This window comes from Salmo salar, chromosome ssa09 (genome assembly GCF_905237065.1).
Source record: "Salmo salar chromosome ssa09, Ssal_v3.1, whole genome shotgun sequence".
Lineage (NCBI taxonomy): Eukaryota > Metazoa > Chordata > Actinopteri > Salmoniformes > Salmonidae > Salmo > Salmo salar.
In genome coordinates, this window is record NC_059450.1 from 73818325 (window position 1) to 73962503 (window position 144179).

Here is a 144179-nt window from a genome sequence, read left to right on the forward strand (position 1 = left end):
ACAGAGCAGACAGGCTAGGAACAGAGCAGACAGGCTAGGGACAGAGCAGACAGGCTAGGGATAGAACAGACAGGCTAGGAACAGAGCAGACAGGCTAGGAACAGAGCAGACAGGCTAGGAACAGAGCAGACAGGCTAGGAACAGAGCAGACAGGCTAGGGACAGAGCAGACAGGCTAGGGATAGAACAGACAGGCTAGGGACAGAACAGACAGGCTAGGAACAGAGCAGACAGGCTAGGGATAGAACAGACAGGCTAGGAACAGAACAGACAGGCTAGGGATAGAGCAGACAGGCTAGGAACAGAGCAGACAGGCTAGGAACAGAGCAGACAGGCTAGGGACAGAGCTGCCTGTCTGGGGGACTCAATGTGTGCACGGTCAGGCGTCTCTCTGTGTTGTGTACACAAAGCCCTGAGTCCCTCCAACCCTAATGCAGATAACAGCCATCAGCACTGAGTGTCCCTGTTACCAGTCTAGAGCACACAGACCAGACCCAAAACGAATAACAGCCGGATACAGACAGAGACAGAACAGCTGCTCTGATAACAGGGACACACATTTAACCCTGATAAAATGCTGACTCACAGATTACCCTATTCAGTTCAGTTATCAAGGTAACACAAGAAAGCCTTCGCCATTTCTTTCATTTGAATTGATTAGCACACTGAACATTGTTTAATTGATTGCTTAAGTCCATTGAAAGATGGACGCTCTTGTTGTCTTGCTCTGTCCGAAATATCCGGAAACTGATTTTGATTGACTAGTCTGATAGCAGGGAGAACATAGACCAGTAGCCTTCAACCACGTTACAATGCCTCATTTTCTTCTCTGATGATTCTCGCTTGACTGCAGCCAAGTTACATACAAACAACGGTTTCAGTATGTAAATGGCTCCTCCTCTCCATGTTCATCTTTAACCTCCTTTCTTCCTTCCACCTCCTCTTTAACCTGGCTGGAACTTACTCTGGAAATTAGGATATTCCCTCAATGTACATCACCAGCCTTGGCTGGCTGGGGCTCTGTACAGTTAGTCACTTGATTATCCTCCCAGAAGCATGAGATACTGTGGGATGTTTGTCTGTTGTAGAGCCAGATCCATTCACTTCCACAGCAATCTACTAACACATCTCAAAATGAACACACTCTGTGACTTCACTAACTTTAAACAACTAGACCTTTCTGTTTCTTTGAAATACTTTTAAAATGATTTATTTATTTATTTATTTTATTGCCAATTATGAGTTGATTTATTTTTTTCCCACAGTGCTCGTATGGTAATCCCATCGATTCCAGACTATTTGGTTCTAAAAGTTGATTTATTCTTGAACGCATAGGAATGTTTCTGTTCCACAGCATTTAACCACATTGGTTCATATATACAGTATACAGCATGTCATAAGCAGAGTGGATTGTACACTGGATTCACCCAGATATCTTTTTATTTTTGGTTCCATCAAGCCATAAGAGATGGAAGCCATCTCCCATAAGAGCTGATCTCAGATCAGCTCTACTTGCCTTAACCTTTTCAATTAACCTGCTAACATCAACACTAGCCAGGGACACGTTTGTTTACAGCGTGAAATCATCACAACAAGGATCCACTTGCTTGTAAGATATTTTGCTCAGCTGCCATTTTGGCTTCCTAAAACTGCTGCGTAATATCAGAAGCCGGTGTCAGGGACGGAGATGGGGGATGGGGGGAGGTTTAGGTGATCGCTCCAGTGAGCCGTGAGAGGCGCCCCGGACCAGAGCTACCTCGTTAGCATGCACCTCACCACACCGCAAGGCCGGTCTTTAATGAACACAGACAAACCAGTAGCAGATGAAAAACAGAGCTGAGTGTCTGCTCAGTCCCTGTTGTTGATTACAGGGTGGTTTAGGCTGGATCACTGGTTGGTTAAGAAGAGAAGAGATAAGCACACAGCTAATTACATGCTGCTGAACTGCTTCCAGGGTCGCCACACACACACACATTTATGCACGCACACACACACACCAGACAGAGACAATGAAACAAAGACCTGAGAGAAGAGGAGGGAAAGAGAAGGAGGGAGGTAGAGAGGAGGAGGGATATAAGTAGAGAGGAGGAGGGAGGGAGAGAGGAGGAGGGAGGGATATAAGTAGAGAGGAGGAGGGAGGGAGAGAGGAGGAGGGAGGGATATAAGTAGGGAGGAGGAGGGAGGGAGAGAGGAGGAGGGAGGGATATAAGTAGAGAGGAGGAGGGAGGGAGAGAGGAGGAGGGAGGGAGAGAGGAGGAGGGAGGGATATAAGTAGAGAGGAGGAGGGAGGGAGAGGAGGAGGGAGGGATATAAGTAGAGAGGAGGAAGGAGGGAGAGAGGAGGAGGGAGGGATAGATGAGGATGAGGGAGAGAGGGAGGGGAGAGAGGAGAGAGAGAAGAGAGAGGATGAGGGAGAGAGGGCGGGATCGAGATTGGAGAGTGAGGTGGAGGGAGAGAGAGAGAGAAAGCAGGAAGAAGAGAGGAGGAGGGATGGAGAGAGGAGAGAGAGAGGAGGAGGGAGACAGGAGAGAGAGGAGAAGGGAGGGAGAGAGAAGAGAGAGAGGTGGAGGGAAGGAGAGAGGATAGAGAGGATGAGGGAGGGATAGGGAGGGAGGGAGAGAGGAGAGAGAGAGGAGGAGGGAGGGAGAGAGGAGAGAGAGGAGGAGGGAGGGAGAGAGGAGAGAGGGAGAGAGGAGAGAGAGAGGAGGAGCAAGGGAGAGAGGAGGAGAGAGAGGAGGAAGGAGGGAGATAGGAGAGAGAGATGAAGATGAGGGAGAGAGGAGGGAGGGAGAGAGGAGTGAGAGGTGGAAGGAGAGAGGGAGGGAACGAGGGAAGGAGAGAGGAGGAGGGATGGAGAGAGGAGAGAGAGAGGAGGAGGGAGACAGGAGAGAGAGGAGAAGGGAGGGAGAGAGAAGAGAGAGAGGTGGAGGGAAGGAGAGAGGATAGAGAGGATGAGGGAGGGATAGGGAGGGAGGGAGAGAGGAGAGAGAGAGGAGGAGGGAGGGAGAGAGGAGAGAGAGGAGGAGGGAGGGAGAGAGGAGAGAGGGAGAGAGGAGAGAGAGAGGAGGAGCAAGGGAGAGAGGAGGAGAGAGAGGAGGAAGGAGGGAGATAGGAGAGAGAGATGAAGATGAGGGAGAGAGGAGGGAGGGAGAGAGGAGTGAGAGGTGGAAGGAGAGAGGGAGGGAACGAGGGAAGGAGAGAGGAGGAGGGTGGGAGAGAGAGAGTGGAGGGAGAGAGGAGGTGGGAGGGAGAGAGAGAGGAGGATGAAGGAAGAGAGGAGAGAGAGAGGAGGGGGAGGGAGGGAGAGAGAAGAGTGAGAGATGGAAAGAGGGAGAGAGAAAGGAGGGAGGGAGTGAGGAGATCAAGTGAGGTAGAGAGAGGAAAGAGAGAGGAGGAGGGAGAGAGGAAAGAGAGGAGGAGGGAGGGATAGGGAGGGAGAGAGTAGAGTGAGAGATGGAGGGAGGGAGAGAGGGAAAGAGAGGAGGGAGGGAGGGAGAGAGGAGAGAGAGAGGAGGGAGGGAGGGAGAGAGAGGAGGAAGGAGGGAGATAGGAGAGAGATGAAGATGGAGGGAGAGAGGAGGGAGGGAGAGATGAGGAGGGAGGGAGAAAGGAGTGAGAGGTGGAAGGAGAGAGAGAGGGAAAGAGGGAAGGAGAGAGGAGGGAGGGAGAGAGAGGAGAGAGAGGGGAGGAGGGAGGAGGTGGGAGGGAGGAAAGAGAGGAGGAGGGAACAAGAGTGAGGGAGAGAGGCGAGAGAGAGGAGGAGGGAGGGCGGAGGGATGGATGGAAAGAGAGAAGAGGGAGGGAGAGAGGAGATAGAGAGAGGAGGAGGGAGAAAGGAAAGAAAGGAGGAGGGAGCGAGAGCGCGGGAGGGAGGGATAGAAGAAAAGGGTGGGAGGGAGAGAGAGAAGGGAGGCAGAGAGGGAGGGAGACAGGAGAAAGAGATGGATGGAGCAGAGGGAGGGAGGGAGGGGAGAGAGAGAGGAGGGAGGGAGAGAGAGGAGGGAGGGAGGAGAGAGAGAAAGAGGAGGGAGGGAGGAGAGAGAGAAAGAGGAAAAGAGAACACTAACGAGGTTGGAAACAATGGGCCAGCATCCCTGTGGAACGCTTTCCACACCTTGTAGAGTCCATCCCCCGACAAATTGAGGCTGTTCTGAGGGCAAAAGGGTGCAACTCAATATTAGGAAGGTGTCCTTAATGTATTGTCAGTGTATAGGTGATCACTCTTATTGGTCCCCCCCATTCCTACTGGACGACACTCTATCAACAAAGACTTCTCTAGAAATTGGATATTGGCTGCCAGGTATTGGAGGTTATTTATAAGTTGGTCACAATAGAGGGTAATAACCTTAGAATGTCGCTACTTTATTAAATGTGAAAATAGGCAGGCTACATTTTCTGAAACTACAACAGAATTGTATTTCCTAGTTCTTCAATCCCAAGTGGTGTGTTTTCTCATCCACACATCATTTGTGTGAGATGTACTTCCGTGAAGTGAGTGTTCTTGATAGCAGTCAAGGGGTGACGTGTGTGTGTGTGTGTGTGTGTGTGTGTGTGTCTGTCTGTTGAGTTGTCTAAATCCCTAGATGGTTTGCAGAAGCAGTGTTACAGGGGTATAATCTCTCCTCCAAATCCAATGAGTCCCGTCTTCTGTGCCAGGGGGTGTTGTTGCTCTGTGAAAAGAGATAGAGGGGGAAGGAGGAGAGTTAGAGAGGAATCACATCCTTCCCTTGGGCCTCTGGGATTTTCCAAACTACACCAAAGAGAGGGTGGCAGGTTTACTGTCTCACACACACACAGGCAGACGCAGACACACACACACACACACACACAACACAAGGTATAATTGGGTAAGACCCCAGTGGCTCAGACAGATATCAGAGGGAAGTTGAATAAGAGAACTGAAGATATAAAATAAATGTTATTTATTTGTGCTGGGAAGACACAGCTCTCCCAGACCACCTTAGTTGCTATGGAGAATGAACTGGTCAGCTTTGGGCTAGAGATATGTGTGTGTGTGTGTGTGTGTGTGTGTGTGTGTGTGTGTGTGTGTGTGTGTGTGTGTGTGTGTGTGTGTGTGTGTGTGTGTGTGTGTGTGTGTGTGTGTGTGTGTGTGTGTGTGGGTGTGTGTGTGTGTGTGTGTGCGTTTGTGTAGCTGTGTGTCTTCCTGTCTAGTAAAACACCATACAAGGCCAGGTATATGTTAACGTTTTATGGATTAACTTTAAAGGCTGACTTTTACAGGAGTTCATGACCCCAGCCTGTTTAACTCCAGACTATTCAGACATCATTACAGATTGAAAGAATACTGAGTGAAGATGGGACATCCTAGGTAAACATGTGGATCCATAACATTGTGAATACAGAGTGAATATGGGACATCCTCGGTAAACATGTGGATCCATAACATTGTGAATACAGAGTGAAGATGGGACATCCTCGGTAAACACGTGGATCCATAACATTGTGACACACTATTCCCACAAGGTCATGTGGGGAGTCTTTGTGAGTTCTCACGCAAATAAACAATTACACACACACACACACTGAACAAAAAGGTCTTTATGCACAGATAGTTGTTGTGGGATGTTTGATTTGCATATGTAGAGTTGCTAGGTGACATGTTTAATTGAGTGGAATGGACCAATTATTAATAGATTTTAAATGAGTGTGTGTGTGTGTGTGTGTGTGTGTGTGTGTGTGTGTGTGTGTGTGTGTATTTGTGTACTGTGTTGTGGTTGTGTGTGTCATCAGTAGATGACTGTATACAGTGTGTGTGCAGGTTTACACAATATCTATCGGGCCACATTTGCCCAGGTTGGGTGTGTGTGCCCACAGTCTGTTTTCACAATGCACGAACAGACTGTTTGCGCAGTGTGTGTGCATATCTGTGTTTGGTTGTGTGTGTGCGCGCATTTGTGTGTGTGTGGCGGTGCCCTTGCCAGTGCGTACAGACATAATGACGTGGTCGCCAGAGGTTCGGTCTTGCTTGCCTGCGTGTAATTGAGCTGACAACAGAACAATCATCACATTTCTCAGCTCAATAAAATCACAGGTTGTCCAGACTGATTAATAAACAGAATTAAATCAGACTAAACAATATCCAGTTTATTCCTTTTAATATACAAGATTTTTTTCCCTTTTTTCCGCTACTAGTGAAAAATACAGTATATTGAGTCTCTATTCTGTTTGGTTTCTATGAGTGAAAATGTTGTGTTTTTATTAACAAACAATTACAATTTTCGTTGAACTCTTCAAAGTGACTCACACATATAGTTAGATAGTCTCTCTGTCTCTCTCTGTCTCTCTCTCTCTCTCTCTCTCTCTCTCTCTCTCTCTCTCTCTCTCTCCCCCTCTCTCGCTTACGCACGCACACACACGCACACACACACACACACAACAAAGATAGAGTTTAAAGTTCCAAATGTTATTTCAATAACCATTTACAGTGTGCAGTCTACACTGTCCGATCAGGTGTGAATTTATTCTGAGCATGGTAGGGTAGATAGACTGAGTACAGACAGTGTACTGAAGCCAACATGCCCTCAACAGCTGGAGTTCAGAACCAATATATTCTAGGTGCCCATGAGAGAACCAATCAAAGTCCTGCAGGTAAGCAGATGATGGTCTGAGCGTGTTCAGGTTGTCATGTGATAAACAGACCACTTTTTAATCAGCACTTTATTAGGAGTTATACAGTAATTGGCTTACCCAGTGTGTGTGTGTGTGTGTGTGTGTGTGTGTGTGTGTGTGTGTGTGTGTGTGTGTGTGTGTTTGAGCTCCTCCAGTGTTTGTGAACCTATGGACATTGGACAATGTGTTAATTAGATTGCCAACTCTATAAAAAATGTTCATTATATTTATCTTCCTGAAACAGTGGACTGCTATATGGCACAATACCTCAGGTACAGACACCATAACAATACCTCTGGTAGAAATACCATCACAGTGATTTTTCAACTTCTGTTCTCTCCCTCTCTCCCGCTCACTCTCTCTGTCCCCATGGTAAGGTGAGCTGATGTATTTTGGCAATGTGTTTTGGAGGGATGACCTCTCTCTTTGCTGCGTCAGAATTCTACTCTTAATCATCCCCTATGTACCCCTCATACTGCTCAGAGCCTCCTTCCTCTCTTTCAGTCCTCTCTCCTGCCTCTCTCACTCTCTATTCCATCCCACCTCTCTCCCCCTTCATCTCTTCTTCTCACCTCCATCTGTCCCACTTTCTCTCTTTGTCTCTTTCTCTGTCCACCAGCTCTCCCCCTCTTCTCTCCTCTCTATCCCTTTCTTCCCACTTCTCTCCCTCTGTCTATTTTCAGGTCTCCCCCTTCCCCCTCTCCCCCTCCCCCTTCTCTCTCAGGGTCTTTTGGTGGTGTTCTTGACAAACTTGTCACTGAGTTGTGTGATGAGGTCAGCCAGTTCTCCAGTGGCCTGAGACTTTTCCTCCAGGAGCTCATAGCGCAGGCTGGAGATGTCCTGCTTGATCTCCTTCAGCTCACCTATAAGACACAAACACACACAGCCAGACAGTCACACACAAACCAAAACATATGAATGAAATACATAAAACAAACGCAAAGAAACACAAACATCAGTCTGGAGATGTCCAGTATTACCTCATTACAAATCTTCACTTAAAAAAACAAATTGTAAAATTTTGCTCATAATAGTCTTCTGTTAGTCCACACTGATAATTGAAGCTACTGTAGGATAAAATACACACTGACAACATCAACCCAGTCACACTCACACTGACCACATTAACCCAGTCACACTCACACTGACCACATTAACCCAGTCACACTCACACTGACAACATTAACCCAGTCACACTCACACTGACCACATTAACCCAGTCACACTCACACTGACAACATTAACCCAGTCACACTCACACTGACCACATTAACCCAGTCACACTCACACTGACCACATTAACCCCGTCACACTCACACTGACAACATTAACCCAGTCACACTCACACTGACCACATTAACCCAGTCACACTCACACTGACAACATTAACCCAGTCACACTCACATTGACCACATCAACCCAGTCACACTCACACTGACCACATCAACCCAGTCACACTCACACTGACCACATCAACCCAGTCACACTCACACTGACCACATTAACCCAGTCACACTCACACTGACAACATTAACCCAGTCACACTCACACTGACCACATTAACCCAGTCATACTCACACTGACCACATCAACCCAGTCACACTCACACTGACCACATCAACCCAGTCACACTCACACTGACAACATTAACCCAGTCACACTCACACTGACAACATTAACCCAGTCACACTCACACTGACAACATTAACCCAGTCACACACACTGACAACATTAACCCAGTCACACTCACACTGACCACATTAACCCAGTCACACTCACACTGACAACATTAACCCAGTCACACTCACACTGACAACATCAACCCAGTCACACTCACACTGACCATATTAACCCAGTCAAACTGACCACACCAACCCAGTCACACTGACACTGACCACATTAACCCAGTCACACTCACACTGACCACATTAACCCAGTCACACTCACACTGACAACATCAACCCAGTCACACTCACACTGACAACATTAACTCAGTCACACTCACACTGACCACATTAACCCAGTCACACACACACTGACCACATTAACCCAGTCACACTCACACTGACAACAGCAACCCAGTCACACTCACACTGACAACATCAACCCAGTCACACTCACAACATCAACCCAGTCACACTCACAACATCAACCCAGTCACACTCACAACATCAACCCAGTCACACTCACACTGACCACATCAACCCAGTCACACTCACAACATCAACCCAGTCACACTCACAACATCAACCCAGTCACACTCACACTGACCACATCAACCCAGTCACACTCACACTGACAACATTAACCCAGTCACACTCACACTGACCACATTAACCCAGTCACACTCACACTGACCACACCAACCCAGTCACACTCACACTGACCACATCAACCCAGTCACACTCACACTGACCACATTAACCCAGTCACACTCACACTGACCACACCAACCCAGTCACACTCACACTGACCACATCAACCCAGTCACACTCACAACATCAACCCAGTCACACTCACAACATCAACCCAGTCACACTCACAACATCAACCCAGTCACACTCACACTGACCACACCAACCCAGTCATACTCACACTGACCACATTAACCCAGTCACACTCACACTGACCACACCAACCCAGTCACACTCACACTGACATTAACCCAGTCACACTCACACTGACCACATTAACCCAGTCACACTCACACTGACAACATTAACCCAGTCACACTCACACTGACCACATTAACCCAGTCACACTCACACTGACAACATTAACCCAGTCACACTCACACTGACCACATTAACCAAGTCACACTCACACTGATAACATTAACCCAGTCACACTCACACTGACAACAATAACCCAGTCACACTCACACTGACCACATTAACCCAGTCACACTCACACTGACCACATTAACCCAGTCACACTCACATTGACCACATCAACCCAGTCACACTCACACTGACCACATCAACCCAGTCACACTCACACTGACCACATCAACCCAGTCACACTCACACTGACCACATCAACCCAGTCACACTCACACTGACCACATTAACCCAGTCACACTCACACTGACAACATTAACCCAGTCACACTCACACTGACCACATTAACCCAGTCATACTCACACTGACCACATCAACCCAGTCACACTCACACTGACCACATCAACCCAGTCACACTCACACTGACAACATTAACCCAGTCACACTCACACTGACAACATTAACCCAGTCACACACACTGACAACATTAATTAACCCAGTCACACTCACACTGACCACATTAACCCAGTCACACTCACACTGACAACATTAACCCAGTCACACTCACACTGACAACATCAACCCAGTCACACTCACACTGACCACATTAACCCAGTCACACTCACACTGACCACACCAACCCAGTCACACTGACACTGACCACATTAACCCAGTCACACTCACACTGACCACATTAACCCAGTCACACTCACACTGACAACATCAACCCAGTCACACTCACACTGACAACATTAACTCAGTCACACTCACACTGACCACATTAACCCAGTCACACACACACTGACCACATTAACCCAGTCACACACACACTGACCACATTAACCCAGTCACACTCACACTGACAACAGCAACCCAGTCACACTCACACTGACAACATCAACCCAGTCACACTCACAACATCAACCCAGTCACACTCACAACATCAACCCAGTCACACTCACAACATCAACCCAGTCACACTCACACTGACCACATCAACCCAGTCACACTGACCACATCAACCCAGTCACACTCACAACATCAACCCAGTCACACTCACAACATCAACCCAGTCACACTCACACTGACCACATCAACCCAGTCACACTCACACTGACAACATTAACCCAGTCACACTCACACTGACAACATTAACCCAGTCACACTCACACTGACCACACCAACCCAGTCACACTCACACTGACCACATCAACCCAGTCACACTCACAACATCAACCCAGTCACACTCACAACATCAACCCAGTCACACTCACACTGACCACATCAACCCAGTCACACTCACACTGACAACATTAACCCAGTCACACTCACACTGACAACATCAACCCAGTCACACTCACACTGACAACATTAACTCAGTCACACTCACACTGACCACATTAACCCAGTCACACACACACTGACCACATTAACCCAGTCACACACACACTGACCACATTAACCCAGTCACACTCACACTGACAACAGCAACCCAGTCACACTCACACTGACAACATCAACCCAGTCACACTCACAACATCAACCCAGTCACACTCACACTGACCACATCAACCCAGTCACACTCACAACATCAACCCAGTCACACTCACAACATCAACCCAGTCACACTCACACTGACCACATCAACCCAGTCACACTCACACTGACAACATTAACCCAGTCACACTCACACTGACCACATTAACCCAGTCACACTCACACTGACCACACCAACCCAGTCACACTCACACTGACCACATCAACCCAGTCACACTCACAACATCAACCCAGTCACACTCACAACATCAACCCAGTCACACTCACAACATCAACCCAGTCACACTCACAACATCAACCCAGTCACACTCACACTGACCACACCAACCCAGTCATACTCACACTGACCACATTAACCCAGTCACACTCACACTGACCACACCAACCCAGTCACACTCACACTGACCACACCAACCCAGTCACACTCACACTGACCACACCAACCCAGTCACACTCACAACATTAACCCAGTCACACTCACACTGACCACATCAACCCAGTCACACTCACACTGACCACATCAACCCAGTCACACTCACACTCACCACATTAACCCAGTCACACTCACACTGACAACATCAACCCAGTCACACTCACACTGACCACATTAACCCAGTCACACTCACACTGACCACATTAACCCAGTCACACTCACACTGACCACATCAACCCAGTCACACTCACACTGACCACATTAACCCAGTCACACTCACACTGACAACATCAACCCAGTCACACTCACACTCACACTGACCACATCAACCCAGTCACACTCACACTGACCACACCAACCCAGTTACAATCACAACACACACCCAGTTACAATCACAACAGCAACCCAGTCACACTCACAACAGCAACCCAGTCAGGAAGAATCTGGTGAGGTACATAAAGTCGACGTTAAAGGAGATTAGATCCTTACCTTCATTGACGTCATCATTCTCTCTGTCAACCTGAGCCTTCAGAACATACCGCTTAATGAGACGCTTCATGATCTTCTGCAGGAGGAGAGAGTGGAGAGAGGGATGAGGGGAGAGGAGGATGGGAGGAGAGTGCAGAGAGGTGAGAAAATATGAAAGGGAGAGTAGAGGTGGAGAGGAGAGAGTTGGAGTTATGAAAGCTGAAAATATTATACTAGGTTATTAAACGAAACTAAAACTAATCATGACAAAACTATTTAGCAAACTGAAATAAAATAATTAACAAACCCATAAGAAAAACTAAAACTTTACTGAAACTATTATCTCTAACCCCAAAACGAATAAAACCCATCATGAATTATGTGAATGTTTATTTTTTTTACTTTGGGCAGTACTCTAATGGTGTTTAAGATACTGAATGTGGTGGGTAAATGTGGACATGTTTCAAAAATGCCTTGCTTGTTCATCACTATTTAACCTTTATTTAACTAGCCAAGTCAGTTAAGAACTAATTTTTATTTACAATGACAGCCTACCGGGAACAATGGGTTAACTGCCTTGTTCAGGGGCAAAACAACAGATTATCACCTTGTCACCTCGGGGATTCGAACCAGCAACATTTCAGTTACTGGCCCAACGCTCTAACCACTAGGCTACCTGCTGCCCTGAACTAGCACTAGCTATCATTAGCTAACAGGGGAAAAAACTGCTAGGTGGCTAACTAATGCTAAAAAGTATTAGATTGGTGTAAACATGGGCGAGAGAGAGTTACCTTCCAACATATTTTTGGCACCAGTCTCTGCACTATTCCTTTAAATCCAAGTCACATCGAGATTGATTTTATAATTTAAACATAACCTAACCTTAGCCCCTGAGAACCCATACAGCCATAGGGTTCTCATTTGAACAATTGACCCCAGTGGGGCAACTGTACCAACACTTTATCTACACGTTGATAATTACTACAGGCAATACATACGCTTTTGGAAACCTCAGAAATTCTACTTTCAAATGTACCTTGAACACTCGGTTTAATTATCAACCAAAAATAACTTTACGAATACAAAAGATACACTTATTATGCGTGTTTACCTCAACGATTCCCACTGAGGTTTTGCAAGACACTTCCTGAGCTAATGGAAACTCGGGTGGGAACAACAAAAAAAAACATCAGCTCAAAGCTGTGTTAAATAAAACATTAACTGTTTTACCACAGATTTCCACAGAGGTTGTCTTTTGTAAAGTTATTTTGTGATGATAATTAAGTTGAGTGTTCAAGGTTTCCAAAACCATATTGCAATAACGGGTAAATTGTTTCTAGACAGATCAATTGTTTTCTTGACCAAATGACCAGCCAATCAATAGGGACGTGGAACGACTCCAACGTAGCATTGGTGTCATGAGAAGGCCTAACCTAACCTAACCTATGACCTGACCCATCACCTTATGTATTACTGCTCCCAGTTGGAAGAAGTGACCTAAAAAAACGCTCACCACACAATTTGCTCCTAGCCTCTCACACTTTCTGTCGCTAACACTAAAATTGAAATTAAATAATATAAAAATGAAATAGAAACATTTGTATACAACTATAACTAAATACAACTAATATAAAAACACAAAACTATAATAACATTGAAGCAGTGTTGGAAAAAGTACCCAATTGTCATACTTGAGTAAAGGTAAAGATACCTTTATAGAAAATAACTGCCTAGTTAAATAAAGGTTAAATAAAAATGTAAAATTAAAACAGAAAAGTGAAAGTCATCCAGTAAAATACTACTTGAGTAAAAGTATAAAAGTATTTGGTTTCAAATATACTGAAGTATCAAAAGTAAAAGTAAAAGTAGAAATAATTTCACATTCCTTATATTAACCAAACAAGGCAGGACAATTTAATTTGTAATTTTTTTATTTACGGATAGCGAGGGGCGCACTCCAAGTATTTGTGTTTAGTGATTCCGCCAGATCAGAGGCTGTAAGGATAACCAGGGATGTTCTCTTGATAAGTGTGTGAATTTGAAAATGTTCCTGTTCTGCTAAGCATTTGAAATGTTTAACACTTTTGGGTGTAAAATGTATGGAGTAAAAAGCACATCATTTTCTTTAGGAATGTAGTGAAGTCAAAAGTAAAAGTTGTCGAAAAATATAAATAGTAAAGTAAAGTAAGTACAGATACCCCTCAAAAACTACTTAACTAGTACTTTAAGTATTTTTTCTTACAGTTGAAGTCGGAAGTCGCACGGGGGGCCAGTACAATTTTTTTTTTTTAAATGCATGAAATGAAAATGAAATGTATGTATTCACTACTGTAAGTCGCTCTAAGTCACTGTATCACAATTCCAAAGGATCAGAAGTTTACATACACTACGTTGACTGTGCCTTTAAACAGCTTTGAAAATTCCAGAAAATGATTTCATGGCATTAGAAGCTTCTGATAGGCTAATTGACAATTTGAGACAATTGGAGGTGTACCCGTGGATGTATTTCAAGGCCTACCTTCAAAGTCAGTGCCTCTTTGCTTGACATCATGGGAAAATCAAAAGAAATCAGAAATCAAATGCCTGAAGGTACAACGTTCATCTGTACAAACAATAGTACACAAGTATAAACACCATGGGACCACACAGCCATCATACCGCTCAGGAAGGAGACGCATTCTGTCTCCTAGAGATGAAAGTACTGTGGTGTGAAAAGTGCAAATCAATCCCAGAACAACAGCAAAGGACCTTGTGAAGATGCTGGAGGAGACAGGTACGAAGGTATCTATAACCACAATAAAACGAGTCCTATATCGACATAACCTGAAAGGCCGCTCAGCAAGGAAGAAGTCACTGATCCAAAACCGCCATAAAAAAGCCAGACTACGATTTTCAACTGCACATGGGGACAAAGTTCGTACTTCTTGGAGAAATGTCCTCTGGTCTGATGGAAGAAAAATATAACTGTTTGGCCATAATGACCATCGTTATGTTTGGAGGAAAAAGGGGGAGGCTTGCAAGCCGAAGAACACCATCCCAACCGTGAAGCACGGGGGTGGCAGCATCATATTGTGGGGGTGCTTTGCTGCAGGAGGGACTGGTGCACAAGTGTCATATATAAAAATAAAGCTTAACTTCTTGTTAACCTGTTTAGGATAGGGCGCAGTATTTTCACGGCCGGATAAAAAACGTACCCGATTTAATCTGGTTATTACTCCTGCCCAGAAACTAGAATATGCATATAATTATTTTATTTGGATAGAAAACACCCTAAAGTTTCTAAAACTGTTTGAATGGTGTCTGTGAGTATAACAGAACTCATTTGGCAGGCCAAAACCTGAGAAGATTCCATACAGGAAGTGCCCTCTCTGACCATTTCTTGGCCTTCTATAGCCTCTTTATGGAAAACAGAGGATCTCTGCTGTAACGTGACATTTTCTAAGGCTCCCATAGGCTCTCAGAAGGCGCCAGAACGGGGAATGATGACTCTGCAGTCCCTGGGCGGAAAACAGTAGGGGATTTGGATAGTGGTAGATCTGAGAACAATGACACGGGCGTGCGCGTGAAGACACCATTTTCTTCTTTCAGTCTTTGAACGAAAACAACGTCTCCCGGTCGGAATATTATCGCTATTTTACGAGAAAAATCGCATAAAAATTGATTTTAAACAGCGTTTGACCATCTTCGAAGTTCGGTAATGGAATATTTTGAATTTTTTTGTCACGATATGCGCCGTCGCGTCACCCTTCGGATAGTGTCTTGAACGCAAGAACAAAACGCCGCTATTTGGATATAACTATGGATTATTTGGAACCAAAACAACATTGGGTGTTGAAGTAGAAGTCCTGGGAATGCATTCTGATGAAGAACAGCAAAGGTAATCCAATTTTTCTTATAGTAAATCTGAGTTTGGTGAGTGCCAAACTTGGTGGGTGTCAAAATAGCTAGCCATGATGGCCGGGCTATCTACTCAGAATATTGCAAAATGTGCTTTCACCGAAAAGCTATTTTAAAATCGGACACCGCGATTGCATAAAGGAGTTCTGTATCTATAATTTGTGAACGTTTATCGTGAGTAATTTAGTAAATTCACCGGAAGTTTCGGTGGGTATGCTAGTTCTGAACAAAACATGCTAATGTAAAAAGCTGGTTTTTGATATAAATATGAACTTGATTGAACAAAACATGCATGTATTGTATAACATAATGTCCTAGGAGTGTCATCTGATGAAGATCATCAAAGGTTAGTGCTGCATTTAGCTGTGGTTTTGGTTTTTGTGACATTATATGCTAGCTTGAAAAATGGGTGTCTGATTATTTCTGGCTGGGTACTCTCCTGACATAATGTAATGTTTTGCTTTCGTTGTAAAGCCTTTTTGAAATCGGACAATGTGGTTAGATAAAGGAGAGTCTTGTCTTTAAAATGGTGTAAAATAGTCATATGTTTGAAAAATTTAAGTTTTGGGATTTTTGAGGAGTTTGTAATTCGCGCCACGCTCTATCATTGGATATTGGCGAGGCGTTCCGCTAGCGGAGCATCTAGATGTAAGAGGTTAATCCAACCGCTGTGTCAGATTTCAAAAAGGCTTTACGGCGAAAGCACACCATGTGATTATCTGAGGACAGCGCCCCGCATACAAAAGCATGAAAAACATTTTTCAACCAGGCAGGTGCGCCACGAAAGTCAGAAATAGACATATAATAAATGCCTTACCTTTGAAGATCTTCTTCTGTTGGCACTCCAAAAGGTCCCAGCTACATCACAAATGTTCCTTTTTTTCGATAAAGTCCTTTATAACCCCAAAAACTCAGTTTAGCTGGTGCACTTCATTCAATAATCCACCGGTTTCCCTCCTTCAAAATGCATACAAAATGAATCCAAAACGTTACCAATAAATAAATGACCTGCTTCCACACACACCATTTCTCGGTACAGCGTTAAACCGATATGCAGTCGGTCTCAACATCTATCTGACTCGATAATTGTCTATTTCTCCCTAGCTCTATCATTCTTTTTCCTTCTGTGCCCCCATTCCCCTCTGACTTTTTCTCACCTATTACCCTCCTACACCCATCTTTCTTTCTTTCTTTCTTTCTTTCTTTCTTTCTTTCTTTCTTTCTTTCTTTCTTTCTTTCTTTCTTTCTTTCTTTCTTTCTTTCTTTCTTTCTTTCTTTCTTTCTTTCTTTCTTACCTGGTATCTGGTAGGGTGTTTGATAGGTTTTCTGAGAGTGGACTCCTCTCGTAGTCGACCATGTGCCATGTAGCGTTCACCCTACAAAAAGACAACATGAGTTATACATATATAAACAGAGGAAACCCTGTGCACAGCAGTGCATCTAGATCAGGGATCTCCAACCCTGTTCCTACACAGCTACCGTCCTGTAGGTTCACTCTAACCCTAATCTAGAAAACCTGATTGTAATAAATAGCTTGTTTATAAGCTGAATCAGGTTACTTACAACTGGGGTTGGAGTGAAAACCTACAGGAGGGTAGCTCACCAGGAACAGGGTTGGAGAGCCCTGCTCTAAATCCAGGTGCTGGTATTGGCAGGAACAACAAGTATTCCGGAATTCAGTATGCAGGAACAAACAGTATTCAATATTCAGTATGTAGGAACAACTAGTATTCTGAAATTCAGTATGCAGGAACAAATAGTATTCAATATTCAGTATGTAGGAACAACTAATAGTCAATATTCAATATGCAGGAACAACTAGTATTCCGAAATTCAGTATGCAGGAACAACTCGTATTAAATATTCAGTATGCAGGAGCAACTACTATTCAGTATGCAGGAACAACTAGTATTCAATATTCATTATGCAGAAACAACTAGTAGTCAATATTCAGTATGCAGGAACAACTAGTATTACATTTTCACTATGCAGGAACAACTAGTATTCAGTATGCAGGAACAACTAGTATTCAATATTCATTATGCAGAAACAACTAGTAGTCAATATTCAGTATGCAGAAACAACTAGTAGTCAATATTCAGTATGCAGGAAAAACTAGTATTCAGTAATCAGATTGCAGAAACAACTAGTATTCAATATTCAGTATGCAGGAACAACTAGTATTCAGTATTCAATATGCAGGAACGACAAGTATTCAGTTTGCAGGAACAACTAGTAATCAATATTCAATAGGCAGGAATGACAAGTATTCAATATGCAGGAACAACTAGTAGTCAATATTCAGTATACAGGAAAAACTAGTATTCAGTAATCAGATTGCATGAACAACTAGTATTCAATATTCAGTATGCAGGAACAACTAGTATTCAGTATTCAATATGCAGGAACGACAAGTATTCAGTTTGCAGGAACAACTAGTAATCAATATTCAATAGGCAGGAATGACAAGTATTCAATATGCAGGAACAACTAGTAGTCAATATTCAGTATACAGGAAAAACTAGTATTCAGTAATCAGATTGCAGGAACAACTAGTATTCAGTATGCAGGAACAACTAGTATTCAATATTCAGTATGCAGGAACAACTAGTATTCAATATTCAGTATGCAGGACCAACTAGTAGTCAATATTCAGTATGCAGGAAAAACTAGTATTCAGTATGCAGGAAAAACTAGTATTCAATATTCAGTATGCAGGAACAACTAGTATTCAATATTCAGTATGTAGGAACAACTAGTATTCAATATTCAGTAGGCAGGAATGACAAGTATTCAGTATTCAGTATGTAGGAACAACTACAGAAGACAGGCGATCAACCTTGACTTTAGTTGTATTTATTCATATTTTTCATGTATATGAGGAGATGTTAGCCACAACAACACAACATAAGCTATACTGTATATGAGGAGAAGTCAGCCACAACAACACAAAATGAGCTATATATGAGGAGAAGTCAGCCACAACAACATTAGTTATATTTAAGGACAAGTTAGCCACAACAACATGAGCTATACATGAGGAGGAGTTATCCACAACAACACAACATAAGCTGTAAATGAGGAGAAGTTAGCCACAACAACAGGAGCTATACATGAGGAGGAGTTATCCACAACAACACAACATAAGCTGTAAATGAGGAGAAGTTAGCCACAACAACACAACATAAGCTGTAAATGAGGAGAAGTTAGCCACAACAACACAACATAAGCTGTAAATGAGGAGATGTTAGCCACAACAACACAACATGAGCTATATATGAGGAGAAGTTAGCCACAACATGAGCTATATATGAGGAGAAGTTAGCCACAACACAACATGAGCTATACTGTATATGAGGAGAAGTTAGCCACAACAACACAACATGAGCTATATACGAGAAGTTAGCCACAACAACACAACATGAGCTATATATGAGGAGAAGTTAGCCACAACAACACAACATGAGCTATATATGAGGAGAAGTTAGCTACATCAACACAACATGAACTATATATGAGGAGAAGTCAGCCACAACAACATGAGCTATATTTAAGGACAAGTTAGCCACAACAACAGGAGCTATACATGAGGAGGAGTTATCCACAACAACACAACATAAGCTGTAAATGAGGAGAAGTTAGCCACAACAACACAACATGAGCTATTTATGAGGAGAAGTTAGCCACAAAAACACAACATGAGATACATACGAGGAGGTGTTAGCCACAACAACACAACATGAGCTATATACGAGGAGAAGTTAGCCACAACAACACAACATGAGCTATATATGAGGAAGAGTTATCCACAACATAAGCTGTAAATAAGGAGAAGTTATCCATAACAACACAACATAAGCTGTAAATGAGGAGAAGTTAGCAACAACAACACAACATGAACTATATATGAGGAGAAGTTAGCAACAACAACACAACATGAACTATGTATGAGGAGAAGTTAGCAACAACAACATGAACTATATATGAGGAGAAGTTAGCCACAACAACACAACATGAGCTATATACGAGGAGAAGTTAGCCATTACAACACAACATGATATATATGAGGAGAAATTAGCCACAACAACACAACATGAGCTATATATGAGGAGGAGTTATCCACAACAAAACAACATGAGCTATTTATGAAGAGAAGTTAGCCACAACAACACAACATGAGCTATATATGAGGAGAAGTTAGCCACAACACAACATGAGCTATATATGAGGAGGAGTTATCCACAACAACACAGCAAAAGCTGTAAATAAGGAGGAGTTATCCACAACAACACAGCAAAAGCTGTAAATAAGGAGAAGTTAGCCACAACAACACAACATAAGCTGTAAATGAGGAGAAGTTATCCACAACAACACAACATGAGCTAACCGGTGTCTGTATATAGCCTCGCTAATTTTATAGCCTCGCTACAGTATATAGCCTCGCTACTGTTCTTTTTCACTGTCTTTTTACTGTTGTTTTATTTCTTTACTTACCTATTGTTCACCTAATACCTTTTTTGCACCATTGGTTAGAGCCTGTAAATAAGCATTTCACTGCAAGGTCTGCACCTGTTGTATTCGGCGCACGTGACAAAACAAACTTTGATTTGATATGCGGAGAAGTTAGCCAAAAGAAAACAACATGAGCAATATATGAGGAGAAGTTAGCCACAACAACACAACATGAGCTATATATGAGGAGAAGTTAGCCACAACAACACAACATGAGCTATATATGAGGAGGAGTTATCCACAAAAACACAAAATAAGCTGTAAATGAGGAGAAGTTAGCTACATCAACACAACATGAACTATATATGAGGAGAAGTCAGCCACAACAACATGAGCTATATTTAAGGACAAGTTAGCCACAACAACAGGAGCTATACATGAGGAGGAGTTATCCACAACAACACAACATAAGCTGTAAATGAGGAGAAGTTAGCCACAACAACACAACATGAGCTATTTATGAGGAGAAGTTAGCCACAAAAACACAACATGAGATACATACGAGGAGGTGTTAGCCACAACAACACAACATGAGCTATATACGAGGAGAAGTTAGCCACAACAACACAACATGAGCTATATATGAGGAGAAGTTAGCCACAACAACACAACATGAGCTATATATGAGAAAGAGTTATCCACAACATAAGCTGTAAATGAGGAGAAGTTATCCATAACAACACAACATAAGCTGTAAATGAGGAGAAGTTAGCAACAACAACACAACATGAACTATATATGAGGAGAAGTTAGCAACAACAACATGAACTATATATGAGGAGAAGTTAGCCACAACAACACAACATGAGCTATATACGAGGAGAAGTTAGCCATTACAACACAACATGATATATATGAGGAGAAATTAGCCACAACAACACATGAGCTACATATGAGGAGGAGTTATCCACAACAAAACAGCATGAGCTATTTATGAAGAGAAGTTAGCCACAACAACACAACATGAGCTATATATGAGGAGAAGTTAGCCACAACAACACAACATGAGCTATAAATGAGGAGGAGTTAGCCACAACACAACATGATATATATATGAGGAGAAGTTAGACACAACAACACAACATGAGCTATATAAACTCCCCTTTTTCAGGACCCTGTCTCTCAAAGATGTTTTGTAAAAATCCAAATAACCTCACAGATCTTCATGGTAAAGGGTTTAAACACTGTTTCCCATGCTTGTTCAATGAACCATAAACAATTAATGGACATGCACCTGTGGAACGGTCGTTAAGACACTAACAGCTTACAGACGGTAGACAATTAAGGTCACAGTTATGAAAACTTATGACACTACAGAGGCCTTTCTACTGACTGAAAAACACCAAAAGAAAGATGCCCAGGGTCCCTGCTCATCTGCGTGAACGTGCCTAAGGCATGCTGCAAGGAGGCATGAGGACTGCAGATGTGGCCAGGGCAATAAATTGCAATGTCCGTACTGTGAGACGCCTAAGACAGCGCTACAGAGAGACAGGACGGACAACTGATCGTTCTCGCAGTGGCAGACCACGTGTCACAACACCTGCACAGGATCGGTACATCCGAACATCACACCTGTGGGACAGGTACAGGATGGCAACAACAACTGCCTGAGTTACACCAGGAACGCACAATCCCTCCATCAGTGCTCAGACTGTCCGCAATAGGCTGAGAGAGGCTGGACTGAGGGCTTGTAGGCCTGTTGTAAGGCAGGTCCTCACCAGACATCACCGGCAACAACGTTGCCTATGGGCACAAACCCACCGTCGCTGGATCAGACAGGACTGGCAAAAAGTGCTCTTCACTGATGAGTTGCGGTTTTGTCTCACCAGGGGTGATGGTCGGATTTGCGTTTATCGTCGAAGGAATGAGCGTTACACCGAGGCCTGTACTCTGGAGCGGGATCGATTTGGAGGTGGAGCGTCCATCATGGTCTGGGGCGGTGTGTCACAGCATCATAGGACTGAGCTTGTTGTCAATGCCGGCAATCTCAACACTGTGTGTTACAGGGAAGACATCCTTCTCCCTCATGTGGTACCCTTCCTGCAGGCTCATCCTGACATGACCCTTCAGCATGACCCTCTAGCATGACAACAAGCCATACTACTCGTTCTGTGCGTGATTTCCTGCAAGACAGGAATGTCAGTATTCTTCCATGGCCAGCGAAGAGTCCGGATCTCAATCCCATTGAGCACGTCTGGGACCTGTTAGATCGGAGGGTGAGGGCTAGGGCCATTCCCCCCAGAAATGTCCGGGAACTTGCACGACCCTTGGTAGAAGAGTGGGGTAACATCTCACAGCAAGATCTGGCAAATCTGGTGCAGTCCATGAGAAGGAGATGCACTGCAGTACTTAATGCAGCTGGTGGCCACACCAGATACTGACTGTTACTTTTGATTTTGACCACCCCTTTGTTCAGGGACACATTACTCCATTTCTGTTAGTCACATGTCTGTGGAACTTGTTCAGTGTATGTCTCAGTTGTTGAATCTTGTTATGTTCATACAAATATTTCCACATGTTAAGTTTGCTGAAAATAAACACAGTTGACAGTGAGAGGGCGTTTATTTTTTTGCTGAGTTCATGAGTAGAAGTCAGCCACAGCAACACGAGCTATAGATGAGGAGTTAGCCACAACAACACAACATGTGCTGTATATGAGGAGAAGTCAGCCACAACAACACAACATGAGAAGCTAGAGAGGAGGTTAGAGAGCATGAAAGCCAGATGAGTCAGATATAGATATGTAAACCATAGAAAATAACAATCAAGGCTGATCTAGCCGGTACCCCCACGGTCTGCGTTACCCTCAGTGAGGGCATGAATGCCAACCCCACTTCTAGTGTGAATTTCCCTCCATCTTTGTCTCCCTCTCCTTTCAATTTCTGTCAAATTAGATGGAAATTCTCCCAAAAATATTTGACATGTTAAATGTATTTATATGTTATATTTAATTCTGTGGTGCAAACTTGATTCCTGTGATCTTGGAATAATGTGTATCGGGTTAGGGGAGGGTTTGGCCGAGGGTCTTTACAAGTAGGCCGTCATTGTAAATAAGAATTTGCTTTTAACTGACTTGCCTGGTTAAATAAAGGTAAAAAAACCCCCCAAAAAACAAGTACTCTCTGCTGTTCTAACTAACACTGACCTGCTTTTATTGTCCTCTTTTAGCTTTATTTAGTGTCCTTATTTTCATTTTGGCAGGAGATGCGCTCAGACAGACAGACAGACAGACAGACAGACAGACAGACAGACAGACAGACAGACAGACAGACAGACAGACAGACAGACAGACAGACAGACAGACAGACCACTGGGGCTTGTAAGGCTGCCAAGCTTGGTATTGTCAGTGGCATGGCAAGACAAGACATGGCACCAAACTGCAATGGCTCCTGAAACCCCAGACAGACACACACACTAACTCATGCACGCACGCACTCCCACAGACACACACGACTGCACGCACGCACGTACAGACACACACACAATCTCACTTGACATTTTGCTAATTTTCCAGAGGTGTAGTGTGAGTCTATGTATCGATTGCTCACCTCCTGCTCAGTTCTGTTCCATAGTCAAGCCATTAGGTCTCTGCGTACCCATAGAGGCAGATCTATGATACATCCTGAAGCATTTGAAAAACAGGTAACTGTCAAATAAAGGAAACACCAACATAAAGTGTCTTAATGGGGCGTTAGGCCACCATGAGCCACCAGAACAGCTTCAATGCACCCTGGCATAGATTCTACAAGTGTCTGGAACTCTATTGGAGGGAAGCGACACCATTTTTGCATGAGAAATTCCATAATTTGTTGTTTTGTTAATGGTGGTGGAAAACGCTGTTTCAGGCGTCGCTCCAGAATCTCCCATAAGTGTTCAATTGGGTTGAGACCTGGTGACAGAGACACACACACATAAAAACACACGCACAAACACACACATAAAAACACACACACAAACACACACACCCTTTAAATCCCCTATGCTCTTTGAGACCCGTCTTTCAAAGTCATTGAGATCTCTTCTTCTAGCCTCCCACCCTGGACGTTCAGCTGTGTCTTGGCAAGACAGATTTACCCAGGATCAAATTCTCACCTTGTATTCCAATAAGCTAAACAAACAAAACACATTTTTTATATGTCTTATCATCTTATTATGAAAATCGCTTCGTATCAGATCAAACACCTACTAGCATCTACAATATCTATTGACACAATTAGGGTTTGACTTTTGACCTTTGTCCTCTCCCCTCTGGCCTTAAATCGTGAGTTGAGCATGCCCATCTCCAGCTCGTTGTCGTGGCGAAGGTCCTTGGCCTTGCAGAAGTGAACAAGGCCGGCCTTGGTGCGGAGGACCAGGTAGTACCAGGACTTGGGAGACGGCACCATGTTGAAGGGAGCGGGCAGAGTACGACCCTCGTCAAAGTAGGACATCCACAGCTTGGCACGGGCAAACTTCCACTCTACATCTGCATCTGTCTGGAGGGGACAAACACGCGTGTAGAAACGGACACAAACAAACAAATGGATGCACAAATGTAAAAAAATGCATATTGGTTGTATCATTGCACAGGCACATGTGATTAACAATATACATTGCTTTGGCTAAACATGTATTAATGAATTAAAAGGACCCTACTAGGATTATACATCAACATGCAAAATTGAATAATTCCTGATGAATGGGTCATTAATAGGACTGACCTCTGTAGGAATGAGTTATTAATAGGACTGACCTCTATATGAATGGGTTATTAATAGGACGGACCTCTATATGAATGAGTCATTAATAGGACTGACCTCTGTAGGAATGAGTTATTAATAGGACTGACCTCTATATGAATGGGCTATTAATAGGACGGACCTCTATATGAATGAGTTATTAATAAGACTCAACACTATTAATAAGACTGACCTCTATATGAATGGGTTATTAATAGGACTGGGCTCTATTTCAATGGATTATTAATAGGACTGACCTCTATATGAATGAGTTATGAATAGGACTGACCTCTATATGAATGAGTTATGAATAGGACTGACCTCTATATGAATGGGTTATTAATAGGACTGACCTCTATATGAATGGGTTATTAATAGGACTGACGTCTATATGAATGAGTTATTAATAGGACTGACCTCTATAGGAATGGGTTATTAATAGGACTGACCTCTATAGGAATGGGTTATTAATAGGACTGACCTCTATATGAATAGGTTATTAATAGGACTGACCTCTATATGAATGGGTTATTAATAGGACCGACCTCTATATGAATGAGTTAATAATAAGACTGACCTCTATATGAATGGGTGATTAATAGGACTGACCTTTATATGAATGGGTTATTAATAGGACTGACCTATATATGAATGAGTCATTAATCACCGGACGTGCTACCTGTCCCAGACCTGCTGTTTTCAACTCTCTAGAGACAGCAGGTGCGGTAGAGATACTCCAAAGATCGGCTATGAAAAAGCCAACTGACACTTACTCTTGTGTTACTGACTTGTTGCACCCTCGACAACTACTATGATTATTATTATTTGACAATGCTGGTCATTTATGAACATTTGAACATCTAGGCCATGTGCTGTTATAATCTCCACCCGGCACAGCCAGAAGAGAACTGGCCACCCCTCATAGCCTGGTTCCTCTCTAGGTTTCTTCCTAGGTTTTGGCCTTTCTAGGGAGTTTTTCCTAGCCACCGTGCTTCTACACCTGCATTGCTTGCTGTTTGGGGTTTTAGGCTGGGTTTCTGTACAGCACTTTGTGATATCAGCTGATGTAAGAAGGGCTATATAAATAAATTTGATTTGATTAATAGGACTGACCTCTGTAGGAATGAGTTATTAATAGGACTGACCTCTATATGAATGCGTTATTAATAGGACTGACCTCTATTAATAAGACTGACCTCAATATGAATGGGTTACTAATAGGACTGACCTCTATTTGAATGGGTGATTAATAGGACGGACCTCTATATGAATGAGTTATTAAAAGGACGGACCTCTAAATGAAAGGGTTATTAATAGGACTGACCTCTATATGAATGGGTTATTAATAGGACTGACCTCTATATGAATGAGTTATTAATAGGACTGACCTTTATATGAATGAGTTATTAATAGGACTGACCTCAATATGAATGAGTTATTAATAGGTCTGAGCTCTATATGAATGAGTTATTAATAGGACTGAACTCTAAATGAATGGGTTATTAATAGGACTGACCTCTATATGAATGGGTTATTAATAGGACTGACCTCTATCTGAATGGGTTATTAATAGGACTGACCTCTATATGAATGGGTTATTAATAGGACTGACCTCTATGTGAATGGGTTATTAATAGGACTGACCTCTATATGAATGAGTTATTAATAGGACTGACCTCTATATGAATGGGTTATTAATAGGATGGACCTCTATATGAATGGGTTATTAATAAGACTGACGTCTATTAATAAGACTGACCTCTATATGAATGGGTTATTAATAGGACTGGCCTCTATTTCAATGGATTATTAATAGGACTGACCTCTATATGAATGAGTTATCAATAGGACTGACCTCTATATGAATGGGTTATTAATAGGACTGACCTCTATATGAAAGGGTTATTAATAGAACTGACCTCTATATGAATGGGTTATTAATAGGACTGACCTCTACATGCATGAGTTATTAATAGGACTGAACTCTATAGGAATGGGTTATTAGTAGGACTGACCTCTATATGAATGGGTTATTAATAGGACTGACCTCTATATGAATGAGTTATTAATAGGACTGACCTCTATATGAATGAGTTATTAATAGGACTGACCTTTATATGAATGAGTTATTAATAGGACTGACCTCTACATGAATGGGTTATTAATAAGACTGACTTCTATATGAATGAGTTATTAATAGGACTGACCTCTATATGAATGAGCTATTAATAAGACTGACCGCTATATGAATGAGTTATTAAAAGGACTGACCTCTATTTGAATGAGTTATTAATAAGACTGTCCTCTATATGAATGAGTTATTAATAGGACTGACCTCTATATGAATGAGCTATTAATAAGACTGACCTTTATATGAATGAATTATTAATAGGACTGACCTCTATTTGAATGAGTTATTAATAAGACTGTCTATATGAATGGGTTATTAATAGGACTGACCTCTATATGAATGAGTTATTAATAGGACTGACCTTTATATGAATGGGTTATTAATAGGACTGACCTTTATATGAATGAGTTATTAATAGGACTGACCTCTATATGAATGGGTTATTAATAGAACTGACCTTTATATGAATGAGTTATTAATAGGACTGGCCTCTATTTGAATGGGTTATTAATAGGACTGACCTCTATATGAATGAGTTATTCATTGGACTGACCTCTATGTGAATGAGTTATTAATAGGACTGACCTCTGTAGGAATGTGTTATGAATAGGACTGACCTCTATTTCAATGAGTTATTAATAAGACTGTCTATATGAATGGGTTAATAATAGGACTGACCTCTATATGAATGAGTTATTAATAGGACTGACCTCTATATGAATGGGTTATTAATAGGACTGACCTTTATATGAATGAGTTATTAATAGGACTGGCCTCTATATGAATGGGTTATTAATAGGACGGACCTCTATATGACTGAGTTATTAATAAGACTGACCTCTATATGAATGGGTTATTAATAGGACTGACCTCTATATGAATGGGTTGTTAATAGGACTGACCTCTATATGAATGAGTTATTAATAGGACGGACCTCTAAATGAATGGGTTATTAATAGGACTGACCTCTCAATGAATGGGTTATTAATAGGACTGACCTCTATATGAATGGGTTATTAATATGACTGACTGACCTCTATATGAATGAGATATTAATAGGACTGACCTTTATATGAATGAGTTATTAATAGGACTGACCTTTATATGAATGAGTTATTAATAGGACTGAACTCTATATGAATGAGCTATTAATAAGACTGACCTTTATATGAATGGGTTATTAATAGGACTGACCTCTATATGAATGAGTTATTAATAGGACTGACCTCTATGTGAATGAGTTATTAATAGGACTGACCTCTATATGAATGGGTTATTAATAGGATGGACCTCTATATGACTGAGTTATTAATAAGACTGACCTCTATTAATAAGACTGTCTATATGAATGGGTTATTAATAGGACTGACCTCTCTATGAAGGAGTTATTAATAGGACTGACCTCTATATGAATGGGTTATTAATAGGACTGACCTTTATATGAATGAGTTATTAATAGGACTGACCTCTATGTGAATGGGTTATTAATAGGACTGGCCTTTATATGAATGAGTTATTAATAGGACTGGCCTCTATATGAATGGGTTATTAATAGGACGGACCTCTATATGACTGAGTTATTAATAAGACTGACCTCTATATGAATGGGTTATTAATAGGACTGACCTCTATATGAATGGGTTATTAATAGGACTGACCTCTATATGAATGAGTTATTAATAGGACGGACCTCTAAATGAATGGGTTATTAATAGGACTGACCTCTAAATGAATGGGTTATTAATAGGACTGACCTCTATATGAATGGGTTATTAATAGGACTGACTGACCTCTATATGAATGAGATATTAATAGGACTGACCTTTATATGAATGAGTTATTAATAGGACTGACCTTTATATGAATGAGTTATTAATAGGACTGAACTCTATATGAATGAGCTATTAATAAGACTGACCGTTATATGAATGAGTTATTAATAGGACTGACCTCTATTTGAATGAGTTATTAATAAGACTGTCCTCTATATGAATGGGTTATTAATAGGACTGACCTCTATATGAATGAGTTATTAATAGGACTGACCTCTATATGAATGGGTTATTAATAGGACTGACCTCTATATGAATGAGTTATTAATAGGACTGACCTCTATATGAATGAGTTATTAATAGGACTGACCTCTATATGAATGAGTCATTAATAGGACTGACCTCTATATGAATGAGTTATTAATAGGACTGACCTCTATATGAATGAGTTATTAATAGGACTGACCTCTATATGAATGGGTTATTAATAGGACTGACCTCTATATGAATTAGTTATTAATAGGACTGACCTCTATATGAATGAGTCATTAATAGGACTGACCTCTATATGAATGAGTCATTAATAGGACTGACCTCTATATGAATGAGTTATTAATAGGACTGACCTCTATATGAATGAGTTATTAATAGGACTGACCTCTATATGAATGAGTTATTAATAGGACTGACCTCTATATGAATGAGTTATTAATAGGACTGCCCTCTTTATGAATGAGTTATTAATAGGACTGACCTCTATATGAATGAGTTATTAATAGGACTGACCTCTATATGAATGAGTTATTAATAGGACTGACCTCTATATGAATGAGTTATTAATAGGACTGACCTCTATATGAATGAGTTATTAATAGGACTGACCTCTATCTCCTGGTAGGAGCTGTTGATCATAGCGATGAGCATGTTGAGTAGAACCACCACCATGGTGACATTATAGACCCCGTACAGCACATAACCAATGTTCTCTATGAACTTATGGTCATACTTCAGGACCACAGAGATCACCTCCGACAGACCGAAGATGGACCAGAACAGGGTCTTAAAGCTCTCCTCCACCCTGGGGAAGGAAGCGCACAGACAGACAGACAGACAGACAGACAGACAGACAGACAGACAGACAGACAGACAGACAGACAGACAGACACTCCAGGTGAGTCTTTAAACCACACTATGGTATAATTTATAGAGTTTATGAGCTGGCACTGATGAAATAGCTGTTGAGTCATGTCCAGTTCCAACACATCATCCCTCCACCAGGACATGATCCCCCCACCAGGACATTACCCCCCCACCAGGACATGATCCCCCCACCAGGACATTATCCCCCCACCAGGACATTATCCCCCACCAGGACAGCTCAATGAAGGCCAATTCTACTGTCACATTTTGGAACAGATCACTAAGAGGATTTTGCTGCAATGTATAAGCTCAGAATTGAAGCTGAGTCCAGTCCAGCCCAGTCCAGTATAATCCAGTCCTGCTTTTAGCCACAGTGCTTTCGCTAACTTTCTGGCTGAGGGGCTTTTGAATAAGCAAAACAAACACTGAGCCTAAAGAACACAGACATTTGGCCTCAGTTCTGTAAATACATATTCAATCAGTGGCAGAGCTGGAGGAAGGGGGGGAAGGGAGGAGAAATGATGACAGAAAGCCTGTGTGTGTCCTTTCCACTTTCAGAGCTGAGAGCACACACAAAACCACACACCCTCGGCAGTGAAGTTTAATGGTATCTCCTCAGAGTGAACTTCTCATCTTTCCGAGAAGACAGGAAAACACTTCTTAACTTCAAAGACCTCTCTCTCTCTCTCGCGCTCTTGCTGTTTGTGTGTTCTCTAGTCCCATGATATGCAATAACTCTGTAGTTATAAAACTAAACGTCAAGCCAAACATCTCTCATCAGATAGCAATATGTCCCGTATCATCTCAGTATACTGCAGGACCCAGTACGTACAGGACATTATCTCTCTAGAAGGACAGTGTTCTCATGTGGAACAGAATTCATATCACCGTATGACAGTCCATGCATTGATCCCTGTCCTCTGACCCAGGGGTCACATGACTGTCACGCCCTGACCTGAGAGAGAGGGTTTGTTTCTCTATGTGGTTAGGTCAGGGTGTGGGGTGGGCATTCTATGTTTTTGTTTCTATGTTTTGGCCGGGTATGGTTTCCAATCAGATGCAGGTGTCTATCATTGTCTCTGATTGGAAGCCATACTTAGGCAGCCTTTTTCCACCTGTGTTTGTGGGATCTTGATTTTGTACTGCTCGTATTTAGCCTGCAAGACGTGACGGTCGTTTTTATTTGTTTATTATTTTGTTTAAGTGTTCCGATTTAAAATAAAGATGAACACTCACCACGCTGCACCTTGGTCTAATCCTTTGGACGATCGTTACAATGACAAACGTCCTTACGAAGGCGTGATACTCAACCCATCACTAATGTCCTTGTCAATACACACAACACTATGTAAAAATGGACTGACATATTATTAGGCAGGGAAATGGATAGAAATGGACTGGCATATTATTGGCAGGGAAATGGATAGAAATGGACTGACATTATTAGGCAGGGAAAGGGATAGAAATGGACTGACATATTATTAGGCAGGGCAATGGATAGAAATGGACTGACATATTATTAGGCAGGGAAATGGATAGAAATGGACTGACATACAGTATTATTGGGCAGGGAAATGGATAGAAATGGACTGACATATTATTATTAGGCAGGGAAAGGGATAGAAATGGACTGACATATTATTAGGCAGGGAAATGGATAGAAATGGACTGACATATTACTTGGCAGGGAAATGGATAGAAATGGATTGACATATTATTAGGCAGGGAAATGGATAGAAATGGACTGACATATTACTTGGCAGGGAAATGGATAGAAATGGACTGACATACAGTATTATTAGGCAGGGAAATTGATAGAAATGGACTGATATATTATTAGGCAGGGAAATGGATAGAAATGGACTGACATATTATTAGGCAGGGAAATGGATAGAAATGGACTGACATATTATTTGGCAGGGAAATGGATAGAAATGGATTGACATATTATTTGGCAGGGAAATGGATAGAAATGGACTGACATTATTTGGCAGGGAAATATATAGAAATGCACTGACATATTACTTGGCAGGGGAATGGATAGAAATGGACTGACATATTATTAGGCAGGGAAATGGATAGAAATGGATTGACAATAGAAGTTTATGACACATACACTGACATCCCAACTCGTCTGCAGATATATACAGTAATCGTCTCTCTTGATGATTTCACAGTCTAACCTCTCCTCACCCACTGTGAACAATTCGGTCAGTCTCCGCCTCCCGCTACGCTTCCTATTCACACAGAGAGCAGTTCAGTAGATGTGGGCACCGGGTGGGCATCCATCATTAAACACTTCTGTCTAGTTCCCTATTGGCTGGTCACAGCAGGTGCCTTCAGAGACACAGCAGTCCTTAACCCTCAGGAGAACACCTCACTGACAGAAGGGAGGAGAGAGGGAGGGAGGAATACAAGACACCAATAACTGGCTTGTAGTGTCTTCTCTCCCTGTTCTCCAACCACCCTAGGACAGGCTATCAGGCTGCGAGCTGTCACACACATACACACACAAAAGAACACACACTGGTGTGGTGACTCACCTCTACCGTGTGTGCAGTCCAAACCCTGCTCCTCTGCTCCATCAGGAGACTCACCTGAACACACAGTAGGTCTCTGTTTCTCTTTATCTACCTTTCTTTTCCATCTTTACTTTTCTCTTTCTCGCTACCTTTCTTCCGTGCCACGCTCTCTCTCTCTTTCCCTCTCCTCTCCTCTCTCTCCCAACCCCCTCTCTCTTCCCCTCTCTCTCCCACCCCCCTTTCTCTCTCTCCCAACCCCCTCTCTCTTCCCCTCTCTCTCCCACCCCCCTTTCTCTCTCTCCCAACCCCCTATCTCTTCCCCTCTCTCACCCTCTCCTCCCCTCTCTCTCCCAACCCCCTCTCTTCCCCTCTCTCTCCCACCCCCCTTCTCTCTCTCCCAACCCCCTCTTCCCCTCTCTCTCCCACCCCCCTTTCTCTCTCTCCCAACCCCCCTGTCTCCCAACCCCCTATCTCTTCCCCTCTCTCTCCCACCCCCTTTCTCTCTCTCCCAACCCCCTTTCTCTCTCTCCCAACCCCTATCTCTTCCCCTCTCTCTCCCACCCCCCTTTCTCTCTCTCCCAACCCCCTATCTCTTCCCCTCTCTCTCCCACCCCCCTTTCTCTCTCTCCCAACCCCCTATCTCTTCCCCTCTCTCTCCCACCCCCCTTTCTCTCTCTCCCAACCCCCTATCTCTTCCCCTCTCTCTCCCACCCCCCCTTTCTCTCTCTCCCAACCCCTATCTCTTCCCCTCTCTCACCCTCTCCTCCCCTCTCTCTCCCAACCCCCTCTCTTCCCCTCTCTCTCCCACCCCCCTTCTCTCTCTCCCAACCCCCTCTTCCCCTCTCTCTCCCACCCCCCTTTCTCTCTCTCCCAACCCCCCTGTCTCCCAACCCCTATCTCTTCCCCTCTCTCTCCCACCCCCCTTTCTCTCTCTCCCAACCCCCTATCTCTTCCCCTCTCTCTCCCACCCCCCTTTCTCTCTCTCCCAACCCCCTTTCTCTCTCTCCCAACCCCTATCTCTTCCCCTCTCTCTCCCACCCCCCTTTCTCTCTCTCCCAACCCCCTATCTCTTCCCCTCTCTCTCCCACCCCCCCCTTTCTCTCTCTCCCAACCCCTATCTCTTCCCCTCTCTCTCCCACCCCCCTTTCTCTCTCTCCCAACCCCCTATCTCTTCCCCTCTCTCTCCCACCCCCCTTCTCTCTCTCCCAACCCCCTCTTCCCCTCTCTCTCCCACCCCCCTTTCTCTCTCTCCCAACCCCCTATCTCTTCCCCTCTCTCTCCCACCCCCCTTTCTCTCTCTCCCAACCCCCTTTCTCTCTCTCCCAACCCCCTATCTCTTCCCCTCTCTCTCCCACCCCCCCTTTCTCTCTCTCCCAACCCCTATCTCTTCCCCTCTCTCTCCCACCCCCCCTTTCTCTCTCTCCCAACCCCCTATCTCTTCCCCTCTCTCTCCCACCCCCCCTTTCTCTCTCTCCCAACCCCTATCTCTTCCCCTCTCTCTCCCACCCCCCTTTCTCTCTATCCGAACCCCCTATCTCTTCCCCTCTCTCTCCCACCCCCCTTTCTCTCTCTCCCAACCCCCTATCTCTTCCCCTCTCTCTCCCACCCCCCTTTCTCTCTCTCCCAACCCCCTATCTCTTCCCCTCTCTCTCCCACCCCCCCTTTCTCTCTCTCCCAACCCCTATCTCTTCCCCTCTCTCTCCCACCCCCCTTTCTCTCTCTCCCAACCCCCTATCTCTTCCCCTCTCTCTCCCACCCCCCCTTTCTCTCTCTCCCAACCCCTATCTCTTCCCCTCTCTCCCTCTCCTCCCCTCTATCTCTTCCCCTCTCTCCCACCCCCCTTTCTCTCTCTCCCAACCCCCTATCTCTTCCCCTCTCTCTCCCACCCCCTTCTCTCTCTCCCAACCCCCTCTTCCCCTCTCTCTCCCACCCCCCTTTCTCTCTCTCCCAACCCCCTGTCTCCCAACCCCCTATCTCTTCCCCTCTCTCTCCCACCCCCCTTTCTCTCTCTCCCAACCCCCTTTCTCTCTCTCCCAACCCCCTATCTCTTCCCCTCTCTCTCCCACCCCCCCTTTCTCTCTCTCCCAACCCCTATCTCTTCCCCTCTCTCTCCCACCCCCCTTTCTCTCTCTCCCAACCCCCTATCTCTTCCCCTCTCTCTCCCACCCCCCCTTTCTCTCTCTCCCAACCCCCTATCTCTTCCCCTCTCTCTCCCACCCCCCTTTCTCTCTCTCCCAACCCCCTATCTCTTCCCCTCTCTCTCCCACCCCCCTTTCTCTCTCTCCCAACCCCCTATCTCTTCCCCTCTCTCTCCCACCCCCCTTTCTCTCTCTCCCAACCCCCTATCTCTTCCCCTCTCTCTCCCACCCCCCTTTCTCTCTCTCCCAACCCCTATCTCTTCCCCTCTCTCTCCCACCCCCCTTTCTCTCTCTCCCAACCCCCTATCTCTTCCCCTCTCTCTCCCACCCCCCCCTTTCTCTCTCTCCCAACCCCTATCTCTTCCCCTCTCTCCCTCTCCTCCCCTCTATCTCTTCCCCTCTCTCCCACCCCCCCTTTCTCTCTCTCCCAACCCCCCATCGCTTCCCCTCTCTCTCCCACCCCCCTTTCTCTCTCTCCCAACCCCCCTCTCTCCCAACCCCCTCCCTCCCTCTCTCCCAACCCCCCTCCCTCTCCCCCACCCCCCCCCTATATCACTCTCAAACTCTCCCTGCCATCTCTCAACCTCTATATCACTCTCAAACTCTCCCTGCCATCTCTCAACATCTCAGTCCCTCTCTCCTTTTTTCCTTCTCTCTCTCATTTTATGTGTATATAGCCTTAGCTTGACGTATTTATTTTATTTTTTTGATTTGTCTGTATTGTTGTGACTTGTTAGATATTACTGCACTGTCGGAGCTAGGAACACAAGCATTTCGCTACACCCACAATAACATCTGCTAAATATGTGTATGTGACCAATAAAATGTGATCTGATTTGATTTGATTTCTGGCCTGCACTAAACTGGATTCCATACCACCAGCCCTATTTACGGCTCCCTCTAACTCCCTCTCTCTATATCATTCTCATCTCTTTATCTCTCCACACTGCCTCTCTCACTCCATCACAAAACATGATAATATCTCACTGTTTCTTGGTTTTGCCCTCTCTCTCATTCATATTTTTCTCCATGTCTGTGCACAGATGCGTATCTTAATTTGATCATCCTGTTATTGCATGACATGCAAACTTGTAGTGTATTCAAGGTTTAAAAAAGCTTCTAAAGTTTGTAATTTTCACTTAAAAAATGTATTTGTCCCACAGATGTTGATTAATTCTAATCAACAAATTATTCACATTTCTTATTGCTGAAGGATTATTTTCCTGCTTCGAGAAACTCAGTCAAATTAGGATACAGCATCTGTATGTCTCTCTCTTTCTTCCTCTCCCTCTTTAATTTCCTCTCTCTCACCTCTCCTCCAGTGTCGGTGGCTCTGGCCAGTTTCCCTCACTGAGCCAGCCAAAAATCCACCTCTGCTGCTCTTCTTCTCCCTCTAGTCTTTCTATCCCATCTCTCCACTCCATACTCATTCCTACTTTCCTCCTCTAGCCTTCATCGGTCTGTGGAGCATTTGTCATGCATGGCTGACTAGAACACAGAGACAGGCCTACTGCTTCTCCAGAGGTGCCTAGTGAACAATCCTGATAACCTACCGTGTGTGTTTGCGAGAGTGAGACTGAAAAAGTGTGTGTGCTTGTGTGAGTGAATCAGTGAGTCAGTTTGCTTCTGAAGGCAAGACATAATAGCCATAAGGGCCTTTTGATTAAACTTTCTCCAGCTGCACCTTAGCAGTCTGAACCCTCAAGCCATCCTCCAGAGACCCTCGTTCACCCTCTCCCTGGAACCCACTCAGTGTGCCTTCATCTGGGGTATCATTATCACTGACACCTGCCTCCATCACCACCAGAGCCATCAGCCCAGCCCTCTCTACCATCCTCCATCAAAACCTGCCCTGTCAACTATACTTAATCACACAGAGCAATAACAGACACACGCACACACACACACACACACACACACACACACACACACACACACACACACACACACACACACACACACACACACACACACACACACACACACACACACACACACACACACACACACACACACACACACACACACATTAGTCATACAGCAACATAGAAAGGAGTGATGGAATGTATGTTGACACCTTCAGATATAGACAAACTCAACAGTTACTGTCAGAACTGCAGTCATACTGACCCCTTGTGGCATGAGTAACAACTTTTCAATGGAAGAGTTGACTCATAACAGCTCACACTAGCAATTCAAGAGGGAAAAATATTTGTGGGAAAATATCCTCAAAACTGACATCAGAAACAAGTCCCAACTATGTTTCAAGGTAAAGTCTTTCTTAGTGCAGACTGATCTAACTCGTGTTCAGGTAGAAACACATCAACAACACTTAGACGATACTAATCGGGCCTTAGAGTCCAAAATACAGCCCTGACGCTGCGTATCCGCTGCGAGGGAGTAGAAGTGATGAGTCGGCCTTAGAAAATTATACCAGTACCACCTCAGCAGACTGGCAGTTCTTTGTGATCAGCCAAGCAGAACCCATCCTACACGCCACGGTTCTCTAACTCACAACTTAAAACAGACTGACCGACTGACCGACCGACCGACCGACTGACTGATTGTTAAAGGCATTTTATATCTTGATGATAATAATCAATAATCAATTCGCCTTGACTAATGCCCAAGGTTTGTAAGACAATGGGTTAAAATAATTAGGCAAGGACTCAGCTTTCTGCAAAAGGTTTCTGTAGCTTTATTCATGAGAACGTTCTGCCGTCAGGATAACAAAACAGTCATTATATAGTTCTTGCTTACTTACGCACATGCATTTACACACAATCTGTTGGTGACCTGCAACCCCCATAAACTTCTCACACTGTTTATCACATTCTGGCTCAGCCTGTTCATTTCCTTCAAGGTTAGGAACTCTTTGAAGTTTTACTCCCTTGACCATCTGCTTCTGTAGCTCTCTATACTAATTGCATACACACATTTCTTTCCCTCTCCAGTGGTTCCTGGACTTTCCGGAACTAATCAGACTAATCGATCCCTACATTGATCATTACATTGATTATTCATTACACATGCTGTATGACCAATAATTCATCATGGTTTATTGATTCATTTACCTTTATTAGATAATTCTCTTATCACTGACTGGCAGGCTGGACTCAAAACCCATTATCAAAGTGACTAAAAGATGATTGCGTGGAAACTTTCAGTCTGAGTCATATGACACAGGAGAGGAGATAGGAGAGGAGGAGAGGAGAGGAGGGAAGAAGACTGACAGTGTCTGAATGTGTGTGCCTTCTCTCTCTAAGATAAACCATGACAAATGGTTCCTAAATGAGCCTGCCTCAGGATAAAGGTTATTGATATCCCAAAGCAACGTTACTAAAAACAACAGACGGACATTGAATGAGTCCCAATTTTGCCTGTCATCCCTGATGTGAAAGGACCGGCACGATTCCAGAAAACATCATGGCGGATGTCTACTAATAAACTGGACAGAGATGTAGCCAGACGCGTCTTACATCTGTCGTTTCAGAAGAGAGCTTTGATAGAAAGAAAGTAAGGCTGAGTTTCTATCTCTCTACACAGTATGTGAGTGTGAAGTGGAGAAGCTAGGGTTGTACTTCTCCCAGGTAGTAGGAGTAGAGGTTGAAGATGCGCGTGTGTGTGTGTGTGTGTGGTCCCACTCACGTGGTGAAGGCAGGGTTGTACTTGGCTCCCAGGTAGTGGGAGTAGAGGTTGAACATGCCGATCATGAACGCCACAAACACCATGATGAAGATGACCATGAACTTGAAGATGTCCTTCACCGTCCGGCCCAGGGAGATCTGGAGCGGGCCGAAGCTCTCGTTGGCCGGCAGGATGTAGGCGATGCGGGAGAAACTCAACACCACAGCGATGGCATACAGACCCTCTGAGATGATCTGGGGGTCTGACGGACGCCACTTGTTCCTGGCTGAAAGAGGGAGGGGAGGGGAAGGAAGAGAGGAGCCTGATCACTAGAAACAGACTTTGATTTTGGACGTGCGAACTCGTGATCCTCGGAGCCGAAGAGTGCTGCTCAGACCACGGCGCTACGGCAGTTCACAGAGCTCTGGCACACGGAGAGAATACTGAGAATACTGATGATACCTGATGGTGATTGCGAGTCATTTTTATGACTTTGTTTTAAGCCATCCCCAAACCATAGCCCTAACCGTAACCCCTCGGAAGTAATCCTTAAACTGTTCAACTTTGAGCCGTTTCTGTTTTAACCCTGTTACCATGCAGAATTAACCCTGTAAACACGTGGAATTAATGCGTCAAACATAAACCTTTATTCATAATACATCATGTCTAAGCAAAACTATGAGATGTTGTTGGGAGAGTGAGAGTTGAAAGTGAATGTAATTTCAAGGTAGGTGAAAGGAGAAGGGGTAAGGGAGAGAGAAACATGGATGGAGATGCAGGGATTAGAGGGACAGGGAGAGAGAGATATACATTAGAGAGAGAGAAAGGGGAGGGAGAGAGAAAATGAGAGTGAGAGAAGAGAGAGAGCAAAATACGAATGCGAAACAGAGAGATGAACAGGAGGGAGGAAACATGAGAGAGAGGGATGGGGAAGAAGTAGAGAGAAAGTGAGAGCGGGTGACAGAAGATAGAAACACAGGGTAAAAGAGAAAAGGACAAATGAAAGGACATGAATGAAGCACTGCTGAGCTACATCCTCCCATTAGGAGTTGTTTGAAGATACGGGAGAGGGAAGTCTTAAGGGAATATTGGACAACTTACAGCGCCGGAGTGGTTCAATATGAAGACTTTGTTTACTCATAATCATTTTGTTTTTATTCTTTGAAAAAGACTTCCTAATTTCAAAACCACCAGGAGAGATAAACACATACGCACACAGACAGCTACCAGAGATCGGGGCGTGTGACTGAGTGCGTCATTGTCTGTTGGCTGTTTCAAAGTGTTTGTGTGTAAACAGTTGGGAGGCTGGCATATGCGTGTGTATGCAGACTGCGTAGCAGCTTACCTTAAACAGTCGTTGTCATAACAACCCCACACCACAAGATGACGGCAATGATTAGGGGGCTTGAGCAGCGTACTGGGATGGGTACTAGTCCACAGTGGCTAATGTAGACACTCGTAGAAGGGTAGAAAATGAGAATGCCAACTGTATATTTCCACGCACCATAGGTGTAGTAGGCAACCTCAGTAGGTAGGGACGCGTTGCGGATGTCTTCGTTGGTCACAAACTGGTCTACGTACAGCTGGGCCTTGGAGGCCTTGAGGAAGGCCATGAGCCGAGCGGTGAACGATGCTACGAAGATAGACAACATGCCGAAGTCTAACACGTTCCACAGGTGATTCACATACTCTCTAGGACCGTCCACCCAGATCTCCTTGACCTCCGACCAGATCATACCTGAGAGACAGAGAGATAGAGAAAGACAGAGAGATAGAGATCAAACTTTATTTGTCACATGCGCCGAATACAACAAGTGTAGACCTTACCGTGAAATACTTACTTACTTAGAGAGAGAGAGAAACCGATAAGAAACTTGGTATAGATGAGACGGACCCACTGGTTGCCCTCTAGGTTACAGAGAGCTGGTAGTCCCACCCACCAAACTACCAGGTGTGAAACAGGGAAGAGACTCAGGAGGTATGCTAATTTGGTATAGAGCAGACCTAACCCACTCTATTAAATTAGTCAAAACAGGAACATTTTACATGCGTCTGGAAATTAATAAGGACATGTTCTTAACAGAGAAAAATGTCCCCATGTCTGCTACCTTTATCCCCCCAATAGAATCCCCATACTTTAACGATGACAGCTTCTCCATCCTAGAGGGGGAGATCAACATGTTCCAGGCCCAGAGACATGTACTAGTTTGTGGTGACCTAAATGCCAGAACTGGACAAGAACCTGACACCCTCAGCACACAGGGGGACAAACATCTACCTGGAGGTGACAGCATTCCCTCCCCCATATGCCCCCCTAGACACAACAGCGACAACATAACCAACAAAAACGGGTCACAACTCCTGCAGCTCTGTCGAACGCTGGGTATGTACGTAGGCTTTGATGAGACTCCTATGGTAGGTACACCTATAGCTCATCTCTTGGCAGTAGTACTGTAGACTACTTTATCACTGACCTCAACCCAGAGTCTCTTAGAGCGTTCACAGTCAGCCCACTGACACCCTTATCAGATCACAGCAAAACCACACTCTACTTGAACAGAGCTATGCTCAATCATGAGTCACAAAAGGAACTGAATAATAATAAGAAATGCTATAGATGGGAGGAAAGTAGTGTGGAAATCAACCATAAAACAATTGGGCAACAGCAAATTCAAGTGAAGGTGTAAACTTGGCAGTAGAAAACCTAAACAGTATATTTGACCTCTCAGCTTCCCTATCAAATCTAAAAATGTCAAGGAGACAACCTATGAAAATGAACTACAATGACAAATGGTTTGATGAAGAATGCAAAAACCTAAGAAATAAAATGAGAAACCTATCCAACCAAAAACATAGAGACCCAGAAAACCTGAGTCTACACCTTCACTATGGTGAATCACTAAAACAATACAGAAATACACTACGGAAAAAGAAGGAACAGCACGTCAGAAATCAGCTCATATAATTTAAGAATCCATAGAATCTAACCACTTCTGGTAAAATTGGAAAACTCGAAACAAACAAAAAGAAGAGTTATATATACAAAACAGAGATGTGTGGATAAACCACTTCTCCAATCTTTTTGGCTCTATTACAAAGAACAAACAGCAAAAACACATACATGATCACACACAAATCTTAGAATCAACACAAGTGTGCAATTACAATCGGCAAAAAACACACATTCTTTCCACAGGGCCGTGGGCTGAGACAGGGATGCATCTTAAGCCCCACCCTCTTCAACATCTACATCAACAAATTGACGAGGGCACTAGAACAGTGTGCAGCACCCAGCCTCACCCTACTAGAATCTGAAGTCAAATGTCTACTGTTGATGATCTGGTGCTTCTGTCACCAACCAAGGAGGGCCTACAGCAGCACCTACATCTTCTGCACAGATTCTGTCAGACCTGAGCCCTGACAGTAAATCTCAGTAAGACCAAAATAATGGTGTTCCAAAAAAGGTCTAGTTGCCAGGACCACGAATACAAACTCCATCTAGACACCGTTACCCTAGAGCACACAAAAAACTATACATACCTCAGCCTAAACATCAGGACCACAGGTAACTTCCACAAAGCTGTGAATGAGCTGAGAGACAAGGCAAGAAGGGCCTTCTATGCCATCAAAAGGAATATAAAATTTGACATACCAATTAGGATCTGGCTAAAAATACTTGAATCAGTTATAGAACCCATTGCAATTTATGGTTGTGAGGTCTGGGGTCCACTCACCAACCAAGAATTCACTAAATGAGACAAACACCAAATTGAGACTCGGCATGCAGAATTCTGCAAAAATATCCTCAGTGTACAACGTAAAACACCAAATAATGCATGCAGAGTAGAATTAGGGCGATACCTGCTAATGATCAAAATCCAGAAAAGATAAGTTAAATTCTACAACCACCTAAAAAGGAAGCGATTCCCAAACCTTCCAAAACAAAGCCATCACCTACAGAGAAATGAACCAGGAGAAGAGTCCCCTAAGCAAGCTGGTCCTGGGCCTCTGTTTACAACACAAACAGACCCCACAAAGCCCCAGGACAGCAACACAATTAGACCCAACCAAATCATGAGAAAACAAAAAAAAGAATTACTTGACACATTGGAATGAATTTACAAAAAAACAGAGCAAACTAGAATGCTATTTGGCCCTAAACAGAGAGTACACAGTGGCAGAATACCTGACCACTGTGACTGACCCAAAATTAAGGAAATCATTGAATATGTACAGACTCAGTGAGCATAGCCTTGCTATTGAGAAAGGCCACCGAAGGCAGACCTGGCTCTCAAGAGAAGTATAAGGGCACAAGGTGAAACCCAGATGCAGACACGGGAGGCAGATGGTTTGAGTCTTTGATATTTATTAATAATCCAAAAGGGGTAGGCAAGAGAATGGTCGTGGACAGGCAAAATGTTAAAACCAGTTCAGAGTCCAGGAGGTACAGTGTGGCAGGCAGGCTCGAGGTCAGGGCAGGCAGGATGGTCAGGCAGGCGGGAACAGAGTCCAGAAAGCAGGCAAGGGTCAAAACTGGGAGGACTAGCATAAGAGAATAGAAAAGGCAGGAGCACGGGAAAAACCACACTGATTGACTTGGAACATACAAGACAAACTGGCACAGACAGACAGAAAACCCAGATTTAAATACCTAGGGGATATTGGAGAAGATGGGTGACACCTGGAGGGGGTGGAGACAAGCACAAGGACAGGTGAAACAGAACAGGGTGTGACAAGAAGACAGGCTATGTGCACACTGCCCACAAAATGAGGTGGAAACTGAGCTGCACTTCCTAACCTCCTGCCAAATGTATGACCATATTAGCGACCCATATTTCCCTCAGATTACACAAACCCACAAATAATTTGAAAACAGTTTCCATTTTGATAAACTCCCATATCTACTGGGTGAAATACCGCAGTGTGCCATCACAGCATCAAGATTTGTGACCTCTTGCCACAAGAAAAGGGCAACCAGTGAAGAACCTATATTTATGTTTATTTATTTTCCCTTTTGTACATTAACTATTTGCACATCATTACAACACTGTATATAGACATAATATGACATTTGAAATGTCTTTATTCTTTTGGAACTATGTGAGTGTAACATTTACTGTTTCACTTTTTTTTCATTTCGCATTTGTGTATTATCTATTTCACTTGCTTTGGCAATGTAAACACATGTTTTCCATGCCAATAAAAGCCATTAAATTGAAATGGAATAAATGTACATTTAATTGAGAGAGAGCGAGGGGGGGAGAGAGAAAGAAGAGATGGAGAAACCAGCTGAGTTTTTTGTAATGATAGATCTTATGTTTGAGGGTACCTGTCTCTCTCTCTCTTTCTCTTTCATTTCCTATTTCTTTCTCTCCATCCTTTCCTTCTTTCTTTCTCTTTCTTAATCCATCCCCTCACATTCTTCCTCTGACCTCTCTCATTCCCTCCCCTCTTACCTCTATCCCCTCTCCCTCTCCCCTACTCACCCAGCACCCACTTCATGATCAGCATTTCAGTCCAGGAGAACTGAGTGGTCTTGACCCGGAACACCTGACGAGGGTGGTCAGTGATGGTCTCGTTGGGCAGGTTCTTGACCCCCTCAAAGCGGTCTGAGGCGTTGATGACCAGCAGGCCCAGGAAGATGGTGAAGGACACAGCGTGGGCCACAAACTTCATGAAAGGACTTCTCAGGATCTGACCCAACTAAAACAAACAGGGTCAAAAAATACAACAGTTGTATTAGCCTTTCTTTACACTTAGCTCATAGCTGCTTTATCTAGGAAAATGTCTGCTTACTATGACTGTGAAGTGGATGTCTTGCCTAGCTATCTTAAGATGAATGCACTAGTTCCTCTGGATAAAAGCGTTTACTAAATGATTCAAATGTAATTATAAGCCCTGAATGCTGATTGGCTGACAGCCGTGGTATATCAGAACATATACCACAGGTATGACAAAACATGTATTATTATTGCTGTCATTATGTTTGTAACAAGTTTAAACAGCAATAAGGCACCTCAGGGGATTGTGGTATATAGCCAATATACCACGTCTAAGGTCTGTATCCAGGCACTCCGCGTTCCGTCGTGCTAAGAACATCCCTTAGCCGTGGTATTGGCCATATACCACAAACCACCGAGGTGCCTTATTGCTTAAATGTAATAGTACCATGTTAAACGTGTACATGATATTGCAAAGAAACAGTATCACTGTCCAGAGGTGTCATAATTAACTGACTTAGTGGAACTAGTGTGGACTATGGTCTGGAACCTGAGGCTGAAAAACAAGACATATTCAGTTAAGTCAGACTTAGGGATCAGCTAAGTCAGACTTTGAGTCAGACTCAATACTCCTGTCAATTGAATAGAACATTTCTCCATTGGAGTGAAGCTAACAGACCTTCGAATTTAATGGCCCTCCAGTAGCCCATGTCCAGAAATGAAAATGTGAATTGAAAACACTAAATAAGACAGTGTGTGTGAAATATGAATCTGGTTGTGTGTTCTACTATTCAGTAATAGAGAATCAGACAGGTACAGAGTGGTACACCAACACAAACACAACTATGCTTCAGAGGGATGCAGATCGACACACTGAACATTCAAAACTATGCACTCAAAATCACATGTATTTGTAAATATTAACACGCACTCACATAAGTACAACCATACACATATTGGCCAGCTTGTTCATTTAACACACAGCCATTGTGCTGTGTGCGTGTCCCACATCAACCAACAGATACATCAAGGGTGTTGATCACCACATTTACATCAGTCATTTAGCAGACACTCTTATTCAGAGCGACTTACAGACGCAATTAGGTGTAAGTGTCTTGCTCAAGGGCACATCGGCAGATTTTGGGAATTCGAACCAGCGACCCTTCGGTAACTGACCCAACGCTCTAAATGCTAGACTACCTGCCGCCACAAACACTGCCATCTTAACCTAATCAATCAGGTGTGTGTCTTTCCCATCTGTTTACTCTGGACAGGAACTAGCTACGTCCCAAACTGCACCATATTCCTATAATGTAATGGACTACTTTTGACCAGGGACCACATGTCTCTGGTCAAACGTAGTGCACTATATAGGGAAAAAATATAGGGTTCCATTTGGATTCTCAGCAGAATGAGGTGGGGAGAGATCCTGCTGTACTTCTCAGTGTGGAGGGGTCTTGGCTGCCTGTGTCTCTCTCAGTAGGTGTTAGCAGCAGTAAAATGGGTGACTGGACCCTGATATGGTCCTATTAGATGTAATGATTACAGACATCATCAGCAGAGACCATCTCTGATCACCCCCTCAATCCATACTCCCTCCATCCATCTTTCTCTCTGTCTGTCTTTCTGTCGGACTCCCTCAGTCTCCCTGTACATCTCTCCCTCCTTTTCCCCTTAGTCTCTGTCCATTTCCTCTCCTCTCTCTCGCTCACTCTTATGCATCCTTCTCCACTCTCCTGTCACCAATCCTCTCCCTACCCACTTAATTCCCCTTCTCACGTCCTCTTGGCTTGCTCTCTTTATCTCTCTCTTCTCTTTCTATGTCCTTTCCTTTCTCTTTCTGTCTCTTCAGAGGCTGTGCTAGTGTCAGAGAGGATGCTGGGAGGGACCTGCCAGTGGAGGTTAAGGTTAGTGTGATACTTACAGTGTCTTCCTCCTGCTATAGGAGGATTAGCCTCTGTCTGTCTTCGATTGGTTAGAAATCATCTTACTGACAACAGCCCCTAGAACCCCCACAAGGGTATTACTGCTCCGACACTCCAGATCTCAAACACACACACACACACACACACACACACACACACACACACACACACACACACACACACACACACACACACACACACACACACACACACATTGACACTCAACCACTCACACATGACAACCCCCCCCCCTCGTTACCTTGCTGCAGGGCATGATCCAGTAGGCGAGAGCCAGGAAGGGCAGACCCAAGCTGACCCCCAGAACGGTCCAACACTTGACCCCGATGGACTGCTGCCTCAGACCTGACAGGTTCTCATACCAGATAGTCAGCAGCTGCTGCTGGCAGTTAGGATGGGCCACAAACTACAGACAGAGAGAGAGAGAGAGATGGAAACACACTAAATATAATTTAAAAACAGAGAGAGAGAAAGAGAGAAAGAGAAAGCAAGAGAGAAAGAGAAAGCAAGAGAGAAAGAGAGAGAGAGAGCGAGAGAGATGAAAACACACTGTCCCACACTTACATAAAGATGGCTACTGTATATTAACAAAGCACAAAGTTCTGCTCCTGCTGACAGGAAGTGTGGGTCAGTTCTTACTCCTGCTGACAGGAAGTGTGGACCATGAACTGTATAAAATAATTAAAACTACAGTCATATAGCTACAGCAGAAGCCATGGATTACAGGCAACAGCCGCACTGAGCTAAAGGCTAGAGCTGCCTCTTTCAAGGAGCGGGAATCTAACGTGGAAGCTTATAAGAAATCTCGCTATGCCCTCCGACAAACCATCAAACAGGAAAAGTGTCAATACAGGACTAAGATCGAATTGTACTACACCGGCTCTGAAGCTCGTCGGATGTGACAGGGCTTGCAAACCAGTACAGATTACAAAGGGAAGCACAGACGAGAGCTGCCCAGTGACACGAGCCTACCAGACGAGCTAAACTACTTATGCCTCGAGGCAAATAACACTGAAACATGCATGAGAGCACCAGCTGTTCCGGGAAGACTGTGTAATCACGCTCTCCACAGCCAATGTGAGAAGACCTTTAATCAGGTCAACATTCACAAGGCCGCAGGGCCAGACGGATTAACAGGACGTGCACTGCGAGTATGCGCTGACCAACTGGCATTTTCAACCTTCACTGACATTTTCAACCTCTCCTGTCCGAGTCTGTAATACCAACATGTTTTAAGCAGACCACCATAGTCCCTGTGCCCAAGAACACTAAGGTAACCTGCCTAAATGACTACCAACCCGTACCACTCAACATCTGTAGCCATGAAGTGCTTTGAAAAGCTGGTCATGGCTCACATCAACACCATTATCCCAGAAACCCTAGACCCACTCCAATGTGCATACCGCCATAACAGATCCACAGATGATGAATCTCCATTGGACTCCACACTGCCCTTTCCCACCTGGACAAAAGGAACACTTATGTGAGAACGCTATTCATTGACTACAGCTCAGCATTCAACACCATAGTGCCCTCAAAGCTCATCAATAAGTTAAGGACCCTGGGACTAAACTCCCTCTGCAACTGGATCCTGGACTTCCTGATGGGCCGCCCCCAGGTGGTAAGGGTAGGAAACAACACATCCGCCATGCTGATCCTCAACACAGGGGCTCCTCAGGGGTGCATGCTCAGTCCCTTCTGTACTCCTTGTTCACTCATGACTATACGGCCAGGCACACCATCATTAAGTTTGCCGATGACCAACAACGACGAGACTGCCTATAGGGAGGAGGTCAGAGACCTGGACGTGTGGTGCCAGGACAACACCCTATCCCTCAACGTAACTAAGATTAAGGAGATGATTGTGGACTACAGGAAAAAGAGGACCGAGCACGCCCCCATTCTCATCGACGGGGCTCTAGTGGAGCAGGTTGAGAGCTTCAAGTTCGTTGGTGTCCACATCACCAACAAACTAACATTGTCCAAGCACACCAAGACAGTCGTGAAGAGGGCACAACAAAACCTATTCCCCCTCAGGAGACTGAAAAGATTTGGCATGGGTCCTCAGATCCTCAAAAGGTTCTACAGCTGCACCATCGAGAGCATCCTGACTGGTTGCATCCCTGCCTGGTATGGCAACTGCTCGGCCTCCAACCGCAAGAGGGCAGTGCGTACAGCCCAGTACATCACTTGGGCCAAGTTTCCTGCCATCCAGGACCTCTATATCAGGCAGTGTCAGAGGAAGGCCTTAAAAATTGTCGAAGACTCCAGCCACCCTAGTCATAGACTGTTCTCTCTGCTACCGCACGGCAAGCGGTACCGTAGCGCCAAGTCTAGGTCCAAGAGGCTTCTAAACAGCTTCTACCCCCAAGCCATAAGACTCCTGAACATCTAATCAAATGGCCACCCAGACTATTTGCATTGCCCCCCCCCCCTTTTACACAGCTGCTACTCTCTGTTGTTATCATCTATACATAGTCACTTTAATAACTCTACCTACATGTACATATTACCTCAACTAACCGGTGCCCCAGCACATTGACTCTGTACCGGTATCCCCTTGTATATAGTCTCACTATTGTTATTTTCCTGCTGCTCTTTAACTACTTGTTACTTTTATTTCTTAGTCTTATTCGTATATTTTATAAACTCCATTGTTGGTTAGGGACTTGTAAGTAAGCATTCCACTGTTGTATTCGGCGCATGTGACTAATACAATTAGATTTGATTTGAGCAATAAAATAAGCCAAGAATAAAGGTTCAGTCAGTTCCCTGCAGTGCATTCAAGTTGGATACAAATCACAAATATTTGCTGGCAAATTCCAACTTTTAAAATAATTTAAACTCTTCAAGAAGCGCACCACAGGAAAAGCACTTTAAATGGATCTGTTCTTCCTGTCAGCTATTCTCCATCTGTAATGACTAATAATAATTCATCATTTAGTGGGTGCTTATATTTGTCCTGTTTAACACATGCACAATTGTGCATAATATAATAATATTTGTGATTTGGAAATTTGTTTTTTTGCATATCCCAACTCTCCCTGAGACACCCTCTAAGTTTGTGTGTGTATACATGTGTGTGTATATCTGTGTCCCTCAGTTTACACACTAGTATCCGGGGTCAGTCTGGCAGGTTGATTAACACACTGCTGTGGTCACGCTCCCCATACACTACACTTTACTGTGTCCCTGGATGCTTACAGACAGGCTGGAGTCTACATTATTATGGCTTAGATGATATGAGACCTGATGGTACTAATGTCTCATGATGTTTCAATACAGGATCATCAACCATAAGGTCAGATAAACATGTATACGTTTATTGTTGAACTGTGTGTGTATGAGTGTGTGTGTGTTTGTGTGTGTCAGTCTCTGTGAGTCCCGGGTAATGTAGGGAGAGGTGATGTAGTTTGACATTTAGCTGAAACACTTCTGGTATGAGAGGGATAAGCACTCTGAGACAGGCTCGATAGTCTGATATTTACAAACGCTACCAGGCCTTGGGACACACACACACACACACACACACACACACACACACACACACACACACACACACACACACACACACACACACACACACACACACACACACACACACACACACACACACACACACACACACACACACAGAGAAATGTGTGTGCTGCATCACTACTGCAATACTACATCACTGATCCAATGCTCTCCCTGAATTTTCTAGACTGAACCTAAATCCACATTTTCACATACACCAGTAAACAATAAGGTCAAACAGACAAATGCGGTCAAACGCTTCATGTACAATCAATGCTATCCAGTGGTGTAAAGTACTTAAGTAAAACTATTTTAAAGTACTACTAAAGTAGTTTTTTGGGTTATCTGTACTTTACTTTACTATTTACATTTTTGACAACTTTAACTTTTACTTCACTACATTCCAAAAGAAAATGATGTACATTTCCCCTGACACCCAAAAGTGTCACACCCTGATCTGTTTCACCTGTCTTTGTGCTTGTCTCCTCCCCCCTCCAGGTGTTCTTCCCTATTATCCCCAGTGTATTTACCCTTGTGTTCTCTGTTTGTCTGTTGCCAGTTTGTTTTGTTCGTCAAGTCTACCAGCGGTTTTCCCCTTTCTCCTGTCTTGTTCTAGTTCCTGTTTCTAGTTTTCCTGGTTTTGACCATTCTGCCTGCCCTGACCCTGAGCCTGCCTGCCGTTCTGTACCTTGTCACATCACACTGGATTATTGACCTCTGCCTGCCCCGACCCTGACCCTGAGCCTGCCTGCCGTTCTGTACCTTGTTACACCACTCTGGATTATTGACCTCTGCCTGCCCCGACCCTGAGCCTGCCTGCCATTCTGTACCTTGTCACACCACCCTGGATTATTGACCTCTGCCTGCCCCGACCCTGAGCCTGCCTGCCGTTCTCTACCTTGTCACACCACCCTGGATTATTGACCTCTGCCTGCCCTGACCCCGAGACTGCCTGCCGTTCTGTACTCTGTATGGACTCTGATCTGGATTACTGACCTCTGCCTGCCCTTGAACTGTCATTTTGCCTGCCATTTTGCTTGCCTGTTCTAGTAATACACTTTCGTTACTTCGACACTGTCTGCATCTGGGTCTTCTCCTGAAAAGTGATACAAAAGTACTCGTTACATTTTGAATGCTTAGCAGGACAGGAAAATGGTTCAATTCAAGCATTTTTCAAAAGAACATCCCTGGTCATCCCTACTACCTCTGATTTGATGGACTCACTAAACATGTGCTTCGCTTGTAAATGATATCTGAGTGTTGGAGCGTGGACGTGGCTATCTGTTAATTCAAAAAATAGAAAACATGGCCATCTAGTTTGCTTAATGTAAGGAATTTGAAATGATTTATACTTGTACTTTTACTTTTGATACTTAAGTATATTTTTAGGTATCTGTACTTTTACTCAAGTATGAAAATTGGGTACTTTTTCCACCACTGATGCTATCAGATAAATACTGCCATGTAAACTAAAACAAAATGTAACGTTAGTCATTTACAACAGTGTCAAGCAATGCGATCAGGTTGCAGTCCTGGTTAGGGTTTCTCACCTTTTTGACCTCATATTTAATGGCCAGTTTGACGCGTTCGAGGCAGGGCCGGTTGTTTTCACTGGGCGGGGCATTGTCCACGTCACCGTTCAAGATGGCCTCCACCTCCTCTGTGTCTCTGCACTGGTCCAACACCCCCACGACAAAGTCCTTACACTGCATGGACAACTTCCTGTAGTCATTCTATGGAGAGAGAGAAAGGGAGTGAGGGGGAGGTTGAATGGTGGGAGGATAGAAATTGAGGCCGAGAAAGGGACACATGAAAATAGCAAGGATGGAAAGAGAGGAGAGAAAAGGGGAGAGAGAAGGAAAGACATATTAAAGAGCAACGGAAGGATATGAACAACTTCTATGTGGAATCAATATTAATCCATAAGAGTCTCTTGGGGGGTGTGGGGGGGGGGGGGGTGTTCTGCTAAGTTATATGGAATTGTTTTAAGAAGGTCAAACTAACGATCATTTAGCCATTTGATTTGAAGTGTTAAAAAAAATAGAGAAAAAATATTTCATTAAACATTATTTTTCGCCTTGCTATTAGCCCATACAAACACATTGACTAACAGATTCACTTCATGGAACAACAGATAGTCCCCCAAAAATCCAAAGGAAGTTTGTTTTGAAGTGTCTGTCCTTTATCTGAGAAATATAACAAAGATCAGTAAAAATGTGTTATTTTTTTGGACATGTATTTAACCCCTTATTTTTAGAACTAACCAGTGTCCATATATACTCCAGTTATTTGTTCAACTGGTACCGGGGGACCTTCAGATCAGTCTTCTGAGGCCTGTGGGCGTCCTAGAGTAAAACCGACGTGTACGTGTTTGTGAGTGTCTCACCTTTACACAGATGGGTCATAGTAGTGTGTAGCCAAAACTGTTCAGACGCTACAGACAGAAGTTGGCAGATCAGCTGTACCAACTTCAGACGAGTCCCAAGATGCTTCAGGGGGTCATAGAGAACAAACCCCATCGTGTTAGTGAGAGTCTCATCTTTCCATAGAGAGGTCATAATAGTTTGTAGGCCAAACCGTTCGGACGCTACGGTAGACCACTCTGGCTCGGTCACCTTTCACCGCAGATGGTGTTACATAGGCGGATGTTGTCGATACAATGCAAAACAACAGATATCTCTAGTTTAAACTGACAGATTTTTATGGGTAATTTTATTATGTTTATTAGATTTCCGCGGGGTGCGGACATCGACCTTAGAGTTAATAGGATAATTTTGGTCATAAAGTCAGACTTCTCCAAAACTGAGATCTGCAAGATCATTTGGAAAAGATTGTATGCCACATAATGAAAGGTACTGAGTTTTCCTTGGCTTGGGTTAATTTCCATCCTTCCCACAGCTGGCAGCACCCAAGTAAACATTCATTTGGAGTGCAGCTGCACATGACCCAATCATATTACCCATGGTCAATTTGGTTTGCATCTGATATCCATATGTGGGGATAGTAAGGGACCATCAGTAAATGACACAATGTACATGCAACAATATTTTAAAATGTCAATAGCTTCAAATTGAAATTTCAATGACTTAAAAACCTCTAACCAACTATAAACTGTAAAAATGAATCTACAATTATTGAAAGCATTTAATAAGATAACTAAAAGATGTGCAACATGAAAATATTGTTCCATTTACACTGTGCAATTTATTGATGATCCCTGACTAGCCCCATAGATACGCTATCCAAAGTATTACCAACTTTGCCACGGTCACTCATGGCTGGCTGAAACTAATTGGGGAAAAAAGTTGACTAGCTTCCTAGCTAGCCTAGGCTACTTCCAGAAACTAGACCTGGTTAGACTGTTTCTAAATGGGGGAGTGACTATTTGGGTTTCCGTTTTGGCATAGTGAAAGTACAAACACTTTCCACATTACAACGCACACACAAGAGACACGCACGTCAAAGCACACCTCCAAGACTCAAATCTTTCTCTCAGTCGCATTTCTTAATGAGGAAAATTGAAACCCAGGCTAAATCAGGAAGTTCAGCCCCCCCTTAAAGGAGCAGAAGATAAGGAGAAGCGAGAAATGAGTGGCAGAATGTTCCTGTAGAGGGAGTGAAGAGAGAGATGAGTGGTAGAATGTTCCTGTAGAGGGAGAGACGAGAGAGATGAGTGGTAGAATGTTCCTGTAGAGGGAGAGATGAGTGGTAGAATGTTCCTGTAGAGGGAGAGATGAGTGGTAGAATGTTCCTGTAGAGGGAGAGAAGAGAGAGATGAGTGGTAGAATGTTCCTGTAGAGGGAGAGAAGAGAGAGATGAGTGGTAGAATGTTCCTGTAGAGGGAGAGAAGAGTGGTAGAATGTTCCTGTAGAGGGAGAGAAGAGAGAGATGAGTGGTAGAATGTTCCTGTAGAGGGAGAGAAGAGAGAGATGAGTGGTAGAATGTTCCTGTAGAGGGAGAGATGAGTGGTAGAATGTTCCTGTAGAGGGAGAGAAGAGAGAGATGAGTGGTAGAATGTTCCTGTAGAGGGAGAGAAGAGAGAGATGAGTGGTAGAATGTTCCTGTAGAGGGAGAGAAGAGAGAGATGAGTGGTAGAATGTTCCTGTAGAGAGATGAGTGATAGAATGTTCCTGTAGAGGGAGAGATGAGTGGTAGAATGTTCCTGTAGAGGGAGAGAAGAGAGAGATGAGTGGTAGAATGTTCCTGTAGAGGGAGAGAAGAGAGAGATGAGTGGTAGAATGTTCCTGTAGAGGGAGAGACGAGAGAGATGAGTGGTAGAATGTTCCTGTAGAGGGAGAGAAGAGAGAGATGAGTGGTAGAATGTTCTTGTGCAGCTAGTGTTTGTATAATGACTTGATTAGCTGTTCGAAAACCAGGTGCTGCTCTGGAGCCAATTTCACAGCTTTCAGCTCTGACACCACACTCCCCCTCTCCTTCTCTCCCATCCCTTCATATTTTTCCATCTCTCTTTCACACACACATTTTTATTCATTTTCCAAACACTCCCTCTCCCTCTCTAAAACCTAAATGTCTCTTCCTGTATCTCTTCCTATCTCATTCTTATATTTCTCTGCCTCGTTCATCCATTCACCCATTGCTCCTTCTTTCATCCTTCCATACTCCCGCCTCCTTATGTGCTCCCTTGAACCCCACAGAGCTCTGCAGGCCAGTGCTTGAGGTCCCTCAGATATGCTAACACACACATAAACACTCATAAACAAACAACCACACACACACACACAAATTCAAGCTTGACACATGCACTCACTCTTATCAAATAGGTTAGTATTGTGGAGTAACTACTATGTTGGTGATCCATCCTCAGTGTTCTCCTATCACAGCCATTAAACACTGTAGCTATTTTAAAGTGACCATTGGCGTCATGGTGAAATCCCTGAGCAGTTTCCTTCCTCTCTGGCAACTGAGTTACGAAGGATGCCTGTATCTTTGTAGTGACTGGGTGTATTGTATTGATATAATTAATAACTTCACCATGCTCAAAAGGATATTCAACATCTGTTTTTTTATTTTTACCCTTCTACCAATAGGTGCCCTTCTTTGTGAAGCATTGGAAAACCTCCCTGGTCTTTGTGGTTGAATCTGTGTCTAAAATTCACTGCTCAACTGAGGGACCTTACAGATAATTGTATGTGGGGGGTACATAGATGAGGTAGTCATTCAAAAATCATGTTATACACTATTACTGCTCACAGAGTGAGTCCATGTGTCACGTTCTGACCAGTAAAGGGGTTATTTGTTATTGTAGTGTGGTCAGGACGTGGCAGGGGGGTATTTGTTTTATGTGGTTCGGGGTGTGTATTTATGTAGAGGGGTGTTTGGTTAGTGTTTTCCGGGGATTTTGGGCTATGTTCTATGTTAGTATATTTCTATGTTCTAGTCTTTGTAGTTTTCAATGTTTAGTTTATTGATTTGGCCTTCAATTGGAGGCAGCTGCTCCACGTTGCCTCTGATTGAAGGTCCTATATAGAGGGGTGTGTTTTGTTTGAGGTTTGTGGGAAGTTGTGATTGCATAGCTGCCTGTAATCCTGTTCGTACGTTTTCTTGTTTTGTTTTCTTGTTTTGTTTTCTTAAGTGTTCAAAATAAATATATAATGAGCACTCAACCCGCTGCGCTTTGGTCCACTTACTACGACGACCGTTACAGAACTTCCCACCACAAACGGACCAAGCAGCAGGGAAAGGAGCAGCAGGTGGACTTGGGAGGAGATATTAGCCGGAGAGGGACCATGGAGAGAGGCTGAAGAGGACCGGGAACGCTACAGGGGAACATGGCTGGCAAGGAAGCCGGAGAGGCAGCCCCAATAAAAAAAATTGGGGGGGGCACATTGGTAGTTTGGCTGGGCCAAGGGTGAGCCCTAAGCCAACTCCCTGTGCTTATTATGGGGAGTGTGTGGTGAAGAGAGCGCCGGTGTATGCGGAAGTGTGCATGATCTCGCCCATACGCACGCACAGTCCAGTGCGAGTGATCCCAGCCCCTCGCAAGTGCCGTGCTAGAGTGGGCATCCAGCCTGGAAGGAGGATGCCTGCGCAGCGCATCTGACCACCAGTGCGCCTCCTAGGCCCAGGCTATCCTACGCCTGCTCTACGCACGGCAACCATCAGGCCTCTGCACAGCCCAGTTCGCCCTGTGCCAGCACTCCGCTCGTACAGGGCTACTATGACCATCCAGCCCGGACGGGTTGTGCAGGAGGTGTGCTCCAGACCTCCAGTGCTTACCCATGGTCCAGTGTATCCTGTTCCCGCTCCACGCACTAGCCCTGAGGTGCGTGTTTCCAGTCTGGCACATCCAAAGCCAGCACCACGCACCAGGCTTCCAGTGCGTCAGCCAGCCCAGTCCAACTCGTCCTGTTCCTGCTCCTCGCACTAGCCTTGAGGTGCGTGTATCCAGTCTGGCATCTCCAGTACCAGCCCCACGCACCAGGCCTCCAGTGCGTCAGCCCAGTCCAACTCGTCCTGTTCCTGCTCCTCGCACTAGCCTTGAGGTGCGTGTCTCCAGTCTGGTATCTCCACTACCAGCCCCACGCATCAGGCTTTCAGTGCGCAGTCCCCGTCCAGAGCTTCCGAAGACAGTACCCCGTCCAGAGCTTCCGACGACAGTGCCCCGTCCAGAGCGTCCGGCGACAGTGCCCCGTCCAGAGCGTCCGGCGACAGTGCCCCGTCCAGAGCGTCCGGCGACAGTGCCCCGTCCAGAGCGTCCGGCGACAGTGCCCCGTCCAGAGCGTCCGGCGACAGTGCCCCGTCCAGAGCGTCCGGCGACAGTGCCCCGTCCAGAGCGTCCGGCGACAGTGCCCCGTCTAGAGACGGCCCACAGTCCGGAACCGAGTGAGACGGCCCACAGTCCGGAACCGAGTGAGACGGCCCACAGTCCGGAACCGAGTGAGACGGCCCACAGTCCGGAACAGAGTGAGACGGCCCACAGTCCGGAACCGAGTGAGACGGCCCACAGTCCGGAACCGAGTGAGACGGCCCACAGTCCGGAACCGAGTGAGACGGCACACAGTCCGGAATCGGTGCAGCGAGAGTCGCCCGACAGTCCGGAATCGGCGCAGCGAGAGTCGCTCTACAGTCCGGAATCATCGCAGCGAGAGTTGCCCGACAGTCCGGAATCGGCGCAGCCAGAGTCACCCTTCAGCCTGAGGTCTCCAGGAACGCACATCAGCCCGAGGTCTTCAGCGATGCGCCATAGCACAGAGACTTCGGGAGGGGTAACATTAAATATGTATTCAGCGGGGGTGGACAGGTTTGGTGCGGGACTTAGGCCAGAGCCTGAGCCACCTCCACAGTAGGAGGATTGGGGAGGGGGGGGGTGTAGCACGGGAACTGTCGGTGATGGCAGCCACCCTCCCTTCCCTCCCTTTAGTTTGGGGGGTTTATTTTGTGTGTATTTTGCTTTTGTGTGAGGTGCATCCGGGGTCTGCACCTCTTGGGGGGGGGGGTACTGTCACGTTCTGACCAGTAAAGGGGTTATTTGTTATTGTAGTTTGGTCAGGTCGTGGCAGGGGGGTATTTGTTTTGTGGTTCGGGGTGTGTGTTTATGTAGAGGGGTGTTTGGTTAGTGTTTTCCGGGGTTTTTGGGCTATGTTCTACGTTAGTATATTTCTGTGTTCTAGTCTAGTCTTTGTAGTTCTATGTTTAGTTTATTGTTTTGGCCTTCAATTGGAGGCAGCTGCTCCACGTTGCCTCTGATTGAAGGTCCTATATAGAGGGGTGTGTTTTGTTTGGGGTTTGTGGGAAGTTGTGATTGCATAGCTGTGTTTAGCCTGTAATCCTGTTCGTTCGTATGTTTTCTTGTTTTGTTTTCTTAAGTGTTCAAAATAAATATATAATGAGCACTCAACCCACTGCGCTTTGGTCCACTTACGACGACGACTGTTACACCATGCAACTCATTATGTGACTTGTTTTTTACTCCTGAATGTATTTAGGCTTGCCATTACAAAGGGGTTGAATACTTCTTAACCCAAGACATTTTCAGCTTCTCATTTTGTATTAATTTGCAAACTTTTCGAAAAACATAACTCCATTTTGACATTATGGGGTATTGTGTAGGCCAGTGACAAAACATTTCAATTTAATCCATTTTAAATTCAAACTGTAACACAACAAAATGTGGAAAAAGTGAAGGGGTGTTAATATTTTCTGAAGGTATGTATCTATGAACTCTGTGCTGCACACCACATCAAGCCATCTCTGAACTGTACTTTAAATAACTGCACTATACTGCATTGGCACTCTGTCCATCGCTCTGCATTTAGATATATGTACACTGATACTGTACATTTGTACATTCACTTTCTATCAACTGTATAATCCCCTGTATATCAACTGTATTGTCAACTGTATATCAACTGTATAATCCCCTGTATATCAACTGTATTGTCAACTGTATGTCAACTGTATAATCCACTGTAAATCAACTGTATAATCCACTGTATTTCAATTGTATAATCCACTTCATATCAACTGTATTATCCACTGTATATTTGTATATCACTCTACCTAATTGCATATAATTTTTGCATAGCCGCGGGAAGTACTTTGGGGGTGGGGGTGCAGCACCCTCAGCACCCTTACATCTCTACAGATATGAATGTATGTACATTTTTTGTAAACTCCTCTGTCTGTATTGTGTCTCTAAATGGTGTCTATCACTAGCAGCACCATATCACCAAGTAAAACTCTCACTATGTTGTCTATCACTAGCAGCACCATATCACCAAGTAAAACTCTCACTATGTTGTCTATCACTAGCAGCACCATATCACCAAGTAAAACTCTCAGTATGTTGTCTATCACTAGCAGCACTATATCACCAAGTAAAACTCTCAGTATGTTGTCTATCACTAGCAGCACTATATCACCAAGTAAAACTCTCAGTATGTTGTCTATCACTAGCAGCACCATATCACCAAGTAAAACTCTCAGTATGTTGTCTATCACTAGCAGCACCATATCACCAAGTAAAACTATCAGTATGTTGTCTATCACTAGCAGCACCATATCACCAAGTAAAACTATCAGTATGTGGAAATATAATTGTTGAATAAAGGTGATTCGGATTCTGATGAAGGGGAGGAGCCAGGTTAAAGAAGATTTTTAAGCCTTGAAACAATTGAAACATTGATCATGTCTGTGTGAATAAAGGTGATTCTGATTCATTGACACTGAGTGTGTGTATGCATGTGTGTGTGTCTGTCTGTCCTGTCCAGGGGCACTACAGGAGAGCGATTGACCTGTCTAGCCGGTCAGGGGACAGACAGCGCCAAACTAATGTAAAATGAATGTGGGATTTGTTACAAATTATCTGCATCATATTCACAGCATCAAAATGAACACACATCTAACATTATGACCCTAGTCTTATCTCTACCATAGACACAATGTCTGCTACAATCCCTATCCCTAACATTAGGACCACATTGTGTGTTGTCCCTATCACTTTAACCCACTTGGACAATACATGACACCGTGTCAACATCACCCGGGAAAACAGGGCTGATACTGCACATAACCACACAAACATTACAGAGGGCAATGACATCACTGGTGGCAACAACACGGCTGATACTGCACATAACCACACAAACATTACAGAGGGCAATGACATCACTGGTGGCAACAACACGGCTGATACTGCACATAACCACACAAACATTACAGAGGGCAATGACATCACTGGTGGCAACAACAGGGCTGATACTGCACATAACCACACAAACATTACAGAGGGCAATGACATCACTGGTGGCAACAACAGGGCTGATACTGCACATAACCACACAAACATTACAGAGGGCAATGACATCACTGGTGGCAACAACAGGGCTGATACTGCACATAACCACACAAACATTACAGAGGGCAATGACATCACTGGTGGCAACAACAGGGCTGATACTGCACATAACCACACAAACATTACAGAGGGCAATGACATCACTGGTGGCAACAACAGGGCTGATACTGCACATAACCACACAAACATTACAGAGGGCAATGACATCACTGGTGGCAACAACAGCAATGATAAAGCCCACTGGGACTTCACCTGTTAGATTAGTCATGTCCTTCCTTTCGTTGAGATAGAGGGTAGAGAGAGTTAGAGAGAGGGAAAGTTAGATTTAGATGGAGGATGAGAGGGAAGTTAGAGTGAGAGAGAAAGAGAGAGAGAGAGGAGGAGAGAGAGAGAGACGGGTTATAATGAATGTGTAATGAGAGAGATGGAGGGTAATAGAACTAAGTCCCTCAGGAGACTATTTCTCATTTACAGTTCTGGGAAGCAGACAGACAGACAGACAGCTCCAGTCACGACAAATGCCGACCCAAGCACCTGTCAGCGCTGCACCCTTCTCCTCACTTTACCTCACCCCCCAATGCCAAAATGTTCCCCTCTGCCTCCCCTCCCTCCCATAGCTTCCGGGCTTAAATCTTGTTACTGTCCTTGTGGCTGTATATCCCACACTGCAGCATGAAACTCAAGAACCAATTGTGTGCTGTTAACACGTTAACGTGTGTACAGTATGAGTGTATACAGTACATTTGGAAAGTATTCAGACCCCTTGACTTTATCCACATTTTGTTATGTGACAGCCTTATTCTAAAATGGAGTAAAAATAACATTTCTTCATCGATCTACACATAATACCCCATAATGACAAAGTAAAAACAGGTTTTTAGAAAAAAATTATAATGAAATATCACATTTGCATAAGTATTCAGACCCTTTGGCAGCGATTACAGCCTCGAGTCTTCTTAGGTATGACACTACGAGCTTAGCACACCTGTATTTGGGGAGTTTCTCCCATTCTTCTATGCAGATCCTCTCAAGCTCTGTCAGGTTGGATGGGGAGCGTTGCTGCACAGCTATTTTCAGGTCTCTCCAGAGATGTTAGATTGGGTTCAAGTCCGAGATCTGGCTGGGCCATTCAAGAACATTCAGAGTCCCAAAGCCACTCCTGCATTGTCTTGGCTGTGTGCTTAGGGTCGTTGTCCTGTTGGAAGGTGAACCTTCGCCCCAGTCTAAGGCCAAGAGCGCTCTGGAGCAGGTTTTCATCAAGGATCTCTCTATACTTTTGCTCCGTTCATCTTTCTCTTGATCCTGACTAGTTTCCCAGTCCCTGCCGCTGAAAAACATCCCCACAGGATGATGCTGCCACCACCATGCTTCACCGTAGGGATGGTGCCTGGTTTCCTCCAGACGTGACTCTTGGTATTCAGGCCAAAGAGTTCCATCTTGGTTTCACCAGACCAGAGAATCTTGTTTCTCATAGTCTGAGAGTCCTTTAGGTGCCTTTTAGCAAACTCAAAGCAAGCTGTCATGTGCCTTTTACTGAGGAGTGGCTTCCGTCTTGCCACTCTACCATAGAGGCCTGGTTGGTGGAGTGCTGCAGAGATGGTTGTCCTTCTGGATGGTTCTCCCATCTCCACAGAGGAACTCTGGAGCTCTGTCAGAGCGACCATCGGGTTCTTGGTCACCCCCCTGACCAAGGTCCTTCTCCGTGGATTGCTCAGTTTGGCCGGGTGGCCAGCTCTAAGAAGAGTCTTGGTGGTTCTAAACTTCTTCCATTTAAGAATGATGGAGGTCACTGTGTTCTTGGGAACCTTCAATGCTGCAGAAATGTTTGGGTACCCTTCCTCAGATCTGTGCCTCGAGACAATCTTGTCTCGGAGCTCTACCGACAATTCCTTCAACCTCATGGCTTGGTTTTGGCTCTGACATGCACTGTCAACTGTGGGACCTTATATAGACAGGTGTGTGCCTTTCCAAATCATGTCCAATCAATTTAATTTCCCTGGGGGACTCCAATCAAGCTGTAGAAACATCTCAAGGATGATCAATGGAAACAGGATGCACCTGAGCTAAATTTTGAGTTTCACAGCAAAGGGTCTGAATACTTAAGTAAAGAAGATATTTCATTTTACATTTTTTATAATTTTGCAAACATTTCTAAAAACCTGTTTTCTCTTTGTCATTATGGGGTATTGTGTGTAGATTGATGAGGATTCTTTTTTTATCTAATCCATTTTAGAATAAGGATGTAACGTAACAAAATCTGGGAAAGTCAAGGGGTCTGAATACTTTCTGAATGGTTGCATGTGTGTGTAGAAGTAGTGAGTCAGAAAAGCAAACCAGCCTCAGTCCTGAGCCAAAGTTGCTAAGAATATCAATCATTACAGCAGAAAATTCCACTGGCAATATTCTCTCTCTCTCTCTCTCTCTCTCTCTCTCTCTCTCTCTCTCTCTCTCTCTCTCTCTCTCTCTCTCTCTCTCTCTCTCTCTCTCTCTCTCTCTCTCTCTCTCTCTCCCTCTCTCTCCCTCTGTCTCCCTCTCCATTGTGTCCCATCACCCACCAACCCCCTCTGTTACACTACTCTGTTCATCATATGCATAGTCACTTTAACCATATCTACATGTACATACTACCTCAATCAGCCCGACTAACCGGTGTCTGTATGTAGCCTCGCTACTTTTATAGCCTCGTTACTGTATATAGCCTGTCTTTTAACTGTTATTTTATTTCTTTACTTACCTATTGTTCACCTAATAACTTTTTTGCACTATTGGTTAGAGCCTGTAAGTAAGCATTTCACTGTAAGGTCTACACCTGTTGTATTCGGCGCACGTGACAAATACACTTTGATTTGATGTGTTCTGATCTCTCTCCTGAAACTCGGTCTCTATTGTGTGTGTTTTCTGTTTAGTGTGTGTGTGTGTGTGTGTGTGTTTCCGTGTGTGTGTTGTCTTTGTTTTGTGTTCCATTATCTCTCACCTTAAACTCAGTCTCTATGTTAGCCAGTCTGGCCTGTTAAACTCACCTTAAACTCAGTCTCTATGTTAGCCAGTCTGGCCTGTTAAACTCACCTTAAATTCAGTCTCTATGTTAGCCAGTCTGGCCTGTTAAACTCACCTTAAACTCAGTCTCTATGTTAGCCAGTCTGGCCTGTTAAACTCACCTTAAACTCAGTCTCTATGTTAGCCAGTCTGGCCTGTTAAACTCACCTTAAACTCAGTCTCTATGTTAGCCAGTCTGGCCAGTTCGTTGCTGAGCTCCAGCGAGGTGAATACAGGGTCCTCACTAGACAGGGACAGATAGGCAGCACTGGCCAGCCCTTTATAAGCGTTCATCCTGGAGCGCGAGTGGCTGAACGAGTCCCTCCTCTGCTTCTCTGTACACTCATTGCACTTACAGAAGTAATCATGAGGCCTCTCAATGCGGGCCCCCTTGGTGAGCAGGATATGTACAATTTCATACTCCTGACAGTGTGCTGCTAGGATGATAGGGGTGACGTCGTGAGAAAACCGAGTCCCGTCTTCGTCATAAGCGTAAAAATCATCATCCCGTAGCTCCTGTTCGAGGGGACTCTGGGTGAGCCGCAGCCCTTGGCTAAACGCCGGGTTCCCCAATATGGCTTCCACGATACGCACATACCCTTTAGATATAGCCAATAGGAGCCCGTCACCCACTCTGGCTAGCCCCTCCTTCTTTAACAGCAGCTCAGTCACTTCCAAGTGTTCATTTCCCACCGCCAGCTGCAATGCATTCTGGCCCATGTAGTCCACACAGTTGAAGTTAAGGGTCTTGGACTCCTCTAGCATCTTGCGGACCACTGGGATGTTGCCGTACTCGGCGGCGTCAAGGAAACCCTCTTCCTCGGGCGTCAGGGCCGAGCCACGCTCGTTAAACATGTAGGCGGGTCCTCGCACGGCTTGGCGACGCCCCTTCTCCCGCACTGTGGTGTGTCTCCGATGCATGGCTTCCACTCTAGAGAAGGGGGAGGAGGGAGGGAGGGCGAGAGAGAGAGAGAGAGATAGAAAAGGTTAAGCAAGGGGTATCCCTTTCCTGCAGTCAATGACCAAAAGCCTCATGGGTGGAATGTTATTCATATTTTTCACAATTTCATCATTATTAAAGTTGAGAGAGAGAGAGAGAGAGAGAGAGAGAGAGAGAGAGAGAGAGAGAGAGAGAGAGAGAGAGAGAGAGAGAGAGAGAGAGAGAGAGAGAGAGAGAGAGAGAGAGAGAGAGAGAGAGAGAGAGACTGCTGTCACCCACAGCACATGGCCGACAGCAGAACCTGGACCTGCTAGATCCTGGGCCAGATCAGGGCCCTGAGACAAAAGTAATGATTTTCCAGAGAAGATCCATATGTCAGGGAACTAGACCCATTACTAAGGTTTAAAAATAACCTCAACTGGACACCAAAATGAGGCAGTGAGGTAGAGATCCTGGACTTCCTGACAGGCCGCCCCCAGGTGGTAAGGTACGTTTTTTTTAAACTGCATTGTTGGTTAGGGGCTCGTAAGTAAGCATTTCACTGTAAGGTCTACACCTGTTGTATTCAGCACATGTGACAACTAACATTTGATTTGATTTGAATGGCCTCAGAGAGAAAGCACGCAGGGCATTCTACGCCATAAAAAAAAAAAAAATCTAATTGAAATACCTATTAAAATTTGGCTAAAACTTGTGTCATTAAATGTGTCGTTGAATTAATTCCACTTCATGGCAGCGAGGTGTGGGCTCCACATTCAAAACAAGATTTCACCCAATGGGACAAACACCCCATTAAAACCTGAAACCATTGAGGTCTGTAAGAGGTCTGTAAGATTCTCCTACATGTCAAGAGGAAAACTACAAACAACGCATGTAGAGCAGAAAAAGAGCTGAGCAAAGAAAAGTCCCTTCATCCAGCTGGTCCTGGGGCTGAGTTCACAAACCTCTTCTACTAACACACTGAAGCCTCAAGACCAGAACATCCAATCAATCAGAATAAACCAAATTACAACACAGTCAAAACAAAACTATTGGGAAACACAAGCACAAGCACAAAGCAAAATGCATTGCAATCTGGCCCTAAATCAACAGTACACCGTAGCTAACTATTTGACCATGGTTACTGATTAAAACCTTAGAAAAACCTTGACTAAGTACAGGCTCAGTGAGCACAGCCTTGCTATAAAATATTATTTGTCACATGCGCTGAAATGCTTACTTACAAGCCCTTAACCAACAATACAGTTCAAGAAATAGAGTTAAGAAAAGATTTACTAAATTAACTAAAGTGAAAAAAATACAAAAAAAAATCTAAAAGTAACACAAGAAAATAACAATAATGAGAATATATACAGGGGGTACCGGTACCGAGTCAATGTGCGGAGGTACAGGTTAGTAGGGGCCATTTGTAAAGTGACTACGCATAGATAATAAACAGCGACTAGCAGCAGTGTAAAAACAAAGGGGGGGTTGGGGGTAGAAGCTGTTAAGGAGCCTTTTGGTCCTAGACGTGGCGCTCTGGTACTGCTTGCCGTGCGGTAGAAGAGAGAACTATGACTTATAGGTCCTGGATGTCAGGAAGCTTGGCCCCAGTGATGTACTGGTCCATACACACTACTCTCTGTACCGCCTTACGGTCAGATGCTGAGCAGTTGACATACCAGGTGGTGATGCAACCGGTCAGGATGCTCTCGATGGTGCAGCTGTTGAGCTTTTTGAGGATCTGCGGCCCATGCCAAATCTTTTCAGTCTCCTGAGGGGGAAAAGGTGTTGTCGTGCCCTCTTCACGACTGTCTTGGTGTGTTTGGACCATGATAGTCCGTTGGTGATGTGGACACCAAGGAACTTGAAACTCTCGACCTGCTCCACTTCAGCCCCGTCGATGTTAGTGGGGCCTGTCTGGCCCTCCTTTTCCTATAGTACACAATCATCTCCTTTGTCTTGATCACATTGAGGGAGAGGTTGTTATCCTGGCATCACACTGCCAGGTCTCTGAACTTCTTCCTATAGGCTGTCTTATCGTTGTCGGTGATCAGGCCTACCACTGTTGTGTTGTCAGCAAACTTAATGATGGTGTTGGTGTCGTGCTTGGCCACGCAGTCGTGGGTGAACAGGGAGTACAGGAGGGGACTAAGTGTGCACCCCTGAGGGGCCCCAGTGTTGAGGACAGTGTGGCAGATGTGTTGTTGCCTAAGTAGCAGAGGGATGTGTTTAGTCCCAGGGTCCTAACTTAGTGATGAGCTTTGTTGGCACTGTGGTGTTGAACACTGACTTGTAGTCAATGAACAGAATTCTCACTTAGGTGTTCCTTTTGTCCAGGTGGGAAAGGGCAGTGTGGAGTGCAATTGAGATTGCGGCATCTGTAGATCTGTTGGGGCAGTATGCGAATTGGAGTGGGTCTAAGGGTTCCTGCATGAGAAGGGTAGACACAGGGAAACCATTGCACCACTGCAGAACTAGACATTTCCTGACAAATTGAACAAAAATATAAACAATTAGAGAGTGTAATTTCCCCAAATTTGAAACCCTTATTCAAGGTTTCAAAGACCTCTCTGATGAGATTAGGCTACCAGTCCTGTTGGGGGAGGACGCAGAGAGCTGTGGGTTGGCAGCGCACTACATTACAGCATTCCATAAGATGAGTGACAGTGTCTGACAGACCAACCAACCTGCACATGTCCTCTATGCCATTGTTATTGTTATTGTTCAATGTATGGTTATTTTGACCCTTGATTATTACTATTGTCCCATTGAAAATATTGATGATTATTTTAAAAATGATGTTATAATTGTAAATGAAAGTAAAACGCTGCACACTGCTGCTCATGCTCCCAGATGATTTTATTTATAATAATGTTTTGACCTTAGGATGCCTGATGAAGACCTGAGGGTTGAAACGTTGTAAATAAATATCACCTGGGAGCATCAGCAGCAGTATGCAGCGTTTTCCTTTCTGTTTTCCATGAGTTTGTCTACAACTCCAGCACCTGAGGATGTACCTGGATGTACGTATGTTCTTCAGCTTTTATAATTGTAAATCAATCACTTCATCTCCAAGGTACGCTTTGGCAATATGTACCTTGCTACGTCATGCCAATAAAGCAATCTGAATTTAATTGGAGAGAGAGAGAGAGAGAGAGAGAGAGAGAGAGAGAGAGAGAGAGGTAGAGAGAGAGAGTTGTCCTACTAGGAAAATAAATCAGAATGCTGAGTGCTGAGTAGAACTCCTTAGACCGTAAGAAAGCGCGCGTGTGTGTGTGTCTGTGCGCATGTGATTGCATGAGTGAGTGTGAAGAGAGTCAAATTCCCCATCTAAAAGCCAACAGGATCTTACAGCTGCACATCAGCCTCTGCCTCTCTGAGCTTCAGTGACCAGAGCTCGGTGATGACCAGCGGTCATCTGACCACATCAATCAACCACCCATCTCAGGTGGCAGGGGTTAAAGATCAGCACTTCTGATTGGTTGAATAGGCAATAGAATCCCAAAGACTGCCTACATGAATTACAAATACTATTAGCAAATACTATGTCTGCCACAAATACTACGTAGGCCACTCTGGTAGGCCTACATAATGATCAAATAGCCACAGTAGCCTACTTGGCCACTGTTAAAACTGTAACTTATAAATCAAATCAAATTTTATTTGTCACATGCGCCGAATACAACAAGTGTAGACCTTACAGTGAAATGCTTACTTACAAGCCCTTAACCAGTTTTAAGAAAAATATTTAAAAAAATAAGAAATAAAAGTAACTAATAATTAAAGAGCAGCAGTAAATAACAATGTGGAGGCTATATACAGGGGGTACTGGTACAGAGTCAATGTGTCAATGTGGAGGCTATATACAGGGGGTACTGGTACAGAGTCAATGTGTCAATGTGGAGGCTATATACAGGGGGTACCGGTACAGAGTCAATGTGTCAATGTGGAGGCTATAAACAGGGGGTACTGGTACAGAGTCAATGTGGAGGCTATATACAGGGGGTATCAGTACAGAGTCAATGTGGAGGCTATATACAGGGGGTATCAGTACAGAGTCAATGTGGAGGCTATATACAGGGGGTACTGGTACAGAGTCAATGTGGAGGCTATATACAGGGGGTATCAGTACAGAGTCAATGTGGAGGCTATATACAGGGGGTATCAGTACAGAGTCAATGTGGAGGCTATATACAGGGGGTATCAGTACAGAGTCAATGTGGAGGCTATATACAGGGGGTACTGGTACAGAGTCAATGTGGAGGCTATATACAGGGGGTATCAGTACAGAGTCAATGTGGAGGCTATATACAGGGGGTATCAGTACAGAGTCAATGTGGAGGCTATATACAGGGGTACTGGTACAGAGTCAATGTGGAGGCTATATACAGGGGGTATCAGTACAGAGTCAATGTGGAGGCTATATACAGGGGGTACCGGTACAGAGTCAATGTGGAGGCTATATACAGGGGGTAACAGTACAGAGTCAATGTGGAGGCTATATACAGGGGGTTTCAGTACAGAGTCAATGTGTCAATGTGCGGGGGCACCGGTGTTGAGGTAATTGATGTAATATGTACATGTAGGTAGAGTTATTAAAGTGACTATGCATAGATAATAAACAGAGAATAGCAGCAGCGTAAAAGGGGGGGGCAATGCAAATAACAGGTACAATCTCAGTGTTCCTCGTAAACACGTGCTGGTAGTTGCATAGAATTTTCAAAAAGTTCAAGTTTGCGCTCAGCAGACCTGAAAATTGCTCAGTGCCCCAAAAAATTTGAGGGAACATTGGCCAGCATACCTGTGGAACACTTTCGACAGCTTGTAGAATCCATTCCCTGATGAATTGAGGCAGTACTGAGGTCAAAAGAGGGTGTAATTCAATATTAGGAAAGTGTTCTTAACATTTTGTACAATCGGTGTATATTTCTCTCAAATATTTCTCTGCTTCGATTTCTCTACTGTCTCCATCTGCTCTTATTCCATGTCTGATTCCAATGTGAAATATAATTATCTTCCATCATTATAGACATCAGACCAATAGACTTGCAATCAGAGGGAAAGTGGGCAAGAGAGAATGAGAGAGAGAGAGAGAGAGAGTGAGGGAGAGTGTGCGAGAGAGGAGAGGAGAGAGAATGAGAGAGAGAGCGAGGTAGAGAGAGAGAGTGAGGGAGAGTGTGCGAGAGAGGAGAGGAGAGAGAATGAGAGAGAGAGCGAGGTAGAGAGAGAGAGAGAGTGAGGGAGAGTGTGCGAGAGAGAGATAGAGAGAGAGTGTGAGTGAGTGTGTGAGTGAGTGAGTGAGTGAGTGAGGGAGAGAGGGAGAGAATGAGAGAGAGAGAGAGAGAGAGGGAGAGAATGAGAGAGAGCGAGGGAGAGAGAGAGGGAGAGATGGAAAACAGAGGGGAAAAAGAGAGAGAAGGGAGTGAGTGAGTGAGCGAGGGAGGGAGGGAGGGAGAGAGAGAGAGAGGGAGAGAATGAGAGAGAGAGGGAGAGAGAGGGAGAGAGAGCAAGGGAGAGAGAGGGAGAGAGAGCAAGGGAGAGAGAGGGAGAGAGAGCAAGGGAGAGAGAGGGAGAGAGAGCAAGGGAGAGAGAGCAAGGGAGAGAGGGAAAACAGAGGGGAAAAGAGAGAAAAGGTGCAGAAATCGGTGAATGAGAAAGCTGTGAAGACAGGTTGGTGGGAGAAGTTTAGGTTTGTATTCCTGGTCCTCTCTCTGTTGCTTCTCTCAGTCTATGATGGCTCTCACACACATACACACACGCACACAAACACATACACATATACACACACACACAGCGCTTTGCATCAGTGAGCTCTCTTCATGTTGTCAGTCCCACATCGTTTGATGCCACTGGGCTGTGAGCAGGCTGACAGAGCAGTAAACACTATGTAGTGGCTGTTATCTACGCTGGCTCAGAGGAACAGAGAAACCATCCATTAACCATTAACTCCACAACCAGTAGCCCCACTGAGACTTTGTAGTCACGCACGCATGCACACACACACAGGTCAGGTCATAGGTTATGTTGAAATTATAAAGTCAATCCCAATGAGACTTGGAATTTAAAGGAACAGCGACGAGACTAGTGCAAAACATATGGTGAAGGAAACCCTGTCTTCTCCATGTTTCCAACAATGCGATGCTTTTTAACTATAGTAGTACATGAAAGAAGAATAAAGTTAGCTGCCTAGACAATTGTTTCCCTGCTAGATAGTGATAGCTAGTGATGGTGATGAACAAGGTGTTTATGAAACATCACCATCTCCTGGCTCCATTTACCCACCACATTCACTAGCTTGAAAAAAAGTATCAAATTAAACCCAATTCTACTATTGCCCAAAGTTGAAATATATATTTTTTAAAATAACATAATTCATGTTGGTTTTTAATTTATTTTAGTTCGTTTTGGAGTTGAAGATAATAGTTTCTGTATAGTTTTAGTTGTTCAAAAGGGTTTGTTCATTATTTTATTTCAGTTTAGTAAATAGATTTTTCATAATTAGTTTCAGTTTTTGTTTCAGTTTTAGTTTACTATAATAACACGCACACACACAAACTCACACACAACAAAATGTTCAGTGTAAGATCAAAGACCAGTAGCTACATTAAAGAGAGAATAAGAACTAGCAATGTTCTGTCTCAGCCTGGGCTTTGGTCAGACCTAACTGAGAGCATGCATGCTTCCTCTATTCAAAGACATTGCTTTCAAGGTTAATGATACGGTATCAAAGAGCAGACATGGTCCTGAGAGATCAAACGCAAACACACTGCAGGCCTACATTGGGAATATCTCCTACTACATTTCCAATAGGCTATCTTGTCAAACTGGCTCATTTGCATACGGGCTCATTTACATTTTGGACTCAGCACAGCCATCGGCCCTGATTCGGTTCCTCTCGCGGCCAGCCGTTAACATATCGGTCTCTGGTATCAATCAAGTCTCTCTCAACTCAAGGACAGACAGGTACCACGAACACGCTGTTATGGTGGAATCCGTTACGCTCCCCGTGGTGTCAAGGGCCCGAGTTAAGGCTTACATGGTTCGCTGGGGTAGCACTTAACTTGGATAGTCCATTTGTAGATTCTCTACAGACTATGAGTAACATTTCAACTAACTATCAACTAACCCTTACCCTAGCCTAAACCTTAACCCTTATTCTAAACCGAACCTTAGCCCTAACCGTAACCTTAGCAAGCAGTTGCTTATCAACAGATAGTTTGTTGATAGTATGACCATCTGTAGAGCATCTACAGACGGACTATCCAGACTATCCAACTAAAGTTTTACCCCTGGATCTGACTGAGGGGTTAGGGGATGGAATCACCCTACTCAGTCTTCAAAAAGGGGACATAGTCCTACTCAACTATTTTAACTGACAATACAACATTACATTGCATGAAATAATAACAACAAGTAATAGTGACAGAAAAAATCTGTTAAAAATATTGAGTTACTGGTGCCAGGGAACTACAGTAGAACGCTGTCACTGGACAACACACCAACAAGGAACTACAGTAGAAGGCTGTCACTGGACAACACACCAACAAGGAACTACAGTAGAAGGCTGTCACTGGACAACACACCAACAAGGAACTACAGTAGAATGCTGTCACTGGACAACACACCAACAAGGAACTACAGTAGAAGGCTGTCACTGGACAACACACCAACAAGGAACTACAGTAGAAGGCTGTCACTGGACAACACACCAACAAGGAACTACAGTAGAAGGCTGTCACTGGACAACACACCAACAAGGAACTACAGTATAATGCTGTCACTGGACAACACACCAACAAGGAACTACAGTAGAATGCTGTCACTGGACAACACACCAACAAGGAACTACAGTAGAATGCTGTCACTTTACAACACACCAACAAGGAACTACAGTAGAATGCTGTCACTGGACAACACACCAACAAGGAACTACAGTAGAATGCTGTCACTGGACAACACACCAACAAGGAACTACAGTAGAATGCTGTCACTGGACAACACACCAACAAGGAACTACAGTAGAATGCTGTCACTGGACAACACACCAACAAGGAACTACAGTAGAATGCTGTCACTGGACAACACACCAACAAGGAACTACAGTAGAAGGCTGTCACTGGACAACACACCAACAAGGAACTACAGTAGAATGCTGTCACTGGACAACACACCAACAAGGAACTACAGTAGAAAGCTGTCACTGGACAACACACCAACAAGGAACTACAGTAGAACGCTGTCACTGGACAACACACCAACAAGGAACTACAGTAGAATGCTGTCACTGGACAACACACCAACAAGGAACTACAGTAGAACACTGTCACTGGACAACACACCAACAAGGAACTACAGTAGAAGGCTGTCACTGGACAACACACCAACAAGGAACTACAGTAGAAGGCTGTCACTGGACAACACACCAACAAGGAACAACAGTAGAACGCTGTCACTGGACAACACACCAACAAGGAACTACAGTAGAATGCTGTCACTGGACAACACACCAACAAGGAACTACAGTAGAATGCTGTCACTGGACAACACACCAACAAGGAACAACAGTAGAATGCTGTCACTGGACAACACACCAACAAGGAACTACAGTAGAAGGCTGTCACTGGACAACACACCAACAAGGAACTACAGTAGAATGCTGTCACTGGACAACACACCAACAAGGAACTACAGTAGAATGCTGTCACTGGACAACACACCAACAAGGAACTACAGTAGAATGCTGTCACTGGACAACACACCAACAAGGAACTACAGTAGAATGCTGTCACTGGACAACACACCAACAAGGAACTACAGTAGAAGGCTGTCACTGGACAACACACCAACAAGGAACTACAGTAGAATGCTGTCACTGGACAACACACCAACAAGGAACTACAGTAGAAGGCTGTCACTGGACAACACACCAACAAGGAACTACAGTAGAACGCTGTCACTGGACAACACACCAACAAGGAACTACAGTAGAAGGCTGTCACTGGACAACACCCCAACAAGGAACTACAGTAGAATGCTGTCACTGGACAACACACCAACAAGGAACTACAGTAGAATGCTGTCACTGGACAACACACCAACAAGGAACTACAGTAGAAGGCTGTCACTGGACAACACACCAACAAGGAACTACAGTAGAACGCTGTCACTGGACAACACACCAACAAGGAACTACAGTAGAAAGCTGTCACTGGACAACACACCAACAAGGAACTACAGTAGAACGCTGTCACTGGACAACACACCAACAAGGAACTACAGTAGAATGCTGTCACTGGACAACACACCAACAAGGAACTACAGTAGAACACTGTCACTGGACAACACACCAACAAGGAACTACAGTAGAAGGCTGTCACTGGACAACACACCAACAAGGAACTACAGTAGAAGGCTGTCACTGGACAACACACCAACAAGGAACTACAGTAGAAGGCTGTCACTGGACAACACACCAACAAGGAACAACAGTAGAACGCTGTCACTGGACAACACACCAACAAGGAACAACAGTAGAACGCTGTCACTGGACAACACACCAACAAGGAACTACAGTAGAATGCTGTCACTGGACAACACACCAACAAGGAACTACAGTAGAAGGCTGTCACTGGACAACACACCAACAAGGAACTACAGTAGAATGCTGTCACTGGACAACACACCAACAAGGAACTACAGTAGAAGGCTGTCACTGGACAACACACCAACAAGGAACTACAGTAGAATGCTGTCACTGGACAACACACCAACAAGGAACTACAGTAGAAGGCTGTCACTGGACAACACACCAACCACTGCTGTGTGATCTCTGTAGCCTATGTTGAGGTCCAGGGTGAAAACACTAAAGCCCCATACATGACCAATGGGAGGAGTATATCTGGGTAGAATATGTCTGCACAATCCCAGTATTTAAGCAATCAAAAAATATGGCATTACTGTATTCACTCATCGTGAATAACATTTTGAGTATCCTATACATACACTACCCCACATGATGCAGTTTACTGAATCCTTCTGTAACAACTAATTGTGTTTCCACATATTTGAATATGGTATAAACTTGTCTCAATGAATAAAACGGTGGACTCACGGTGGCTGGGTCTCGCTGCTGTCTCGCGGCGGCTCTAGTAGCTTATCTGGATCTGTGCAGTGGTTCGCGTAATCATCTTGGTCCTGTCCGCGGGGGAGTCGCTGTCCGCGGTCCTGAAACGAGGGGACAGCTGCCGGGCGGTTGTCGTCGGCGGCTGCTAGGCATGAATTGTGACTTTGGCAGAACTGAGCGCGTGTCTTCGTCAGGCGCTGGGTGAACTTTGGCGGGGTGAAGCGCGGGGAGTACCCAGGTTTGCAGCCCTCTTGAGACGGGTGGAGGCAGTCCTGAGGAGCCGGGGCTGGGTCTCGAAGCACCGGGGGACTGGAGAAGAGGTCCGGCGGCCGTGGAGGAGAGGGGGTTCCGGGGAGACCAGGTGGAGAGGGACAGGGAGAGCACCGGAGCTGCGCTAGCTCGGTGCTGTCGTTTTCCTCTCCTTTGTCAGACATCGGGAGAAATCGTGAGCAGCATAGGTTAGAGTTGTTATTTAAATATAGCGACAAAATATTACATCTGAGATGCAGAACATATATATGTATATATGCACGTCAGGCTCAACAAGTTGAAGGCACAAGTTTATATTTGTATATATATATATATGCACGTCAGGCTCAACAAGTTGAAGGCACAAGTTTATATTTCTCTCCAGCACGGGTTGGGACCGATGGCACCTCTGTTTCGCGCAGCAACTCTCACGCACACACAACAGGGAAGTCCACCCTAATTAACACAGACACACACCACACACACACAGACACACACACACACACACAAACACACTGCACACGCAACTATCATATTTAAAATGCTAAATTGGGAGAGAAAGAATTAGGCCCTCAGATGGTTGAAGTCCTGAGTGCCTAGGCTGAAATAATACAACTGATATAGGCTGAAATAATACAACTGATATAGGCTGAAATAATACAACTGATATAGGCTGAAATAAAACAACTGATATAGGCTGAAATAATACAACTGATATAGGCTGAAATAATACAACTGATATAGGCTGAAATAATACAACTGATATAGGCTGAAATAATACAACTGATATAGGCTGAAATAATACAACTGATATAGGCTGAAATAAAACAACTGATATAGGCTGAAATAATACAACTGATATAGGCTGAAATAAAACAACTGATATAGGCTGAAATAATACAACTGATATAGGCTGAAATAATACAACTGATATAGGCTGAAATAATACAACTGATATAGGCTGAAATAATACAACTGATATAGGCTGAAATAATACAACTGATATAGGCTGAAATAATACAACTGATATAGGCTGAAATAATACAACTGATATAGGCTGAAATAAAACAACTGATATAGGCTGAAATAATACAACTGATATAGGCTGAAATAAAACAACTGATATAGGCTGAAATAATACAACTGATATAGGCTGAAATAATACAACTGATATAGGCTGAAATAAAACAACTGATATAGGCTGAAATAATACAACTGATATAGGCTGAAATAATACAACTGATATAGGCTGAAATAAAACAACTAATATAGGCTGAAATAATACAACTGATATAGGCTGAAATAAAACAACTGATATAGGCTGAAATAAAACAACTGATATAGGCTGAAATAATACAACTGATATAGGCTGAAATAAAACAACTGATATAGGCTGAAATAATACAACTGATATAGGCTGAAATAAAACAACTGATATAGGCTGAAATAATACAACTGATATAGGCTGAAATAATACAACTGATATAGGCTGAAATAATACAACTGATATAGGCTGAAATAATACAACTGATATAGGCTGAAATAAAACAACTGATATAGGCTGAAATAATACAACTGATATAGGCTGAAATAATACAACTGATATAGGCTGAAATAATACAACTGATATAGGCTGAAATAATACAACTGATATAGGCTGAAATAATACAACTGATATAGGCTGAAATAATACAACTGATATAGGCTGAAATAATACAACTGATATAGGCTGAAATAATACAACTGATATAGGCATACAACTAGGAATACTTCATTGTAGATTAATTAGAGCGTAGTGCAGCATGAGGTCCTTATAGGAGTTTTAAAGGTGATGCTTGCAGAATGCAATTCTAATTGGTCAACTGGCTGGCTTTAGGTTTCTTAAATATAGGCCAAGCAAAGCCCTAACTGACATGGTTTAATCCTTGGTGGTTTAGAAATAAGAGCTTGTCAAATTTATTTTTCAAATTTATTTATTTTTATATAGCCCTTCGTACATCAGCTGATATCTCAGTTGTCCAGTTGAGAGCTACAGGCCTAACGGATTGGCGACACCCAACTGCCGGCCTAATAAAGAATGAAACGATCGCCTTGTCTTTCATCGTCTGCTTGCTATGGAAAGAGATTCCCTTCTTTCAATTTGGGAGGCCCATGTGAACGGGGTCGGGGTCACCCCTTTAGTGAAGACCTACTTGAAATGTATTTTGGTGGGAGGGTTTCTGTCATGTGTTTTAATTATTATCATTTAATTAACGCACCTGCTGTTGTGCCCGTGTATCTACCAGTAGACTTTACTCAGCTGTGCTAGAAGTATCCAGAGCTCCATAACAGAAAGTCAATCACCCGCTATAGGTTCCACTTGAAATAGTGACATGTCCCCAATATGCCCCATAACCTAACTACACAATAAATTAAGTTGTAGCCTACACTTAGGCTTTATTATGGTTTTCCAGTTTAGGCTACTATGGGTAACTTAAACCTGTTAAACTCTGACGCCCTCTGGTGGCATTTTCTAAACAACGCATAATATTGTATACTACCCACATAAAGTACATTTCGGTTTCAAAACTATAAGTCCTACAAACACATGCATAGTGCTATTAGAAAGGTAAGAACTGTGGAATTCTGATAAAGGTGGCAGAAACAATGTGACTACTACTGAACTCCAGATGCATCAGACCAAACAAAAGAAAACAACATGTACATATTTTTTTTCTTCAGGGGTGGGGCTCCCCCAATTGTCCCCATGTTGCGGAGTAATAGGTTTGAAAGTCTAGGTTTTGAGATAAAATAATTACTGTTCCAAAAGGAATTTACCTAATGGTGATGCTCTAAACATGTGTAAATTCCTTTTGGAACATGGCCATTTTCCTCCTTACATTAATGATATACGTGTGAGGAGAAAGCTGACATCTCTACCTATCCATCACTGAAAATATATCCTCTGTCGGATTCCCATCCACTAGATAGCAGTATGAGATCACATGACGTCTCTTGGCCACTTAAAACCCTGTCACGTCCTGACCCTTGTAAGATGTCATTTTCTATAGTAGAGTTGGTTAGGGTGTGACAGGGGGTGTTTTTGGGTGGTTTTCTATGTTATCTATTTCTATGTTGTTATTCTAGGTTTCTAGTTCTATGTTGGGGTTTTTGGGATCTCCAATTAGAGGCTATTTAAGTAGTTTTTTTTTCCACTTGTGTTTGTGGGTTGTTATCTTTTGAGTAGTGTTTATTTCTCTCTGCGTCACGGTTTGTTGTTTTTGTTATTCAAGTTATTTGTGTATTGCAACGTTTCACGGAATAAATAAATATGTGGAACTACAACCATGCTGCACTTTGGTCCGATCCCTTAGACAACCGTGACAAACCCGTTGAGTCTAGCTTGAGTAGTGAGTCACTGTGCCTGTCACGTCCTGACCATAGTAAGTGGTTATTTTCTATGGGGGTGGTTGTCAATGTTTTGCATTTCTATGTCCAGTTTCTAGTTTTGTATTTCTATGTTGGTTTTGTTTGGTATGATCTCCAATTAGAGGCAGCTGGTTGTCGTTGTCTCTAATTGGAGGTCATATTTAAGTTGATGTTTGTCCCACCTGTTTTTGTGGGTGATTATTTGTGACTAGTGTTTGTTTCTCCTCTGCGTCACGGTTTGTTATTTTGTAGATTTCAGTTATTTGATGTATTGCATCGTTTTCACGGATTAAATAAATATGTGGAACGAAACACACGCTGCACTTTGGTCCGATCCTTTCGACAGCCGTGACAGTGCCAAAATGTCTGAATGGATTTTCAATTTTCGCATCTTAAAATGACCTTCATAATCAGGTCTTCCAAGTTATGGAGTTTATTTTAAAAAAATAAGACACATACAGGTGAAGAAGCTTCAAACTTCTTTATCAATTAACCTTTCCTATTGTAAACAATGAGCTAGCTAAACAGAGCATGTGGAGGATGCATACAATGTAATGTGGATGAGAAGGAAATTCATTGATTTACAATGACCATGACCATACCCTTTCCATGCATACTAAATATTTGCTCTTTTGGTGATTTGACCTACATCGCAAAATGAAAGCAGTTCATACAATTTTAAAAACATAACAATACATTCACTGATTTCACAACACACTGTGTGCCCTCAGGCCCCTACTCCACCACTACCACATATCTACAGTACTAAATCCATATGTACATGTGTGTATAGTGCACATGTTATCGTGTGTGTGTATATGCATGTGTCTGTGCCTATGCCTGTGTTGCTTCACAGTCCCTGCTGTTCCATAAGGTGTATTTTTATCTGTTTTTTAAATCTAATTTTTCTGCTTGCATCAGTTACTTGATGTGGAATAGAGTTCCATGTAGTCATGGCTTCTTATATTACTGTGCGCCTCCCGTAGACTGTTCTGGACTTGGGGACTGTGAAGAGAGCTTTTGTGTCATGTCTTGTGGGGTATGCATGGGTGTCCGAGCTGTGCGCCAGCATTTCAAACAGACAGCTTGGTGCATTCAACATGTCAATACCTCTCATAAAAACAAGAAGTGATGAAGTCAATCTCTCCTCCACTTTGAGCCAGGAGAGATTGACATGCATATTATTAATATTAGCTCTCTGTGTACATCCAAGGCCCAGCCGTGCTGCCCTGTTCTGACCCAAATGCAATTTTCCTAAGTCCTTTTTTGTGTCACCTGACCACACGACTGAACAGTATTCCAGGTCTGACAAAACCAGGGCCTGTAGGACCTGCCTTGTTGATAGTGCTGTTAAGAAGGTAGAGCAGCACCTTATCATGGACATACTTCTCCCCATCTTAGCTAGTGTTGTATCAATACGTTTTTACCATGACAGTTTACAATCCAGGATTACTCCATGCAGTTTAGTCACTTCAGTTTGCTCAATTTCCACATTATCTATTACAAAATTTAGTTGAGGTTGAGGGTTTAGTGAATGATTTGTCCCAAATACAATGCTTTTAGTTTTAGAAATATTTAGGACTAACTTATTCCTTGCCACCCACTCTGAAACTAACTGCAACTCTTTGTTAAGTGTTTCAGTCACTGTAGTAGCTGACATGTATAGAGTTGAGTCATCTGCATACACAGACACTCTGGCTTTACTCAAAGCCAGTAGTATGTTATTAGTAAAGATTGAAAAAAGTAATGGGCCAAGACAGCTGCCCTGGGGAATTCCTGAATCTACCTGGATTATGTTGGAAAGGCTTCCATTAAAGAACACCCTCTGTGTTCTGTTAGACAAGTAACTCTTTATCCACAATATAGCAGGGGGTGTAAAACCATAACACATACGTTTTTCCAGCAGCAGACTTTGATCAATAATGTCAAAAGCTGCATTGAAGTCTAACAAAACAGCCCCCACAATCTTTTTATCATCAATTTCTCTAAGCCAATCATCAGTCATTTGTGTAAGTGCTGTGCTTGTTGAATGTCCTTCCCTATAAGCATGCTGAAAGTTTGTTGTCAATTTGTTTACTGTAAAATAGCATTGTATTTGGTCAAATACAATTTTTTCCAAAAGTTTACTAAGGGTTGGTAACAGGCTGATTGGTTGGCTATTTTAGCCAGTAAAGTGGGCATCACTATTCTTGGGTAGCGGAATGACTTGCTTCCCTTCAAGCCTGGGGGCACACACATTCTAGTAGACTTAAATTGAAAATATGGCAAATAGGAGTGGCAAAATCGTCCGCTGTTATCCTCAGTCATTTTCCATCCAAGTTGTCAGACACAAGTGGCTTGTCATTGTTGATAGACACCAATCATTTTTTCACCTCTTCCACATTCACTTTACGGAATACAGAAGTACAAGGCTTGTCGTTCATAATTTGGTCAGATACACTTGGATGTGTAGTGTCAGCGTTTGCTGCTGGCATGGTGTCACGCTGGCATAAATGATTCAGTGGACAGGCGCAGGAAAGCATAATAGGGTTTTTTATTAAGACCAAATTACAGCGTGCTGTGTAAAGGCAATGACACCGGCCTCGAGGACGATCACAGTAACGCAGTGCGGGTCGATCAGGACCCGATGCAGCTGCCGAAGTTTCGTCGCCGTAGCGGTGGATCAGTAGCTGTGGCGTCGGACGGACCGGTTGTGGCGGCGTCGGACGGGCCAGTTGTAGCTGCTGAAGTGGCGTCGTCGGACGGGCCAGTTGTGGCGACGTTGGACGACCCAGTTGCAGCTGCCGAAGTTGCGGCGGCACCGGATGGACCAGTCGCAGCGTCGTCGGATGGGCCATTCGCGCTGTGTCCCTTAATGGTCCATTATTCTAAAACGTTGACATAAATGATTCGCGAGACAGGGGCAGGAATGCGTAATGTTTTTTTTTTATTAAGCCCAAATTATGGCTTGCCGTGTAAAGGCACGGGGACGAAGACCAAACAAACACGTAACAAAACACTGGGTAGAAACCCAAAACAAAAGAGACAGGAGTACCTAGAATAAATAACACACGCGCACAATGATTAATACACGGGACGAGACCCATAATCATCTGCGCAATCCACAATGGTACGAAAGCCAAAACACACAACACAGGTACTCACACGCACCAACAGACATTGGAACAATAATGGACCAACCAATGGGGAAACAAAGTGCACATTTATACAAATACAATCAGTGGGAATAGGGGACAGGTGTGTGTGATGAAGTTCCAGATGGATCCGTGATACATGGCATGCCTAAGTTTGCTAATCTTGCCAATTAAAAATTCATTAAAGTAGTTGGTAATATCAGTTGGTTTTGTGATGAATGAGCCATCTGATTCAATGAATGATGGAGCTGTTTGCCTTTTTTCCCAAAAATGTAATTTAAGGTGTTCCAAAGCTTTTTATTATCATTCTTTATGTCATTTATCTTTGTTTCATAGTGTAGTTTCTTCTTTTTATTCAGTTTAGTCACATGATTTCTCAATTTGTAATAGGTTTGCCAATCAGTTGTGCAGCCAGACTTATTTGCCATTCCTTTTGCCTCATCCCTCTCAACCATACAATTTTTTTAATTCCTCATCAATCCATTGGGATTTAACAGTTCAATCATGTTCTTAATGGGTGCATGCTTATTAATAATTGGAATAAGCAATGTTATAAATGTGTCAAGTGCAGTTTCTGTTTGCTCCTCTTTATACACCACAGACCAACAAATATTCTTTACATCAACAACATAGGAATCACTACTGTCACGACATGGCCCTTTTGGGTGTATATTGTGGCTCCCCCCTCTCACTCTTTCTCCCACATCAGGTTTTACAAATGTAGAAATTCTCAGTATGGAGGGAGAGAGCCTATGGAGAATGAAGTCATTCTCCTTGCCAAAACTCCTAATCCCCAGAATGGGAGAATTAAACAATATTTATATTTATGAGAATGTGGGAATGGTCTATGGACACTTAAGGGACAGTCATGTCGAGTATGTTTCATTTGGTGATTTCACGAAGGACAGGAAACACACATTACTGTGTCTTTGGTCATGGACACTTCTCAATTATAGGGTTTACATCTAAATGTTGTGAAACGTACATGATTACATATGAAACTATTTGTGAAAAGATTAAATGTGATGTTAGCCTTCTAAATGAGAGTATGGGTTTTCATATAAAGTCGAACTAGTCAGTGGCCACGCCCCCGTGGGTACAGACATGACACGGCGTCATGGAACGCCCCCTTTTCTACTAAGTATAAAACCCACTTCCGACAAACAGTTAGATCAGAAAACATGAAGAGGTAGCTAGATGTTGAAATGATTAGCAACTGTGCCAAAGAGACCCACGGTAAGCCGGACATCTCAAATGGTTAAGAACTACAACTCTACCAAAGGACAAGACCAGAGAACGTGGAGATCATTCCCACATTGAAATGGCAACAAAATCTACAAACTGAAGAACAATTATTCATACCACAGCTGTTTAAATACTTTAGTCTGGTAACCGCTTCCAATCCTAAGAGCATTTCCGAATGGTTCTCTGAAGTATCCATTCTAACAATCTACGACTTTTATCTCTGGTGGACAAACCAGAGGCTCTCTGTCGACTGACTATCCAGCAGATGGACTGGCAACCGCAGAGAGGGACAACAAAGGCAGACACTCGTTAATATGTAAATTTACATTTATTTTCGAATGAGCGGTTGTTCATGTTCAAAGTATTAGCAATTTCAATTTGTGTAGTAATCCTCTATGAGTTTCCCGCTCTGGAGCGGTCCCTACCCCCTTTCCTTTGTCTACCAAGCCATCATATCGGTTTCGTCCACTATGGAACTTTTTCTTTGTATCTTGTAGTAACTAATTGTATGAACTATTTGCGTGTATGTTTATGTAATTATGTGATTGATTAAGTTAGTTAGTAAATAAATAATTAAGCCAATTTGTATATCGCTGATTCATGATTCTATACTAGGGTTCGTGCAGATATCCAAGGGTTTGCGACGTTCAGTAATTACACTGATAAAGTAAAATTCATTAATAAGCGACTGTTTTGATAAGATATGAAAATATCTGAAGAGTTATATTCGGGAAATTGAAACTCTATAAACAACATGTTCTCGTGGTGCTCCGAATTCCTAGTTAATTAAAATTACAAGATTCGTTTAATTGCATAATTAAAATACACAGAGAATTGATTTGATAATATACAGTCTTCACATTTAATGATGGTCAACGACACAACACTATAAAACTTATTGTATGACCTCTCATTCAAAATATTAGGCCCAGCCTTTGGAACTTTGGTTTTCCTAGATATGGCTATTAAATTGTGATCACTACATCCGATGGATTTGGATAATGCTTTCAAACAAATCTCTGCAGCATTAGTAAAGATATGATCAATACATGTTGATGATTTCATTCGTGTACTATTTGTAACTACCCTGGTAGGTTGATTGATAACCTGAACCAAGTTACAGGCACTGGTTACAGTTTGAAGCTTTCTCTTGAGTGGGCAGCCTGATGAAAGCCAGTCAATATTTAAATAATCCAGAAAGTAAACCTCTCTATTGACATCACATACATTATCAAGCATTTCACACATGCTATCTAGATACTGACTGTTAGCACTTGGTGGTCTACAGCAGATTCCCACCAGAATGGGCTTTAGGTGAGGCAGATGAACCTGTAGCCATATTACATTTGACATGAGATCCTCTCTAATCTTTACAGGAATGTGGATCTGAATATATACAGCAACACCTCCTCCATTGGCATTTCTATATCTTCTGTAAATGTTATAACCTTGTATCTGCGTCACAATGGTAGGGATTAACTAAGCTGGGCTTGGGACATTGATAAGTCATTGTCTCAAGGCAGCCTTATAATGCTGTGAAAGGATCCAGGAACCCAAATGATTTGGGTGGATCCCGTCCTCCTTTTAAAATGTGTTTTGTTTCCAAAAGGTATAGAAATTGTCAACAAAAGTTAGACCCATTGAGCTGCAATAATCCCGTAGCTAGTTGTGAAGAGAAAGAATCATGCTAAAGCGTTCAATGCCACCATTCAGAGAGGGAACAGGGCCAGATATGATGGGACTTTTGTTAGTGTTCTAGCAGAGAGTCAATCAGCTCTTTAAATCCAGTTTCAACTGTTCAGAGCTGCCCTCCATAATGTCATTAAAACCCACACGGACTACGATAGAATCGATTTCCATGTCCTGACAAAGTGCATTCGGGAGAAGCTTAGTAATTTAATTTACTCTCGCTCCTGGATAGGACATTGTTTTTGCACCAGGAACGGTCACATTTCTTACAATGGAGCTGCCCAAAATCACAGCTGGCGAGAAGGATGAGGAAATCCGCCCACTCCCACACTTCACAGGATTCAGGCCTTCTACAGATGGAAAAGCTCCACTCAATCCAGAGCAGGGACAGAAGGTTGCCAACGTTGACTTCGAAATCGCAGTAGTAGGCACTGCAGCCGTAGACACAGACACACCCAGCGACAAAGGTGCAGGAAGATCAGGGTCCAGGACACGAAACTATTCGCTGTTTGTATCCCCTCCGGGCCTCTCATTGGGAGTGTAGACTGCTTTGCGTGAGGTTGCTGTCTTTGGCTTCCACGGTTTGTGACATGCGACCATCGTTGATTACCTTTTTCCTCATGCTGAGCTCCTTCAACTCCGCTATCAGATGGGAGATCTCCGGGCAAAACCGGCCAGTCGGATAAGGCGGAGATGCATCCAACAAGTGCGAATGCCGTCCAGCCACCGGTGTAGAAAATGTAAACATTCCATTCTGCGTTTTCCCCAGTTTCTTATGTAGGTTGGCGACCTGAATGATCAAGGAAGCCACCTCAAGCCTATAATCCTCAGCAAGATTCTAGTGACATTGCCAGCAGTAAGATTTGAGTTCTATTTCCAAAAAGACAAGGCATTAAGCTTTCAAATGATATCTAACTTTCTATATCTGATTAATTATTTTTTGGGGTACACCCCCCCAAACTCACAGGGCATCACAACAGGATAATTATTGTGATGTGGGAGTGGACAGTCAATGTGTGTGTGTGTGTGTGTGTGTGTGTGTGTGTGTGTGTGTGTGTGTGTGTGTGTGTGTGTGTGTGTGTGTGTGTGTGTGTGTGTGTGTGTGTGTGTGTGTATGTGTGTATGCAAGGGTTTGTGCATGTGTGGGTGGTCTGGGGCAGGATATCTGGCATGGCTGGTACGTTCTGGGAATAGCTGCAGGAGGTGTCCTGACCCTAATTAGATATACAGACCAATTAGTCACGTTTACCAAGGTCTCCCTGATCCTGGCCGACACCACAAACACACAGACACTAACTCTGATACACAGCAAAAGATACACTACACACACTACCTCTGATCCATGGCAGAACACCGCATAGACACCACAGACAGACACACAGACAGACACACACCCTCTCTCTCTCTCTCTCTCTCTCTGATCCACGGCAGAACACCGCATAGACACCACAGACAGACACACACCTCTCTCTCTCTCTCTCTCTCTCCCTCTCTGATCCACAGCAGAACACAACAAAAACACATCACACACTCATCCCCCTAACGTGCTGCAGAACAACACAACAAACTGAGAGAAAGAGAGAGGCAGAGAGACAGAGAGAGAGAGAGAGAGAGAGAGAGAGAGAGAGACACAGCTGGAGAGAGTAAAAAGGCCTGAACTCTCCTGTCACTGAGAGAAAACCTCATACCATCATGTTCCACACGGCAGCCCTCACACACGTTCTCTAATCTACTGCAGAGCACAACAGAACACACACACGCACAAACGCAAACTTTCATGCCTGCACACACACACACCTCAACTATCAGACATAATTTCTGACCAACACATAAAACACACCAGGTGAAAATGCCCTCTCTTTGCTCTACCTCCAGTTCCTCCTCCCTTTGCTTTATTCATGTATTCATCCTCCCTTCTTCCTCACTTCAAAGCCCAGGTACATGCTACAATCAGTATTCCATATACCAACTCAGAGACATACAGAGAAACTTCAGGGCTTGTGACAGACTGGTCTTACATCCAAGCCAAGTTCTAAAGGGACTGTTTCTTTACACAGTTCCCATTTTCACGGACTCTCAGCTCAATCCCTGTGCACACCTGTATGGACCAGTATTGGTCATGAACCAGTATTGGTTACTGACTTCTGTCAGCCGTAACAGCTCCACTAAACTCCTTTGAATCGAAGCGCTAGAGTCAATCTGACCGCCCTTTTTTAGTCTATGCACCGTTTAAAAGCAATGTTTCCAAGTTCGCGGAGACGGCATTCACGGTACACGCTGCATACGTCGGCTCAATGGGAAATGACCTTTACATGTCAACCGCGCTACAACATTTATCATAAACACCTCTGAGTGTTAGTCCGTTTTCAGATCCACCCAGACAGTCAGAGGAATGCATTACGCTGTTCTTTATGCAAAATACACTATCCCTCACTCAGAATAAAAACACACTGTCAAAACATGACTGCCATATTCAACCTTGGATAGAGTGGAGATAATTATGTCCTCAAGGAAATGTATCAAGCCTGCCCTTTCTTAAAGCCTCAGGCACATTTTTTAAATGTAACCTTTATTTAACTTGGCAAGTCAGTGAAAAACTAATTCTTAATTACAATGACGGCCTACACCGGCCAAACCCAGATGACACTAGGCCAATTGTGCTCCACCCTGTGGGACTCCCAATCACGGCCAGTTGTGATACAGCTTGGAATCAAGGTTGTCTGTAGTGATGCCTTAAGCCCCGCGATGCAGTGCCTTAGACCGCTGCGCCATCCGGGAGTCTCCACATAATCCAGAGATGCAAGAATACAAAGCATGTTGCATTGGTATACAGTACATAGTAAATATCTTTCATCCTCTTTTTGTGTTAAGCCTGTCCCAAACCTTAACACTTACCTTAACCATTTAGAGTTAATGCCTAACCTTAATCATTTGGAGTTAATGCCTAAACTTAACCCTAACCTCTAGAAATCGGTGTTAATGCCTAAAACATTTAAACATGTTGAAATTTGACATTTGCAATAATTTCGACATTTGAGAAATATGGATGAACATCTCATTCTGACGTGAGACTGTGAGAGCTAGTTGTTTGAAGTAGTCAACAGGGTGGGACTTCCTATGGGTTAAGGAAAGATCACATAACTCCATCCAGGTCATGAGGAGGGATCAGTCAATGAATTATACTCATGAGAAAACATTCCGTAACTGCAGGTAGCACCAAATCGCCAACCTTGGGTTTATACCTGTTCAAAAACACATACTCCGGGGGGTAGTGTGCACCCTTTCAGTTTGTGTGCCAACTTATAGAAGTAGCAGAAGAAGAAAATGGACTACTTCAAAATGGAGTTGGCCTCAATGCTCTCACAAACGCCATAATGGGACAGATACAATGGAGCTCTATGCTTAATAATTCCTTGCCTCCCTTACCTACTTCCTGATTACAGAACCCTTCTGTCTCTGGGTCTGTAATGGACTTTAATATGCAGAGTAATGATGACGCACAGATATTGCAGTAATCACTATCAAAACAATAAAGGAGAGCTGCACACTCTAGGAGCTCAGATACATTTTTTCTTATAATTTTTACAAAATATATTTTCCTTTATTTTTTTCCCCTAACCCTACCACCTCCCCCCTAATTGGAGTAAACTAATGGACAACAATACTTAGGCTTCTACATCCAGCTTATACATACTACAAACATTTTACAGACACAGTGTATTAGTTTGGTTTAAGTTAGTTTATCAGTGGCCTGTATTCATGGATGCCAAGGGAAGACACGCTTCCCAAATATTTGACCAATAAAAAAATTACACAAAAATTTTAATTTATCTTTCGTCTTTCTCTGTGTTTTCATAATTTTCCATCAATTCGCAAGTGTCTGAATCTCACTGGAGGAATCATCTGAGCGAGGGAACCAGAGCTCCTCTGTCTCACTATGTGTAGTCCATGTATCTGATGCTGTCTGGACCAAAAGACTATGTGACATGTTGCCACTGTAGCATTTGATTGATTGATGCCAGCAAGCATTTGGCCTCCCTTGATAAAAAATATTATAATAATTAGCCAATCAGCATTGAACTGTGGGTTGTCCTGGTGCAGCAAAACGCCCCCCAAGGGAGGCCAGTTTGGATTTGGCTTCACAGCAATCAAATCATTCCTAAGCAAAACATAATTTTCTGAAAAACGTCTGGTTCTGTTTTGCTTGTGTTGATGTCCTGCAGTCGCTAGCTTGCTAAATCAGCTCTTTCCTAAGCCATGGACGGAAACAGGGATTTGGACTTGTGGTTTTCTCTGTACAGGCCAATGATTATGAAGGCAATTCTGATCTAACCATAAATATGTTTTGCCACTGGCCTGAGATGACTGAAGTTTAATATGTAGCTTAGATGGAGCCTTGTAGGCTCACATTAACTAGCTAGCTAACTTACCTGGTTCACTGTTGCCCATGCGAGGAAGTTAGGCTAGCAAGCATTTTAGCCAGGTAGCCTGGTGTACAGTATGACAGAACATTTGCCAACATGAAAGAGAGGAGGATGGCATTGGCATTAAACTAGTCTACAAGTAGGGTGAGTAAATAAATGTGTTTTACTTGCACACACACACACACACACACACACACACACACACACACACACACACACACACACACACACACACACACACACACACACACACACACACACACGCACACACACACTAAATTGTTTGTTTATAGTGTATTAAACTTTACAGTATATATAGCCTTACTGATTTGATGATGTTTAAATGCTTAAGTTAAATGGTGCTGGGATAGCAGAGGCAGTGCTCCTGTTGTCTTTGTGCTGACCCTCTGTAACTCTGTGGTTCTAAATGAGTGTTTAGTAAACTGTTGAAAACATTCAATTGCTTGACCATGCTGCAGGTCATGGTAATATTTGCTTTGTGGACTTTACTGGACAGACATTGCTCTCCGGTTTTGTGATGAAACAAACGTATGTGTAGTTGAATTTCAACGGCCACTGTGTGACTGTTGTCTTTCTGTTGTCACAGCCTTTTTGTATGTCACGGTGAAGTATGAACAAATGGGTTAAAGAGCAAACAACACAATTATCACAACATACTGTAGGTTGTAATATGGCTTTTTTACTGGCTTGGCTTCCTCAGTGATTTTACCCAGGCACCGCTACTGTGATTTATTATACCTTATTTGCTAGTTTTTATGTCACTTCTTCCAACTGGGGCAATAATACATAAGATGATGGGTCAGGTCATAGGTTATGTTGAAATTATAAAGTCAATCCCAATGAGACTTGGAATTTAAAGGAACAGCGACGAGACTAGTGCAAAACATATGGTGAAGGAAACCCTGTCTTCTCCATGTTTCCAACAATGCGATGCTTTTTAACTATAGTAGTACATGAAAGAAGAATAAAGTTAGCTGCCTAGACAATTGTTTCCCTGCTAGATAGTGATAGCTAGTGATGGTGATGAACAAGGTGTTTATGAAACATCACCATCTCCTGGCTCCATTTACCCACCACATTCACAAGCTTGAAAAACCCCCAAAAGATTGTGCACGTCATGCCTGAAATGCCATGCCACTCACACACATCCCATTATGAATAGGTCCCCATTGGGTGTCTTCCCACCTGCCTGTCAACCATGAATACAGGCTCAAATGGTTTCTGTAATGGCATTTAAATCCTACAGGGTCTGCCAAACACACACACACACACACACACACACACACTCAAACACATACACACACATGGACAGGAACTGCTCACACACCCCAGCCCCCTTATCTCTCTACATTGTCATTCTCCTTGGGAGAATTCCTCTCTTCTCAGATTTCTCAAGTGGACATCAGTGTTCTGTCTCCCTCCCCCTCTCTCCCCCATAACACTAATCTGTCTCCCTCCCCCTCTCTCCCCCATAACACTAATCTGTCTCCCTCCCCCTCTCTCCCCCATAACACTAATCTGTCTCCCTCCCCCCTCTCTCCCCCATAACACAACTCTGTCTCCCTCCCGCTCTCTCCCCCTCTCTCCCCCTCAATCCCCAATAACACTAATATGTCTCCCTCCCTCTCTCTTCCCCATAACACTAGTCTGTCTCCCTCCCACTCTCTCCCCCTCTCTCCCCCTCAATCCCCAATAACACTACTCTGTCTCCCTCCCCCTCTCTCCCCCAAAACACCTTTCTGTCTCCGTCCCCCTCTCTCCCCCTCTCTCCCCCTCAATCCCCAATAACACTAGTCTGTCTCCCTCCCACACCCTCCCCTATCTCCCCCAAACCACTTCTCTTTCTCCCTCCCCCTCTCTCCCCATAACACTAGTCTGTCTCCCTCCCACACCCTCCCCCTATCTCCCCCAAACCACTTCTCTTTCTCCCTCCCCCTCTCTCCCCATAACACTACTCTGTCTCCCTCCCACACCCTCCCCCTCTCTCCCCATAACACTACTCTGTCTCCCTCCCCCCTCTCTCCCCATAACACTGCGGTCTCCCTCCCCCTCTCTCCCCATGAAACTACTCTGTTTCTCTCCCCCTCCCTCCCCTATCTCCCCCAAACCACTACTCTGTTTCCCTCCCCCTCTCTCCCCATAACACTACTGTCTCCCTCCCCCTCTCTCCCCATAACACTACTCTGTTTCTCTCCCCCTCTCTCCCCATAACACTACTGTCACCCTCCCCTCTCTCCCCATAACACTACTGTCACCCTCCCCCTCTCTCCCCATAACACTACTCTGTTTCCCTCCCCTCTCTCCCCATAACACTACTGTCACCCTCCCCCTCTCTCCCCATAACACTACTGTCACCCTCCCCCTCTCTCCCCATAACACTACTGTCACCCTCCCCCTCTCTCCCCATAACACTACTGTCACCCTCCCCCTCTCTCCCCATAACACTACTGTCACCCTCCCCCTCTCTCCCCATAACACTACTGTCACCCTCCCCCTCTCTCCCCATAACACTACTGTCACCCTCCCCCTCTCTCCCCATAACACTACTGTCACCCTCCCCCTCTCTCCCCATAACACTACTGTCACCCTCCCCCTCTCTCCCCATAACACTACTGTCACCCTCCCCCTCTCACCCCATAACACTACTGTCACCCTCCCCTCTCTCCCCATAACACTACTGTCACCCTCCCCCTCTCTCCCCATAACACTACTGTCACCCTCCCCTCTCTCCCCATAACACTACTGTCACCCTCCCCCTCTCTCCCCATAACACTACTCTGTCTCCCCCCTCTCTCCCCATAACACTACTGTCACCCTCCCCCTCTCTCCCCATAACACTACTGTCACCCTCCCCCTCTCTCCCCATAACACTACTGTCACCCTCCCCCTCTCCCCATAACACTACTGTCACCGTCCCCCTCTCTCCCCATAACACTACTCTGTCTCCCCCCTCTCTCCCAATAACACTACTCTGTTTCCCTCCCCCTCTCTCCCCATAACACTACTGTCACCCTCCCCCTCTCTCTCCATAACACTACTGTCACCCTCCCCCTCTCTCCCCATAACACTACTGTCTCCCTCCCCCTCTCTCCCCATAACACTACTGTCACCCTCCCCCTCTCTCCCCATAACACTACTGTCACCCTCCCCCTCTCTCCCCATAACACTACTCTGTTTCCCTCCCCCTCTCTCCCCATAACACTACTCTGTTTCCCTCCCCCTCTCTCCCCATAACACTACTGTCACCCTCCCCCTCTCTCCCCATAACACTACTGTCACCCTCCCCTTCTCTCCCCATAACACTACTGTCACCCTCCCCTCTCTCCCCATAACACTACTGTCACCCTCCCCCTCTCTCCCCATAACACTACTGTCACCCTCCCCCTCTCTCCCCATAACACTACTGTCACCCTCCCCCTCTCTCCCCATAACACTACTGTCACCCTCCCCCTCTCTCCCCATAACACTACTGTCACCCTCCCCCTCTCTCCCCATAACACTACTCTGTTTCTCTCCCCCTCTCTCCCCATAACACTACTGTCACCCTCCCCCTCTCTCCCCATAACACTACTCTGTTGCCCTCCCCTCTCTCCCCTTAACACTACTGCCATCTCCCCCTCTCTCCCCATAACACTACTGTCACCCTCCCCCTCTCTCCCCATAACACTACTGTCACCCTCCCCTCTCTCCCCATAACACTACTGTCACCCTCCCCCTCTCTCCCCATAACACTACTCTGTTTCTCTCCCCCTCTCTCCCCATAACACTACTGTCACCCTCCCCCTCTCTCCCCATAACACTACTGTCACCCTCCCCCTCTCTCCCCATAACACTACTCTGTTTCTCTCCCCCTCTCTCCCCATAACACTACTGTCACCCTCCCCCTCTCTCCCCATAACACTACTGTCACCCTCCCCCTCTCTCCCCATAACACTACTGTCACCCTCCCCCTCTCTCCCCATAACACTACTGTCACCCTCCCCCTCTCTCCCCATAACACTACTCTGTTTCTCTCCCCCTCTCTCCCCATAACACTACTGTCACCCTCCCCCTCTCTCCCCATAACACTACTGTCACCCTCCCCCTCTCTCCCCATAACACTACTCTGTCTCCCTCACACCTCTCTCCCCATTACACATCTCTGTCTCCCTCCCCCTCTCTTTCCCATAACACTACTGTCTCCCTCCCACTTCTCTCCCCCATAGCACTGCTGTCTCCCTCATACCTCTCTCCCCAAAAACACTACTCTGTCTCCTTTCCCCCTCTCTCCCCCATAGCACTGCTATCACCCTCACCCCTCTCTCTCCATAACACTACTCTGTCTCTTTTACCCCTCTCTCCCCCATAACACTGCTGTCTCCCTCACCCCTCACGCTCCATAACACTACTCTCTCCCTCCCCCTCTCAGCCCTTAATTTTCTCAAACTACTCTAGCCCCTCTGGGGAATCTCTTATCCAGGGGTGTGTGAATAACTTCCCCCTGACATCCACTGATCAACTCAGCCTGACCCAAACTACCACTCCTCCACTGCCACACCTAATCTAACCCTAAAACTAAGGAGACTAAATTGAGAAGTTGAGGAGTTGAGGAGACTAAATTAGTTGGCATTACCTTAGATTGTGAACTGTCAGGGTCAAAACATATAGATTCAATGGTTGCAAAGATGGGGAGAGGTCTAGCCGTAATAAAGAGATGCTCTGCTTTTTTGACACCATACTCCAAAAAGTAAGTTCTGCAGGCTCTAGTTTTGTCTAGTCTTGATTATTGTCCAGTCGTGTGGTCCAGCACTGCAAGGAAAGTCCTAGTTAAGCTGCAGCTGGCCCAGAACAGAGCAGCACGTCTTGCTCTTAATTGTACTCAGAGGGCTGATATAAAGACTATAGCTAAGAGTTGAGGAGAGTCTGACTGCATCACTTCCTCTTTTTATAAGAAACATTAATGTGCTGAAAATCCCAAATTGTTTGCATAGTCAACTTACACACGGCTCTGACACACACACTTATCCCACCAGATAATGCCACCAGGGTTTTTTTCATAGTCCCCAAATCCAGAACAAATTCAAGAAAACGTACAGTATTATATAGAGCCCTTATTGCATGGAACTTCCTTCCATCTCATATTGCTCAAATAAACGGCAAACCTGGTTTCAAAAAACAGATAAAGCAACACCTCGCGGCACAACGCCTCTCCCCTATTTGACCTAGATAGTTTGTGTGTATACATTGATATGTAGGCTACGTGTGCCTTTTTAAAAATGTATGTAGTTCTGTCCTTGAGCTGTTCTTGTCTGCTGATGTTCTGTATTATGTCATTCTGTATTATGTTTCATGTTCTGTGTGGACCACAGGAAGAGGAATGGGGACCCTAATAAAATATCAAATAATAACAGGCATCGACACACACACACACACACACACACACACACACACACACACACACACACACACACACACACACACACACGCACACGCACACGCACACGCACACACGCACACACGCACACATTTTAAATACTTTATTTGAATACACCAATCAAATTGACAAAAAAAGGAAACAAACATTTCAAAGGTCCCTGTATACATGGCACTCAAGGGTACAGAAAGCACCTCCTTCTCCAAACAGCTAGGCTGCCCACAACAGCTGAAACAGACCAGTACCTACCCAATTGCCTTGCCCTAGTTTTTGTCAGGCCCTCAATCTGGAAGCCACTCACAGCAAGCCTGTGTACATGGCCAAGACTACCAAATATCAGCACCGCCAGCTAGCACCCGAGGCTGTCCAAGTGTGCTCTGCAAAGGCCTGCTCCATGTAGCCGTCAAATGAGCAGCCCACTTCCACAATGAGCACCTCCCTCTGGCCTCCCCCCACAACAATAATATCTGGTACATCATCTACCTGCCCTCCAGGACACCTACACCACCCGATGTCACAGGAAGGCCAAAAACATGATCAAGGACAACAACCACTGCCTGTTCACCCCGCTACCATCCAGAAGGCGAGGTCAGTACAGGTGCATCAAAGCTGGGACGGAGAGACTGAAAAACCGATTCTATCTCAAGGCCATCAGACTGTTAAACAGCCATCACTAACACAGAGAGGCCGCTGCCTACCTACAGACTTGAAATCATTGGCCACTCTAACAAATGGATCACTAGTCACTTTATTAATGCCACTTTAATAATGATGTTTACAAATCTTGCATTACTCATCCCAGATGTATGTACTGTATTTTATGTCATCTACTGCATCTCGCTTATGCAGTAGATAGACGGTCATGGCCCATCCATATATTTATATGTACATATTCTTATTCCATCCCTTTACTTAGATTTGTGTGTATTAGGTAGTTGTTGTGGAATTGTTAGATTACTTGTTAGATGTTGCTGCACTGTCGGAACTAGAAGCATAAACATTTCGCTACATTCTCAATAACAACTGCTAACCATGTGTATGTGACCAATACAATTTGATTTGATTTGACATACACCATAGCATGGGCCCTGACAGCACATCTCAGTAAGACAAAAATGTGGGTGTTCTGAAAAAGGTCCAGTTGCCAGGATCACAAATACAAATTCCATCTAGACACCGTTGCCCTAGAGCACACAAAAAACAACATGTACGTTGGCCTAAACATCAGGACCACAGGTAACTTCCACAAAGCTGTGAATGAGCTGAGAGACAAGGCAAGAAGGGCCTTCTATGGCATGAAAAGGAACATAAAATTCCTCATACCAATTAGGATCTGCCAAAAAATACTTGAATCAGTTATAGAACCCATTACCCTTTATGGTTGTGAGGTTTGGGTGTCCACTCACCAACCATGAATTCACAAAATGGGACAAACATCAAATTGAGACTCTGCACGCAGAATTCTGCAACAATATTCTCTGTGTACAACCTAAAACACCAAATAACGCATGCAGAGCATCATTATTTATATTTATTTTATTTAACCTTTATTTAACTAGGCAAGTCAGTTAAGAACATATTCTTATTTACAATGATGGCCTGCACTGGCCAAACCTTAAACAGGACGACGCTTGGCCAATTGTGCGCCGCCCTACGGGACTCCCGATCACAGACTGTTGTGATACAGCCCGGGATCGAACCAGGGTCTGTAGTGATGCCTCTAGCACTGTGATGCAGTGCCATAGACCACTGTGCCACTCGGGAGTTAGGCCCATACCCCCTAATTATCAAAATCCAGAAAAGAGCCCTTAAATTCTACAACCACCTAAAAGGAAGTAATTCCCAAACCTTCCATAACAAAGCCATCCCCTACAGAGAGATGAACCTGGAAAATAGTCCCCTGAGAAAGCTGTTCCTGGGGCTCTGTTCACAAACACAAAGACCCCACAGAGCCCCAGGACAATAACACAATTAGACCCAAACAAATCATGAAAAAACAAAAAGATAATTACATTAAAATAATTAACAAAAAACAGAGCAAACTAGAATGCTATTTCACCCTTAACAGAGAGTACATAGTGGCAGAATACAGTGGCTTGCGAAAGGATTCACCCCGCTTGGCATTTTTCATGTTTTCTTCCCATGCTTGTTCAACGAACCATAAAAAGGTATTAAACATGCACCTGTGGAACGGTCGTTAAGACACTAACAGTCTACAGACGGTAGGCAATTAAGGTCACAGTTATGAAAACTTAGGACACTAAAGAGGCCTATCTGCTGACTCTGAAAAACACCAAAAGAAAGATGCCCAGGGTCCCTGCTCATCTGCGTGAACGTGCCTTAGGCATGCTGCAAGGAGGCATGAGGACTGCAGATGTGGCCAGGGCAATAAATTGCAATGTCCGTTATATGAGACGCTTAAGACAGTGCTACAGGGAGGGACAGGTACAGGATGGCAACAACAACTGCCCAAGTTACACCAGGAACGCACAATCCCTCCATCAGAGCTCAGACTGTCCGCAATAGGCTGAGGGAGGCTGGACTGAGGGCTTGTAGGCCTGTTGTAAGGCAGGTCCTCACCAGACATTACCGGCAACAACGTCGCCTATGGGCACAAACCCACCGTCGCTGGACCAGACAGGACTGGCAAAAAGTACTCTTTACTGATGAGTCGCGGTTTGTCTCACCAGGGTTGATGGACGGAATTGCGTTTATCGTCAGAGGAATAAGCGTTACACCGAGGCCTGTACTCTGGAATGGGATCGATTTGGAGGTGGGGCTGTGTGTCACAGCATCATCGGACTGAGCTTGTTGTCATTGCCGGCACTCTCAGCGATGTGCATTACAGGGAAGACATCCTCCTCCCTCATGTGGTACCCTTCCTGCAGGCTCATCCTGACATGACCCTCCAGCATGACAATGCCACCAGCCATACTACTCATTCTGTGCGTGATTTCCTGCAAGACAGGAATGTCAGTGTTCTGCCATGGCCAGCGAAGAGCCCGGATCTCGATCCCATTGAGCACATCTGGGACCTGTTGGATCAGAGGGTGAGGGCTAGGGCCATTCCCCCCAGAAATGTCCGGGAACTTGCAGGTGCCTCGGTGGAAGAGTGGGGTAACATCTCACAGCAAGAACTGGCAAATCTGGTGCAGTCCATTAGGAGAAGATGCACTGCAGTACTTAATGCAGCTGGTGGCCACACCAGATACTGTCTGTTACTTTTGATTTTGACCCCCTCTTTGTTCAGGGACACAGTATTCCGTTTCTGTTAGTCACATGTCTGTGGAACTTGTTCAGCTTATGTCTCAGTTGTTGAATCTTGTTTTGTTCATACAAATATTTACACATGTTAAGTTTGCTGAAAATAAGCACAGTTGACAGTGAGAGGACATTTATTTTTTTGCTGAGTTTATATGTATATATCACAACAAACTTATTGGCTCAAATGCATTAAGAAGGAAAGAAATTCCACAAATGAACTTTTACCAAGGCACACCTGTTAACTGAAATGCATTCCAGGTGAATACCTCATGAAGCTGGTTGAGAGAATGCCAAGAGTGTGTAAAGCTGTCATCAAGGCAAAGGGTGGCTACTTTGACGAATCTAAAATCTAAAATATATTTAGATTTGTTTGACACTTTTTTGCTTATAACATAATTCCATGTGTTATTTCGTAGTTTTGATGTCTTCAGTATTATTCAACAATGTAGAAAATAGTAAAAATAAAGAAATACCCTTGAATGAGTAGATGTGTCCAAACTGACTGGTACTGTATCTGTATAGTGTATTTTTACTTGGAGTTATTCCTTATTCTAGGCTGCTACTTCCAACACTTTCACTCTCACTCAGTTTAGCCAAGGCCATAGACAGACATGTGTCCCCATGTGAATCCTTAAAGAGATGGGTGGGGCTAAGGCTTAAGAGGGTGTGAATGTTCCTGAATGGACATAAACAAAGAACACTCTCTGGCAAGTGTGAAAAGTTTGAAAGCCTTTTTGTCAAAACTGGGTGTACATGATTATCAACTTTTATAGCAGCATAGCTTGACCATAGTGTTCTCCAACTAGTGTATGATATACCATTGCGGAGCTCTGAGTCTGTACTTTTATAAAATGTAAAAAATTCTCCATCGTCTGCTCTTCCTTTCCTCTCTGTCTATCACTATTGTTCTCCCAGCGCCCCTAAGTCTGAGGGCGTGTCCCAAATATGTCTTGCCTACTACCTACTCAAACTGCATACTGTGTACTAGTCTTACTACATACTATTTAGAATGTGATGTTTAGTAAAAAAAAATGAATGAATTTAGCAACAAATATCATCTAATGCGCAATGGCGCTGCTTCCCACCATTCGTTCATTTTGGTACAGCGCGCCATTGTCAAACACACATGGGTCTCGTAAGATGATTCTCTTCCTCAATAGCGTGCAGCGATTTCAACTGGAATGAGCTGGAATGAGTATGACATCCTGGCATTTAAAGCATACACTTTTCTTTTTAAATTTCACGTACTATAAAAAACCTTGCTTCTTTTTTTGTATACCGAAAATGCCTAACATATAGAACGCAGGTACGGGTACTCAGACTCTACCTTTTCTCTTCTCCACTCCTTTCGTCCCCAAATTGAAAGTACATATAAAAAAGTGGAACAGAAAGATGGAAAAGTGAAATAAAATAAGGCCCAGCAAGCTCTGAAAGGTGTAGATTACAGAGGGAAAAAAGGACAAGATTGGTAACTATTGTCCTCAACACCTGCAGCTTAAATCTGATTTTATACAAGCAGAGTGTAGTGAAACAGTTCTTTCTGGAGTGAGGGAGGAGGAGAGATGCAATCCCAAATTGAATAACATGTCATTCACTTTACCCTTTTTAGATTTTCACCCAACAATAACATTTTCTTTAGGTAGCTGGGGAAGGGAGAACTGTGCTGACTATCAGATGGAAAAGATTGTTTGCCAATGAATAACAAAAACCTGTCTTATCATCTTCTCTGGTACAAACTTTAAAAAGTCTCTTTCTCCCAAGATGGTTGTTTTTCGGTTTTGAGAGCAGTGTGTGCTGTTGGAGAGCTGTTAAACGGTATTGTGAAGTATTCTAACCCATAGAAAAACATTGACATATTAATGTATTCTCAGAGAAAGAGACATACATACATACATACATACATACATACATACATACATACATACATACATACATACATACATACATACATACATACATACATACATACATACATACATACATACATACATACATACATACATACATACATACATACATACATACATACTGTCATGACGTTGGCCTCTTTTGGTACAGGGAGGACAGTTGACCCACAGACAGACAGACAGACAGACAGACAGACAGACAGACAGACAGACAGACAGACAGACAGACAGACAGACAGACAGACAGACAGACAGACAGACAGACAGACAGACAGACAGACAGACAGACAGACAGACAGACAGACAGACATACATACATACATACATACATACATACATACATACATACATACATACTGTCATGACGTTGGCCTCTTTTGGTACAGGGAGGACAGTTGACCCCCTCCCTTTTGCACCACCACCCAACCTACCACCCCCAACCCAGGCCCTGTGTGTAAAGGGTTGTAAAAACTCTAAAATTCCAGGAGAGTCTCTGGCCACATGGCCCATAGAGAGACAAAGGAAATTCTTCCAACTCATAGAATTGGAGAACCGAGCGACATGTGTGTGCTGGAGAAGGTATGGAAGATTGGTGAAGAATCCAGCTACGAACTGATCCGCTTGGTACAATTTTGTGATACTCAGAAGAGACAATATAGCCATATTACCATAAAACTGTTTATATAATAGCATCAGCTTGAGACTTGCATCATAATGGTTGTATAGAATGTCTTAATAAGGATAAAGCTTTTGTAAGACATTGAGATGCTATTGTACTGATGTAATGTGATAGAATTGTATTTCTGTAACCAAGTCTAGCTCAGTCATGGGCACGCCCCCAGGGACCCATACAGGACCAGGCGTCATTTGACAAGCCTGTTCAAGGGTCACTATAAAACACCCCCTGATTTACATTTCTTCAGACCAGGCCTCCACTCGATGGCCAATAGGTTTTACCATCCAATTCCTCTACTGAAAGTGAACCATACCACGTGGTTAACTTTTAGACTATTGATACCGACAGAATATGAACAAGTCTTTGATATTAATTATTAGTCTGCAGCTAAGTAAATTATATCATCGAACGCGAAGACCAACGAAACAACCATTCTATGACGACATTAATGAATGTCGCTTTGAAAGATCCATTCTAACCGAGAGAGAGACTCTCCATCAGAACTACTCTCCAACAAGAATCAGAACGACGACACATGAGCGTAAATATATATTGATTGCAATTGTTCCGGAATGAGCGAGCCTTCAATTGTCAATTGTTAATATTAATGAACTCTGTGTGCCACAGCTGACCTTTTATGATCCATTGTTCAACAGGCCGACCTGCCTGTTTAGCCCACAAGGGCACATTCCTCTACCAATCCTTTGTGACGATAATTACTGTTTGTATGTTTTCTGTTAATTACTTAGTGTAGTAGATAAATGATTTTAAGACAATTGATGTATGGATGATTTTAGTAAAGACTGGGTTCGTGCAGATACAACAATTTACGACGTTTGGAATGAGACTGGACTAAAGGTAAAATACACCATTTAAACCAGAAGATAATCGGCCTATACTATAATAGAATATAATATTATAGTACAGGAAAGTTATATTAGGAAAATTATAGCTTTGTAATCTGAATATTCTCCTTGGTGCCCCGATCTCCTAGTTAATTACAATTAAACGATTAATCAGTTTAATCGCGTGATAATAATTACAGGGAGCTAATTGATAAACATATCTTCAGTTTAATGGTACCCCCAAAGACACGACAATACATACATACATACATACATACATACATACATACATACATACATACATACATACATACATACATACATACATACATACATACAGTACATACATAAAGAAAATGAAACATAACTCCATTTGCCTGCAACTGAACACATAGGAACTCATCAATGAGCAGAAAGCAGTGGAGAACCGGAGGGGGAAAAGAGAAAATCAGCTAAAACAGTTGAAGCTATATTCCAAATTGGTTCTGTTCATAGAACTATGGTTCTGCCAGGCCAAATGGATTTCCAATCTAACATTATAGAGGGAGAGGCTTATCTCTCTCTGTCCAGCATCCACTGGCCAGGCAGCCTGAGACAGAGAGTACACGCATGTGCGCACGCACACACACACACACACACACACACACACACACACACACACACACACACACACACACACACACACACACACACACACACACACACACACACACACACACACACACACACACACACACACACCACAGCCCCTTATCACTAGCTCTCAGTAACATCTCCCCTGTGAGAGGAGGAGAGAGGGACAAAAGAGAGAGAGAGAGAGGGACTACAGCACCCGGCCTCACCCTACTAGAATCTGAAGTCAAATGTCTACTGTTTGCTGATGATCTGGTGCTTCTGTCACCAACCAAGGAGGACCTACAGCAGCACCTAGATCTTCTGCACAGATTCTGTCAGACCTGGGCCATTACAGTAAATCTCAGTAATACAAAAATAATGGTGTTCCAAAAAAGGTCTAGTTGCCAGGACCACGAATTCAAAATTCCATCTAGACACCATTGCCCTAGAGCACACAAAACACTATACATACCTCAGCCTAAACATCAGAGCCACAGGTAACTTCCACAAAGCTGTGAATGAGCTGAGAGACAAGGCAAGAAGGGCCTTATATGCCATCAAAAGGAACATCAAATTCGAGATACCCAATTAGGATCTGGCAAAAAATACTTGAATCACTTATAGAACCCATTGCCCTTTATGGTTATGAGATCTGGGGTCCGCTCACCAAACAAGAATTCACAAAATGGGACAAACACCGAATTGAGACTCTGCATGCAGAATTCTGCAAAAATATCTTCTGTGTACAAAGTAAAACACCAAATAATGCATGCAGAGCAGAATTAGGCCAATAGCCTGCTAATTATCAAAATCCAGAAAAAAGCGGTTAAATTCTACAAACCCCTAAAAGGAAGCGATTCCCAAACCTTCCATTACAAAGCCATCACCTACAGAGAGATGAACCTGGAGAGTCCCGTAAGCAAGCTGGTCCTGGGGCTCTGTTCACAAACACAAACAGACCCCACAAAGCCCCAGGACAACAACACAATTAGACCCAACCAAATCATGAGAAAACAAAAAGATAATTACTTGACATATTAAAATAATTAACAAAAAAACAGAGCAAACTAGAATGCTATTTGGACATAAACAGAGAGTACACAGTGGCAGAATACATGGCCACTGTGACTGACCTAAACCTAAGAAAAGCTTTGACTATGTACAGACTATTGAGAAAGGCCGCGGTAGGCAGACCTGACTCTCAAGAGAAGACAGGATATGTGCACACTGCCAACAAAATTAGGTGAAAACTGAGCTGCACTTCCGAACCTCCTGCCAAATGTATGACCATATTAGAGACACATATTTCCCTCAGATTACACAGACCCACAAAGAATTGGAAATCAAATTCAATTTTGAAAAACTCATATCTACTGGGTGAAATATCACAGCAGCAGGATTTGTGACCTGTTGCCACAAGAAAAGGGCAACCAGTGAAGAACAAACATTGTAAATACAACCTATATTTATGTTTATTTATTTTCCATTTTGTACTTTAACTATTTGCACATAATATGACATTTGTAATGTCTTTATTCTTTTGTATGTTCTGTGAGTGTAATGTTTACTGTTCATTTTTTAATTGTTTATTTCACTTTTGTTTATTATCTATTTCACTTGCTTTGGCAATGTTAACATATGTTTCCCATGCCAATAAAGCCCCTTGAATTGAATTGAATTGAAATTGAGAGGGAGGGGGGACAGGGAAAGAAGGGAGGGATAGATCAATGAAGTCACTCTTGCTGCTGGTGATTCTCTGATCCACCTCTACGCAGACGACACCATTCTCCATACTTCTGGCCCTTCTTTGGACACTGTGTTAACAAACCTCCAGACGAGCTTCAATGCCATACAACACTCCTTCTGTGGCCTTCAATTGCTCTTAAATACAAGCAAAACTAAATGCATGCTCTTCAACCGATCGCTGCCCGATCGCTGCCCGCGTCTAGCATCACTACTCTGGACGGTTCTGACTTAGAATATGTGACCAACTACAAATACTTAGGTGTCTGGTTAGACTGTAAACTCTCCTTCCAGACTCACGTTAAGCATCTCCAATCCAACATTAAATCTAGAATCGGCTTCCTATTTCGCAACAAAGCATCCTTCACTCATGCTGCCAAACATTCCCTCGTAAAACTGACTATCCTACCGATCCTTGACTTCGGCGATGTAATTTATGAAACAGCCTCCAACACTCTACTCAGCAAACTGGATGTAGTCTATCACAGTGCCATCCGTTTTGTCACCAAAGCCCCATATACTACCCACCACTGCGACCTGTATGCTCTCGTTGACTGGCCCTCGCTTCATATTCATCGCCAAACCCATTGGTTCCAGGTCATCTATAAGTCTTTGCAAGGTAAAGCCCCGCCTTGTCTCAGCTCACTGGTCACCATAGCAGCACCCACCCATAGCACGCGCTGTAGCAGGTAAATTTCACTGGTCACCCCCAAAGCCAACTCCTCATTTGGCCGCCTTTCCTTCCAGTTCTCTGCTGCCAATGACTGGAACGAATTGCAAAAATCACTGAAGCTGGAGATTTATATCTCCCTCACTAACTTTAAGCATCAGCTGTCAGAGCAGCTTGCCGATCATTGCACCTATACATAGCCCATCTGTAATAGCCCATCCAACTACCTCATCAGCATATTGTTATTTATTTTTTTGCTCCTTTGCACCCCAGTATCTCTACTTGCATATTCATCTTCTGCACATCTATCACTCCAGTGTTTAATTGCTAAATTGTAATTATCTCGCCACTATGGCCTATTTATTGCCTATCTCCCTAATGTTACTACATCTGCACACACTGTATATAGACTTTTCTATTGTGTTATTGACTACGTTTGTTTATCCCATGTGTAACTCTGTGTTGTTGTTTGTGTCGCACTGCTTTGCTTTATCTTGGCCAGGTCGCAGTTGTAAATGAGAACTTGTTCTCAACTGGCCTACCTGGTTAAATAAAGGTGAAATAAAAACATGTAAAAAGAGGGGGAGCCACAGTTGAACAGAGAGAGAGGGGGGAGGGATGGAAAGAGAAAGTGAGAAAGGGTAGTGTTTAAGGCACAGGCAGAAGGAGAGGGAGAGAGAGAGAAAGGGAGAGGGAGAGAAAGAGTAAAAGGGCAATACTGAGAGAGAGAGAGAGAGAGAGAGAGGAGAGACAGATAGAAGGGAGAGAGGGAGAGGAGAGACAGATTGAAGTGAGAGAGAGAGGGAGGGAAAGAGGGAGAGGCAGGGGGAGAGACAGGGAGAAAGAGAGGAAGAGAGGGGAGGCAGGGGGAGGGGGAGAGGGAGAGGGGGAGGCAGAGGGAGAGAGAGAAAGACAGGGAGAGGGGTAGGGGGATGGGAGGCAGAGAGTGGCACAGGGAGAGAGAGGGAGAGAGAGAGGGAGAAAGCGGGAGAGACAGGGGGAGAGGTAGAGGGAGAGACAGAGAGAGAGTGAGAGGGAGTGACAGAGAGAGAGATGAGAGGGAGAGAGAGAGAGGTACAGAGAGAGAGAGAGGGAGAATTGAGAGGTAGAGAAAAAAAGTTCTCGTCTGTCACTCAGATTCCTTCAAAGAAACCTAAAAACAGCCTGTCTCAGTGAATCGTCAAGGCGATTGACAAATTCAACAGGCAGACATACCCTCCGGCAGCCCAGCCATCCAGACAGGAGACAACCAGTGGCCTGTATTCTTGGATGCCAAGGGAAGCCAGGCTTCCCCAAAACATTTACCAATGAAAAAAGAAACAAACATATAATATAATTTATATTTTGTCTCTCTGTGTTTTATAATTTTCCTTCAATTTGCAAGCGGCTGAATGTATCTCACCAGAGAAAGCATCCGAGCAAGCGAAACAGCACCTCTCTGTCTCTGTATGTGCAGGCCATATATCTGATGCTGTCTGTTGCAAACGAGTATGACATTTTTGCCGCCCTTAGCATTGAATGCAAGGGAAGCCAGCGAGCATTTGACCTCTCTTGATTAAAAAAAGTACAAAATAATAGCCAATCAGTTTTGAGCTAAACTGAGCGAGCTAAACTGTGAATTGTCCTGGCGCAACAACAAAAAAACCGTAAAGGGAAGCCAGTTTGGATTTGGCGTCTCTCTTATCAAATCGCATTGAGAGCATACAGCCATGACAGAAACAACTTGAATTGTTGCATCTCGTTGTGTTGTTGTCCTCCGCTGGCCAGCTAGCTAAAATGGCCTCTTTCCTTAATTAGTAATAGATGGAGATAGGGATTTGGACTTGTGGTTTTACTTAATCCTCCGTACTGGCCAATGATTATAACGGCAATTCTGATCCAACCATTAATTCATACATTGTTGTTTCCCTGGCCTGAGAGGATGGAAGTTCATTATGTAGCTAGATATAGAAGGCTAATGTAAACTAGCTAACGTTGCCCATGAAAGGAAGAAATCAGACCCCCCCCCCCCCCACACACACACAGAGAACCCCCCCCCCATGCACACACAGAACCCCCACACACATAGAGAGAAATCAGATCCCCCCACACACACAGAGAAATCAGATCCCCCCCACACACACAGAGAAATCAGATCCCCCCCACACACAGAGAAATCAGACCCCCCCCACACACACAGAAATCAGAACCCCCCCACACACACACAGAAATCAGAACCCCCCCCCACACACACACACAGAAATCAGAACCCCCCCACACACACACACAGATATCAGAACCCCCCCACACACACACACAGAAATCAAACCCCACCCCCCACACACACACACAGAAATCAGAACCCCCCCCCACACACACAGAAATCAGAACCCCCCCCACACACACACAGAAATCAGAACCCCCCCCACACACACACACACACAGAAATCAGAACCCCCCCCACACACATACACAGAAATCAGAACCCCCCCCCCACACACACACACACAGATATCAGAACCCCCCCACACACACACACACAAATCAGAACCCCCCCACACACACACACACACAAATCAGAACCCCCCCACACACACACACACAAATCAGAACCCCCCCACACACACACACACACAAATCAGAACCCCCCCCACACACACACACACACAGAAATCAGAACCCCCCCCACACACACACAGAAATCAGAACCCCCCCCACACACACACACACACAGAAATCAGAACCCCCCCCCACACACACACAGAGAAATCAGAACCCCCCCCACACACAAACAGAGAAATCAGAACCCCCCCCACACACACAGAAATCAGAACCCCCCCACACACACACACACAGAAATCAGAACCCCCCCCACACACACACAGAAATCAGAACCCCCCCCCACACACACACAGAAATCAGAACCCCCCCCCACACACACACAGAAATCAGAACCCCCCCACACATACACACAGAAATCAGAACCCCCCACACACACACACAGAAATCAGAACCCCCCCCACACACACACACAGAAATCAGAACCCCCCCACACACACACAGATATCAGAACCCCCCCCACACACACACAGAAATCAACCCTCCCCCCCACACACACACAGAAATCAGAACCCCCCCCCACACACATACACAGAAATCAGAACCCCCCACACACACACACACAGAAATCAGAACCCCCCCCCACACACACACACAAATCAGAACCCCCCCACACACACACACACACACAAATCAGAACCCCCCCACACACACAGAGAAATCAGAACCCCCCCACACACACACACAGAAATCAGAACCCCCCCCCACACACACACACAGAAATCAGAACCCCCCCACACACACACACAGAAATCAGAACCCCCCCCACACACACACACTGAAATCAGAACCCCCCCCACACACACACAGAAATCAACCCCCCCCCACACACACACACAGAAATCAGAACCCCCCCACACACACACACAGAAATCAGAACCCCCCACACACACACACAGAAATCAGAACCCCCCCCACACACACACACAGAAATCAGAACCCCCCCCACACACACACAGAAATCAACCCCCCCCCACACACACACACAGAAATCAGGACCCCCCCCCACACACACACAGAAATCAGAACCCCCCCACACACACACAGAAATCAGAACCCCCCCCCACACACACACACACAGAAATCAGAACCCCCCCACACACACACACACAAATCAGAACCCCCCCCCACACACACACAGAAATCACTGTATTATACTAAGTAGAGGTGAGGCTGGAATAGTGGAGGCAGCTCCTGTTTTCTTCCTGACTTGCAGTAATTCTCCATGGTTCTAAATCAACTGCTGTCTAGTGGTCTGAAAATGTCGGAAACATTTTCATTTTATTTAACGAGGCAAGTCATTACTTGCATGACCATGCTGTAGATCATGTAATGGTCTGCTACATGATTTTGTGGACTTCACCGGACAGATGTTGCTCTCTGGTTTTGTGATGAAACAAATGTGTTGTTGAATTTATGTCTGTGTCTTCTTATATATCATGGTCACAAGGCATATGAACTAACAGGTTATAGAGCAAACACCAATTATCACAACACACAGGTTGTAATATGGATTTTTGTTGTTGTCTTCCCCAATGACTTTACCCACTCACCGTTACTGGAGACAACACCTCAACCCTGTCAGCACAACATCACTGTGGTAAAACACCCAGAACGAGCAGAGGAATGATCCACTATAATATAACAACAGAAACACCTTGAAAAGAGCACTAGAGAACTAAATCATGTCAAGAAAAGGAAGAATGACAAGACATGTCATGGCAATCACCCAGCCTGTACCCGCTTCTTCCATCAGCTTCAAATGAATCAAAAAGGTTACAGAGACTGAGGAGGAAATGAAAAGGCTTCGCACAAACACACCTCACACAACAAGGTGAATGGCAGAGCCGTCGACAGAGGAGTGTGTGCTTATGTGTGTGTGTGCGTGCATGCGCGTAGGGCTAGACCTACAGCTGGCCAGGCTAGATGCTGCACAACTGTTCACCTTTGTCCCCTGACCTTGGTGACCTTACCTTTCATTGGTTATTGAGTTCACAGATGCTGATGACACCCCTGTCCTTCTCCTGACCAATTGTCATCATTATCTGTATCACACAGGTACTCAGTGGACGGGTTAAACTATCCTGGACAGACCTGAGGGAGAGGAGGGAGAGAGAGAGCGAGAGAGAGAGAGAGAGAGAGAGAGAGGAAAAAGTGGACACACATGCCAATGCACACAGGGACCAGGGTTAAATTGATTGGTGCAGGTTGCAGCGGTGGCTATGGATAATAGCTGTGAAGGTTGACTCTGTTGGGGGTCAAAGTGGTGACATTTCTACAGACCAAAAGTTTCTACCTCTCTGGGTTCTAACAGCAGGACACATAGCTGTAGCTTTTACTGATGAACTACTCTACACAAACTTAAGGCCTTCAATAAAACGGAGAAAGCTCTCCAAATGTACTGCGAACTGTAGCGAACTAGTATTCAAGCCCTGTCAAACACACACAAAATGTACATAGATGTTATATGTCAATAGACACACCTCATTTAACGTCAAGTCAACAACACAATTTAACCCACACTATCTTACTTTTTTAAATGAAATAATTAGCAAAATACATCTCCCTTTTCCCAACAAAATAAACCTACAGTAGTAAGCTTTCTTACTGAGCAGTGGGGAGAACACAGAGGCAGCCATGAAAACAGATTCCATTTAACTTGATAAGCATATTCAAATACAGAATGGACCAACCTTATGAACCCATCAAATAGGGTTAGCTGTTATTTGTACAAGCTTTTCAATCATTCAAAATGAAAAATAAGTTGCTGCCCCCGTACCTGTTCATATCAACGGCTCGAGAAATCCTTCTAATTTTGTAAAGGCACGTTCTAGAAAAGTGGTTCCCAAACTCTGGGGTGCGCTCGGAAGGGGGATTGCCCCCCGCCAAGAAAAAGGAACTCAGTCCGGCTTTCAATTTACACTTGAAAGTTGCAATAGTAGAATGCTTAAGGTGCAATTTAGAAATTGGATAGTGCATCATCACTTTTCCTCTTTAGCTAGGTTTTTTAGCCCATAGATTTTGTTATAATGGTTGAGTCACTCAAATATCACATGAATACACATTAGACACGGCAAAATGTATAGACTTGAAGGAAAATTAGCTTTAAACCTGCAAAACTTCTCTCCACCAACAAGAGGGGAGAGAACAGTTTGTGTCATGAACAGTGCTCTTCAGAAAGAAAAAGACATTGCGGGTGCGCGGGATGTTCCCCAATGCTGGAAGTAAAATGAGTAAAATGTTTGTGAACCCCTGTTCTAGAGAATGAGCTCTGGACATTTCAGGGCTGTTGATGTCGCCTTGGGTAGCGAAGATGAAAAAAGGCTTTATAGATCGTTGTTAGACACACCGGAGTAAGAAAAAATGCCAAATTGAATACCCCTCTATTTAAAATGTAATTATTAATATTTAATCTGTGTCAAACAAAATGTAAAGTTTAATTAACTGCTGTTGCTTTTGACGAGACAAGAGATGTAACTTTTCGCCAACTTTGTTCCCCTTAGCATAGTTACAAGCTTAGATGTGTCCTGCTGGGCTAGAGGGCTGCCTGCACAGTTAGGAAAAGAACTACAGCTTTCTTCATGCCCCCCATCTCCCATAGTGCAATGTACCACAAGAAACCAGAGGCAATTCAAGGCCTTTAAAGAGACAATCTGCAATTTCTACATCAATTTTAGGACTTTTAGGACTTAATTAATGATATGAACCTATTGATTCTTGAAGAATATAACTTATAAATGCCTCATGAGCTTAGTTGAAGAGACTCACTAATTCGAGAACGTGCAATAGTGAAAAGTGATAAGTGAAATGTACAGTGCATTCGGAATGTACTCAGACCCCTTGACTTTTTCCACATTTTGTTACGTTATAGCCTTATTCTAAAATGGATTAAATAAACATTTTTCAATCTACACACAATACTCCCTTAATGACAAAGCAAAAACTGTTTTTTCTGCAAATTTTGCAAATGTATAAAATGTTTAAACAGAAATACCTTATTTACATAAGTATTCAGACCCTTTGCTATGAGACTCGAAATTGATCTCAGGTGCATCCTGTTTCCATTGATCATCCTTGAGATGTTTCTACAACTTGATTGGAGTCCACCTGTGGTAATTTAATTGATTGGACATGATTTGGAAAGGCATACACCTGTCTATATAAGGCCCCACAGTTGACAGTGCATGTCAGAGCAGAAACCAAGCCATGAGGTTGAAGGAATTGAGCTCCGAGACAGGATTGTGTCGAGGCACAGATCTGGGGAAGGGCACCAAAAAAATGTCTGCAGCATTGAAGGTCCCCAAGAACACAGTCGCCTCCATCATTCTTAAATGGAAGAAGTTTGGAACCAACAAGACTCTTCCTAGAGCTTCTGCCCGGCCAAACTGAGAAATCGGGGGAGAAGGTGCTTTGTCAGGGAAGTGACCAAGAACCCGATAGTCGCTCTGACGGAGCACCAGAGTTCCTCTGTGGAGATGGGAGAATCTTCCAGAAGGACAACCATCTCTGCATCACTGTACCAATCAGGCCTTTATGGTAGAGTGGCCAGTCGGAAGTCACTACTCAGTAAAAGGCACATGACAGCCCTCTTGGAATTTGCCAAAATGGCACCTAAAGACTCTCAGACCATGAGAAACAAGATTCTCTGGTCTGATGAAACCAAGATTGAACTCTTTGGCCTGAATACCAAGCGTCACGTCTTGAGGAAACCTGGCACCATCCCTACGGTGAAGCATGGTGGTGGCAGCATCATGCTGTGGGGATGTTTATCAGCTGCAGGGACTCGGAGACTAGTCAGGATCAAGAGAAGATTAATGGAGCAAAGTACCGAGAGATCCTTGATGAAAACCTGCTCCAAAGCACTCAGGACCTCAGACTGGGGTGAAGGTTCACCTTCCAACAGGACAACGACCCTAAGCACACAGCCAAGACAAGGCATGAGTGGCTTCAGGACAAGTCTCTGAATGTCCTTGAGTGGCCCTGCCAGAGCCCAGACTTGAACTCGTTTGAACATCTCTGGAGAGACCTGAAAATAGCTGTGCAGTGACACTCCCCATCCAACCAAGAGGATCTGCAGAGAAGAATGGGAGAAACTCCTCAAATACAGGTGTGCCAAGCTTGTAGCGTCATACCCAAGAACTCGAGGCTGTAATCGCTGCCAAAGGTGCTTCAGCAAAGTACTGAGTAAAGGGTCTGAATACTTACGTAAATGTGATATTTCCGTGTTTTATTTTTAATACATTTGCAAACATTTCCAAAAAACTGTTTTTGCTTTGTCGTTATGGGGTCTATTTATGATGGGGAAAAAAACAATTTAATCAATTTTAGAATAAGGCTGTAACGTAACAAAATGTGGAAAAAGTCAAGGGGCCTGAATACATTCTGAATATCACTGTAACTATCTGTATACAATAATCATGCATTCATGGACATTGAAATGATAGTGTTGTGCAATAACATTATGTGCTCAGGGACCTTGGACAGTAAGGGGAAGTGTAACATTATGTGCTCAGGGACCTTGGACAGTAAGGGGAAGTGTAACATTATGTGCTCAGGGACCTTGGACAGTAAGGGGAAGTGTAACATTATGTGCTCAGGGACCTTGGACAGTAAGGGGAAGTGTAACATTATGTGCTCAGGGACCTTGGACAGTAAGGGGAAGTGTAACATTATGTGCTCAGGGACCTTGGACAGTAAGGGGAAGTGTAACATTATGTGCTCAGGGACCTTGGACAGTAAGGAGAAGTGTAACATTATGTGCTCAGGGACCTTGGACAGTAAGGAGAAGTGTAACATTATGTGCTCAGGGACCTTGGACAGTAAGGGGAAGTGTAACATTATGTGCTCAGGGACCTTGGACAGTAAGGGGAAGTGTAACATTATGTGCTCAGGGACCTTGGACAGTAAGGGGAAGTGTAACATTATGTGCTCAGGGACCTTGGACAGTAAGGGGAAGTGTAACATTATGTGCTCAGGGACCTTGGACAGTAAGGAGAAGTGTAACATTATGTGCTCAGGGACCTTGGACAGTAAGGAGAAGTGTAACATTATGTGCTCAGGGACCTTGGACAGTAAGGAGAAGTGTAACATTATGTGCTCAGGGACCTTGGACAGTAAGGGGAAGTGTAACATTATGTGCTCAGGGACCTTGGACAGTAAGGGGAAGTGTAACATTATGTGCTCAGGGACCTTGGACAGTAAGGAGAAGTGTAACATTATGTGCTCAGGGACCTTGGACAGTAAGGAGAAGTGTAACATTATGTGCTCAGGGACCTTGGACAGTAAGGGGAAGTGTAACATTATGTGCTCAGGGACCTTGGACAGTAAGGGGAAGTGTAACATTATGTGCTCAGGGACCTTGGACAGTAAGGGGAAGTGTAACATTATGTGCTCAGGGACCTTGGACAGTAAGGGGAAGTGTAACATTATGTGCTCAGGGACCTTGGACAGTAAGGAGAAGTGTAACATTATGTGCTCAGGGACCTTGGACAGTAAGGGGAAGTGTAACATTATGTGCTCAGGGACCTTGGACAGTAAGGGGAAGTGTAACATTATGTGCTCAGGGACCTTGGACAGTAAGGAGAAGTGTAACATTATGTGCTCAGGGACCTTGGACAGTAAGGGGAAGTGTAACATTATGTGCTCAGGGACCTTGGACAGTAAGGGGAAGTGTAACATTATGTGCTCAGGGACCTTGGACAGTAAGGGGAAGTGTAACATTATGTGCTCAGGGACCTTGGACAGTAAGGGGAAGTGTAACATTATGTGCTCAGGGACCTTGGACAGTAAGGGAGAAGTGTAACATTATGTGCTCAGGGACCTTGGACAGTAAGGAGAAGTGTAACATTATGTGCTCAGGGACCTTGGACAGTAAGGAGAAGTGTAACATTATGTGCTCAGGGACCTTGGACAGTAAGGAGAAGTGTAACATTATGTGCTCAGGGACCTTGGACAGTAAGGAGAAGTGTAACATTATGTGCTCAGGGACCTTGGACAGTAAGGGGAAGTGTAACATTGAGGATAGGAGGGACAGCTATGTAATGTGGAAGGGAGGGGTCAGAGTCCTTAAGCTGTCATTCTTGTTTAGTTTTACTTGAATGTGTATGTGTGCTGTTATGTCTGCTCTATGACCTGTCTCCCATCTTATCACAGGGCATTTTCTTGTACGCAAAGTAAATATCTGTGAAATTCTGACAATAAAGAGATATCTAATCTATCAACTGTCATACCTCATCAGAACCCAAAATATAAGCTTGTTTTACTCCAATGTTTCTAAACACAGTAAATGTAAGCAAACTCTATATAGCCTCAATCATAATAAAACCTATAGTTGATATCATGGATGGTGAGTCCTTGCATCCATAGCTGTCTATGAATTTGAGAGTGGTTACATTTCTCCAGCCCCATCCTTCAGCTAAAACATGCTTCTGGCAGTGACATAATTCATAATTCTAGAGGCACACACAAACTTGATCCTAATTCCCATCATTGAAATCCTTGATAAGAACATTTCAAGCTTAGACAGAAACAAGATAATCCATAAATCCAGATAGCCCACTCCCCTCTCACACTCACTCATCCCACAATCTCACTTACTCTCCCCATCACATGGGTGAGCCATGATTTTAGCCATCTTCTTAATGTGCCCTTCTCTGAAGAAAACAAAACCATAATACCGTTTTATCACCAAGTGAAGATATGAGCTTTGGGTGGGTTATGATCCAATCACAATCTAATCCACCAGACCTTGCCCTGCATGTATCCTTTCAACCAAAACTCTGATCCCACACACTTAACCTCTCATTGCAATGCCAAGCACACACAACACACACATGCTATTATCTGAGGTTGTTTTGATGAGTATATTCTCATCTCTTGAGTCCTTAGTCAGCTGAGACACTATCTATTCATCCATTGCCTGGAATGACCCCTGCATTTACCCTCCTCCAAGATAAGCCATCTACTGATTGGTTTAAACTACAGCACTGGGCAAGGCTCCCTTGTCAAATAGATTTCTGCCTCGATGCCTGATCAGATAAAGGATGAATGGACATGAGGAGTCTGAGAAGTGGACGCAAGGACAGAGTGAAAAAGAGAGGAAAAGAGAGGAAAACACATCCAAGTCCATTAACTGTGCATCAGCCTTGACTTTCTCATTAGCATTAGAATTCTCAGCCTCTTACTATAGTCCATTAATTGTGTATCAGCCCTGACTTTCTCATTAGCCATTTGATTTCTCAGCCTCGTAATTAAGTATTTAGAGGAAAGTGGCATTAGAAAACATTATAATTATTATGATTGACCCCTCTCTCCCCCCCTGTCCTGTAGAGAGCACGGAAAGTCAGTCAAACTGATAATTAAATAAAAGAAGAACAGGAAGAGAGGAGGGGGGAGACTAGGAGAGAAGGAGAAGAAGAGAGGAGGAGGGGAGGAGGTGAGGAGAGGAGGAGAGAAGGAGAAGAAGAGAGGAGGAGAGGGGAGGAGGAGAGGAGGAGAGAAGGAGAAGAAGAGAGGAGGAGGAGAGGAGGAGAGGAGGAGAGGAGGAGAGGAGAAGAGGAACGAAGGAGAAGAAGAGAGGAGGAGGGGAGGAGGAGAGGAGAGGAGGAGAAGAAGAGAGGAGGAGAGGAGGAGAGGAGAGGAGGAGAGAAGGAGAAGAGAGGAGGAGAGGGGAGGAGGAGAGGAAGAGAGGAGGAGAGGAGGAGAGAAGGAGAAGAAGAGAGGAGGAGGGGAGGAGGTGAGGAGAGGAGGAGAGAAGGAGAAGAAGATAGGAGGAGAGGGGAGGAGGAGAGGAGGAGAGAAGGAGAAGAAGAGAGGAGGAGGGGAGGAGGAGAGGAGAAGATAAGAGAAGAGGAGAGGGAAGGAGGAGAAGAAGAGAGGAGGAGGACAGGAGATGAGGACCTCTTTTCTCCATCCTCTTCATTCTGCCTTTTGGACCAATGTTAATGAATACATAAACTCTTTATACGCAGTCTGAGAAAATAAAAATTAGAACTCAAATAACACTTTTAATAGAGTAAGGTTTTAATTATCCTCATGTGAACGTACAACTTGATTCTCTCCGTATTAATATGTTCAGTTTGTATGTTAGTGTGTTCCACCATTGAAAATGTAACAACCCAATCTGATCACCTAGTGGTGCTAAGAACACAAGGAGTCCCATGGCAGTGGAGCACCGGTCATTGAAAGGAAGTTACGAAACCTAAAGGCAAAACAGTGGGCAGCCTTACACCAACAACACAAGAGAAATTATATCATAACAGCATGATGGATGAAATCACAACAACACAAAATAAATGACGTGACAACTGGATAAGTGACATCACAACAACACAAGAGAAATGACATCACAACAACACACACAAAAAATTTTTGTGGCAACAAGATGAATGGCACCACAATAATAAAATAGAGATGGCATCACAACAACACAGGAAAACATCATCCCAACAAGAGGCAGAATTACAGGCATCCATAAAACAGAACGACATTAACAATAAGCCAAATCTTAATGGTTTTAAAGAACCCAGTCCATATGTGCACTCTGTCGCTGACGTCCCATTCCCTGATAATGTGTTAGTGACTTCCCCTGGGCTACAGCGTGCCTGTGTTAGTTTAACACTGGTGCACTGTCGAAATGATCTTTATCATTAAAGAATGGCGCCTCATCAAATATGAATGGGATATTGGTGCCGGGACTGTTTAAACAGAGAGGGCTGTTACATATATTAACACAAGACTCAATATAGAGCTGCTGATATGAATGATGTCAGACTCAGCGTGTACAATACAGGCAGATCTGAGGTGGTTTTCCCTGGTCACAGAGAGGGCACTGTATTGGGGAGAACAGCTATGCTCATTCTGGTTAACACAATCAATACACTATGGCAGTTTTTGTTCTGGACTGCTGCTGAGTCCAGGAGTTTAAAGAGGAAGCTTTGATCCATTTCTTGGAATAGGAGAGAGATGGTGGCAAAATGAGAAAGTTATAGGAAGAGGAGAGAGAGAGTGGGGAACGGAGAGGCAAGAGAGTGATAAAGACAAGGCGGGGGATCATTTGCAAGAAAAACAGATAGAAGTGGAGTGAAAGAGTACAACTAAAATAGAGTGAGGGAATATAGAAGTATTGGGAATGAAGGATGCTGTTTGTACAATAGACATACTGTATATACAGTTGAAGTGGGAAGTTTACATACATTTATGTTGGAGTCATTAAAACTTATGTTCAACCACTCCACAAATTTCTTGTTAACAAACTATAGTTTTGGCAAGTCAGTTAGGACATCTACTTTATTAACTTTATAAGTAATTTTTCCAACATTTGTTTACAGACAGATTATTTAATTTATAATTCACTGTATCACAATTCCAGTGGGTTAGAAGTTTACATACACTAAGTTGACTGTGCCTTTAAACAGCGTGGAAAATTCCAGAAAATGATGTTCTGGCTTCAGAAGCTTCTGATAGGCTTATTGACATAATTTGAGTCAATTGGGGGTGTACCTGTGGATGTACTTCAAGGCCTACCTTCAAACTCAGTGCCTCTTTGATTGACATCATGGGAAAATCAAAAGAAATCAGCCAAGACCTCAGAAAAAAATAAATTGAAGGCCTCCACAAGTCTGGTTCATCCTTGGGAGCAATTTCCAAGCGCCTGAAGGTACCACGTTCATCTGTACAATCAATAGTACGCAAGTATAAACACCATGGGACCACGCAGCCATCATACCACTCAGGAAGGAGATGCGTTCTGTCTCCTAGAGATGAACGTACTTTGGTGTGAAAAGTGCAAATCAATCCCAGAACAACAGCAAAGGACCTTGTGAAGATGCTGGAGGAAACAGGTGCAAAAGTATCTATATCCACAGTAAAACGAGTCCTATATCAACATAACCTGAAAGGCCGCTCAGCTAGGAAGAAGCCACTGATCCAAAACCGCCATAAAAAAGCCAGACTACGGTTTGCAACTGCACATGGGGACAAAGATCGTACTTTTTTTTAGAAATGTCCTCTGGTCTGATGAAACAAAAATAGAACTGTTTGGTCATAATGACCATCGTTATGTTTGGAGGAAAAAGGGGGAGGCTTGCAAGCCGAAGAACACCATCCCAACCGTGAAGCTTGAGGGTGACAGCATCATGTTGTGGGGGTGCTTTGCTGCAGGAGGGACTAGTGCACTTCACAAAATAGATGGCATCATGAGGTAGGGAAAATGATGTGGATATATTGAAGCAACATCTCAAGACATCAGTCAGGAAGTTAAAGCTTGGTCGCAAATGGGTCTTCCAAATGGACAATGGCCCCAAGCATACTTCCAAAGTTGTGGCAAATGGCTTAAGGACAACAAAGTCAAGGTATTGGAGTGGCCATCACAAAGCCCTGACCTCATCTCATAGAAAATGTGTGGGCAGAACTGAAAAAGCATGTGCCTACAAACCTGACTCAGTTACACCAGCTCTGTCAGGAGGAATGGGACAAAATTCACCAAACTTATTGTGGGACGCTTGTGGAAGGCTACCCAAAATGTTTGACCCAAGTTAAACAATTGAAAGGCAATGCTACCAAATACTAATTGAGTGTATGTAAACTTCTGACCCACTAGGAATGTGATGAAAGAAATAAAAGCTGAAATAAATAATTCTGTCTGCTATTATTCTGACATTTCACATTCTTAAAACAAAGTGGTGATCCTAACTGACCTAAGACAGGGAATTTTTACTAGGATTAAATGTCAGGAATTGTGAAATACTGAGTTTAAATATAATTGGCTAAGGTGTATGTAAACTTCCGACTTCAACTGTATATGGTCTGTACAGCCCATTAGGTTTGGCCATGCTGGATTCTTGTACAGTCGTTACCAGTAGAAACACTGTATTGCTTTAGGGACATTATATATCCACAGAGAAACAACAGGATGAGCCTGTGTCACCTCACTAAACCAGAACAACACAGTCAGTACACACTATCTGACACTGCAATCCAGGTCTAGACTATGTGATTATATAATCTTCCTCATAAAAAGTAATGCCGGGACGATACCAGTATCACGATACTTGTTAATATAGTGGCAAGGAAACAAAACTTAAAGAGGCTTGAAGTTCTTCAGGCGAACAGCCCTGATGTTGGAAACATACATCATTATGTTGTCATCCAGAGTCACATTTATTTTCCAAGCTATAGTGCAAAATATTTGACATATAGCAGGTTTTTAAAGGACCAAAGCTTTGTGTTTTCATACGTTTGATACTGGTATCATCACAGCCCTAATAAAAAGTCAGCTCAAAATTCAGTGTTGGTGTACAATGATTGGCTTAATAAGACTGGTCTCATAAAACAAGGTCTCTGCTGTACATATTTGGACAACACCAACCAAAGTATTTTCCTTCATTACAGCCTTGTTTTCCTCATCAATCTATACACAATACCCCATGAAGACAAAGCGAGAAAAAAAAATGCAAATGTATAAAAAAAAAAAACTGAAATAGCTTCTTTACATAAGTATTCTGACCTTCTGCTATGAGAATTGAAATGGAGCTCAGGTGCATCCTGTTTTCATTGATCATCCTTGAGATGTTTCTACAACTTGATTGGAGTCTACCTGTGGTAAATTCAAATTGATTGGACATGATTTGGAAAGGCACACACCTGTCTATATAAGGTCCCACAGTTGACAGTGCATGTCAGAGCAAAAACCAAGCCATGAGGTTGAATGAATTGTCTGTAGAGGTTCGAGACAGGATTGTGTCGAGGCACAGATCTGGGGAAAGGTACCAAAACATTTCTGCAGTTTTGAAGGTCCCCAAGAACACAGTGGCCTCCATCATTCTTAAATGTAAGAAGTTTGGAACCACCAAGGCTCTTCCTAGAGCTGTCTGCCCGGCCAAACTGAGCAGTTGCGGGAGAAGGGCCTTGGTCAGGGAGGTGACCAAGAACCCAATGGTCACTTTGACATGACTCCAGAGTTCCTCTGTAGAGATGAGAGAATCTTCCAGAAAGACAACCATCTCTGCAGCACTCCACCAATCAGGCCTTTATGGTAGAGTGGCCAGACAGAAGCCACTCCTCAGTAGAAGGCACATGACAGCCTGCTTGGAGTTTGCCAATAGGCACCTAAAGACTCTCAGACCATGAGAAACAAGATTCTCTGGTCTGATGAAACCAAGATTGAACTCTTTGGCCTGAATGCCAAGCGTCACGTCTTGAGGAAACCTGGCACCATCCCTACGGTGAAGCATGGTGGTGGCAGCATCATGCTGTGGCTATGTTTTTTAGCTTTAGACTGGGATACTAGTCAGGATAGAGGGAAAGATGAACAGAGCAAAGTACCGAGAGATCCTTGATGAAACCTGCTCCAGAGCGCTCTTGACCTCAGACTGGGCCGAAGGTTTACCTTCCAACAGGACAACAACACAAAGCACACAGCCAAGACTTAGGGACAAGTCTTTGAATGTTCTTGAGTGGACCAGCCAAAGCCCGGACCTGAACCCGATCGAACATCTCTGGAGAGACCTGAAAATAGCTGTGCAGCGACGCTCCCCATCCAACCTGACAGAGCTTGGGAGGATCTGCAGAGAAGAATGGGAGAAACTCCCTAAATACAGGTGTGCCAAGCTTGTAGCATCATACCGCAGAAGACTCGAGGCTGTAATCACTGCGAAAGGTGCTTCAACAGAGTACTGAGTAAAGGGTCTGAATACTTACGTAAATATGATATTTCATACATTTGCTTTGTCATTATGGGGTATTGTGATTGATGTTGACAATTTAATCCAATTTTAGAATAAGGCTGCAACGCAACAAAATGTGGAAAAAGTCAATGTGTCTGAATGCTTTCCGAATGCACTGTACATCTGCAACCGCTAAGGTAACATTCACTGTGCTGTTTTTGGAATACAAATGTATGGATATTATCTGTGTTGGAGAAGACATGATTAGTAACAGACTGAAAACCCTGAGGAAGACCAAGCTCTAACATAAGACTGGAAACCGTCTGACTTCTGAGAGAGACAGAGAGGGGTGGGGGGGTTAGAGGAAGAAGAGGGAGAGAAAAGGGGGAGAGAGAGAGAGGTGGGAGAGATGGATGGTTGAGAGGGAAAGAGAGAGAAAGAAGGAAAGAAAGATGGAGAAAGAGAGAGAAAGGGAGAGAGAGAGGCAGAAGGAGAAAAGAGAGAGAGAAGACACTAAAGACATTGGAGAGTCAAATCAGCAATACTTATTACAGCTCACGGGCTCATTTCCTAATCAGAGCTCTAATGAAGACTAATGCACACCCTCTCTCTCTGTGTGTGTTTGTGTGTGCGTGTGTGTGCTACATTCTGTTTTAATTGTCAACTATGGGCGTAGTATCCTTGCAACGTTGTTGGTGCAACCCACCCTAATAGGTCCTTAAAACACAGCTGAGAACCACCATTAACTACCTAATGTAGAATGCTCGCAGGACTAAAAACAACTTTCCATATCAACACATCAGCTGAATGAGGTATGATTGCAGACAGCTATACAGCTATATCGTCTGTCTGTTTAGGAACTGTTTCCTCTCAGCAGGAACACAAACGCATGCATACAGTGGTGGAAAAAGTACCCACCTGTCATACATGAGTAAAAGCAAAGATACCTTAATAGAAAATGACTCAAATTTAAGTCAGTCAACCAGTAAAATACAACTTGAGTAAAAGTCTAAAAAAAATTGGTTTAAAATGTACTTAAGTATCAAAAGTAAATGTAAAAAGTACAAATCATTTCAAAATCATTATATTAAGCAAACCAGATGGCACCATTTTCTTGTTTTTTAAATTTACGGAAAGCCAGGGGCACACTCCAGCATTCAGACATCATTTACAACTGAAGTGTGTGTTTAGTAAGTCCGCCAGAGATACTGCCTCTGATCTGGTGGACTCACTAAACAGAGAACATCCCTGGTCATCCCTACTGTCTTTGATCTGGTAGACTCACTAAACAGAGAACATCCCTGGTCATCTCTACTGCCTCTGATCTGGTGGACTCACTAAACAGAGAACATCCCTGGTCATCTCTACTGCCTCTGATCTAGAGGACTCACTAAACAGAGAACATCCCTGGTCATCTCTACTGCCTCTGATCTGGTGGACTCACTAAACAGAGAACATCCCTGGTCATCCTTACTGCCTCTGATCTGGCGGACTCACTAAACAGAGAACATCCCTGGTCATCCTTACTGCCTCTGATCTGGAGGACTCACTAAACAGAGAACATCCCTGGTCATCCCTACTGCCTATGATCTGGTGGACTCACTAAACAGAGAACATCCCTGGTCATCCCTACTGCCTCTGATCTGGTGGACTCACTACACAGAGAATATCCCTGCTCATCCCTACTGCCTCTGATATGGAGGACTCACTAAACAGAGAACATCCCTGGTCATCCCTACTGCCTCTGATCTGGTGGACTCACTAAACAGAGAACATCCCTGGTCTTCACTACTGCCTCTGATCTGGTGGACTCACTAAACAGAGAACATCCCTGGTAATCCCTACTGCCTCTGATCTGGTGGACTCACTAAACAGAGAACATCCCTGGTCATCCCTTACTGCCTCTGATCTGGTGGACTCACTAAACAGAGAACATCCCTGGTCATCCCTACTGCCTCTGATCTGGTGGACTCACTAAACAGAGAACATCCCTGGTCATCCCTACTGCCTCTGATCTGGTGGACTCACTAAACAGAGAACATCCCTGGTCATCCCTACTGCCTCTGATCTGGTGGACTAACTAAACAGAGAACATCCCTGGTCATCCTTACTGCCTCTGATCTGGTGGACTCACTAAACAGAGAACATCCCTGGTCATCCTTACTGCCTCTGATCTGGTGGACTCACTAAACAGAGAACATCCCTGGTAATCCGTACTGCCTCTGGTCTGGTGGACTAACTAAACAGAGAACATCTCTGGTCTTCCCTACTGCCTCTGATCTGGTGGACTCACTAAACAGAGAACATCCCTGGTCATCCCTACTGCCTCTGATCTGGTGGACTCACTAAACAGAGAACGTCCCTGGTCATCCTTACTGCCTCTGATCTGGTGGACTCACTAAACAGAGAAAATCCCTGGTCATCCCTACTGTCTCTGATCTGGTGGACTCACTAAACAGAGAACATCCCTGGTCATCCCTGCTGTCTCTGATCTGGTGGACTCACTAAACAGTGAACATCCCTGGTCATCTCTGCTGCCTCTGATCTGGTGGACTCACTAAACAGAGAACATCCCTGGTCATCCTTACTGCCTCTGATCTGGTGGACTCACTAAACAGAGAACACCCCTGGTCATCCCTACTGCCTCTGATCTGGTGGCCTCACTAAACAGAGAACATCCCTGGTCATCCGTACTGCCTCTGATCTGGTGGACTCACTAAACAGAGAACATCCCTGGTCATCCCTACTGCCTCTGATCTGGTGGACTCACTAAACAGAGAACATCCCTGGTCATCCCTTCTGCCTTTGATCTGGTGGACTCACTAAACAGAGAACATCCCTGGTCATCCCCACTGCCTCTGATCTGGTGGACTCACTAAACAGAGAACATCCCTGGTCATCTCTACTGCCTCTGATAAGGTGGACTCACTAAACAGAGAACATCCCTGGTCATCCCTACTGCCTCTGATCTGGTGGACTCACTAAACAGAGAACATCCCTGGTCATCCCTACTGCCTCTGATCTGGTGGACTCACTAAACAGAGAACATCCATGGTAATGCCTACTGCCTCTGATCTGGTGGACTCACTAAACAGAGAACATCCCTGGTCATCCTTACTGCCTCTGATCTGGTGGACTCACTAAACAGAGAACATCCCTGGCCATCCCTACTGCCTCTGATCTGGTGGACTCACTAAACAGAGAATATCCCTGCTCATCCCTACTGCCTCTGATATGGAGGACTCACTAAACAGAGAACATCCCTGGTCATCCCTACTGCCTCTGATCTGGCGGACTCACTAAACAGAGAACATCCCTGGTCATCCCTACTGCCTCTGATCTGGAGGACTCACTAAACAGAGAACATCCCTGGTCATCCCTACTGCCTCTGATCTGGTGGACTCACTAAACAGAGAACATCCCTGGTCATCCCTACTGCCTCTGATCTGGTGGACTCACTAAACAGAGAATATCCCTGCTCATCCCTACTGCCTCTGATATGGAGGACTCACTAAACAGAGAACATCCCTGGTCATCCCTACTGCCTCTGATCTGGTGGACTCACTAAACAGAGAACATCCCTGGTCATCCCTACTGCCTCTGATCTGGTGGACTCACTAAACAGAGAACATCCCTGGTAATCCCTACTGCCTCTGATCTGGTGGACTCACTAAACAGAGAACATCCCTGGTCATCCCTACTGCCTCTGATCTGGTGGACTCACTAAACAGAGAACATCCCTGGTCATCTGTACTGCCTCTGATCTGGTGGACTCACTAAACAGAGAACATCCCTGGTCATCCCTACTGCCTCTGATCTGGTGGACTCACTAAACAGAGAACATCCCTGGTCATCCCTACTGCCTCTGATCTGGTGGACTCACTAAACAGAGAACATCCCTGGTAATCCCTACTGCCTCTGGTCTGGTGGACTAACTAAACAGAGAACATCTCTGGTCTTCCCTACTGCCTCTGATCTGGTGGACTCACTAAACAGAGAACATCCCTGGTCATCCCTACTGCCTCTGATCTGGTGGACTCACTAAACACAGAACATCCCTGGTCATCCTTACTGCCTCTGATCTGGTGGACTCACTAAACAGAGAACATCCCTGGTCATCCTTACTGCCTCTGATCTGGTGGACTCACTAAACAGAGAACATCCCTGGTAATCCCTACTGCCTCTGGTCTGGTGGACTAACTAAACAGAGAACATCTCTGGTCTTCCCTACTGCCTCTGATCTGGTGGACTCACTAAACAGAGAACATCCCTGGTCATCCCTACTGCCTCTGATCTGGTGGACTCACTAAACACAGAACATCCCTGGTCATCCTTACTGCCTCTGATCTGGTGGACTCACTAAACAGAGAACATCCCTGGTCATCCCTACTGTCTCTGATCTGGTGGACTCACTAAACAGAGAACATCCCTGGTCATCCCTGCTGTCTCTGATCTGGTGGACTCACTAAACAGTGAACATCCCTGGTCATCTCTGCTGCCTCTGATCTGGTGGACTCACTAAACAGAGAACATCCCTGGTCATCCTTACTGCCTCTGATCTGGTGGACTCACTAAACAGAGAACACCCCTGGTCATCCCTACTGCCTCTGATCTGGTGGCCTCACTAAACAGAGAACATCCCTGGTCATCCGTACTGCCTCTGATCTGGTGGACTCACTAAACAGAGAACATCCCTGGTCATCCCTACTGCCTCTGATCTGGTGGACTCACTAAACAGAGAACATCCCTGGTCATCCCTACTGCCTTTGATCTGGTGGACTCAGTAAACAGAGAACATCCCTGGTCATCCCCACTGCCTCTGATCTGGTGGACTCACTAAACAGAGAACATCCCTGGTCATCTCTACTGCCTCTGATAAGGTGGACTCACTAAACAGAGAACATCCCTGGTCATCCCTACTGCCTCTGATCTGGTGGACTCACTAAACAGAGAACATCCCTGGTCATCCCTACTGCCTCTGATCTGGTGGACTCACTAAACAGAGAACATCCATGGTAATGCCTACTGCCTCTGATCTGGTGGACTCACTAAACAGAGAACATCTCTGGTCATCCCTACTGCCTCTGATCTGGTGGACTCACTAAACAGAGAACATCCCTGGTCATCCTTACTGCCTCTGATCTGGTGGACTCACTAAACAGAGAACATCCCTGGCCATCCCTACTGCCTCTGATCTGGTGGACTCACTAAACAGAGAATATCCCTGCTCATCCCTACTGCCTCTGATATGGAGGACTCACTAAACAGAGAACATCCCTGGTCATCCCTACTGCCTCTGATCTGGTGGACTCACTAAACAGAGAACATCCCTGGTCATCCATACTGCCTCTGATCTGGTGGACTCACTAAACAGAGAACATCCCTGGTCATCCCTACTGCCTCTGATCTGGTGGACTCACTAAACAGAGAACATCCCTGGTCATCCCTACTGCCTCTGATCTGGTGGACTCACTGAACAGAGAACATCCCTGGTCATCCGTACTGCCTCTGATCTGGTGGACTCACTAAACAGAGAACATCCCTGGTCATCCCTACTGCCTCTGATCTGGTGGACTCACTAAACAGAGAACATCCCTGGTCATCTCTACTGCCTCTTATCTGGTGGACTCACTAAACAGAGAACATCCCTGGTCATCCCTACTGCCTCTGATCTGGTGGACTCACTAAAAAGAGAACATCCCTGGTCATCCCTACTGCCTCTGATCTGGTGGACTCACTAAACAGAGAACATCCCTGGTAATCCCTACTGCCTCTGATCTGGTGGACTCACTAAACAGAGAACATCCCTGGTCATCCCTACTGCCTCTGATCTGGTGGACTCACTAAACAGAGAACATCCCTGGTCATCTCTACTGCCTCTGATCTGGTGGACTCACTAAACAGAGAACATCCCTGGTCATCCCTACTGCCTCTGATCTGGTGGACTCACTAAACAGAGAACATCCCTGGTCATCCCTACTGCCTCTGATCTGGTGGACTCACTAAACAGAGAACATCCCTGGTAATCCCTACTGCCTCTGATCTGGTGGACTAACTAAACAGAGAACATCTCTGGTCTTCCCTCCTGCCTCTGATCTGGTGGACTCACTAAACAGTGAACATCCCTGGTCATCTCTGCTGCCTCTGATCTGGTGGACTCACTAAACAGAGAACATCCCTGGTCATCCGTACTGCCTCTGATCTGGTGGACTCACTAAACAGAGAACATCCCTGGTCATCCCTACTGCCTCTGATCTGGTGGACTCACTAAACAGAGAACATCCCTGGTCATCCCTACTGCCTCTGATCTGGTGGACTCACTAAACAGAGAACATCCCTGGTCATCTCTACTGCCTCTGATCTGGTGGACTCACTAAACAGAGAACATCCCTGGTCATCCCTACTGCCTCTGATCTGGTGGACTCACTAAACAGAGAACATCCCTGGTCATCCCTACTGCCTCTGATCTGGTGGACTCACTAAACAGAGAACATCCCTCGTCATCCTTACTGCCTCTGATCTGGTGGACTCACTAAACAGAGAACATCCCTGGTCATCCCTACTGCCTCTGATCTGGTGGACTCACTAAAAAGAGAACATCCCTGGTCATCCCTACTGCCTCTGATCTGGTGGACTCACTAAACAGAGAACATCCCTGGTAATCCCTACTGCCTCTGATCTGGTGGACTCACTAAACAGAGAACATCCCTGGTCATCCCTACTGCCTCTGATCTGGTGGACTCACTAAACAGAGAACATCCCTGGTCATCTCTACTGCCTCTGATCTGGTGGACTCACTAAACAGAGAACATCCCTGGTCATCCCTACTGCCTCTGATCTGGTGGACTCACTAAACAGAGAACATCCCTGGTCATCCCTACTGCCTCTGATCTGGTGGACTCACTAAACAGAGAACATCCCTGGTAATCCCTACTGCCTCTGATCTGGTGGACTAACTAAACAGAGAACATCTCTGGTCTTCCCTCCTGCCTCTGATCTGGTGGACTCACTAAACAGTGAACATCCCTGGTCATCTCTGCTGCCTCTGATCTGGTGGACTCACTAAACAGAGAACATCCCTGGTCATCCGTACTGCCTCTGATCTGGTGGACTCACTAAACAGAGAACATCCCTGGTCATCCCTACTGCCTCTGATCTGGTGGACTCACTAAACAGAGAACATCCCTGGTCATCCCTACTGCCTCTGATCTGGTGGACTCACTAAACAGAGAACATCCCTGGTCATCTCTACTGCCTCTGATCTGGTGGACTCACTAAACAGAGAACATCCCTGGTCATCCCTACTGCCTCTGATCTGGTGGACTCACTAAACAGAGAACATCCCTGGTCATCCCTACTGCCTCTGATCTGGTGGACTCACTAAAAAGAGAACATCCCTGGTCATCCCTACTGCCTCTGATCTGGTGGACTCACTAAACAGAGAACATCCCTGGTAATCCCTACTGCCTCTGATCTGGTGGACTCACTAAACAGAGAACATCCCTGGTCATCCCTACTGCCTCTGATCTGGTGGACTCACTAAACAGAGAACATCCCTGGTCATCTCTACTGCCTCTGATCTGGTGGACTCACTAAACAGAGAACATCCCTGGTCATCCCTACTGCCTCTGATCTGGTGGACTCACTAAACAGAGAACATCCCTGGTCATCCCTACTGCCTCTGATCTGGTGGACTCACTAAACAGAGAACATCCCTGGTAATCCCTACTGCCTCTGATCTGGTGGACTAACTAAACAGAGAACATCTCTGGTCTTCCCTCCTGCCTCTGATCTGGTGGACTCACTAAACAGTGAACATCCCTGGTCATCTCTGCTGCCTCTGATCTGGTGGACTCACTAAACAGAGAACATCCCTGGTCATCCGTACTGCCTCTGATCTGGTGGACTCACTAAACAGAGAACATCCCTGGTCATCCCTACTGCCTCTGATCTGGTGGACTCACTAAACAGAGAACATCCCTGGTCATCCCTACTGCCTCTGATCTGGTGGACTCACTAAACAGAGAACATCCCTGGTCATCTCTACTGCCTCTGATCTGGTGGACTCACTAAACAGAGAACATCCCTGGTCATCCCTACTGCCTCTGATCTGGTGGACTCACTAAACAGAGAACATCCCTGGTCATCCCTACTGCCTCTGATCTGGTGGACTCACTAAACAGAGAACATCCCTGATCATCCCTACTGCCTCTAATCTGGTGGACTCACTAAACAGAGAACATCTCTGGTCATCCCTACTGCCTCTGATCTGGTGGACTCACTAAACACAGAACATCCCTGGTCATCCTTACTGCCTCTGATCTGGTGGACTCACTAAACAGAGAACATCCCTGGTCATCCCTACTGTCTCTGATCTGGTGGACTCACTAAACAGAGAACATCCCTGGTCATCCCTACTGTCTCTGATCTGGTGGACTCACTAAACAGTGAACATCCCTGGTCATCTCTGCTGCCTCTGATCTAGTGGACTCACTAAACAGAGAACATCCCTGGTCATCCTTACTGCCTCTGATCTGGTGGACTCACTAAACAGAGAACATCCCTGGTCATCCCTACTGCCTCTGATCTGGTGGACTCACTAAACAGAGAACATCCCTGGTCATCCGTACTGCCTCTGATCTGGTGGACTCACTAAACAGAGAACATCCCTGGTCATCCCTACTGCCTCTGATCTGGTGGACTCACTAAACAGAGAATATCCCTGCTCATCCCTACTGCCTCTGATATGGAGGACTCACTAAACAGAGAACATCCCTCGTCATCCTTACTGCCTCTGATCTGGTGGACTCACTAAACAGAGAACATCCCTGGTCTTCCCTACTGCCTCTGATCTGGTGGACTCACTAAACAGAGAAAATCCCTGGTAATCCCTACTGCCTCTGATCTGGTGGACTCACTAAACAGAGAACATCTCTGGTCATCCCTACTGCCACTGATCTGGTGGACTCACTAAACAGAGAACATCCCTGGTCATCCCTACTGCCTCTGATCTGGTGGACTCACTAAACACAGAACATCCCTGGTCATCCTTACTGCATCTGATCTGGTGGACTCACTAAACAGAGAACATCCCTGGTCATCCCTACTGCCTCTGATCTGGTGGACTCACTAAACAGAGAACATCCCTGGTCATCCTTAGTGCCTCTGATCTGGTGGACTCACTAAACAGAGAACATCCCTGGTCATCCCTACTGCCTCTGATCTGGTGGACTCACTAAACAGAGAACATCCCTGGTCATCCGTACTGCCTCTGATCTGGTGGACTCACTAAACAGAGAACATCCCTGGTCATCCCTACTGCCTCTGATCTGGTGGACTCACTAAACAGAGAACATCCCTGGTCATCCCTACTGCCCTTGATCTGGTGGACTCACTAAACAGAGAACATCCCTGGTCATCCCTACTGCCTCTGATCTGGTGGACTCACTAAACAGAGAACATCCCTGGTCATCCCTACTGCCTCTGATCTGGTGGACTCACTAAACAGAGAACATCCCTGGTCATCCCTACTGCCTCTGATCTGGTGGACTCACTAAACAGAGAACATCCCTGGTCATCCCTACTGCCTCTGATCTGGTGGACTCACTAAACAGAGAACATCCCTGGTCATCCCTACTGCCTCTAATCTGGTGGACTCACTAAACAGAGAACATCCCTGGTAATGCCTACTGCCTCTGATCTGGTGGACTCACTAAACAGAGAACATCTCTGGTCATCCCTACTGCCTCTGATCTGGTGGACTCACTAAACAGAGAACATCCCTGGTCATCCCTACTGCCTCTGATCTGATGGACTCACTAAACAGAGAACATCCCTGGTCATCCCTACTGCCTCTGATCTGGTGGACTCACTAAACAGAGAACATCCCTGATCATCCCTACTGCCTCTAATCTGGTGGACTCACTAAACAGAGAACATCCCTGGTCATCCTTACTGCCTCTGATCTGGTGGACTCACTAAACAGAGAACATCCCTGGTCATCCCTACTGCCTCTGATCTGGTGGACTCACTAAACAGAGAACATCCCTGGTCATCCGTACTGCCTCTGATCTGGTGGACTCACTAAACAGAGAACATCCCTGGTCATCTCTACTGCCTCTGATCTGGTGGACTCACTAAACAGAGAACATCCCTGGTCATCCCTACTGCCTCTGATCTGGTGGACTCACTAAACAGAGAACATCCCTGGTCATCCCTACTGCCTCTGATCTGGTGGACTCACTAAACAGAGAACATCCCTGGTAATCCCTACTGCCTCTAATCTGGTGGACTCACTAAACAGAGAACATCTCAGGTCATCCCTACTGCCTCTGATCTGGTGGACTCACTAAACAGAGAACATCCCTGGTCATCCCTACTGCCACTGATCTGGTGGACTCACTAAACACAGAACATCCCTGGTCATCCTTACTGCCTCTGATCTGGTGGACTCACTAAACAGAGAACATCCCTGGTCATCCCTACTGTCTCTGATCTGGTGGACTCACTAAACAGAGAACATCCCTGGTCATCCCTACTGTCTCTGATCTGTTGGACTCACTAAACAGTGAACATCCCTGGTCATCTCTGCTGCCTCTGATCTGGTGGACTCACTAAACAGAGAACATCCCTGGTCATCCGTACTGCCTCTGATCTGGTGGACTCACTAAACAGAGAACATCCCTGGTCATCCCTACTGCCTCTGATCTGGTGGACTCACTAAACAGAGAACATCACTGGTCATCCCTACTGCCTCTGATCTGGTGGACTCACTAAACAGAGAACATCCCTGGTCATCTCTACTGCCTCTGATCTGGTGGACTCACTAAACAGAGAACATCCCTGGTCATCCCTACTGCCTCTGATCTGGTGGACTCACTAAACAGAGAACATCCCTGGTCATCCCTACTGCCTCTGATCTGGTGGACTCACTAAACAGAGAACATCCCTGGTCATCCCTACTGCCTCTGATCTGGTGGACTCACTAAACAGAGAACATCCCTGGTAATCCCTACTGCCTCTGATCTGGTGGACTAACTAAACAGAGAACATCTCTGGTCTTCCCTCCTGCCTCTGATCTGGTGGACTCACTAAACAGAGAACATCCCTGGTCATCCCTACTGCCTCTGATCTGGTGGACTCACTAAACACAGAACATCCCTGGTCATCCTTACTGCCTCTGATCTGGTGGACTCACTAAACAGAGAACATCCCTGGTCATCCCTACTGTCTCTGATCTGGTGGACTCACTAAACAGAGAACATCCCTGGTCATCCTTACTGCCTCTGATCTGGTGGACTCACTAAACAGAGAACATCCCTGGTCATCCCTACTGCCTCTGATCTGGTGGACTCACTAAACAGAGAACATCCCTGGTCATCCGTACTGCCTCTGATCTGGTGGACTCACTAAACAGAGAACATCCCTGGTCTTCCCTACTGCCTCTGATCTGGTGGACTCACTAAACAGAGAACATCCCTGGTAATCCCTACTGCCTCTGATCTGGTGGACTCACTAAACAGAGAACATCTCTGGTCATCCCTACTGCCTCTGATCTGGTGGACTCACTAAACAGAGAACATCCCTGGTCATCCCTACTGCCTCTGATCTGGTGGACTCACTAAACACAGAACATCCCTGGTCATCCTTACTGCCTCTGATCTGGTGGACTCACTAAACATAGAACATCCCTGGTCATCCCTACTGTCTCTGATCTGGTGGACTCACTAAACAGAGAACATCCCTGGTCATCCCTACTGTCTCTGATCTGTTGGACTCACTAAACAGTGAACATCCCTGGTCATCTCTGCTGCCTCTGATCTGGTGGACTCACTAAACAGAGAACATCCCTGGTCATCCGTACTGCCTCTGATCTGGTGGACTCACTAAACAGAGAACATCCCTGGTCATCCCTACTGCCTCTGATCTGGTGGACTCACTAAACAGAGAACATCCCTGGTCATCCCTACTGCCTCTGATCTGGTGGACTCACTAAACAGAGAACATCCCTGGTCATCCCTACTGCCTCTGATCTGGTGGACTCACTAAACAGAGAACATCCCTGATCATCCCTACTGCCTCTGATCTGGTGGACTCACTAAACAGAGAACATCTCTGGTCATCCCTACTGCCTCTGATCTGGTGGACTCACTAAACACAGAACATCCCTGGTCATCCTTACTGCCTCTGATCTGGTGGACTCACTAAACAGAGAACATCCCTGGTCATCCCTACTGTCTCTGATCTGGTGGACTCACTAAACACAGAACATCCCTGGTCATCCTTACTGCCTCTGATCTGGTGGACTCACTAAACAGAGAGCATCCCTGGTCATCCCTACTGTCTCTGATCTGGTGAACTCACTAAACAGAGAACATCCCTGGTCATCCTTACTGCCTCTGATCTGGTGGACTCACTAAACAGAGAACATCCCTGGTCATCCCTACTGCCTCTGATCTGGTGGACTCACTAAACAGAGAACATCCCTGGTCATCCGTACTGCCTCTGATCTGGTGGACTCACTAAACAGAGAACATCCCTGGTCTTCCCTACTGCCTCTGATCTGGTGGACTCACTAAACAGAGAACATCCCTGGTAATCCCTACTGCCTCTGATCTGGTGGACTCACTAAACAGAGAACATCTCTGGTCATCCCTACTGCCTCTGATCTGGTGGACTCACTAAACAGAGAACATCCCTGGTCATCTCTGCTGCCTCTGATCTGGTGGACTCACTAAACAGAGAACATCCCTGGTCATCCGTACTGCCTCTGATCTGGTGGACTCACTAAACAGAGAACATCCCTGGTCATCCCTACTGCCTCTGATCTGGTGGACTCACTAAACAGAGAACATCCCTGGTCATCCCTACTGCCTCTGATCTGGTGGACTCACTAAACAGAGAACATCCCTGGTCATCCCTACTGCCTCTGATCTGGTGGACTCACTAAACAGAGAACATCCCTGATCATCCCTACTGCCTCTAATCTGGTGGACTCACTAAACAGAGAACATCTCTGGTCATCCCTACTGCCTCTGATCTGGTGGACTCACTAAACACAGAACATCCCTGGTCATCCTTACTGCCTCTGATCTGGTGGACTCACTAAACAGAGAACATCCCTGGTCATCCCTACTGTCTCTGATCTGTTGGACTCACTAAACAGTGAACATCCCTGGTCATCTCTGCTGCCTCTGATCTGGTGGACTCACTAAACAGAGAACATCCCTGGTCATCCGTACTGCCTCTGATCTGGTGGACTCACTAAACAGAGAACATCCCTGGTCATCCCTACTGCCTCTGATCTGGTGGACTCACTAAACAGAGAACATCCCTGGTCATCCCTACTGCCTCTGATCTGGTGGACTCACTAAACAGAGAACATCCCTGGTCATCCCTACTGCCTCTGATCTGGTGGACTCACTAAACAGAGAACATCCCTGATCATCCCTACTGCCTCTAATCTGGTGGACTCACTAAACAGAGAACATCTCTGGTCATCCCTACTGCCTCTGATCTGGTGGACTCACTAAACACAGAACATCCCTGGTCATCCTTACTGCCTCTGATCTGGTGGACTCACTAAACAGAGAACATCCCTGGTCATCCCTACTGTCTCTGATCTGGTGGACTCACTAAACACAGAACATCCCTGGTCATCCTTACTGCCTCTGATCTGGTGGACTCACTAAACAGAGAGCATCCCTGGTCATCCCTACTGTCTCTGATCTGGTGAACTCACTAAACAGAGAACATCCCTGGTCATCCTTACTGCCTCTGATCTGGTGGACTCACTAAACAGAGAACATCCCTGGTCATCCCTACTGCCTCTGATCTGGTGGACTCACTAAACAGAGAACATCCCTGGTCATCCGTACTGCCTCTGATCTGGTGGACTCACTAAACAGAGAACATCCCTGGTCTTCCCTACTGCCTCTGATCTGGTGGACTCACTAAACAGAGAACATCCCTGGTAATCCCTACTGCCTCTGATCTGGTGGACTCACTAAACAGAGAACATCTCTGGTCATCCCTACTGCCTCTGATCTGGTGGACTCACTAAACAGAGAACATCCCTGGTCATCTCTGCTGCCTCTGATCTGGTGGACTCACTAAACAGAGAACATCCCTGGTCATCCGTACTGCCTCTGATCTGGTGGACTCACTAAACAGAGAACATCCCCTGGTCATCCCTACTGCCTCTGATCTGGTGGACTCACTAAACAGAGAACATCCCTGGTCATCCCTACTGCCTCTGATCTGGTGGACTCACTAAACAGAGAACATCCCTGGTCATCCCTACTGCCTCTGATCTGGTGGACTCACTAAACAGAGAACATCCCTGATCATCCCTACTGCCTCTAATCTGGTGGACTCACTAAACAGAGAACATCTCTGGTCATCCCTACTGCCTCTGATCTGGTGGACTCACTAAACACAGAACATCCCTGGTCATCCTTACTGCCTCTGATCTGGTGGACTCACTAAACAGAGAACATCCCTGGTCATCCCTACTGTCTCTGATCTGGTGGACTCACTAAACACAGAACATCCCTGGTCATCCTTACTGCCTCTGATCTGGTGGACTCACTAAACAGAGAACATCCCTGGTCATCCCTACTGTCTCTGATCTGGTGGACTCACTAAACAGAGAACATCCCTGGTCATCCTTACTGCCTCTGATCTGGTGGACTCACTAAACAGAGAACATCCCTGGTCATCCCTACTGCCTCTGATCTGGTGGACTCACTAAACAGAGAACATCCCTGGTCATCCGTACTGCCTCTGATCTGGTGGACTCACTAAACAGAGAACATCCCTGGTCATCCCTACTGCCTCTGATCTGGTGGACTCACTAAACAGAGAAAATCCCTGGTCATCCCTACTGCCTCTGATCTGGTGGACTCACTAAACAGAGAACATCCCTGGTCATCCCTACTGCCTCTGATCTGGTGGACTCACTAAACAGAGAACATCCCTGATCATCCCTACTGCCTCTAATCTGGTGGACTCACTAAACAGAGAACATCTCTGGTCATCCCTACTGCCTCTGATCTGGTGGACTCACTAAACACAGAACATCCCTGGTCATCCTTACTGCCTCTGATCTGGTGGACTCACTAAACAGAGAACATCCCTGGTCATCCCTACTGTCTCTGATCTGGTGGACTCACTAAACACAGAACATCCCTGGTCATCCTTACTGCCTCTGATCTGGTGGACTCACTAAACAGAGAACATCCCTGGTCATCCCTACTGTCTCTGATCTGGTGAACTCACTAAACAGAGAACATCCCTGGTCATCCTTACTGCCTCTGATCTGGTGGACTCACTAAACAGAGAACATCCCCTGGTCATCCCTACTGCCTCTGATCTGGTGGACTCACTAAACAGAGAACATCCCTGGTCATCCGTACTGCCTCTGATCTGGTGGACTCACTAAACAGAGAACATCCCTGGTCTTCCCCTACTGCCTCTGATCTGGTGGACTCACTAAACAGAGAACATCCCTGGTAATCCCTACTGCCTCTGATCTGGTGGACTCACTAAACAGAGAACATCTCTGGTCATCCCTACTGCCTCTGATCTGGTGGACTCACTAAACAGAGAACATCCCTGGTCATCTCTGCTGCCTCTGATCTGGTGGACTCACTAAACAGAGAACATCCCTGGTCATCCGTACTGCCTCTGATCTGGTGGACTCACTAAACAGAGAACATCCCTGGTCATCCCTACTGCCTCTGATCTGGTGGACTCACTAAACAGAGAACATCCCTGGTCATCCCTACTGCCTCTGATCTGGTGGACTCACTAAACAGAGAACATCCCTGGTCATCCCTACTGCCTCTGATCTGGTGGACTCACTAAACAGAGAACATCCCTGATCATCCCTACTGCCTCTAATCTGGTGGACTCACTAAACAGAGAACATCTCTGGTCATCCCTACTGCCTCTGATCTGGTGGACTCACTAAACACAGAACATCCCTGGTCATCCTTACTGCCTCTGATCTGGTGGACTCACTAAACAGAGAACATCCCTGGTCATCCCTACTGCCTCTGATCTGGTGGACTCACTAAACAGAGAACATCCCTGGTCATCCTTACTGCCTCTGATCTGGTGGACTCACTAAACAGAGAACATCCCTGGTCATCCCTACTGTCTCTGATCTGGTGGACTCACTAAACAGAGAACATCCCTGGTCATCCTTACTGCCTCTGATCTGGTGGACTCACTAAACAGAGAACATCCCTGGTCATCCCTACTGCCTCTGATCTGGTGGACTCACTAAACAGAGAACATCCCTGGTCATCCGTACTGCCTCTGATCTGGTGGACTCACTAAACAGAGAACATCCCTGGTCTTCCCTACTGCCTCTGATCTGGTGGACTCACTAAACAGAGAACATCCCTGGTAATCCCTACTGCCTCTGATCTGGTGGACTCACTAAACAGAGAACATCTCTGGTCATCCCTACTGCCTCTGATCTGGTGGACTCACTAAACAGAGAACATCCCTGGTCATCCCTACTGCCTCTGATCTGGTGGACTCACTAAACAGAGAACATCCCTGGTCATCCGTACTGCCTCTGATCTGGTGGACTCACTAAACAGAGAACATCCCTGGTCATCCCTACTGCCTCTGATCTGGTGGACTCACTAAACAGAGAACATCCCTGGTCATCCCTACTGCCTCTGATCTGGTGGACTCACTAAACAGAGAACATCCCTGGTCATCCCTACTGCCTCTGATCTGGTGGACTCACTAAACAGAGAACATCCCTGGTCATCCCTACTGCCTCTGATCTGGTGGACTCACTAAACAGAGAACATCTCTGGTCATCCCTACTGCCTCTGATCTGGTGGACTCACTAAACAGAGAACATCCCTGGTCATCCCTACTGCCTCTGATCTGGTGGACTCACTAAACACAGAACATCCCTGGTCATCCTTACTGCCTCTGATCTGGTGGACTCACTAAACAGAGAACATCCCTGGTCATCCCTACTGCCTCTGATCTGGTGGACTCACTAAACAGAGAACATCCCTGGTAATCCCTACTGCCTCTAATCTGGTGGACTCACTAAACAGAGAACATCTCAGGTCATCCCTACTGCCTCTGATCTGGTGGACTCACTAAACAGAGAACATCCCTGGTCATCCCTACTGCCACTGATCTGGTGGACTCACTAAACACAGAACATCCCTGGTCATCCTTACTGCCTCTGATCTGGTGGACTCACTAAACAGAGAACATCCCTGGTCATCCCTACTGTCTCTGATCTGGTGGACTCACTAAACAGAGAACATCCCTGGTCATCCCTACTGCCTCTGATCTGGTGGACTCACTAAACAGAGAACATCCCTGGTCATCTCTACTGCCTGTGATCTGGTGGACTCACTAAACAGAGAACATCCCTGGTCATCCCTACTGCCTCTGATCTGGTGGACTCACTAAACAGAGAACATCCCTGGTCATACCTACTGCCTCTGATCTGGTGGACTCACTAAACAGAGAACATCCCTGGTAATCCCTACTGCCTCTGATCTGGTGGACTCACTAAACAGAGAACATCTCTGGTCATCCCTATTGCCTCTGATCTGGTGGACTCACTAAACAGAGAACATCCCTGGTCATCCCTACTGCCTCTGATCTGGTGGACTCACTAAACAGAGAACATCCCTGGTCATCCTTACTGCCTCTGATCTGGTGGACTCACTAAACAGAGAACATCCCTGGTCATCCCTACTGCCTCTAATCTGGTGGACTCACTAAACAGAGAACATCTCTGGTCATCCCTACTGCCTCTGATCTGGTCGACTCACTAAACACAGAACATCCCTGGTCATCCTTACTGCCTCTGATCTGGTGGACTCACTAAACAGAGAACATCCCTGGTCATCCCTACTGCCTCTGATCTGGTGGACTCACTAAACAGAGAACATCCCTGGACATCCCTACTGCCTCTGATCTGGTGGACTCACTAAACAGAGAACATCCCTGGTAATCCCTACTGCCTCTGATCTGGTGGACTCACTAAACAGAGAACATCTCTGGTCATCCCTATTGCCTCTGATCTGGTGGACTCACTAAACAGAGAACATCCCTGGTCATCCCTACTGCCTCTGATCTGGTGGACTCACTAAACAGAGAACATCCCTGGTCATCCTTACTGCCTCTGATCTGATGGACTCACTAAACAGAGAACATCCCTGGTCATCCCTACTGCCTCTGATCTGGTGGACTCACTAAACAGAGAATATCCCTGGTCATCCCTACTGCCTCTGATCTGGTGGACTCACTAAACAGAGAACATCCCTGGTCATCCCTACTGCCTCTGATCTGGTGGACTCACTAAACAGAGAACATCCCTGGTCATCCTTACTGCCTCTGATCTGGTGGACTCACTAAACAGAGAACATCCCTGGTCATCCCTACTGCTCTCTGATCTGGTGGACTCACTAAACAGAGAACATCCCTGGTCATCCCTACTGTCTCTGATCTGGTGGACTCACTAAACAGAGAACATCCCTGGTCATCTCTGCTGCCTCTGATCTGGTGGACTCACTAAACAGAGAACATCCCCTGGTCATCCCTACTGCCTCTGATCTGGTGGACTCACTAAACAGAGAACATCCCTGGTAATCCCTACTGCCTCTGATCTGGTGGACTCACTAAACAGAGAACATCTCAGGTCATCCCTACTACCTCTGATCTGGTGGACTCACTAAACAGAGAACATCCCTGGTCATCCCTGCTGCCACTGATCTGGTGGACTCACTAAACACAGAACATCCCTGGTCATCCTTACTGCCTCTGATCTGGTGGACTCACTAAACAGAGAACATCCCTGGTCATCCCTACTGTCTCTGATCTGGTGGACTCACTAAACAGAGAACATCCCTGGTCATCCCTACTGTCTCTGATCTGGTGGACTCACTAAACAGAGAACATCCCTGGTCATCTCTGCTGCCTCTGATCTGGTGGACTCACTAAACAGAGAACATCCCTGGTCATCCCTACTGCCTCTGATCTGGTGGACTCACTAAACAGAGAACATCCCTGGTCATCCCTACTGCCTCTGATCTGGTGGACTCACTAAACAGAGAACATCCCTGGTCATCCCTACTGCCTCTGATCTGGTGGACTCACTAAACAGAGAACATCCCTGGTCATCCCTACTGCCTCTGATCTGGTGGACTCACTAAACAGAGAACATCCCTGGTCATCCATGTGCGCGGGTTTCACTTCACGCTGCTACAGCGTGGTAGCTACGGGACCACTTAATTTAGCTGACAGCACATTTGAACTGTGCAAATGGCCTAATGAAAGTAGTTAGGCAAATCATGCCATTTGAAAGCAGATTTTTTAATAATGAAGCATGGACAGTATCATGTGTCAAGAACCATGATCATCATTACCATACACTGTACATGGACACACACACACACACTTGCGGACATGCTGAGGGCAGTTTTAATCCGAGGCTAAATGGGCTATTGTCTGTTACTTGCTGCTTTCTATTGGTCCATTAATTTTCTCCATTGTCACTGTCGTCCCCCAGACATGACAGCCTCATTACAGCCAGGACAGGTATTCTGTGTTCTGCCCTTCCTTTGACTGACAGACTCACACACACAGTGACTTCCTTGAAACACACACACACACACACACACACACACACACACACACACACACACACACACACACACACACACACACACACACACCCCTAATTATCAAGGTTTCAATACCAGTCAAGATTTCAATTAGCATTTTAAAATGTTCATTCAGCTGACTAAATCAAAATCATGCAAGCAATAAACAACCAGCAGTCCGGAATTCTGAGGCTAGCTAACTAAAAGGAAAACGAATCAACTAATAAGTAATGTAATGATGTGCACTGAGAGTCGGGAAGCAAGTTCAGGGAGTGAGTGTTTTAAAAAATGAACTCAACATAATACAAAACAAGAAACACAAACAACTCACAGACATAACACAGGAACAGAAACAGGTAAGTTGACTGAGAACACATTCTCATTCATAGCTACGACCTGGGGAATAGTTCCGGGGGGGGGAATGAGCCAATTGTAAATTGGGGATGATTAGGCCCGTGATGGTATGAGGGCCAGATTAGGAATTTAGCCAGGACACCGGGCTTAACACCCCTACTCTTACGATAAGTAAGATGGGTCCCTCGATACAACTGATTAGCCCCCGAAAACTAACTGGGCATCAATAGCACCAACCTACCAGATACCCACTTATTTTGACACCCAGACACCTAATGGACTGTATTAAACCTCCATGAAGCTGCATCCATACTGATTAGAGTCTAAATCAGAGTTCAGTGTAAATGTGTGAACAGCTGATAAACAGTGATTGCTGTGTGTGAGTGAGAGAGAGAGGCTGCAGGGCTGTTGGCATTGATCACTAACATTATTCATCAGTTAGGTCAGGTACTGGGCCCCTGGGCTGCTCTGCTGTTGATGCTCTGTCTGTCTGTCTGTCTGTCTGTCTGTCTGTCTGTCTGTCTGTCTGTCTGTCTGTCTGTCTGTCTGTCTGTCTGTCTGTCTGTCTGTCTGTCTGTCTGTCTGTCTGTCTGTCTGTCTGTCTGTCTGTCTGCCTGTCTGTCTGTCTGTGAATCTGTCAGGTGTTGTATTCTAGGCCCATGGGGATCTGTTGTGGTTTGGACGGGGTTGTGTGTGTGTGTGTGAGAGTGTGTGTGTAGCCCAAGGGAAGATTCTTTTATCCATACATTTCATGTTTTGTGGTCGTCTTGCACACTCAAACACACACACACATCAGTGGAGGCTCCACAGAGAAGGAAGGGGAGGACCATCCTCCTCAGTGAATTGTCTAAAAATGGTAAAACATTTTAAAAGTTATCCTTTCTAGATAAAACTGTACTATATAAATTCACGACACCAAATAATTGATTAAAACACATTTTTTTGCAATGAAGGTCTACAATAGCCTCAACAGCACTCTGTTGGGTCCTCCTCTGGGTACATTGACTTCAATACAAAAGCTAGGTGGCTCGTGTGTCTCATCCCCTTCCATAACTTACACTTCCGGAGGATGTCCTCCAACCTATAAGAGCTCTTACAGCATGGACTGACATGTTGTTCACCCAATCAAAGGATCAGAGAATGAATCTAGTACTGAAAGCATAAGCTACAGCTAGCTAGCACTGCAGTGCATAAAATGTGATGAGTAGTTGACTCAAAGAGAGACAACAGTTAAACAGTTTTGAACAAATTAATTTCTTCAAAAATAAAGGAGAAGAGAGAGAGAGAGAAAGAGAGAGAGAGAGCGATATTGTATCATTATTAGAGGGATGCTATGTAGCTTGCTGGCTATGACTATCCAACACAACACTGGAACTCTTCCAGATGAGAGAGTGAATATAACGTGGCTACTACGAAAGTGAACTGTGTTTATGTGTGATCAGGGGTGTATTCATTCTGCCAATTCTGTTGAAAAACGTTCCTTAAATGGAAGCAAACAGAACGAAACAGGGTTAACATATCTGTATTTGTCCAATAAAAACTCTTGTTTGCAACTGTTGGATTACACCCTAGATCAGCTAGATGCAGGCAAGAGTGTGCAAGGCGCTATTGAACACTGTCTGTAACCTCAAATGTTTCTCTTGACCTGTGTGCACTTACGTTGTAAACTTTCATTCATAGGCTAGGTTGTAGCAACCTCATGATGGGTATAGTGAAAATTCTAGTATCATGTAGCAGCCTAAACCTATCAATGTTACATTGAACTGGGTGAATGGAATATGAATGACAGTCGTCCAATATGCTGTAATAGAAATAAGGCCATTCTCATTAAAAAATAAATTGGCCTCCCCTCCCTCATCTTAAATTGCACCGACCGCCACTGCAATGCACACTCACACACCAGCTATCTAACACACCAATAAACACACACTCACACACCAGCTATCTAACACACCAATAAACACACACTCACACACCAGCTATCTAACACACCAATAAACACACACTCACACACCAGCTGTCTAACACACAAATTAACACACACTCACACACCAGCTATCTAACACACAAATAAACACACACTCACACACCAGCTATCTGACACACAAATAAACACACACTCACACACCAGCTGTCTAACACACAAATAAACACACACTCACACACCAGCTATCTAACACACCAATAAACACACACAGTTCAATCAGGTAAAGAATGCTCTTAGGAATTGGGACCCTAGCTCAGAGCAATAGCAATCATGCTGGCATAATATCAAACCCAACCAAGCATGTATACTGTATTGACATTCATTACATTACCTGCAGTGCCCATTCAACAACAGCTGAGCTGTGGATATCTAGATACATATAAACAATTCACTGATGATGTCTCGCTTTGACAGTGAGAGGTATAGCTATATAGCTGTAATAGCTGTATCTATTCCCATTGGACCTATAGTGTGTGACCTTAGGGACTTTCAGTAGTTGTAGATCTAAGGAATGGCTTCTGATCTCACACAAATTATCAATGAACCTACCAGGTACAACCCCAATGCCGTAAATATGGGCACCCTCATAGATATCATCCTAACCAACTTGCCCTCTAAATACACCTCTGCTGTTTTCAACCAAGATCTCAGCAATCACTGCCTCATTGCCTGCATCCGTAACGGGTCAGTGGTCAAACGACCTCCACTCATCACTATCAAACGCTCCCTGAAACACTTCAGCGAGCAAGCCTTTCTAATTGACCTGGCCCGGGTATCCTGGAAGGATATCGACCTCATCCCGTCAGTAGAGTATGCCTGGTTATTTTTTTTAAATGCCTTCCTCACCATCTTAAATAAGCATGCCCCATTCAAGAAATGTAGAACCAGGAACAGATATAGCCCTTGGTTTTCTCCAGACCTGACTGCCCTTAACCAACACAAAAACATCCTGTGGCGTTCTGCATTAGCATTGAACAGCCCCCGTGAAATGCAACTTTTTAGGGAAGTTAGAAACCAATATACACAGGCAGTTAGAAAAGCCAAGGCTAGCTTTTTCAAACAGAAATTTGCTTCCTGCAACACAAACTATAAAAAGTTCTGGGACATTGTAAAGTCCATGGAGAATAAGAGCACCTCCTCCCAGCTGCCCACTACACTGAGGATAGGAAACTCTGTCACCACCGATAAATCCACTATAATTGAGAATTTCAATAACATTTTACTACGGCTGGCCATGCTTTCCACCTGGCCACCCCTACCCCGGTCAACAGCACTGCACCCCCCACAGCAACTCGGCCAAAGCCTTCCCCATTTCTCTTTCTCCCAAATCCAGTCAGCTGATGTTCTGAAAGAGCTGCAAAATCTGGACCCTGACAAATCAGCCGGGCTAGACAATCTGGACCCTTTCTTTCTAAAATTATCTGCCGAAATTGTTGCAACCCCTATTACTAGCCTGTTCAACCTCTCTTTTGTGTCGTCTGAGATTCCCAAAGATTGGAAAGCAGCTGCGGTCATCCCCTCTTCAAAGGGGGGATACTCTTGACCCAAACTGCTATAGACCTATATCTATCCTACCCTGCCTTTCTAAGGAAAGCCAAGTTAACAAACAGATCACCAACCATTTTGAATCCCACCGTACCTTCTCCGCTATGCAATCTGGTTTCAGAGCCACGCTCAAGGTCCTAAACGATATCTTAACCGCCATCGATAAGAAACAGTACTGTGCAGCCGTATTCATTGACCTGGCCAAAGCTTTCGACTCTGTCAATCACCACATCCTCATCGGCAGACTCAACAGCCTTGGTTTCTCAAATGATTGCCTCGACTGGTTCACCAACTACTTCTCCGACAGAGTTCAGTGAGTCAAATCTGAGGGCCTGTTGTCCGGGCCTCTGGCAGTCTCTATGGGGCTGCCACAGGGTTCAATTCTTGGGCCGACTCTCTTCTCTGTATATATCAATGAAGTCGCTCTTGCTGCTGGTGAGTCTCTGATCCACCTCTACGCAGACGACACCATTCTGTATACTTCTGGCCCATCTTTGGACACTGTGTTAACAACCCTCCAGACGAGCGTCAATGCCATACAACTCTCCTTCCGTGGCCTCCAACTGCTTTTAAATACAAGTAAAACTAAATGCATGCTCTTCAACCGATCGCTGCCTGCACCTGCCCGCCCATCTAGCATCACTACTCTGGACGGTTCTGACTAAGAATATGTGGACAACTACAAATACCTAGGTGTCTGGTTAGACTGTAAACTCTCCTTCCAGACTCACATAAAACATCTCCAATCCAAAGTTAAATCTAGAATTGGCTTTCTATTTCGCAACAAAGCATCCTTCACTCATGCTGCCAAACATACCCTCGTAAAACTGACCATCTTACCAATCCTCGACTTTGGCGATGTCATTTACAAAATAGCCTCCAACACCCTACTCAACAAATTGAATGCAGTCTATCACAGTGCCATCCGTTTTGTCACCAAAGCCCCATATACTACCCACCGCTGCGACCTGTACGATCTCATTGGCTGGCCCTCGCTTCATACTCATCGCCAAACCCACTGGCTCCAGGTCATCTACAAGACCCTGCTATGTAAAGTCCCGCCTTATCTCTGCTCGCTGGTCACCATAGCTGCACCCACCCGTAGCACGCGTTCCAGCAGGTATATCTCACTTGTCACCCCCAAAGCCAATTCCTTCTTTGGCCGCCTCTCCTTCCAGTTCTCTGCTGCCAATGACTGGAACGAACTACAAAAATCTCTGAAACTGGAAACACTTATCTCCCTTACTAGCTTTAAGCACCAGCTGTCAGAGCATCTCACAGATCACTGCACCTGTACATAGCCCATCTGTAAATAGCCCAAACAACTACCTCTTCCCTTACTGTATTTATTTTTTTGGCTCCTTTGCACCCCAGTATTTCTACTTTGCACACTCATCTACTGTCACATCTACCATTCCAGTGTTTTAATTGCTATATTGTATTTACTTCACCACCATGGCCTATTTATTGCCTTTACCTCCCTTATCTCACCTCATTTGCTCACATTGTATATAGACTTATTTTTCTACTGTATTATTGACTGTATGTTTGTTTTACTCCATGTGTAACTCTGTGTTGTTATATGTGTCAAACTGCTTTGCTTTATCTTGGCCAGGTCGCAGTTGTAAATGAGAACTTGTTCTCAACTTGCCCTACCTGGTTAAAT

At 44.7% G+C, this 144179-nt stretch overlaps 1 protein-coding gene across 1 annotated transcript; it reads right to left on the minus strand.

Moving 5' to 3' along the window:
* Positions 1-7349: 7349 nt before the first annotated feature.
* On the minus strand, positions 7350-74044 carry trpc7b (transient receptor potential cation channel, subfamily C, member 7b). Its single transcript, XM_014212395.2, has 12 exons — positions 73393-74044; positions 62528-63290; positions 51057-51239; positions 46229-46393; positions 43811-44027; positions 39829-40062; positions 38346-38610; positions 29780-29975; positions 24509-24751; positions 17060-17140; positions 11889-11964; positions 7350-7492 (listed from the first exon to the last, which is right to left on the minus strand). Exons 1-12 carry the CDS (start codon positions 73836-73838, stop codon positions 7350-7352), a joined length of 3012 nt encoding a protein of 1003 aa, XP_014067870.2. The 5' UTR covers positions 73839-74044.
* Between the last annotated feature and the right edge of the window lie 70135 nt (positions 74045-144179).

Coding starts and splice junctions, on each gene's coding strand:
- trpc7b (XM_014212395.2), bottom strand. CDS start 73,838: ATGTCTGACAAAGGAGAGGAAAACGACAGCACCGAGCTAGCGCAGCTC. Junction 46,394..51,056: donor TTAAATATGAGGTCAAAAAG/GTGAGAAACCCT, acceptor CTCTGTCTGTAG/TTTGTGGCCCATCCTAACTG. Junction 38,611..39,828: donor GGTTGCCTACTACACCTATG/GTGCGTGGAAAT, acceptor TCCCTCTTTCAG/CCAGGAACAAGTGGCGTCCG.